At 45.6% G+C, this 144179-nt stretch overlaps 1 protein-coding gene across 1 annotated transcript; it reads left to right on the forward strand.

Moving 5' to 3' along the window:
* The first annotated feature begins 8725 nt into the window (after window positions 1–8725).
* Window positions 8726–114140, forward strand: LOC138569457 (metalloproteinase inhibitor 1-like). The gene is made up of 6 exons (XM_069647439.1): window positions 8726–8840; window positions 40168–40337; window positions 47663–47733; window positions 74029–74143; window positions 111139–111260; window positions 112207–114140. Exons 2-6 carry the CDS (start codon window positions 40214–40216, stop codon window positions 112342–112344), a joined length of 570 nt encoding a protein of 189 aa, XP_069503540.1. The 5' UTR covers window positions 8726–8840; window positions 40168–40213; the 3' UTR covers window positions 112345–114140.
* Window positions 114141–144179: the final 30039 nt, after the last annotated feature.

The following is a 144179-nucleotide window of genomic DNA, read 5'->3' on the forward strand; positions in this document are numbered from 1 at the left end:
GAAGCCTCCAGCCGTGTGGAGGCTTGGAGCGGGGATGGCCCCACTCCGAGTCTCCACACGGCTGGAGGATCCCATCGTCCCACGCCGGAGACTGCGGGATAGAAGGTAAGTGGGGTGGGGGGCAGAGGGAGGAAAGGCTGGGCTGGGAAAAAAAAAAATCTTACCTGAGTCCCCGGCGGGGGACGAAGGAAGCCTCCAGCCATGGGGAGGCTCACAGCGGGGATTGCCCCGTTTCGAGCCTCCTCATTGGCTGAGGGGCTGCCACGCCCCTCGCCGGGAACAGAGAACCCGGCACGCACGGCGTGGACGGGAATACCGTGTGGTATGGCTCACAAATGTGCCAATCACCGCACAGTATTTCTGTTCATCCGCGCGTGCCGGGTACTAATGCATGGTATTAGCACTAAGGCAAAAAATGCGGCACTAGGGCAGGTTCACTGGATGAGACATTATGGGAAGTTGTGGCCTCTCCACTTTGCTCCCTTTTTATATGGTATTGTGAGTTCTGATTGGAATGACCAGTGTATCTTGTGTTGGTAGATAAATCATTTACTTGCCTTTTTGGCCAACTTGCTTCACTTTGCCATTGGAGCAGATGTAGAAAGAATTTTTGGGGCAATTCATTGACTCAACTTTCGTGAGTTTGGTTTTTGGTGCACTGCTTTTTTGCATGCTTATGTTGATTGATTTACGCCTAGTTTGTGCAACCTGCACGCTCTTTTTGTGCATCCTTTTTGCGCTGCACTTCTGTGAATCTTGCACATCTATTTGTTTTGCAGTTGTTGGACATTTGTTGCACATCCTACATTTCGGCCAAGAACATTTTTTGTGAATCTGCCCCACTGTCTGTAGAGCATCATTACGAAGGATCTCATCATCACTCGTTAAGGGTAAAACCCATTGTCCACAGGGTTCTTGTACACGTGTGTTATATATGTTATATATGTGGTGCTTCCACCATGTATGGTGTGGAAGCAACACTAACAACATGAAGCAACTCATGTTTATATTGTACATAGTTACTTTTAATGTTTAGATTTAATTGTGCATGGATTGGCTTAGTGCATGAATTCTGTAGTGGAGCACTGTGTTCAGTGTGTGGAGAGGTAGAAAGTTTAGTTTTAGAATGAGGGGCAGTTGCTGGTGTGGGTAGAGGGAGGCTTGGGGCTGCTTCATTTAACGCCTTGTTTGTAAAGGAACAATAAACTACTTTAACACAGCTCACCATCTCCGGATCTGATAATATAATGCTGTCTTGTCTCTTATAGCTCATATTGGCAATTTGCGGTCACACCTACTGATGCTGCATCAAAACACACAGAAATGGCACCTTGTGTTTTTTCACAAGCAGTGGCATATTTAGGCATTTTGCTGTGATAGGCCCAACTACATGTATGCGTCCCCTCTCTCTAACTTTACTCCAACCCTGTCAGATTCTACGTCTTCACCAGTTTCTGCCCCTTCAACAGGCCATCCATCCCAACCAAACTACACCCCTTCCTCACCATCTTGTTCCAATTTGTTTCCATAACAACATAAAGACGTTTTTAAGGCTAAGAGGATTGGAAAGATATTGCTTCCACTCTAATTAATTCAAGTCTGTTGTCTTTGATGCTATGTTAGTTGAAAAGTGTTTTCAGATCCATGCTGCCCAGAATTTGGAGAGGGTAGTGTGTCCTATAGTTGAGTACACTAGAGGTACTTGTTGAGGCCAATTGCCTACTTTCAGGTACAATCTTTTAGAGGAAGTGATCTGAACATAGGTTGTCTGCCAACTGGAGACAAGTTAGGGAGGCTTGGATCAAGGAATTTTGGTTTCAGTGCTGTTATCTGGTTTCTCTTAAGTTTTCTGCTGTCACCTCATGAGAAGCACCAAGACTGGCCTGTAATATAAATGTATCCGGCAACATAACTACATTTCTGCATGTGGTCTTGTCAAATGATAAATATAAAGAGATTGTACAGGTGCAACATAAAACATGTTGATTACAAAGAACTAAACCTCCTTCTCATGGTGACAGCTCTGGTGTTAGTAGGAGGCCTAAATGAGAGAAGGCAAGTTACCATTTGCTGCAGCCCATGCACCTCCCATGTCTGAGGCTGGAAAGCCATTAAAAGATCATAAAATCACAAGTGAAATGTGTAAACTCTGCCTGGACATAAACACCTCAGTGGAGTAAAGACAGGTAGAGAAGGTCTTGGAGCTTTTGCCTGAGCATTCTCATGGTGGAGTAATGGCGACCCTGAACATTCATGGGAGGGAAGTAACCGCATTGTTGCTTAGACTGTGCAATACATAGGAACATTTTGAAATTTGTGGGGTAAACATATAGATTGCATGCTGTCGTTTGCGAGACTGTTTCACAGTAACAGTCCTAACTTGTATTTATATTCAAATTCAAGTAAAGGTTATTTAGAAACGTAACTGTTATGCATTGTTTGCCATACTTTCCATTTGTTCTCCTGTTAGTACTGAATGTGCAGCTGAAAGTCATCGAAGATACATGATAAAGCAACAGGGGTGAACGGATATCTTGACGTGACACAAGAAAACTTTCTTCTTTAAAGCTGTGAAACAGTGTGTACCTTTGACCCACATATTTATTTCTCTTTAACCATTTTATGGCTTTGGGTATCATTTCAGAGGCTTTTTGATCCATTGCACACTTAGATTTAATCTTCTCCATTTTAACTTCTGATGATCTATTTCATGCTTGCACCTTCTGGGCGGCCGCAGACCTCTGAAATGTGGGATCAGAGAGGGAAAGTAGTGCTTCCTTCTGAACATCATTTGAGTGCCCACCTGTGGGAACCCTTTGCTTGACTTAAGCATAGGCATGCAATGAAGATTACCCCTGCTAACTGCACAGGGAGTATTCATTCCACTGCTAGTCTCCCACATTAATTATTCTTCTGCTCTTCCCCTAGGAGAATGCAAAATAGAAAAATCAGGGTGGCGTCCATGTATTGCCCACACTACAACATTTCTTAACATGTGCATAATCGAAAATATCATAAGGCAGTACATAGTTTGGGCGGGAATTTAATGCTCGTCTCCTAGTCTTTAATAGAATTAATACTCCCTGCGCAGTTAGCAGGGGTAATCTTCATTCTATGACAAGACTGGAGGCGAGCATTATGCTTGTTCAAAGCTTCCCAACACCTTGACCGCTAAACTCTGGGTCGGTCTGAAATAAAACTCTTTAAATGTTCGATCATTCATCCAATCTGCTGCTAACATAATATCTCTAAGCGACACTCCTGTCATAAAGGCTTTAGATGCCATAGCTCCCCTTACTGAATGTGCTCCATACTTTCCCACATATATTACCTGCTGCTTGCATTATCTCTTTCAGCCATCTGGCAATAGTAGCTGTGGATACGCCCTGAAAAGGCCTTCTGCACGCTATAAGCAGTTGTGTGGTATTCGCTGCTCTATGTTCTGCTGTCCTGCTTTCACATTCTTTGACGCAGCTAGCTATGCACCATTTAGGAGTACTCATAAAATATGGATAGTGTACTGAGGAAGTACCCGTCTTATTCCTCTGAACTATGGAGAACGTTACTCCCTCTGGTCCAAATGACCTCCTATCTACTTCCAGTGCTCAGACATCTGATATCCGCTTGCACGAAACTAGACATAAAAGCATTGCCAATTTCCCAGACAATTGCTTCAGGGATAAATATCTATCCTTGGGCCAACTCTCCAATAGCTTAAGGATGACCCGAACGTCCCAAACCGTTTTATATCGCGGTTCTGGAGATGCTTTAAATTTGGCTCCTCGGATGAGTCTGACCACTGCCGGGTGTTATCCTGCTGGGACTCCCGCAATCGGCAGATGTCCTGCTGATATTGCGGATCTGTAAACTCCTATAGTGCAAAACGCTTTCCCATCTTATAATAATAGTGCTAGGAAATTCAGAATCATCACTACAGGTGCAGAAATGGGGTGAACACCTCTCCACTTGCACCAGCCAGACCACTTGGCCCAATCCGCGTTGTAGCTCCTTCTCGTAGACGGAGCCCAGGATTCTGCGATGAGCTGAGGAGCCTGCTGTGAAATGCCTGGCAGCACCCAGCGTCTCTGGATATCCTGCACGCGATGAGGGGGAGTGTCTCCCTCACTCTCAGAGGATGATATGACCCAGCTGGGTCTGTGAGTAATTCCTCCCCTTCTGGGAGTATTCTTGGCTGATCTACTGCTAACTCCATCAATGTTGGGAACCACACTTGGGATTTCCACAGTGGCGCTACTATCAACAGCTCTGCTTTCTCCCTCCGGCACTTCGCCAGCACTCTGCTCAGCATCACAAAGGGGGGAAAAGCATAGTGAGGACCTCCGCTCCATTCCTGAAGGAACACGTCCATCCCCAGAGCTCCCGGATCTAGCCTCCAGCTGAAGTAAGATGCAGTCTGAGCGTTCAACCGAGATGCGAAGAGGTCTATGTGTATCGGGCCCCACCTATCGCTCATCCTCTGAAATACTACTGGATCCAGTGTCCGATCGCTGGAATCAGTGAGGTAGCGCGAGTTCCAGTCCGCTACCACATTCAGTGACCCTGGAAGGTACTCTAATGTGACTGATGTCTCAGTTCGCAGGCAAAAATGCCAGAAGTCCTTCGCTTGCTCGGCTAGCATTCTGGACTTGGTACCCCCTAGATGGTTTATATAACGTACTGCTGATATGTTGTCCATCTTCAATAGGACACACAATCTCATCTTCCCTTTCTTGAAGGCTCTGATCGCAAACGATCCTGCTAGTAGATCGAGGAAATTTATGTGCAGCCGAAGCTCCTCCTCGCTCCATTTCCCCCCCTGTCTGTAGATCTCCACACCTTGCACCCCAGCCCAACCGGCTGGCATCGGATTCTATGACTAAATCCGGATGGTCTCCGAAAATGGCTCACGCATTCCAGGCGTCCATATTCCTCAACCACCATTCCAGCTCTGTCTTGGACTCTGGATCCAAACTCGTCCTTGTCATGGGAGGTAGGGTCTCCTTCCTCTGGCTCCTCTTCCGAGCCTGGGTTTCTCCTCTCCATCATCTTCGTCCCCTGGAGTGGGGGTTGTGAGGTCTGGCACTGTCTGACGCTGCAAATATGCTTCCCGGAGCTTTGCGAAGGCGTCGACGACCTCTGGGGCCTTTTCCTTTGCCCCTTCTAGTGGGCCCTGGGGGTCGCAAGAGGCTTTCCTCTTCCGGGCCCTGGTACTCCCCTTAGACCCTGCTTCTGATGGTTCTTTGGGCGTGCGCTCTGTCCGAGTGGTGCTGTCTGTGGGCTGGTGGAGAATTGCTTCCAGAGACTCCAGCCTGTCTTGTAGGGGTCTCATCCTAGAACCACTGCATCTATGAGTGAGCTTCCCAGCACCTCCTTGAAACTGGCAGCTAGGTCAAGCAACTGCTCCTCTTCACTCTACTCAAAATCCGACATTCTGGGAGGGTGCTGTGTGCCTGTTATACCTGCCAAGGTGTCTTAGCATGCCCTTTCACTCTATAGATGTTTCTGATACCTCTCAATGTATCAGCATGTGCATCTGTTTACTAAATTCTTCTAATTCAATTTTTCAATCATATATAATTATTTATCTATTTATTTATTTATTTATTTTTGCTTTTAAATATGGGGCCACTGTGCTTCGCTTTAAGGCTTAAGCCTTGATCACCCTTGAGAGGCTCCAGCACTTCACCGTGCTGTGTAAATCTCAACACACGTTCCCTGAGGAGGGCTTGCCCTCGGAGCTATGATGCTCCCTGCTGATGCGGTCCGGCGTGACTGAGCCGGTTATGCGCACTTAATAATAATAAAGGATCAAATCACCGCCGGGCCCGGCTCCAAAACGAAAGCTCTGCTCCGTGTCGCAGGAACAATGCGACGCGGAAGCGGGCTTCATATTGATCTCCTCCTTTCCAAACGAGGGGGCTGCGGCTCTGCATGCAGCTAGCTCCGCCCCGGCGAAGGAGGGGGCCGGAGCGCTTTGCCGCTCGGCTGCTCTCTCCCTTCCGTGAAGGAGAGGGGCCGAGAGCTCTTGTGCCCGCAAGAAGCTGCGGTCGCTCGCTATCCCCCGCAGCGCTGCCTATCCACCCCTAAGGCGCCAGTCATGAGGCACAGGGTGTGCGCGCTGCGGGGTCTGCCCGCTCGAACGGGTTGCTAGTTAACACGTGCGATCCAATGCTGCGGTCTACTCTGGTGCCGCGCCTGTGGCGAGCCGGCAAAAATCCTAATGCATCTAAAACTTTCTACAGTCTCTTATTCTACGCGGCACTGACACAGAGTGGTATCCACTCAATAAAACCTTGTCCTCACAACTTGTTAACCTCAATATAATTCCATACAGAAGACAGAGAGACAGACAAAAATAGTACTTATCTGCTTGAAGAGCAGTGAAAAGAAGAGGAGGAACTCAGTGACAGGAAGTGGTCATAGCTGAGCATGGAGGATATGGAATACAGAGACTGAATTTTGTAGTTTCAAAGCAAGAAAAGTCTGTTGAGATGTTTTTTCTGTTTATTGCCGATTTTATTGGTTTGTTGAAACTGCTGAGGAGTAGTAAATTAAAGAAGTTGAAGCATAATGCTCGCCTCCAGTCTTGTCATAGAATTAATATTGTAAAATGATGCTGCATACTTTTTAACCTTTACTTTTCTGGAGGGATACCCCTAATTTTTGCAATGGTTTCAAATGAAGTGAGTTCATGCATCTGACGAGTAGGTAGGACCCAGTTGCATGTGCAAAGGATGGTGCACTGGAAAGGGACAGAAGCCGATTGTAGAAGGAGCTGAGGATGGGAAGGTCGTGAGTGTGCTGGAGGTCTTTTGAAAGAATTTCTCTACTGCTGCGTCTTCTGATGGAGTAGTTGTTTGTTGAAGGATTGTGCAGCTACTTCCTGTGCTGTACCTGTTATGTGGGATAGAAGGCTGCACTGCTCCTGTTGGCACTGTAGATATTCTATGGGAGGGAATCTTGTACTGATAATCGATACACTCAGTACGCATGTGATGCTGGACCTGGCCGGATTAAGCTGCTCAGACATATGCTGGTCGAATAAAGGAATATAATGATATACTTCAGTGTATGATGGCTAAATATAGGCTTATTGTGCTGGGCTTGGGCATGCAAGACTGAACCTGGGACTATGGGGTTCTGAAGTCTGAACATGGGGCAATGAGGGTTTCTCAAGTTTGAACATGGGCCTGTAGGGGTTATGCTATGTTAATATAACATAACATACGGGGGACTCACGTCTGAACATGGGCCTATGGGAGTGGCTCTGGCACAGACTGAACCTGTGTCTGTGGGGGTGTTTCTGTTTTACGGTAGTTGTACATGGGTATGCAAGACTGAACCTGGGCCTGTGGCATGCAGTAGTGGGACATGTGCATGCAAGAATTAACATGGGCCCGTATTGTATGTTTCTGTCATACAGTAGCAGTACATGGGTATGCAAGACTGAACCTGGGGCCATGGGGGTGTCTCTGGCATTCAGTAGTGGTGCATGGGCATGCAAGACAGAACCTAGGCATACAGGGGTGTTTGCCCTAGGCTGACCGGGCATATTAAGTTGTCCTCAGAGTATATCCAGCGAAATGGTGACATTTTTAATTAAGCGTTCTTACTGAAACCTTTGAGTTGATATTTGTGGACAAGTAGCATTTGATACTCATTCTGAAGTACCACTTAAGTTGCCATCTATCAAAATTGACGTCTGGGTGTTTGCTGCTCTACCCATGTGTAACTCCTTCAGCATCACCATTCAAAATGGTGCCTGTATCCGCCTCACCACGATAACAGCTTTTGATGATCATTGCATATGGTTCAACAAATGCCCTTAGCAACCGTTGAATCTTCCATAACAACCACCTCTGAAAAACTGCCAATTCCCACATCATCAAAAGCATTGACACACCTTGAGGTGGAAGGGCCCCTGAGTACTGAACCTGCATCATGCCATTTCACCATTGTGGCAGAGCAGCGCCACTCCCACAATGGCAGAATCCCAGGAATCATCCATTCAGCATTAATAAGAATGACATCTCACACACCCAGGTGAAGAGCAAAATGGAGTTAGGTTTAAAGGTGTGTGTGTGTGTGTGTGTGTGTGTGTGTGTGTGTGTGTGTGTGTGTGTGTGTGTGTGTGTGTGTGTGTGTGTGTGTGTGTGTGTGTGTGTGTGTGTGTGTGTGTGTGTGTGTGTGTGTGTGTGTGTGTGTGTGTGTGTGTGTGTGTGTGTGTGTGTGTGTGTGTGTGTGTGTGTGTGTGTGTGTGTGTGTGTGTGTGTGTGTGTGTGTGTGTGTGTGTGTGTGTGTGTGTGTGTGTGTGTGTGTGTGTGTGTGTGTGTGTGTGTGTGTGTGTGTGTGTGTGTGTGTGTGTGTGTTCCCCAGGCTGAGTAGCATTACATGTAGAGCCTACAGGGATTACAACGTGTACATATTTACTACTGTACAGATTATACATACATCTCAGCTTGAGCCTTTAATTAAATGTTTATTATTTTCTTCATTCTTTGTTTTGCGCAGTTATCTTATATGCATTCCATGTCCACCTCACTCTCAAGTGTCACGCTCCTGTCTTCCTAACCACCGCCCTTCTTGCATTTCCCTTGGCTATGTGTCACAGGAGTGGTGTGTTCATATTTTATAGGAGCGTCGACGTAACCGTTGCTGCTGGAACACGTCAAATCTGTATGCCCCTCCCTGAGAATCTTATATAATTGGCATCAGCCGCAATATATTCTCACCCAACGCTGGCCTGGATACAGAAGCTGCCCCAGCACTGAGGATCCAGGATTGAACGGCTGAGCTGGAAGGCACTGGATTGGAGGCCCAGAGAGCTTTATTCTGAGCAGGTCTGTACATACTTGCCACATGAGATCTGTCGTTTTTCAGTCTCTATAATAGGATAATTGCCCAGAAAATCAGAGCAGCATGTGAAGCAAATTGGAGAGTTCTCAGATTATTTCCAGGCCAGCACACTCAGTAAAGCCTGCTCAAACCACTGGCCTCTGCAGACAGCTTTAATTTCACTTTCTCACCTTACTACTCTCAAACCTTATCCCTCTTCCTATCTCTCTCGCTCTCACTCTTTCTCTCCCTAAAACAGTTACATTGCACCCATTCAACAATAATGTGGCAATTGGCAGTGGGGGGGGCAGTCTGCAGACTCAATTTATCACCACAAGGGACGTGCTAAGTGTTATGGGAGACATGCGAATCTGGTTCAGAGAAAGTGCTGACTTAAAATATTTCTTTCTTTCTTAGTTTGGTGTGTGGCAGGCTGAAAGCTGCCTCAACCCTCCCTCTAACTTGCTCATGTGCTGTGCTCAGTGACTGGTTGGGGCTTTTGCTTGTACAACGTTTGTCATCTAATTCATGGAACGTTTTCCTATGGGATTGCACCATTATACAGCACTTCCATGAATCATCAGGGAAGGGGCTTACATCTCTGGTTGTTTCTCCCAGCCGTCTCCCCATCTCTTGCACAAGCCTCAAACTCCTTTTAAGCAGTGCACGTGCACATTTACCCGGTGGAAAAGCAACCCCATTTCATCTTTTCTTTTTTAATTGATGCTGCATGATGAAGAAAAGGTAAAAAGTAGAATGTGAATTCCTCACAATATCCCACGAATCAGGGTGCAGCATTCCTGCGCCTGAAAGGGGTGCTGCAGTTAAAGGAATAGAAGCATTCTGGCAGTGAAGGCAAGGAGGCTGGGGCAGGGTATAGGACAGGCAGTCTAGTAAAATAGCATTCTCATCTTTGCAGCATCCCTGGAGCCTTACTGATATGAGAAGAAAGCATGGAAACACCAGGTATACACTATGTATCTCATTTTAGGCCTGTGATTCCGGAGATAGAGAGGGGCTGCCATAGCTTGCCGTATTCACATGCTGTGAACTTTTCCCAGAGGGAGATACTTGGAGCCATTACACCACACCCACAAGCAGCTCTTTACACTGCAGAAGAGGAAGAATGTGGAGAGTGACTGTCTTTCTGGGATAATGTGTGGTTTAGTGTTTTATACCCAAAAATGTACCCTGTTGCACTGTTTGCTATAACTTCTAAGATGAGCATCAAAATTGTGTTTTCGTAGATTTGAGGAAAGGCCCAGAAGCAATGAAATGACATATTTTGGCTCTGTGGAATCCTTTTGATTGCCTGGATATGTTCTGCTTTCTTGTGACACCAGCCTCTTGTGGTCTACAGCTTTGCCCTTGCCAGCCTATTGCTGGCCCATCCTGTTGGCATATCTCCTGACTTCTCTTGACAAACAGGCCCTATGCGATCTCCACGTTGACCTATTCCAATTCAGAACCATGTCTCACTTTAGTCTGCACCGGTTCTGCCTGCATGTGACATCCATGACAGTGATCTCCAGTTTGCCCTGGCCTGCCTTAGGGAAACATCATTCGTACTGTCCCGGGTACCATTGGGTGTGACAGGTAAACAGCATCCACACTTTCCAGTATCCCAGCCTCATTGGTGGTGATAGGTAAGCCTCACTCAGTACATGATACCAGCATAAGAGTTGCTAGTTAAACATGATTCAGACTGTCCCTAAACAGACCTGTGGGTGCTAGGTAAACAGCACTCAGATTATCCCTTATATCAGCCTGCGGGGTGGTAGGCAGACAGCTCTCACGCCGTCCCGAACGAAGGTCCTGAAGATGGTGCCAGGTAAAAGAATTTTGACACTTCAGGATACCTGCAGTGTCCATAATACCAGCCCTGGAATTGCTAGTTGTTCAGGATTGGAACTGTCCTGGATCACGATGCTAGGGATACTAATAGCTAAACAGACCTCAGATTGTCCCTGAGACCAGCACATTCGAAGCTAGGTAATGAGCACTCTGATTGCTCCATAGAGGAGCTTTGGTTGTGATGCTAAGTGAAAAGCATTCCGACTTTTCCTCATAGCAGAGCTGGATGTGTTAAGTTAAAAAGCATTTAGACTCTCCTGGATGCAAGCCCTTGTGGTGGTGCAAGGCAAACAGCACTCTGATTGTCCCTAATACTAGCTGATGTGGTGCCAAGTAAACAACATTCAGACTATCCCTGATACCACTCTATGGGATGCTAGGTAGACAACATCCAGGCAGTCTCTGATATCATCCCACGGTTTAGGTCTTGCATCTTTGTAACCAGCAACCCGACTATAGGGCTACCGACATTACTGTGCTGTTCATCTTCCTGTTTATTATGTAACCAGCGCCCAGATGCCTACAGGTTCGGAGTGCTCAAATCTTAAATAAATAAATAAATATTGAGGCAATATTAACCTAGGTGGCGGGCTGACCTGTCAGTAAAGGATCATCACCAGAGTCAAGGGCCGGAGCCAAGCGAGGGTCTCTTAATGTGGGCGGTGGTGCCGTTACCATTAAGGTTGGCCTGCCGCTGAGGTCTACATTGCCATTAGCATCTGTGTTGTTCCCGACTGGGGCACTAATCATGTTTTTTTTGGGACGGGGGAATTAAAACAAGAAATGTACCTTTACAAGCAGGGCCCGGTGCCGTCTGTTTTCAATGGTGATGACTGTGATGTCATCAACATTGAAAATCGACTTTGAGGATACCAGCACTGCATGACGGCATGCTGCTCTGCAAAGGTACGTTTTTTTTGTTTTAAATAAAGGGCACCATTAGCACCCGGGTAGGAAACTACATGGATGCTAAGGTGGGGGGAAGGAGGAGAAGGGAAGGGAAGGGGAGGGGTGCTGGCTTGCCATGGTGCTCCGAACATGGGCTTGTACCTTACAACACAGCCTGCATTCCGAGCATCTTGATTTGGCAGCACCCCACCCCAGGATGCTAGGTAGCAAAATAAAAGAGGTGATGGCTTAGATGGTTTACAATTAAACTTAACCTCCGGAATTGTTCTGAGCAACCCTCAAGACCATCTTTCTTCATCTGCCAAGTCATTACAAAAGGCGAAAGACCGTATGCAAATCAGGCTTGGTTCCACCCCAAAAGAAGCAATCCTACCTGAACTGCTTAGTCACATCTTTGTCAGAGGAGAATTGCCTGGCATTTCGGTGCTGGACTGCTTAAGCGGGTGGGACCAGATTGATATGCAAGTGCATATTATCCCTCTGTGAAAGGTACAGTGAGTTAAAACGTGGTTGTAGACCCTCCCAAGTGGACTCCTTCCAATAGAACACGGTATGTGACCATGTTCATTCTCGGTAGATGGGCTCCCAGGCCTTTTTGTGCATTTTTAGGAACTTTGGGTTTCACCCTAAGTTAGCCAGAGTAATCCAGACGTGGACCCTTTGCTCACTGTGCTTAGAGAGGCATAGCCTCACCTCACTGATGAGGCCCAACTAGGCCGAAACATGTGTCTAGGGTTGCTCTTGGTACTCTTGTTCAGAGGAGAATTGCCTAGCATGTCAGTGCTGGACTGTCTAAGTGGGCGGGACCAGACTGATATGCAAATGGATATTTCTCCTCTGTGGAAGGTAGTGTTAAAATGTGGTTGCAGACCCTCTCGAGTGGGCACCTTCCACTCCTTCCCATAAAACAAGTTATTTGAACGTGTTTGTTCTCGGCAGAAGTGCGCCCAGGCCTTATGTGCTGTTTACCTAGCACCACCCTCTTGGGATGGTATTATGGACAATACAAATGATGTTTACCTAGCACTCCAAGAGCAGGTCTTAAGGAAAGTCTGAGTGCAGTGTTCCTATCTCCAGCACCCCTTATTTGGGACAGGCAAATGCACTTAACACAGCACCCCCAGGACTGGTTTCAGGAACTGTCTGAATGCTGTTTACCGAGCACCAATGCTAAGGCTGGCTTCCACAAGCTGTTTAGATTGCACCAACATCAGGGCTGATATCTGGGACAGTCCAAATGCTGATTACCTAGCACTCATTGGGTGATATCAGGGATGGTATATTTGCTGGTTGCGTGGGGTGCCCAGGGCTAGTTTTGGGACAGTTAAAATGCTGTTTACCCAGCAACACAAGCAGGATAGTCCACAAATGGTGTTTACGTAGCACCACCGGGGCTGGTATCCAACATTATAAGAATGCTTTTTGCCCAGAGGCTGCTGTGCTGGTATCATGTACAGACTGAATGCTGTTTATCTAGCGTCACATTCAGGGCTGGTAGCCACTACAGTGTTAGTCCTTTCTGAAGCATGGAATATTCAGAATTAACCGCAGGCACCGTGTATATCTTGTCTTTCTTAGAAGTTACAACAGCTCCACCCTGGACTTTGGCTTTACTAAAATTCACAACAAACCCCTCCTGGCCCCTTGCTTTCTCAGGATTCATAACAAGGCTCTCCTGGACCTTGGCTTTCTCAGGTTTGACTCAGGTTTGACACTAGGACCTACCTGGAAGTTGGCTCTTCAGGTAGGTCTCTTTGATAGAACATGGGTCCCTTGGATTTTCAGGACCAATTTCAGCAAGTGTAGAGTTCATAGTGGTTTAGATTGGTATTGCTTCCTTCTTCATCAAGGTCCTTGTCAGCTGATATTTCTAGGCTTGTAAAAATCAAGCTGGAAGGGAGGTCCCCTTTTCTTTGACTACTTAAGAAAATGAAGAGATTCTTGGTGTCACTTGCCAGCTGCTTCCCGGTTAGTGACTAGGAGATGGAGGACGGTGTCATTGGTGGGGGAATTTGTGGTGTTGCTCGCAACCTGGTTTTCATGGTCTCCCTTAAGGGGAAACTGAGTGCAACATTGAGATAGTCCTTGAATCAGGGAAAGAAGTGAACCTTTGCACCCTCTGCTTACTTTCCCTTCAAGCTAGATGTGGGTGGGGACAGCAACTACATTAGGGGAGAAAATCTCCACAGCGTTCACATTGCCTATATTCAGCATTGAGATGACAGATCTTCCTGAACTAGAGATAATAATTGGGCACAGGATCTGGGTGTCAGGATAGTGGGCTGTAGGCCCACAGCATGTTGGTGGCTTGATGTGATTTTTGACTAGACTTGGTTTAAACCATATCAGTTTCTTGGACTTATAACTATGCCATATGGGTCATTCAAATGTATCAGAATGTGAACAATTCATTTTCTGGCAATATTGAGTGCTATGGCTGAACAATAGTACATGTGAGAATCAAGCCAGGTGACAACAAAATTGTCTTTCTTATGGTACAAGGGGGTAGGTAAATCCATCTATGCGCTATGTGTTGAACTACAATTAGTAAGGTTTTTCCTAAGCACAACAGTGCTTGTGGAGAACATGTGCTGGTAAAATAGCTCAGTGAGTTGAGAGCTCACTGCTGCGATATATGTGTGATCTGCGAGTTGCAAGTTCGAATACCGCCAAGGCCATCTCAGCGTTCCATCCTTCCCAGGTTGATAAATGAGCACCAACTTTGGTCATCATCAAAGTAAATCGAGGTTTCATTTGAGGTGTCTTAAAACCTTCAGCGGTTGTGCTTTCAAGAGAGAATTCTTTAAATTAAGCTAATAAATCCTACCTCCTTGTGAGATACCATATCCCACAAAGAAAAGTCTCAAAAGGATGACCAATGAAAAGTTCCAACACCTAATCTTCATAAGTACTTAGCCTCTTGGCTACTCTAAGCTAAGAAAGCAAATGTTTCAAAAGTGTCGCGCAAAGCAAAAATCAAAACCTTCTTTTTAAAATGCATCCCTATTCTACTGCATTCAAAATCAAGTAATCTTCTGGGAAGGTTCTTGTTACAGTTATTCACAGACTGCTATCTCTCTCGGGCCTCTCTGCTTTCATCTTATATCAAAGGTCCTCCCCTAAGGATTCTAACTTCTAGTTTAAAGCACTTCACATCCTTTCACATTTCACAGTTTTCACAATAGGACTTTGGGAAAGATCTTGCCTTGCATAACGAATCGCAACAGGTTGTTTCTGGAGCCTGGCATTCTCTGGATCCACCGCAGGTCCCTCCTGGATCCTTGCTGTCTCAGGATTTACAGCAGGTCCCTTCTGGTCCTTGTACTTCTCAGTATTCTAGGGATCAACATTAAGATTTGATAAGCAGGAGCTAAAACCAGCTCCTGGGTGTCAGGCATCATCCTGTAGGCAGGAACTACCACAGGGGTACCAAGAGCTACCAGGAGATGCTACGTTAACATTTATTCCCCTTTATTAACCTTCTCAAATACTCAAAGTTATTGTCACATATACATGTTTCTAAGGCATCGTTTGGCTGTATGTGCCAAAAGTAGCTCCTGGTAGCTGTTAATTTCTAGCTAACCAGGCTCTCCTCGGCTAGAAGCAGGAGCTAAATATCTCCCAGCCATTTCAAACCCTGTATTTACAAAAGTCCCCTCATTGACTTTGGTATTCTCACGATTCACAAGAGTTCCCTCCTAGACCTTGACTTTCTCTGGATTTAGAGCAGAGCAGTGCCCTCCTGGATGTTGGCTTTCTCAGGATTCACCACATGTCCAAATGGGTTGTGATAAATTGCACTTGACTATCTTAGTTACCAGCTCTAGTGGCATCTAAGATAAACAGCACTTAAGATAAACTGCACTTGACTATCTTAGATGGCAGCTCTGGTGGTGATGCTGGGTAAACATCCTTGAGAATATCCCTAATAACAGCTCTTGAGTACCAGGTAAAATATATTTGGACTGTACCAAAAACAATCTTTAGAGATGTCACTATAAACAATTTTCAAAATGTCCCTGTTCGCATTTGTGGTGCTGATGCTAGATAAATACAATTCTCACTCTTCAAGAAACTAGCCTTTGCATTGGCAGGTGGCAAGCACACATACTGTCTTTTATAGCATAAAAAGGGATGCTAGGTAAACAGAATCTGGAAAGTCCTGGATACCAGATAAATTGCATTTGGACACTCTCAATACAAACCTTGGTGTTGGTGCTAGTAAACCGGATTTGGACAGTACTTGATTCCAACCCTAGGGGGTTTGGTGCCAGATAAACAGACTTTAGACTGCCCTCAATACCAGCCCTGAGGGTTATATGACATCAACATTCCTGCTATCCTGGAAACCAGCTATGATGATGGTGATGGTAAACAACACTAATCCTCTCCCTGTTACCTGCTCATGGGGTGCTAGGTGAACATAATTTGCTCTGTCCCAGATACTAGCATTGGTGGTGGTTGTTGGTAAACAACATTCACACTGTCCTTGAAACCAGTGCTTGGGTTAAGTAAACAGTATTCAGACTGTCCCGTTTACCAGCCCTGGTAGTGGTGATTGGTAAACAACAATCAGACTGTCCATGTTACTAGTGCATACCGTGCTAAGTAAGCTGCATTGGGACTGCTCTGGATAAAGACGTTTGTGGTGATGCTGGGTAAATGGCATGCAAACTGTCCCTGACACTATGCCTGGGGTGATAGGTAACTGGCATGGTCAATATCCCTGCTACCAACACTGGTGTTGAGGCTAGGTAAATAGAATTCAGAGTTCCCCGGATACCAGCACTGGTGGTGATGGTAGGTAATTAGAACTCACTTTGTTCTTGAAACCAACCCTTGGGATCCTAGGTAAACCACATTTGGACTGTCCCTGATACCAGCTCTTGTTTGTGTGCTACGTAAACAGTATTTGGATGGTGCTGAATACACCGCAGGTACATATCATTGAGACTGTCTCTGATACTTGCCTTTTGGGGATGTTATGCAGCCATCACTCTGACGGCCCCTTGCAACATTTGTGGTGTTGGTGCTAGTTAAGCAACACATGGACCGTCCATGATTGCAGCCCATGGGTTGCTGGTTAAACAGCATTTGAACTTGTCTTGTAGCCATCCCTGGTGGTGGTACTAGGCAAACAATTGTTGGACTGTTCTGAATACCAACCTTGTTGTTGGTGCTAGGTAAGCAAAATTGGGCCTTGTTAGGTTAGAATGAGTGCAGTCCAACTAGTGAGGACTACACAAGACTTACCTTGATATTATGCAACCCACCTTTTGATATAGGCCTGTACTACACGGGTTGGTAGTGTGACTGAGCAGCCAGGCTTATCTTAAGAGGGGTAATGTGAGCTGTAGAGATGCACAATTGAAATCAGTAAGTACAAGTAGACAAGTAACACTCACATACTTAAAGTTATATATACACATATATAAATATGCATTCATAGTATACACACGGTTTAAATAAGCATTCTTTAAAAAGCTTTATCTTTTTTTATTATTTGTGTATTTAATATACTTATAACTGATTGGTTTTATATGCACAATATCAAAACATATGACAAAAAAAGTTAAGAGTTAAAAGTTAAAAACATTGGTACACCACATTCAATAATTAAGATACACAAAGAAAAATACAACATATATACAATAAGACATCAGTATGTAACAAAGGCAAGTGTCTATATAGCTCATTCCCTTAGTTCATATAAATTAAATCAACATCTATTTACAATACACCTTCGGATAGTTGATTTAAAATTTCAATGAATTTCCAATAAAAAAAAGATAAAATATATAAAAGTCATATCATGTCCCTTCATAAAGCAGTCCCAACACATTTGTAAATTGTCACAATTCAGCTGATAATCGTAATATTTTTAAAACGATATTCTAAGTCTGGTCAGGCGTTCACACTCCACTAACAGATGCTTCAATGTTTCCAATACCAGGTTGCCACATAATCGACACCACCTAACATCATGCGGCACACCATAAAACACACCTCTGAGCTCCCAGGTTTCGCTTCAATTAAATTTCACTAACAGATACTGACGGATAATATTCAGTGAAGGGTATGCTTTGATATATGTTGGTGCAAATATGCGAGTCATGCAATACTCTAAGTAAGTGCCTATGTTCCTAAGAGTCGCAAGGTTTACAATATTTGCTTTAATGCTGCATTCCTTGGTTTTCTTTTTCAGCCATAATTTAAATGTTCCACCAGCTCTAATAACATTAACATTGTCATATTTATCTCTCCATCTTTTATGGGGGAAAAAGCTTTATCTGCTAGTAACATTCAATCAAAGTTTGGATTCAGTTTTTAAAAGACAATAAAAGTTGGTAAAGACTTTTCTTATGCTAACACATGTTCCAGCACATGGAGTGAATTCAGTAAAGGTCAGTATTGTACTTCTTTCAGTTACTATTCAGTTATTGAGTTGTTAAAGGAAGGAAAGGTTAGAATACGATTTAGAACATACTTTCAACAGTTTCGTTTGTAAAACAATTACAATCACCTAAAGGGAGACTGGTAAACTTTTATCCCAGCAATGATAGTGTAACCAATTAAAACCTTTGAGGGAATAAGTACTGACAAAGTCAGTAGGTTCAGAGAAGTGCTTTTTGGAAGTCACGACAGCCAAAGTCAATGGACATATCAATTGTTCTGATGCACTTCTTCTTAGATAAAGTCTTTACAAAGTTAGAAAGTTCAGAAGAAATCACAGTAACTCAAGTGAGCTACTTTGTAGAGAGCACAATCTGTTAGGCCAGTGCAGGGGAGTTGAGATCAACTCCAAAAAGTACTTTGCAATACAGGAAGCACAATTTATGGCTAACACTTGAAAACCCTAAGCCCTAAAGTCCCTGTTATTCGAAGAAATATTTTCCAGCTGGATTCCTCCTTGCTACAGCATGGCCGACCCTTGTTCTTGGACTTTGTTAGTGGGAAAGTGAGGAAATGGAGCACATCTGGCAGGCTTCTGCAGCAGAATTCGGGAGAGGAACTCGCCATCAATGGATTTCCTTTGTTTCAGCGGCACTTCAGTGTTTTGGACCCTTTTCCTCAGAGTCAATGGAGAACGAACACTCTGATTGTAAGAAGCTTGCTCGCTCGGTCCTGGACTCTGGTGAGGTGACTCTGGATCAAGATTTCCTGCTTCGATAGGATCCTCTGGATGTCCACAAAGATTTAGACATATTCGGACTTCGCAAGACGATGCACTCGTCAATGGTCACAGGACCCCTGGCATTGGGCTTCTATAGCTCTGTTGAGACATAGCAAGTCAGTGATTTTGTCAAATGGAGGATTGTCTTGAGGCTAGTTGGTCCTCCCAGCCTAAGGGAGGAAGTTGTACCGTGCAGGTCTTCCCAGTCGATATGAAAACGGGGTCAGCACAGCTGCAGGGCTTCAACGGGCACTTCGTGGTCCAGGAGGGTGCTGCTTGCGTCTTGTCATCTCTTCTTCTTTGGATGTTCCTCTCCAGTGGTTGACTCTGCCTCTAGTCCCAAAAACCTCACTTTTTATGCGATTGCCCATTCATTCGCAGCCTAGGCTGTCAATCACACAGCAGGGTGGCTGTCCTTTTAGGACAACCAGCAGACCAATCAGGACTGGTTTCATTCAGGCACACCTAGAGATAAAGTTTCGGCACACTCCCTCACTGCCTGACTTTCCAGACACACTGGAGCCTGGGTGGGTTTCAGCCCACCAAACGCTAAACACACAACGGGCACAAACTGGTTTCAGCTAACAGAGTACAATCCAAGAAAGAACTTACAAACAGAAAATGGCAATAAAAAAAGGCAGGGGTCATTTTGGGAAAAATTGTCACTGATGGGTGCTTTACTGCAGCTGAGGGTTCAGCCTGTGGGATACAATGCACACTGGTAGTAAAAGTAAACCACTGCCACCAGCCATTTAAAGTAGGTTAGTGTAACAGAAAATGTTACATGAGAAGTGGGAGAGGGAATTACTAAGTAACGCCCCAGCACTCAACATAGGGTGGTGTGTGGTGGTCCCACAAATAAAGAGGTAAGTAAGACAGGGATCATCTTACTATTGTTGGGAACAGTAGTTCACCCAAGAAAATGTAATTAAACATTCAGAGAAGTCTAAAGGACTTCTTGGTGGCACTGCATCTAAGGTGCTGTGTGTCACCATGCAAAAAGCAGATGCCTATGGAGTTTATCAGACTCCATAAAACAGTAAAACATAAAACTCCTAGTCAGGAAAAAAACATGTGGGAGTGAGAAAAAGGTCCACTCACTCAGGAGGAAATAATCACAAGCCCTAAATCCAGCTAAAGAGCTGGGGGTCTCTAAGGTTGAAGGGAATTAGCCCAGAAATGAAAATTCTTCGTGGCAGATTGCCCTAAATACTAACCCTGGTGGTGTTTATTTGATGCTATGTTATGATATGTGATTGGGATTTATTCCACACTCTGCTGCCACTTGCTTGGTCTCTAGGTGCTCACATAGTTTAGAAGGAATGGGGGTTGACTTAGGTTTGTACATAGAGAGGGAAAATGCAAAGTAGCTTTGCTGTTGCATTGATACATACAGAATGGAAGTATCTTTAGCTCTGTGTTTACATACTTTTCTAGTCTATGTCCAGAGAAGTGAGGCATTTGTTTCTGTGGCGTAAGTTGGTTGTAGAGGTGGAGTATGTTGATGGCTGGTGTCTGTTGGGAGGGTATTAAATTGACATATGTGGATGTCCTCATTTATTTGCATATTGTGTGTTGGAATAATTTGAGCATGCTAGCTTTGGGAGCAGTCAGAAACATTGGTCAGCAACATTGGTCGGGAGGTTGTTGAGGGGTGCAGACAATCTTGAAGCTACATATAGCAGGTCATAACATAACATAGTTGAGTTGTCCGTTGGGTTAAGTGATTTTAGTTATGCACTAAAGAGCATCCAGGATGCATAATTGATGGGTAGGTTAAGATATCCCTACTAAGAATCTGTCAAAGTCAGGTGAGCCTTCCCCATGTTAATGGTGAAAAACTAATTTAGAGTAAACTGTTTTAGTTAATAGCTCAACCAAATACCCATTTTCTAAGTATACTTTATATAGTAAGGGCTTAACCTTTAAAGTGCTGGACGTCAGTGACTTAAAAGGAATATTTTCACCTTACTCACTTGAGTGCTCCATTTCTACAACTTTTTTGTGGCCATTAAACAAACTATGGGTGATTTGCAAAAAGTCATCAAAAGGTAGTACTATTGTGCTTACTTTGTAAGTGGAAGTTTGCTGTTTGTCTAGACTAAGCTGCCAAACAGTTGTGACTGGTGTCACATCACATAGTTCAAACCAGGTGTGTTATCATACTGGGAATCAAAGCAGAAGGTCATATTACTGCAGCTTTGCAGCTTCACATCTCCGGGACTTCAGGGGGTAGATGTCAGAATATTTGCACAAGTGCAACGTTGTTCGATATTAGCACTAGTCCAAAGTTTTCCATAGGCCAAAAACCTATTTTCACAATGAATGTTTGCCCTAGTGCAAAGATGGACCAAGTTTTGCCTGGGTGCAAACATGCATTGTAAGAAAGGGATTTTGCCATAGGCTAACTTTCTCCTAGTACTAATACGGATCAATGCTGCATTTGCACTGGTGCAAAGTTTCTGTAAATGCTTTCTGGGCATAACCGTGGCATATTTCGATTAAACGAAACTGCCTACTTAATACTGGAGGCATGCTACGCTCGTATCTATGGCGACACTAGCAAAGGGCACCTAACTATCTTGAAACGTCTTGAGTGGCTTGGAGTGTCCAATCAGGGTAAAGGAACATTCCAAGGAACTGAACATGTGCCTAGTTGCTAATGATTTGGATTGACACAAGAGTTGATGTAGTGGTACAATCAATCCTCCTTTAGATGGCTTGATGCCAGCAGCATTGAGGCAAATAAACTCTCTTCTGCGGTTATAGGATGGTGTTGTTGGGGACAAAAGCACCACTGCCAGTGCACGTAACAGTGAAATACACATAGAGAGTTCTTATGAAAGTCTGGGTGGCTCAGTTGCCAGCTGTGAAGCAATGACAATGCCTACAGGGTGAAGGACGCAAGAGCCGATGACAGATCTGTTAGGACATATTTTTTAATTACTTGCATACCCAAATGCAGACCGTGGGAACACACACTGGAAACTACTAAACACTGCCCCATTAACAGTAGGTTGGTTACACGTCTTTTTACAAATGACTCAGCGACCGTACACAAACCCTTATTAATTTTATAATTTACAAGCTGATATGCCCAGCGTTTTCCGGGATTTTATTTTCTTACAGGTACTATTTGTTAGAAATACCTTAAAGTAGCTTCACACTTTTCGGAAAAGCTCCATAAGAAAGGTGAAAAGAAAAATTCACTACATTTTTCGATTATTTCTCAATTGTTAAAAATGCTTGCTCATAAAGACTACACAACATAATTTATTGTTCTTCTTAAAAGTCTTTCTGAAACATATAACTATATGTGAGAACAACATAGAGATTCCTGAGCAGCACGATGGGTGACATGATGCTGACGGTGCCAACAACTATGGACCTAAAGTTCAATATTACTAAAGTACACATTCATTGTAAGGCTTGTTTAGGAGCAACATTTTTTGTTTTCCTTCCTGTAAACACTGTTGCTTCAATTACATTGAGCGGCAATTTTTTGTATGCATAACCATGTGCCATTTCACAGCCTAGGTGGGTTGAGATTGCGAAGTGGCATTATGGGTGACCTAACTTTTAGAGGGTCGAGTGAGTTAGTAATTCTATTGGATAGTTTAACGCTTCATCGGCATCCACCACCATATTGATTAAGTTGTACTCAGTAACTGTGCATGGAAGCATATCCTGAATCTGATCCTCGGGCCTGGACCTCGAGTTTTGTTCCTCATGTTGGGACCGGTCGTTCGACAACCACTTTAATGTTCAGGCAACCGTCTCATGTTTGAAGGTGCTAAAATCTGGGGAAAGGGGTGGGGTGTCCACATGTCATGTAGCTAGTAATCTATGCAACACTTGGTGCAGATTGGTGAAACAGTGTGGAATTGTATTAGGAACAATGCTTCTCCAAAGCCACAAACACATTCTAACTTGTGCTGAAATCCGGCTAACAGTGTGGGGAGTCCAAATGTCATGTAGCCAGTAATGTCCAGAGGGCCCTAAAAGGGTAACTATGCAAAATGTGCTGCAGATTGCTGAAACATTGGCCCTCATTAGGACCCTGGCATTAAGGGGTTAACGGCACCGTAAAAAGTGTCGGCGCCGTTAAACCCTTAACGCCTGGTTACAAGGTCCCTTTGCGGGACCCGACCTTAACGGCTTGTCTAGACCAGCCGTTAAAGTAGGGGCCCGCAGAGGGACTCTCGAGGTAAGTACGGTACCGCAATTTGCGGTACCTTATTTACCGCCTTCCCCATTCCCATTATGCCCTATGGGGCAAAAATGGGAATGGGGAAGGGCCATGGTGGCATGGGGAATTACCGCCCCGCCAACCTTGGAATGGGGTGGTAATTCCCCATTCTGCCATGGCGGACTCCAGCATCGACCATGGTGCTAATAGCACCATGGTTTTCCGCCAGAGTCCTAATGAGGGCCATTGTGTATTTGAATAAGGAAAAATGCTTTGTTACAAACCCACACACAGATTTTGACAAATCTTGACTTTTGCTGAAATCCGGGGTAAAGGGTGGGTTGTCCAAATGTCATAGGAACAATGCTTCACCACAAATCCGACCACAAACACATTTTCACTTTTATATATAGAGATGTGTTAGAAGTTGAGAAATATCTATGATTGAATGAATTTAAGGACATAAAGGTCACTTGCAGGTGTAATATAAATGTTATGAAATTGTTGTCTCCCCTCTCCATATGTTTCAGAAGTTGCACATTTTTTCGCGGTTCCTAGTTACATTTGCGCGTTCAATCATTTATGTAAAATTAATACTTTTATATTTTCAAATGAGAGCAAAAGTATTACACCAATTGCAGAGAAACCCATTGTTTAATTACTGCAAACTGGTGAACTTGAGCCCTAAATGGTGACTGGCTATTGCTTGTGCATTCTGCTTAGACATGCCTTTCAATACTTTCAATTTGCTTTCAAGTTTCCATATCTTTCCAAGCAGTGTTGCATCTCTTTAATAGCTCGAAAGACTGGGTAGAGGGTGCTTTTGGTTTGCCTTTATTGGAGATGTCTAGTTGAGGATAGATGTTTCCCCTCTTCCCTTCCTCCTGGGATCAGAACTGAAATGTGTTGCCAGGATTAAAAATCGTGGGTGCGTATGGCAGATTGATTTTAGCAGTGCCGCCAAATTGGGGCCAAAGTACAAGCTGTCTTTTACAGCTTGTGGCTGCTACGGCACAATCTTCCCTTCATACCTCAGAAGGAACATGTGACAGTGGTAGGAGGCCTGGTAAATTCACAACTGGACTACTGTAATAGTCTTCTAGCTGGGTCTCCTGCCAAACAAATACATCGGCTGCAGACGGTCACAAAATGCAGCAGATAGATTGATGTTTGGAGTGAGTAAGTTCTCTCCTATTTTAGGGTTGCGTCGATCCATCCACTGGCAAGCCGTGGAGGACAGGATCAAGTTTAAGAATGTGTGTATGATATTCTAATCTCTGAATAATCTAGCCCCTCATATTTGGTAGATAAATTAAGCCCCTACCAACCAACACAGACCCGTAAAGTTACTACTGACCATTTCTCCCTCTTCCTGTATGTCCAGAGGACATAGCAGATGTTCTGCATTTGGCCCTAAACTCTGGAACAGCCTTCCACTGGAGCTTAGGAAAGTAAAGTCCTTCGCCCATTTCCCAAAAAGGTAAAAACCTATCTGTTTAAATAGTGAAGATGGACTCTGCTATATGACTACTTAGCAAAGTTTCCGGATCCAGTATCGATTTGTTGATTTATTCAACAGCTGCACCTAGATAAGATTTGGTACGTCCCAGCAGCGCAATATAAAACTCTCAATCAATCAATCAATCAATCAATCTAGTTGACGAACTTTGTCAATAAAGTTAATACTATCTGTAAAAATCCTGTTTTACAACATGAATAGGTCTCCGACTATAGCAGTTTCCTGCATTGCTATGCAACCTAAATACATCAACTCACAGATTCCATTTCCAGACACATTTTCCGACAGCACAATGTAATCTTACAGGAAACCGAGACCATGAGCAATCCAGAGTGAAGGTACTGGCTGATGTCATTGTCAAAGAAAGCAACATGAGAGTTAGTTAATAGTGTGACAAATCTTTTAATTTCAAGTATACTCAAATCTGATAAATGGAACCTGAGGGTGTCTTTCAGAAAATCACATGTAAATGGAGAAAAATATGCCTCATTGTGGTGTACAGGCAGTGGCTACTGCCAGGACTAGGAGCAGGGACGTCAATTCACCAAAATGCCAGGGGTAGAGGATGTGACGTCACAACTCCAATGACATTAGAGGAAGTGATGTTATATGACCTTTGGCCCAAATGACATCACATGAAATAACATCACATAACATTTAACCTTGACATCACCTGAAGTGACTGACTGCTGTAAAAATCGCACATAAGCTTACATTTAATAAAATACCAAACTGACACTAAAGCAGATAGACCTTTTAAGATGCAAACCACACTTTACGTAGGGTACTGCATTGATATGCCATGGAGGGGGTCAACGTATGACAGGGGTAGACCCAGTAGTACCAACATTGCCATGGGGCACTGGCATGCATATGCCACTACAGCCTCATAGGTCATTTGTTGCTATCTTTTACTGATATAGCAGCCTGTCAGGCCTAGTAATCATATGCCAAGTAAGGCCAAATGTGCAGCCTCTATTTGTCGGTACTGCAGTCATAAGTCTGTTATAACTTTACATCCTAGGTGCATTCAACATATGTAAGTTACATTCTTATATAGCCACTTGCTTCTTTCTTATGTCAAGTGCATCCTGAAATGTCCAGTAATGCCTCACAATGTCAGTTAATGCCTAATACACCTGGCATGTAAACCATATGTACCAAAGAGCCTCAAATGTCTCGTAGTTTCTGATAGTCTCTGTATAACAATGTTTCTCTCTCTCTTGTACTTGAGTTTAATACACTATTCTTTAGTAAACTCCGGATATCTCCTCCATGAGCTTTTACAATTCTTGTGAAACACTTCTGGGTTTGGTTCCCTCTTTAAGGGTATGCTGCTTACTGCTATTTTAAGACAATCTCTCACACTTCTGTCTTCACGTATAACTCTTTCATAGTCTCTCAATCCATCCTTGGATACTTTGTATGGGACTTGATCCCCTGTTAAATTCCCTTACTCTTGGGTTCTCTTGGTTATGCTTTTTTACTGACTCATCTATCTCTCTTGATAGTCTTATATCATATTCCTTAGCAGCCGTGCTTAGGCTTCATTTTAACCATTCTTTGTTATTTCGTCATAAGAGGTTTTCCCTTCCTCCCAGAGTGATTGTTTCCTGTCTCTTTTTATTCTTTTCACAGGGTTAGTTTCTACTTGCTTCATGAGCAAACAAACAACTTTATTCCATGTATCTTATCTTTATAACTCGGACAAGTTACACCCTTCCTATAGTCTCGGCAATCAAACAACTTTACTCCATGCATCTCATCTTTATGACTGGGTTGAGTTGTACTCTTAATATGTTCTTGCCCCTGCAGCCTCTGGCTTTTCCTGTGCTCCCTGGTAGCTTTGTCTACCTCTGGTAAAGTTGCAGAGCTCGGACACGCTTGGGTATTCTTCTCTGTTGTCAGTTCTCCCGTTCTGGACCTTCTGCAGCATTTCGTTCTCGGCTTCCTTTCAGGCGGCAGCAATCCATGGGCGCGTGCGATGAGGAGCTTCTCCCGGTCCCAGCTCTATTGGTTCTGGCGTTGTTTTGCAGGTGTCTCGCCCACCATGAGGCACTTGTGGTCACGCCATCAGCAGCTCCTGGATACTCCTTGCTTCTCAGACAGCAGTTTCCCCATTGCCCATCTTGCCGGCCTCCAGGAGTCTCAGTCTGGTGTTCATGGGCAGTTAGAAAATTGTTGGCTCTGCTCAGCCTCTCCAAGGCACAATCATGTTAGGGCAGTGGTCGAAGTGCACGAAAAGAAATAGTGGATCCCAGGCACACTCCAAACCCCCAAACCAACGCACCTGCCCTTTAAGGGAATGTTGAGTGCAGGACACTGAGGCGCAAGTTTCAACTTCTTCCTACGCTTTTATTTTAAAACTAAACCATTCCGGTATGGGTTCTTTTTAAAATAAAAGTATAGGAACAGTACAACTTTTTTTTTAAAGTAGAGGAGCACCGCATAGCTGCCGTTCACTTGTACCTTCGTACCATACTCTTGTCTCCTTCTCCTTCCTATCCTCCCCTCAGTTAAATACAGGTAATGTCTTAAAGAAACATTGGCCCCATTAAATTTCTGCCGGTATCCTGGTGGTAATATTGCCATGAAACCAGCAAATGGAACTTACCGTTACTGGCACCTGATCTGTCAGTATTACTGGCAGATAACAGGTGCCGGCAACCGTAAGCAATTTGTCTTTCCATGGAGTCCATATGACTACATGGGAGGAATGCCTATTTAACTGGCAACGGTAATAGCGGTGCCGGTAATACCGGCTGTTTTTGCCAGTGTGGTGCATGATATATCTCCAGATTTTAGCTGGAGGTAAATCAGGCCACTAAGGTTGATGGTCCGGAATAGTGCTGATAAACGTTATTACCGGCACTTTAATTCCGGATGGCAAACTTATAATGAGGCCCATTCTCTTTACCTTTTTCTTATGGATTCAGTTTGGCATTGCCTGCAGCCAAATATAAGTATGTTACACTCTTCTTCCCAGTAGGCAGTACAATATAGGCCAGTGTATTGGGCATTCTAGGGAGCTCCTCATAGGAACGAGAGTCCTTGTGCCCTAAGGGGGAGTCACTGCCAGTGAGGTCCCAGTTGCCCAAGCACATAGGGAGGGTCTTGCAGAGTGGGATCACCTCCACAGCCTCAAAGGCAGTGGTTTCTCATTGGGGAGAAGGGACCAATACATTTGATTCATCACATAGACTGCACTGCCCTACTTTGGTGCAGCCAGCCTGGTAATTTGTTCTTACTGTGGCATGGTATTTTTACTGGGCAGTAAGTGTAAAGCAAATATGATAAGCATTATTATGTCTCTAAACTGGCTTACATTGGTGCAGTCAGTTGGCCATCTGTTCTTACTGTGACATGGCATTTCTTCCTGGGTACCAATGGTAAAGCAAAACTGATATGTGTTGTTATGTGACTAGACTGGCCTACATTGGGGTAGCCATTCTGGGCATGTTTTCTTATTGTGGCTTTCCATTTTTAATGGAAAAGCCAACTGGATTATGTTCTCACGTGGGGATTCTGACATGTACTGGTGGAGTTAGCATGGCCATGTTTTCTTATAGTATCATTACTGTAATTATGCGCAAAGCAAGCATGAGTATGTTCTGATATGGGAATACTTGCTTATATTGGTAAAGCCAGTATGGAAATGTATAGGCAAAACCAGTATGAACATTGTTTTTACACTGGCTTATATCGAAGGAAAAGGAATCATGAAAGAGCATTGGAAAATACGTATGTGGTGTGTCAGTAGCTTGTATCTGTTCTGTTATTTCATGAGTTACCCAACAAAATCAATGGTATGTTGTGTGGCTTTTTACTCAATTTTCCACGTAAAGTGTAGTGTACATTGCCAACAATTTCATGGGAGGTCAGCTCTGTTACGGTGTCAGGAAAATGGTGGGGTGCTTGTGCCGGCGTCCCATTAGAGCCAACAGGCTGTGGCATTGCGGTGCGCAGAAGCCGCAAACTACATATCCGAGGTCTCTCTGGGGCAACGTGCACAGGTATACCACAGCTGCATGCAATCAGATGGATGTATTTTAAGCCACACCCGGCCGTGCCGGGTGTAGATAATTGAGGATTTCGGAACAGGCGGGACGCGGTGCGGACACACGACAGTTGTGCTGGTGACCTACGGAGAAACAGAGAAAAGAGCAGCAGGATCCGGGCCATGAGGCGGTGAAATCCAGTGGCTCTGGTTAATTTGGTGGCAGTTTCATCATCTGGGAAGTCTCTCAGGGGTCGCAGACTTTAGTTAAGTGATTGTGCTGCATTATTTGTTTGTTTGGCTTACATTACTAAAACTAATACGGCTAACACAGCATAAGGTTGAATAGAACAACGGATTGTGTTCAGTCTTTCTTGCTATGAGCCTTAGGACTACATGAAGGAATGTGTGAAGGCAAACATGTTCCCAAATTACAACGTGTGGAGATTAGCACGTTCCCAGCTTGTGTGAACATGTTTGAAAATGTACTCCTTTTGTTGCAACATGCTATATGTTTTGTTTGTCAGATTATGTAATGTTTTGCCTCACGTGGGCAGAAGTCCAGCTCTACGTTCCATTACGCTTGCTATGTACATTCAATGTGACTAACCAGCTTGTGCTCTTCATGCTTGAGGGTGTAATCAGTTTTGTAGGTTACTCATGTTGGGGAGTGAAGGAAGCTGAAATTCTAGAAAAACCATGTTTTGTCTATATGTTTAACGTATGCTTTGAGTCAGGGAGAGCGGGTCAGGTGACTGAGGTTTGTGTGTCAGGCAGAGGTATTGTCAATCAGATTACAGGAATATGTATGGTATGTTAGGAGTTTCTTTTCCCATTGTCCACAACCCATCCATTGTGCTACCCTAAACCTCTTCCCGGTTATCCTAACTCCCCCTGCCTATCCACAACCTCTCCCTAATCCATCTTCCCCAATTGGCTGCCATGTGGTCACCTGTGCCTCTAACATCAGGATCCCGTGCCAACCACAGTGGGAGGGTCGATTCCATTCGGCTTCTGTGGTTCGGGAGAGGGTGTCTATTGCTATCTCCCTTCTGGTTTGAGACATAGGGACAGGATAAGCCCTGGCAACTGATTCTGTAACACAAACAATAGGGAAAAGCACCCAGGACTTCTTTTGTGCAACACACCACACATACACACACTCGTGAAGAGATATATCGGATCCCGCCTGTGCAATGACTATCCTGTTTCTGAACTCAGGACTCAATTATAGCGATAGGGGCCAGGGAGCGGTCTACGCTTATCCTGACTAAGTGGGTGCTATCCCTAGTGAGCGCTGTCATGCCGCTTGTCTAAAAGTGGATATAAAAAGAAGAAAGATAGAGCTCCTTGCTCACTAACATTGTACTTTTCAATTGTTTTACTTTTTAGGCAGGATCTACTATCTGGTGTAAGTCAGTGATTGTTAATCCGTCACTTCACTGCATCTCAACCTCAGGCTTCCCATTCATGATGAAAATAATGTGGGGGGGTCACAGAATACTATCTAAGGCAAAGTAACTTTATTGGCTGATAGTCTGGGGGCACAACTACTTTAAAAAACACCAACTACTACTAAAAGTTTCTATGAAGACCCTTCTGATCTACACTGGAGAAAGCAACCTATTAGACAGGTGGCACGACAAAGCTCACTAAGGATAGCGCCCACGTAGACAGTATAAGCGTATACCCGCTCCCTATTCCGTATCTATATAATTAAATTCTGAGTTCAGAAACGGATAATCATTGCACAGGCGGGATTAAATATATGTCTTCAGGAGTGTAGGTATGTGTGGTGAATTGCATAAAAGTAGTCCAAGGCACTTTGCCCTATTTTATGTACTGTACAATGCGCCATTTTAAGCCGTGAAATCTTCATGTGGGGAGGACTCCCACCCGGAACCCCTCCTGGTTGGTTCAAGCTTCCCTGCTACACTTGGTCTCTCATGCATATTTCTGAAAGAAATGTATTCCCCTCCAATTAAAACATTCACCTGCTGCCACTGCTGCTGAAACATTCAGACTCACCTGGATATCAGTCCTGCTGGTGGTGGCAGGCAAACGGCATTCAGACTGTCCATGATACCAAGGCTCACAGTGCTATGTAAACAGCACTTTGACAGACTTGGAAACCAGTCATGGTGATGTTGGTAAGTAAACAACACTTAGGCTGTACTAGATATGAGCCATGCTGTTGGTCCTAGGTAAGCAGGTTTTCCCTGATGCCATCAATGGTGGAGCTAGCAAAACGGTATTTGGTCGGTCCCAAATGTCAGCCCTGAGAGTGATGCTAGCTAAACAGAACTCAGACTGTCTAATATACCATCCAAAATTTGGTAGATAAACAGCATTCAGACTGTTGCTTATAACATCTTTGAGGTTGGTGCTAGCATATAACATTCAGATATTCCCTGTTTCTTGTCCTGTGGTGCTAGGTAAACAGTATTCAGAATGTCCTGGATTCCTGTCCTGTGTTGCTGCTAGGTAAACAGATTTCCAATTGCCCCTGTCAGCCTGGGTGTTGTCTGGTAAATAGCATTCATACTGGTACAGATACCAGCTTTTGTGGGGCTAGGTATACCCCATGTGTACTGTCCCTGATACGAGTCTTAGCGTTTGTGCATGGTATACAACATTTGGATAGCCTCGGACACCAGCTCTGGGATGGGGGAAGATCAACATCACCTGCACTGTACATGATACCAGCCAATCAGGTGTTAAGTTAACAAAACTCAGCTTGTCTGAGAAACCAACCATGGTGGTTGTATTATGGAAAGAGCATCACGGGTAACAGCCTTGTGGTTGCTATGTAAACAAGATTCAAACTGTTCCAGAAAGAAGCCTGGTTTTGGTGCTAGGTAAACAGCACTCATACTTTGCCTAGTAGTAGGCAATGCACTGCTTGGTAAACATCATTTGGACTGTCCTGGATACCATTCACAATTGTGGCACTAGGTAAAAGGCATTCAGCTTGTCCCCAATACTAGCATGTTGGCTTCGAGGTAAACATCATTATGACTGTTCCAGACATCAGCCCTGCTGGTGGTGCTAAGTAAACAAAATGTTTACTGTCCCAGATACCAGCCCCAGATGTGATGCTTGTTGAATAACATTCTATTTCTTGGGGATAATAGCCACTGGGGTGGCAGCTAAATACCACTCACAGTGTTCCTTTTACAAGCTATAGAGATGCTAGGTAAATTGCATATAGACTTTTCTGGATATCAGCTCTGGCGTTAGTGCTAGATAAACACATTTGGAATATCCTGCTTACCAGCCTTGTTGTTCAAGCTAGGTAAGCAGCACAAGGGATGATAAACACCACTCACACTGTCAAAGATAGCATGTCTGGTGGTGGTGCTAGATAAACAGTTTTAATCCTGTCACTTACCAGCCATGTGAGTGCAAGGTAAACAGGAAATGGATGGTCACAGCTATCAGCTCTGAGAGCGGTGCTAGGTATGCAGCATTCCGACTCTCCATGATATGTAGACAGCACTTGGACTGTCTGAATGTGAGTGCTGTACCTGATATCAACCAATGGATTAGGATCAACAGAACTTGACTATCATAGATGCCAGCTGTGGTGGTGATGCTAGGTAAACATCATTCAAACTGTCCCTGATAACAGCTCTGGAGTACTAGGTAAAATACAGTTGGACTGTATCAGAAACAAGCCTTAGAGCATTCACTGCAAAACCATTTTTACAATGTCCCTGAAATCATCCCTGGTGTTGCTGCTAAATAAATCCAATTATCACTCTTCAAGAAAATAGCATTTGTGGTGGCAGGGGAACAGCACACATATACAGCAGAAAAAGGGATGCTAGGTAACAGAACCTGGAAAGTCCTGGATAACAGATAAATAGCAATTGGACATCCTGAATACAAACTGAATTTTGACTGCCCTCAATAGCAGCCCTGGGGGTAATAGGAAAACAGCATTCATACTGCCCTGGGAACCAGTTATGATGATGGTGATAGGTTAATAGAACTATGCCTCTCACTGTTACATGCCCATCGGGTGCTAGGTGAACATATGTTGGACCAGATACTAGCATTGGTGTTTGTTTTCTGTAAACAGCGTTCACATTGCCCTTGAAACGAGTGCTGCGGTTGTTAAGTAAACAGTATTCTGACTGTCCCACTTACCAGCCCTGGTGGTGGTGCTTGGTAAACAACACTCAGGCTGTCCATGTTACTAGTGCACAGAGTGCTGGTAAACTGCATTTGGACTGTTCTGGATGCAGGTTTTTGTGGTGGTGCCAGGTAAACAGCATTCAAACTGTCTATGCCAAAATCCTTGGGGGTGATAGGTAACTGACATGGTCAATATCCCTGCTACCAACAAAAGTGGTGGGGCTAGGTAAACAGAATTCGGAGTGTCCCGGATATCAGTTGGTGATGGTAGGTAAATAGCAATCAGACTGTCCCAGATGCCAACACTGGGGGTGCCAGCTAACGAATAACTCACTTTATTCTTAAAACCAACGCTTGGGATCCAAGGTAAATCACATTTGGTCTGTCCAGGATACAAGCTCTTGTTTTTGTGCTAGGTAAACAGCATTTGGACAGTGCTGAATACCAAACCCTGATGTTTGTACTTAGTAAACAGCACTTGGACTGTTCCTGATACCAGCCGATGTGGTGGTAGGGTACCAGCATTCCCACTTTGCCTTGTAACAGTCTTGTTGGTCGTTCTAGGTAAACAGCATTTTCCCTGTCCAAAATACCAGAATGCATGTTCTTGTTAGAAAGTGCTCTTGGACTGTCCATGATACCAGCCTATTGGGGCGCTATGTAAACAGTACTTAGACGTTCCCGGTGTTGGAATTGAAAGTAGAAGGACTTGATAGTTTGATAACCTTGTAGATTACAGTTCAAACTGGACTGCCAGATGCAGCCTAGATTTTTACTGACTGGTTGTATTTACTTGCAATTCCAAACAAGGTCGGACAGGGAACCAGAGGTAACACATCAGCCAACTTCTTTTTATGACCAACAACAATAATCTCGTTTTTAGAGGGGTTTAATTGGACTTTTTTTCCAGCATTCAGAGCTGGATTTTTTCTGCGCATTTTAGGACTCGCTCCACTGCCTCCAAGGGTTGCCTTAACCAAACATAAATCTGTTTATCACCTGCAAAGACGTTAACCAGTGGGTGGAAGTACACATTGAATGGTAGATGCAACAGAGATGACCCCTGTGGCACTCTGCAGGTGACCGGCAGAGCTTCAGAGAGGTAAGAACCAGCCTTAACCTGTTGAGATATATTGGTCACTGAACTGGATACAATTATTTGGAGCAGTGGCATTTTTCATGGCCGATCTCCATCCCTCCAAAGTCCCACTTGTAGTCAGACTTGGCGCTTGTGGCACCAGACTCACTCACTCCCATAGGATTACATTAGGGATTGGACTTGTAGTGCATTGATGGGGACAAGATGGATGCCCCCACATATTTCGGTTCCCAGAACTGCATGTGCAGTCTAGTCTTTTGGGTGTGGTTCAGCCCAGAGACACCTGGGATACCCAGAGACTATTTAAGCCACGCCCAGGCTGAGAAACATGCTTTGTGTTTTCTGCACCTGCAGCTTGACACTCACCGTGTTCGGATCGGTCTCCAGTAGGCCTGCATCTTTCTTCTGCGCTCAGCTCCTGCAAGAACAAGAACACCGTTAGGAACAGCCTTACCTTGCGGCGCTTCTGCCCATCATTCATTGCTTCTTCTGTTCTGCAGGCATCTTCGGCGGTGTCATTCCCATCCCGGCACGTCGCTTCCTAAGGAAAAGGGAAAAGAACAGAAAAAAGGCATTAGTAAGCATTCAGCAAATCTTCGCTTATTTTTAAAGACTGTACAAGCTTCAAATGCTTACCTGAATCCCAGCCGCTCTGGGGGAACTCTGTCTCCGGAACTCCTCATCCATCTGCAAGAAGGAAAAGACACTCCAGGTTAGCGTGGAAACATTTAGCGGTGCCGCATACCGCGCTTACTCACCGCATTTCTTCTTCATAACCGGCATCCACGCTGAAAACTTTGCAGCACCTAAAAGACACAGAAAAAGAACTCAGTTCAATACAAATACGAAAGGGTTGCATCGCACATCGCGCTCTCACTCACCTTCAGCGCTACTCATCTCAGCAGCAAGTTGCCATCCCCGGACGCCGGCCATCATCTAAGGAAGGAAAGGAATGAAGTTAGAGAACTGTTCAAAAGACTCATTATACTTACCTGTCGGACTCTTGCCAGTGAAGTAACTAGGCAGCAATGAGCCTGCATCAATCAACGCGCCCCTGCGCTGAAAGCAGGACAGAGAGCACACTTTCCAAGAAAACAAGGTGAGCTGTGTATCAAAGGGAAGGGTTGGACCCCGGGGAAGAAGGGGTTCAAGCACACAGAGACAATAGGGAGTTAAACTCCACCAAACCTGTGTTTCAAGCCTAGTCTCCAGTCAAGTAGACTCCAGGGAAGGGTTTGAGGTCGTAAGAGGTCAGAACAGGCTGAGTGACTTCCCTGTGGATAACAGGTGAGCGTTACAGGAGGAGTTCCCTTCAAGGTCTAATAAAAACCACATACAATACAATCCTGCACAGTGCCATCTTTCCCCCAACAGAGGAGTTCCCTTCCAACTTAATCTACTTACCAATTAAACAACAACACTAAACAAAAACCCCCCACAATTCTGCGTTTTCATGAAAGAGTGCACTCAAGTGATATGGAAACTTCGAGTCCCCTCGATGCTGAGTCTCTGCTCTGAACTGCCCGCACCACCCAGATCAGAGGCACGCCTAAGGGGTAAGGCTGACTTTCGGGAAACTTGGCGTCTGCTCACTGTAAGGAAGGCATGGTTATCAGAGTTACGACAGACACAAGGAGTACAGTCTAAGTATATTTATTGAACAGTAAATGGGTGAGGAAAACCCCAACTCTAAACCTAAATCTAAAATGGTACTAAGCTACAACAATCAAAGAAAAGAAAGCGCTGTCCTAGTGGTGTTGTGTCAAAACAAAATGGCCTATACTAATAAACCTATTGCCAAATCATTACTCTATGTAACAAAAGGGTGTGGGACAATGATTTGTGTAACCAAAGAGTGTTGTGCAAACTGAAATGTCCAAAAGGGTTTCGGTAGTTCAGGACTGCTTAATTAGTGCACTCCCTTTCCCACGTTATATCATGGGGCAAGGCATAACAGTGGCATGACTGTGAGCACCCCTTGAGTCTATAAACATCCAGAAGCAGTTTCTTCAGAAAAGTCAGGATCCCTCAAATCATTGTTTGGTTCAGTGTAGCCTTCAAATCACGGTTTGGTTAACTTTACCAGTTCTACTAGCTTATAACACTCAGGAGCTCTTAATGTCTTTTTAAACAAATAAGTGGTTCACTTTCACTGATTCACTCAGTTCCCCCTCATCCGGGCTAAGATATTCCTCTGTAGGCAGTTCTGGCTTCCCTCGATCGGACACGTGCCTTCAAACCGCTAGCATCACACTTGTAACTATGCTTTCATTTCAAGTACATGCCAGTTCAATACAGAGATTTCCGATTGGCGATCGTGTCACGCTGGTTCACTCTACTATACTGTAGCAAGGGCGTTTACTTTCAACAATGGCTTCTCTTTCTCACGGCTGCCGTCCTACGTACAACCCATAATACTGGATACAGTTCAAAGGTTTATACAGGCCTTCTCTCCTGAGGCCTTCTGATTCTGCAGTTCGAAGTTAGCATCACAGGGCTAATAATTCCTTAGGTTAGCTTTATACTTAAAAAAATGTAGCAGGCACTCCTCTCCAGAAAGAACAAGGCACGATAACCTGTTCTGAGGTGAGAGTTTCCAGCACACGCTTTTTGCTCACTGTACCTTTCACAGATGGGAAATATCTATTTGCATATCAGTCTTTGTCCCGCCCACATGGCCAGTCCAGCACCGAAATGGTATGGCAATTCCTCGCTTTATACTTAGTTTCACCTTTTGTCAAAGACTTTCGACTGTATGAGGGGGGCTTGTACCTTGACTTTACCCTCATAGGACCATTCTGACTATTCTCCTCCTCTCTCGGTTACACTCTCAAGTGCTTCAGATTTCTTTTGTGGCTTCTCTCACATGCAGAATCTCAGCATTCTTCATTTTTGTCACAATGTGCTTTCGCTCGCGGTTTCTCGACAACCCAACAAGCACTTCAAATGTTAATGTCCTTTTCATTTATCGACACAAGCCAGTCTTCCAATTCACTTGCCGGCAGTGGCTGATACAGTTTATCAAGACTTTCCATCTTGTCAAGGCTTTTGTCGCAGCGCGGCTCGCCTCCTTTCAAGTCCTCACACCGCACATCAATGAGGTAGCGCCTTGACCTTCTGCAGTAGCAGGGAGTGGCCCCTTTGGGATTCCGCAGCAACCTTCACCCCACAGCTGGTAGAACCACAGCCTTTCATTTGCCTCCTGGTCCCTTCAGTTCCACTGCCATGGTCGCATCACTTTCTCGGGATTGCCTGTCCTTCCATTCTGCTGCTCTTGCTCGCTTTGGTTGCCCTTCTCGCCTTGTTTGCCAGGTGTTCTCATGCTCTGCCTTTTGTCACAGTGGGGAAAGGTAACAGGATTCAGGTGTGAGTTGTCAGGATCAAGTGCCTGACTCTGCCTGACCCTGATACTGGCACATGTCAACCAGACGGGCTGTGTGCGAGTCTGTCTTCTCTTTTAGGGTTTGGTCCGTGTAGCAGAGTATGTGTTGGAAAGGGTGGGGGTAAAGTTCTAAGATAGATAATGGAATGAGGGTGTTCTACAGGAAAATAGCAACATGGATACCGCGTCTCTCCGCCGGATGCCCCACTCCCACTGCCCAGGGACCCCCCATCCAGGTGATCCTCCTGCACTGGTCCACCCCCAGGAACTGGATCCAAAAGCGATGGCCGTGTTCTGGCCACCTGGATGCCAGCTCCACAGGGACTGAGCAGTGAGACACCCTTTGGTTTCTAACATCACAGACTCATTTGTGCACACACAAACTGGTCTCTGCAGGCCAGCACCACTCCCCCAAGATGTGCAGCACCGAGAGTCCAGCTCTTCGGGGGTACTGCAGATCTCGCTGGGGATCCCAAATGTAAAGTTGCAGTCCCCCAAACTAATCCAAGAAAATAATACAAAAATAATCAAAAATGGATTGCACAACTTGCAAGGAAAAACAGCCTATTATTTGCAAATACGGCCAGAGGAATAGCCGAAAGTTCTGTGGAACTAAATTGTAAAAAACTCAACACGCCCATTCCGTGCTGCAATATTGAAGGAGGATAATCGCCTAATTATAATACTCTACAAATGCAACATTAATTACAGCTCTAATATTTTTCATTTGCTATTCTTCATTGAACCCCTAACGACCACTATATATTAACCAATCTGATTGGAGTTTTACTTTTTTCAATGAAACAATTAAAATACCACTCCTCAAACATGACATAATCTAACAGTCAGCAAAAAGTGTGGCGTTGACATTGGTTGCCACTCTTCAGAATACAGTTGACAAAAAAGTCTGTCCTGTTTGGGCAATGACCCCTGAGACAATTAAGGCTATAGCATCCCACCGAGATCGACCAATGGTATTGTGCGTTCAAATCAGTGAAGTCCAAACTTTGTTGCACCCCCTGGGAAAACACAATCCCTTCCCCATGATTGGCCCTTAGGCCTTCCTCCCCTTGCACCTGCAACTCCCGTCTTGAGACATGCTGCCCACTCTAGATGCCTCATTTCAGGCCCCTGAGACATTTTCTCCCTTGCAACAATTCGCATAACACTATTTTGCACCTCCTTCCATCCTGGCCATGGCTACTTGGAGCTTTCTGCCTGTCAGCAAACCAAATTCAACCAAATGTCTATAGCTCAGAAATGCTGCCTTGCACACTAGAATGGCAAAATCTGCAGCGTTTAGCAAGGGTGTATTTTAACATGGCAGGCCTCTTGTTCAATACAACAACTAACAACTACACCTAGTAAAGCTCAATTTACACAATCCAAATAAAATCAAACTATATACCTACATTTAATAATATAATAAGTGTTGTGAAAGGAATGCAAAGAGATGTTTTGCTGCACGTGTGTTTGTTTTTCTATCTGCCCGTGTTCTTTTCTATGCAGCACATAGCTTGAAAGCTCCCTGAAGTGTGACAAAGCTACAAATACCCTGACTACAATGACCCACCTTGAAAAACACCTGACCCCCAACATCACTACCAGGGGTCTGATACCTGTCTAAAGAGGTCTTCTTAGCCTATACCTGCGCACACCTCTAGGACATTGGACTTCCATATTTACAGTATCCTGGAAAATAAGGGGGAACTCCTCCACCATTTTGATTGACACATGCCAGTCCTGCAAATGGCATGGATGTGAGCAGAAGAAGGTCTGGAGAAACTATGGGGAGCGTCATCAAAATGTTGGTGAAACCCAGTAAATCAGCATTAGAAATAATGATCAAGTTAAAGGTTCAGTGGAGTGGCAATAGCAGCTCTGTTCTTGATTGAATAACACATAAGTGTATCACATTTAAAATAAAATAAAATAAAACAACACATAAGAGGGGCACTGGAGGAACAAGGCAAGGAGGGGGATGATGCGTGACAGGATTGGTTTCTGATGACAAGCACACAGTGAAAAGGTAAGTACGCTGTGTTTTACAGCATTATGAAATGCTGCTCTAACTCTGTTCCAGGACCCTCAGCTCCAGGTTTTGCAGGTTGAACATTTTTTGTAGGGAAGAACTGCACTTTTTGAGCCACAGCATAACATGTTAGATGCCAACAGTCACCTAAATGCTCTTATTGGAGTCCCTGAAATGTGTCTCCTGGAGCTGTATACTCAGTAAGATTATTCTCATTTCCTCCCCTCATTTTAGCCACTAACACAGGTTTCTCTTGCGATGAGACAACCCCTTATAAAGAATACCTGCAGTTAATATTTGGGCTCTGTGGAGCACATCATATGGCTAGATGCTGCTGCGAGACGCTGGTGCATATGTCTTTTTCCAGCAACATGGAGCAACAGGGAAGGTCAACGGCAGTTCTAGTGTGGCGATTCCGAGACACTACCCTCGGGAGTTTGGTCAGTTGTTGCTGTCATGCTGATCTCCTTGGTTGGATACTGCCTGTGGTTCCCTCTATTCATGTCTGCTGGGCTTGATATCAAGATATTCACCATAAGAGCAGCTGCGTGGAATGGTGAGGGGGTTGAGGCAGTGACCATTTGCTGCAGAACGATTATGTGGAAAGCTCTGAGGTGTGTGCTTCCGTGATCCAATGAGTGAGCAACTATCATAAGCCTCAGTCAGCTGCCAGGGGAGATTATAGTCAACACGCCTACAGCTATCATTAGCCTCTGTGGATTCCAGTGAAGATTGGAGTATAGTCAATGCATTTCCCTCTAATTTAGGCCTGCGAGTAGAGGGGTTGCGGGGTCCCCTTGTTTTGTTCCAAAAATATAAAACCTCGCACAACCAAGATGGCATTTCACCTGGTGAGGCTTAAATCAGTGCGTCAGCCATGAGGTCATTGGAAAACCCCTTTGTGACAGCCCAGAAAATGTGGGTTCCAGTGGCAAACCTACATAAAAGTTCCCTTGGTTTGGCTCACTTTGTGGCAGTGCTTCAGTATGCAGACATGTGCATGACTATTTCCCTCTCTACCTTCTTCTCTCCAACAGACGGGCAGCCACAGCAAAGCTACCACCACTTGCCTTGCGGAATACAATGGACATCAGAATTTTGATACCCGTCATGGCATCTGTGCTATTCCTGGGGGGCTACTCCCCTGCTGAGGCTTGTAGGTGTATGCAAAGTCACACACAGACGGTTTTCTGCAATTCAGTTGCCGGTGAGTTTGCAAAAGAAAATGTTTCAATTTGACATGAGATGGTTGCCTAAGCATTGGTGACAAAAGTTAAAAATTGATGTTCTGGGTGATTTTGCATGAAAGCCTGTTTACAAATGACTGAGGTGTGGAAGCAAGAGGCCTAGGGTTTGTAGACTGAATTCCCAAGTTAATTTGATACAAAAGTCATGAGTCCAAGTACCTAATGTATACATACATTGGCCTCCTTGGAGAGTAGCTGTGTTCCACTTTGCAGATATTACTTCAAGATGCGCAGATATTCTGAAATCTATTCAATTGACAATATTATTTCACATACCTTTTTTTGCATATGGAGGATGATGATCTTCATGGAAGTTTGAGGCCTCAGCAAGCAGTGAGACTGCAACAAGAGGTGAACACAGCAATGTAAAGAGTCTGCTCTGACAGCTTTTGATATTGCCAGGTCTGGTCTGACCCTCCCAGCCTGCAAGAAGACACATCTCGGTTGGTTCTCTGACCGCACTTCCCTCTGAGAATTTCTGTATGATACACGCATCACTGCAAGTCCCAGTTTGCAATGATCTTAAGCCTGGCGAAATGACTGTGTTTGAGATGGTTGTGGTGTCAAGGTTTTGAAATGGCACACTGTTTGTACAATTGGAAGCACCAGCACAATTTCTCTAACAGACAGATCGTATTGTGTCATGGCACTTGCATTGTTAAATGTAACCCCAGCACAGGTGGAGTGATAACATTTTCACGTGGTTAGACCAGGAACTAACACCAGCACAACTCTGGTTATTGTACTTGCCTTAACACTAGTGGGAATCCTTTCATTACTCCAGTGCTAAATCTAGCAAAACTTGGTTTGTTGCCCTGGCTATGTATACCCAGCATTTCTCGGTTGCCAAAGAAGTAGTCCCAGATTCAAGATGGTCACAACAGAGAACGTGATACACATAATTAGTTCAAAGCCTTGATTAATTCTCTGTAAACAGAGGTTGGAGCACTACCTAAAGAAGTTGGGGGGGGCTACACAAATAGAGGGAATTCTCAGGTGATAGTCTGAAAATGGAGTAATACATCAATTTCCAATCTCTATTGAAATCCACTAACAGTTCCGGATCATCCAGACCAAGGTATGCATCCTGCATTGTGCTCACAATCTCAGGTTTGTTTTAAGTGTCCAAGCATATTTTTAGAATAAGGCTTTGGCCTCTGGCTCTCAAGATGGTCCTCCTTGCTCCATGTACTACCGATGCACAACCTTTCAGATTGCCTCTCTTGCCATAGGGTCTCCAAGAACATCCAGATGACTACCCTTCTACTTGCAGCCTTTTTGAGTAGGAATATCCCCCACTTCGGAGTTTTTAAGGATGTAGTAATTATAAGCACCCTCATTGTTTATAGGTTCTCAAGGGTCTAGAACTACCAATAACCTATGGTGGATATACAGTTGCCACCAGGATCTGTGCTGGAACTCCCATTCACAGTCTACTTCTTTTGGCATGGAGTGTACGAAAGGAGAATCTGATCAGCAGATTGGATTTACCTGCATCACTGTACCCTTGTCAGATGGCAAGTCATCACACACCCCACAGACAAAAAGGTTGTGAACCATCCTTCTAAGTGTCAGGATCATCTTCAAGGTGAGAAAATAAATGGGTGCCATCTACACGAGCATGTTGAGATCCAGACGTAGGCAGCACGTCCATTTTAACTTTCTGTGGACAGATTTTCCAATGCCTAAACTCTGGGCTCTTCTGAACTATGGCCAAGTTTTTCTCTAATCCCATCAGCCACCTGTGAAGGCAAGTAATGAGTCGATTAGCAACATCTAGGCTAAGTTGCACTGATTCCACTCCAGTTCCAGTTTCACAGGTGCCTGTCAGGCTTGTCTTTCCCTACCCATAGCCTGGGAGTTCTAGAACTGGGGTCCTGCTTAAGCTATCTTTCCAGTGTTGAAAAGTAGATTGGCATACAGAGGCCTACTGAGGTTTCTGTGGTGTCTGCCTGCAAAGCCATAGTGATGACATGGGGTCCTCTGTCAGTTATGACATTTTGGGGGATCACACCTCAGAGAAGTTACCTTTCTTCTAACAAGATCACCCAATCACAGGATTTAAAGTGTTCTGGTTGGCCTCTCCTGTCCCTTCAGGGCCTAGGAACGACGGGCCTAAATGTCAAATCTCCACACTGGAAATAACCCATGGTTATAGAGGGTGTAGGCGCCTCGCTGCTAGAGGCACCCACACTCTGCGTTCTGGTGGGATTTGACCTACCACAGGTCTTGGTTTTCCCTTTGGCTATTTGGGAAGCTTTCTTCGAAGGATGGTCATAACCTCTGTCTTTTCCCTTCGTGTGTTTCTCATAATCAATTACCTCTGATTTGGGTGCACACACTTTATCATTTGTGTTTACTTGAGTGTTTACATTCCTTCTCTGGCTCCATAGGCTTGGTGTAACTCACATCCCCTAAACGTTGGTGTAACTGCATCTCACACTTTTCACAGATATTCTCACATGTGTCCAAATTAGAGGTCCCCTGAGTTGTGTCCATTTTGTTAGCTCTGGCCCATCCAGACCATGACTCTAAGGGATGATGTGTACACACCTCAAAAGGTTTACTCCCCACCTCAGATGGTTAGACTACGTCCTTGTAAATGTTGCACCCAAGCTGTCCTTCATTGGCACAACCTGAGATACATCCTTCCCGACTGGAAGTCTGGTGAGTTTTGCACAAAAATGAAATCCCCCCATCACCCAACAATGTTTTGAGGTTCCTCAGCAGTTCAATTTTCCTGACCTTACTGCCATGTGGGAGACACAATCTCTCACAGAGTCGGTGCCGGCGACCTTTTTCCAGGTCGTGCACTATACCCATCATGAGGCACATTGTAGCAATTAACAATTCCTTGCCAGTGAAATTAATATTAACTCTACACTCTTATTTTGGCTGACTAGGCTGTTGGCACAGTCTGTTCCAAATCCCAACCGCTGTCACCAATGTGTCAAACTGACTTCTACCCAGGAGTGAAAGGATGAGCAGTGGCTAAAGTGCCCACTCAGTCCTCACACTTCTACACACCAAGAGCCAACACAATCATAAAGGCAAAACGACCACAGTTAAGAGATATACCTCCTTTTCATTTTATGGAAACGTGGCCCAAAGGAAGGCTATGCTCTCAAGATGGGTGTGGAGTTCAGCAGCAGCCCAAACAGCAAAGTATAACAGTCCAAAATAAAGGCATGTCCAATCAAGATTATATAAGAATATATACTTTAATCAAACACACCATGTACAATAATAACTAACTAGAAAACACTGTAAAAACCCACCCCTGTAGAAGGAAGATATAATATAAAAGATTGAATACATGCGTCTCTAGGTTTAAAAAATGCACCAAGTGGGCAGTTAGCAGTGAATAATAGCCTTTTGTGGTTTTTGGTGATCTGGCAGCACCAATCCAGACTTCTTGGCACTGAGCGAGCAATCCAAAGTTCGGGAAATTTCAAAGGCAGCACCGGAGCTTCCTGGTGGTTCAAATTTGTTGAATGGTTGTTGAAAACAACTCTGAGCATTTCAATTGAAAAAAAACACTAGGATCCCAAATGTCTTGTCTCTCAGGCTGCTGTGAGTCGCAATCCATGAGCTCAGGGACAAGATGAGGCCTTTACTCGTGCTCCCAAATCCGTTGGAGGCTGACACACAACCGTAGGAGTCCTTCAACATGGTCTTGTCCTGGGTACTGCTACAGCTAGCAGAGAGGCAGGTCTTGCTCCAGCAGCAGGTCACTTCTCAGGTTGCTGTGAGTCCTTTTCCTGGGACTCAGGGAAATTGTGGGTTCTTCTTCTCGGGCTCCCAAACACGTGGGAGACTGGCACACAACTGCAAGAGTTGTTCAACATAGTGGGGTCCTGGGTGACATTGTGGCTAGCAGAGAAGCAGGTCTTGTCCTTGTAGCAAGTTCACCCCAGATGGTCTTTGGGGAGAGTTAGGAGACACATCTCACCTCTGCAGTGGAACACATGCCTTCACCTCACAACTGGAGGACTCTGAATAGGCTGGTCTCCCAGCAGGGTCCAAATAAAACATTCTTCAAAGGTTGGAGTCCAAATTATTACTCAAAGATGATCAAAGAAGTTGTGTGGGACCCTTTCCTTTAAAGGTAAAAGCCCACAGATGATTGGACTAAAGCTAGCCTTAGTGGTCTTATACCAGTCCTTAAAATAAGTGGACACTGCCCTTCTGACATTACACCTGAAGTGCTTTGCTCTAGAGGAAGTGGAGGGGACTGAAAAGAAAGTTGCAGAGAGAAAGAAGATGGCTGAAGTCTTCCCTAACTGTGCAAAGCTCTCCTGTTTACACTAACCCTGACTCCTTCCCTTCTCACTCGGATCAAAATCAAAGGCCTTTAGAAATGCATCCCCCAGTTGTGAGGCGTCTCTCTTTGAATGGGTGTGCTCCTTTGAAGCCTGGGCCATAACAGTTGCCTGTTGTGCGGCTATCTCTGGTTGAGGGCGCTACCCACCCTCACAAAGGGATAAATAGGGACACATGGCCATTCAGGGTCATGTCCTATCACTTTGGCAGGATCAGCCTGTCTGGCCGGAATGCACATCACCTTCACAGCTGGGCTGGCTGACAGGAGCTGACACATGTGTGATATCATATTGGAAGTGTCTGTAATGATTATAAGAAACAGCATTAACTGTTAGTAGCTCCTTGGGTGGATGAGGCAGCTGATCGAGTAGCTGCGTACCTGGGCATAATTACCCTAGCCCGGGTTCAGAACAAGATGTACATTGTTCACACCCACACTGCCATCGTCCTATACACTCCCCACATGCCCTCCTCTACCCACCTCCTACCCACTTCTCCCTCCCCTCCCACATACCTGTCAGTTTTGCACAGCCACCACGCCACTCCTCAGATCCTCCTTGACTACCATAGAAATGGAAGTCTTTGATTTTCATGACAGCAATGTTATGTGTTTGCTTGAAGAATGGGTCGCAGGGAGCGCGTGACTCATTCTTTCAAATAAATACATTGCAATCTGGTGTGCTAATAGCAATAATCGCTGGGCCCATGGGCTTCAGTGGCCGGTAATGACACCAGAGCCTCCCGTCAAGGCCCTCGCTTTGCTTGGGTTTATAAAGCCTGTGGGCCCACTGTTTAATGCTATGTTATATGTACAGATTCTGCCATATATGTAGAGATTGGCTAAACCGTTTACTCAGCAAGTCGAGGTTAGCCATAGGTGCTAATGGGTATATGCACGCTGGTGAAAGCAGTTTTTGGGCATAAAGAGACAACACATACCAATTGCAGTCCATGCCATATGTATTGCTTGGTGTGTGGGGACTGGATATGACTGATATGGACAGGTGTAAACTATTCCTACTGTTTATTAGGCATGCAGAAGCTGGTAGTATCCTTTACTGGGCATCTGGAGACTGTCCATACCTGTTACTAGCTATGTGTAATATCTGCGTAAGTTGGGAATTTAGGTAACCCCTAGTCACACCTGGTGGATAATCTCTAAATCTTATCTTTAAATATTGCTGTTTGTGCAGGGGTTGCACATTGGGAAACCTCTGACCTTTACTGGGATGAAGCTTCAGGGTGTGATGGAAGATGTTCTTTCCTTTCTTGGAGGTCTGGCTTCTTTCCTCCCATCACTGTGGTCTCAATAAAGGGACTCTTCTGACCTCTGCTTTGACTCTGCTTTTTGGTGAATCACTTACCCCAATTCCTGCTTGAGAGCATATTTTTGACAGCCTCCAATAAGTCTTTCCCCTGCAGTACGTGAGCTCTTGCCTCTTGGACGCAAGTTGTCTCTTGCAAATCCCTCCATGGCCCTTATTACGATACCGGCGCTAAACCATGGCGCTATTAGCACCATGGTTGGTGCCGGTATCGTAATGTGTCCACCATGGTGAAATGGGGAAATACCCCCCCATTCCAAGGTTGGCGGGGCGGTATTTCCCCATTTACCCATGGCCCTTCCCCATTCCCATTTTTGCCCCATAGGGCATAATGGGAATGGCGAAGGCGCTAAGTACGGTACCGCAAATTGCGTTACCGTACTTACTGCGAAGGTCCCTTTGCGGGTCCCTACTATGACGGCTGGTCTAGACCAGCCGTTAAGGTCGGGTCCCGCAAAGGGACCTCGTAATTAGGCGCTAATGGGTTAACGGCACCACAGCCTTTTACGGCGCCGTTAACCCATTAGCGCCATGGTCGTAATGAGGCCCCATGTCTCCTTGATGACCCTCTTTAGAGTAAATGTCAGAATCCTGCTCCGGGTGCTTCCTGTGGTACCCCTACCAATTGGTATTGATCCCCGCCTCCACACCTAGTTCCTCTGGGCTGTATCCACAGCCACCACTCCATCCTTTCATCTGTGCTCTCTGAATCCTTGGATTAGTGCCTCCCTTTCCTTCTTATTTGATGGGAGCTTGATAGCAAAGGTGCAATAATACCTGGAATGCACCAGATATCTTGGCCATTTATTTGGCGCTCTGTTCCACAGGGGGTGGGGTTTGCCAGGCAAACCAATGCTCACTTCTAGTGCTAAAGAAGGGCAGACATTTTAAGGTCTGCTGGCACAACTGCCAGTCTACATTCACTTTAAAATGCACCTTTTTACGTTATCCCCAAAATCTCTTTGACAGAAATAACGAAACATGCTAATGAAGTTGTGTTTAAAACCTCTCATGTTATAAAATGTTGCTTCCACTCCATGCAGTGTGCATGCCTCATGGTATATTAGACCGTAATGCTGCTACTTATATAATATAGTGCCCGTTAATGTCATCGAGTATGCTTACCTGGGACATCAGGTCTGATGACATCAAAGAAAAATCGTATTCGGCGACACACATGTCTTTTGCTGTACAGGGCACCCAAATCCTACAACAGATCCTGCAGATTAATGTAAAAGGTCAGTGCCCTCCATGCATAACCGTCCCACAGTTTTTTATATTTTTGTGCTGAGCATGTTTTAAATGTCATTTGCCACCATGCTAGTCCTCAATTGTTTTCCCTTTTTTCTTCTCTCTTTTGTTGTTATTGTGATTGTGGTATAAAACAATATGGAACTGAACGCACCACAAACTGCTTCTGGTGAGCCACAATGTGTAAAGTATGCAGCAAAGCCATTCTGTAAAGTTGGCCACAATGCACAATGCTGGTGGACCGAATAGTGAATAAGACACAGAGAACTCGCCAATCAGAGCCGCTTCCGCCTCAATTTTGATTTCTCCTCTTCTGTAATTGATAGACATTTATTTAGCTCTATGTATTTGGCTCTAATGTTCTGTTTTTTTCTTTTATCTGACAGTTCTTAAAATAGAATTCCTGTCAAGTGGAACACAATACTCGGAGAAAGGATACAACATCAAGGTCTTTGAGGTAATGCATTACCTTCTCTCTTGCACATCACTTGTAGATTGTGTGCTGAACACTTCCATGGGTTTGTCTGCTGGTTTTAATTGGAGGGTTAGCAAAGTTAAGCCATTATCACATTTCTAAACTATGCAGCTCTCGTCACAGTGCCAGGGCAGGGGAAGGGTTGTCGTGGGGAATTTTGAAACAAACCAGGCTCATTTTGAAAATCCCTGTACATTACGCAGAGGGGACCTGTTAAGATCAAAGTCCCTTCAGCATAATTTACACCATTTACACGTTGCAGTTAAAAATGAAAGTGTAAAATGGAGGCAAAAATCACCTTTGCAACTCCTTTTTAAACTCTGCCATGCACACTTTTCAGCATGGCAGGCAGAATTTACAATGCTTTCCTATGAAATGGTCGGGTGTAAAAAGAAGATGGATTCCACAAGAACGTACAGCATCATACTGAGGTAAATACTGGAGTAGTTGTATGGCAGAGAGGAAGGGGAGGCGGAATCATAAATTACAATCTGATTGAAATCCAGGAGTAATGTAAAATAAGTGCATTTATTTTTTGTTAATACTCGATAAACACGAATCCCAGACTAACCAGACCACGCTCCTGTACTGGTATTTTAGTACGTTGGAAGTTGCTTTGACTTATTAAGAGAGTCTGTCTTACTTAAGCTTTCAGCAGTAATAGAATGTGACGTATTGCTTCATTAGGCTGGGAATATAATGGAATTCTCAGATGTTAGGGTGGAAAAATAAAACCCTCTTTAATTCTGCACTATATTGGAATATGAAAAAAGGGTGGGACCAATCCAGGGTTATGGCTAAAGCTTCAATGAAATTATGATTAATCCCCAGCTGTGAGCTGCCGAGCTGGGGATTAATGGTGACTGGACACGAGGCTACACAAAAAGATTAAACAATAGGTTGTGCTAATCCCTTAACTCTTTGTTATGACCTGCGTCAAAATTGGGATAGAAACTGCTGCTTTTCTATCCCAATGTGTACACAGGACATAACAAACCTACATTATTGATAGATAAACTTCCATCAGTTTGTGACTGTTACGTGACAATCAGTCAGGTGATTTCTGATTATGCACTGATGATGACCTAGTTGTCGAAACACGTTTAGGCTGTTTTTATGTGGGACATCAAACAACAAAGTGTACCTCAACTTATGCAACAATCATACTGATGTTTCATGGAATTTCTTTCAATTTTAATTTTGAAATAGCGCTGAGCGGCAGGTCAAGGGCTTAACATAACCCACTATATTGGAATACTAGCCTAAGAACCCGGCTTTGCCCGGGATGTCCATTCTCAGATTTTCTTTCATAGTCCACTGAAAAAGATGAACAAATATTATTGTTCGCCACAAATGTAAAAGGCGATACACATTAATTTTACTAATTAATTGAACACCACATTTTCATTTATCTCTGATTTAAATTCTCACATGAATATCACATTTGTATGCTTACTCTGATTATTTGCAGTGTTGTTAGCAGTAGTGGGCATTGTTGCTGCTAAACACACACTGCAAATATTAGTAAATAAAATAAACGCGAGACCAGTTCAGCACAGACAGTGCGATGATGAGCACTTTCAACAAATGATCTGTAGATGGCGTGCAGAACACCACAAAACATAATGCTGAAAAACCCAAAAAAGTGAATTATCTCTGGAATGGGCTGACCTATCGAGCTAGAAATAGTCGCATTAATTCAGCAATGAAATAAAGAATATTCCATGCAAAATTCATGATGCTAGACTTCACCGTTCATAAAGAGTTACGTCCCCAAGATCAACGTCACCTAGAAACCCACAAACACTACTTTGTTTTATATATACAGATGACACTATAAATCAGAGTTAACAGTTCCTGTATAAAAGGTGTGTTCATGCGGCAATATCCCCTCTCGGCAGGGGCGTGGGAGTTGCTTGGGACAAATTACTGGAGTCCAACATACTTCTCGGTTCAAAGGCAGGCATGCCCAGCGGTTAACCTGATGAGTACCTTAACCCCCACCCCACCACCCTTGACCAGCACATGCTCCTCCACTCAACCTGCCATTTGCCTTCATCTAAAACTGCACTGCCTAAACCCAACCCGTGCCTTTTGTTCTTTCCTTAACCTGACCTAACTCACACACCATGCACATTCCCACTCTCTGACTTAGTATTGCACATGTGCAATAGAAGCAAGTCCTGAGCAGAGGTACAGTGCCAATGAGGGGGAGTGAGCATTGCAGTGCTGCTGTTAATGAAATGCGGGTTCCCTTTCACTGTTGCATCTTTGCTGTTTCACTCATGTGTTAACCCAGAGCCTTTGTTTTGGCCAGTGGTCAACACTGCCTGATTTATTTATTTTTAAATGTTTTTATTGGCATTTAAGGTCATACATAAAGCAGTTAGGCATAGGTTATAGCTCGTAATATTGTTTGTGTGACACATTCGCCAATTGAACAACAAATGACAACAAAACCACAATAACAACAACTTAGACTGTCCTCTCTCCTGCTGTTATAGTGCGGTCCACTCGGCGCGTGTAGACTCAGTATCGGGGCCGTCGTTCTCCGTGCCAGTCTTCAGGGTGTGGCGCCAGGGCGTGCGCAGGTTTGGTGGTCTCATCAGGATAGCTAAATTGCAGTTCATACCTCAACGCTCTGCTCAGGGGCGTTTGAAATTCGTCGAGAAGATCATGTCTCTCATGAGGGCCTTCCAGGACTCTACAGTGGCACTCATATCTTCTCCGCCTCTGCTGTTCCCCTCCTCCCAGGCTCTGGTTTCTGCGGCAGTCCATCTCTCCATTTCCTTGATCCAGGGTCCAAATCGCGGGCCTGCAGGCGACTTCCAGGCCATCGCTATTGTTCTCTTCGCAAGTATGCACGCCATGTCCATAAGTTTGACTAGATGCCTGATTTTACTGAGTCTCGGGTAGGTGCCCAAGAGTCATTCCTTGGGGGTCCATTCGTACCTTTCCAGTCCAGCTTTCCTGCAGGTCTGTTCGGCAGCTAGCCAGAGCTTCTGTGATCTGGGGCAGGTCCAGAACATGTGAATCATGTCGGTGTGTTCAGAGGAGCGCCATGGGCACGTCGAGGGAATGCTGCCGTTGAAGGTGGATATTCTGTGCGGTGTCATATAGGTCCTGTGGAGGACGTTCAGCTGAATCATCCTGAACCTGGCGTTCCGTGAAACCTCCTTCGGTTGCAGCAGCGCCCGTGCCCATTCGCCCTCCGTGATTTCGGTTCCAATGTCAGCTTCCCACTTCTCTTTCAGGTGCACACTTCTGGGGTTAGATCGGGCGTTTATTTGGGCATATAGTCTCGATGACGGCTTCCAGCCGTCGCTCAGGTTGTACATTTCCTGTACAAGAGGGTGTGTCTCCGGCTCCTGGGGCCATGTGTTCCATTTTGCCTTGGCTACATGTCTCACCCTATGGTACCATAGGAACTGGCCTGGTGAGAGCCCGTCTTTTAATTGGAGCGAGTCAAAGTCTCTGAATGATCCCTCTTCGAACAGGTCTCCCCATGTGTAGAGACCGCAGGTTTCCCAGCTCCTCATCATTGGTAGTTCAAGGGGTTCTTGCAAACATCAGCCAGAATGGGGATTTCTGGCATGTAGGGGTGCTGAAGGCCAAGCAGTGATTTAACCTTGTTCCAGACCTGTCTCCCCAGTGTCACTATCATGGGTGGGTCGGGGGTTCCCACAAGTGAACTCCATATTACCTCCTTGGGGTGCATTGGCGTGATCAGCCGGTGCAGGAGGCCAGTCTCAGCCGAGGGTTCATCTGAAAGCCACTTGGTGACATGTGTTAGTTGTGCCGACAGATAGTATCTCTGGAATTCGGGCAGTTGGATGCCGCCCTCAGCATGGGGAGGCATGAGGATGTGCAGGGCAAGTTTGTGTCTCTTCTGGCCCCATAGGAAGTCTCGAAGCAGGGATTCCAGTTTCCTGAAGAAGGGAGGGGGGATATAGTACGCAATGTTGGTGAAGTAATAGAGGAACCTTGGCAATATTATCATTTTGGATATTGCGGCTCTGCCCATCACCGAGAGGGGAAGTTTCGACCAGAATCTGATGGACCTGCGTACCCCGCACAATGCAGTTTCAGTATTGCGCTCGTGAGTGGAAAGTGGGGAGTGCGCGATGGTGAGGCCCAGGTATCGAAAGGCCTCCACTTGCCATTGAATCCCAATCTCGGGCAAATCTTTGATGTCTTTCCCACTGAGTATTGCAAGGGGAAAGGAACTTGATTTCTGTCTACTAAACTTTATCCCAGAGTATTTGGCGAAGTTGTCGAGGATGTCCAGTGCGGTGGGTGCGTTCTCTCTGGGGTTCCGTAGATATAGAAGGACATCGTCGGCGTACAAGGAGATGATGTTATCTATTCCGCCGATGTTGATGCCAGAGTCGAATAGCTGCCTCCTGAAATACATTGCCACTGGTTCCAGGCCCAGGATGTATAGCATCGGCAATAGTGGGCACCCTTGCCTCGTTCCCCTTTGGATGGGCCAAGCCTCCGACACCATACTTCCAGTCTTCACCCTCGTCACCGGGTCGTTATAGAGGACCTCTACCCACCGGATGAATTGTTCTCTGAGTCCAAACTCCCTCAGGGTAGCAACGAGCCACTCCCAATGAATCAAAAGTCTTTATGGCATCTAGTGAGAGCACAGCTAGATCTTCCTGGCGCTCCGCTGTTTGTGCCATAACGTGTTGTAGCCTTCTTAGGTTGGCAGTGGTGTTGCATCCTGGGACGAAGCCGTTCTGGTCCTTGTGTATCAGGGATACTATTACCTTCGAGAGCCTGTTTGCTAGTATAGTTGTGAGGATCTTGCCGTCATAGTTCAGCATCGCCAGGGGGCGATACGAGTCGCATTCATCGGCAGGTTTACCTGGTTTAAGCATTGGTATTATGAGGGTCTCTCTCATGCTGCTCGGTCCCGGTCTCGTTTGCCTCCGCGTACACTCCATGCAGTATCGGGGTTAGGATCCCCTCATAGGCCTTGTAGAATTCCGGGATAAGGCCGTCAGTCCCACGGGTCTTGTTTGCGGAGAGGGACCGGATCGCCTCCGATATGTCCTCCAGTGTGATGGCTTCTCCCAGCGCATCTCGTTGTTCTTGGCTTAATCTGGGTAGCTCGATCTCATCCAGGGTGTCTCTGATATCCGCTTCAGGGATTTGCTCGTTGTGAGCATAGAGTTTGGCGTAGAAGTTTGAGAAGACATCGTTAATTGCTTGTTGTGATCTTTGCGTTATACCATCCTCATCTTTGATCTCTCTGAGGGGCTGTCGCGGGTTCTCCTTCCTGCATAACCAGGCAAGTATCCTGCCTGGCTTATCTGCTTCCTTGTGTGCCTTGAGAGTCCGTGCAGAGAAGTCGAACTTGGATAGTCTTTCCCATACAGTCCTGGAGTCCTCTCTAATCTCCTTCAGCCTGGCCTCACTCGGAGTGGTCAGGGGTAGAGTTCCCTCTAGGTGCCTAATCTCTTCTTCCTTGTGCTCTAACTCCCTTCTCAGTTGCCTCCCGATCCCGCCAGCTTCAGCTATTATCACGCCCCTTGTTACCACCTTCATAGCTTCCCACAGCGTGCTCCATTTCTCGACTGATCCCGTGTTGATTTCTATGTACTTTTCCAGTTTTTCTCCTAGGGTCTCCTTAAATGCGGAGTCCGTCAGGGTTTCCGTCGACATACGCCACATCGGGATAGGGGGCCTAGGGCCCTTCAGGCAAAGTTGCATTAACAGGGGGGAATGATCTGAAATCGACCTGCCCTGATAGGATGCCGACTCAACTTGGGGGATTAGTTCACTGGCTATGAAGAAGTGGTCAATCCTGGTGTGCAGGCCGTGAGGTGCGGTGTAGAAAGAGTAAGCCCTGTCAGTGGGGTGTAGGTCTCACCAAATATCGACCAAATGCAGATCTCCCACCGCGTTACGTAGGGCACAGGAGGCAGGGTTATTGAGGGTGCGTGGGGTTGCAGTCCTATCTAGCTCCTCATTCATCACACAATTAAAGTCTCCCCCCCACAGGAAAGCGGCCTCCCTGTGGTGTGTGATTCTGGCATACAGCTGCTTGAGATGAGCAGGTATGCCATGTTTGGGGAAATATGAATTCAAGATACATAATCGAAAGTTCTCCAGCATGCCCCAGACTATGACATACCTGCCCTCTTTGTCGGCCTCCATCCCCATCTGGCAAAATGGTATGTCCGGGCTAACCCATGTGTATACGCCTCTTGCGTACTTCGAGTAGGAGGCCCCATTGCCTTGGCCGCCCCAGTAGCCCACTAGTTTGTCGGTGACATCAGTTGTGAGGTGTGTTTCCTGCAGGAGGGCAATGGATACCCGCTTCCTTCTCAAGTATGAATGTATACGGTTCCTGCGCAGATAGGATCCCATCCCTCTAACATTCCACGTAATTATCTTGAGTCGTGTCGCCATCGTTCAGCTTTGATTATTGGTGTGGGAGGCTTCTCGCCCGTCTTGTAACTTGATTGTGCGTTACCGGGTGTTTTGTCCCGATGCAACTGTATGGAGTGGTAGGCTCCAGCCTCCTGCCAGTGGTCCGCTATAGTCTGATTAGTGGTCTTCATGAGGAGGGCAGTCTTGACATTAACAACAACAACTACTAAACTGGAACTGGTGCGCCCAGCTACTGCATCATTCTTGCAGTGCTCGGGTGCTCTCGGGCCGTCGGAACCCGTCCGGGTGTCAGGCTCGAGCATGGTCGGTCAGGCAACTGACCTGACCTGATCTATACGTGGGGGTCAGGTCCTGTGCCTGGTGTGAGGGCCAAGCGAGGGCCGCATCAAAGTTGGCTATCAGTAGTGTATGTTACTTTCTTGGTTGCTTGAGGTTGCAGGGAAGCTACGTTCATGTTACTTATGTGCTGCGGGTTGGTTTCATTTTCAGCTGTCCTTGGGGCGGGCCTCAGTTCCTTCAGAGAGGTTGTTGTCCTCCATCCACATGTTAGCGGCCGCAGGGGACTCCAGGAAGATTGCACAGCCCTTGTAGATGACTTTAAGCCTCGATGGATAGAGCAGCATGTATTTTAAGTTTAGTTGTCTGAGCCTAGCCTTAACAGGCACAAACGAGTTCCTTTCCCTCTGTACCTTCGGGGTGTAATCCGGGTAAATGGTTATTTTGGCATTGCCGCGTTCAATGGCGCCCATCTCCCTGGAGTACCGTAGGATGGTTTCCCGATCTTGGAAATTGAGAACTTTCGCAATTATCGGGCGAGGATGCGAGCCCGGAGGGGGCCTTTTCTGGAGGGACCTATGTGCTCTCTCCACGGCGAATCCTTGTGCAAGTTTTCCCGCTCCTATCTCCTGTTGCAGCAGGGATTCAATGTATGCTGTTGGGCTAGGACCCTCGTCGCCCTCCGGGATGCCCAATATTCTGATGTTGCCCCGTCTGGCCCGTCCCTCCGCCTCCTCATCCCTCGCTTCAAGAATGGCGACTTTTCTCTCAAGGTCCACAACTTTAGCTTTCAGTTCAACATTGCCTTCTGCCGTTTCCTTTATGGTTGTTTTATTGGTCACTCTCTCCGTTAGTTTCCTGGCATCGTAGCGCACCAGCTGGATGTCAGATCGGAACTTGTCTATTTTTGTGTCTATATGTGTGCGGAGTGACGCTATGGCTTCTAGCACTTGAGATTGGTTCGCTGTGGAGTCCGGTTCTTTTGCTTGTGGGGGATCTGGGACGGCGGAGGATGGAACGGCGGAGTCCTTAGCCTTAGTCGTGACATAAGTGTCCATTGTTGCAGGCCTAGTCTTATTTCTGGAGCCCATGTTGAAGTCCCCACCCCAGCCCTGACCGTTGGTCTTGGTAGAGGGTTCCCAAAATGGTTCTGGTGTTGCCCCAGTGCTGCGGCCCAGTTCTGGGGATGACCAAGCTAGGGAAGCTGGGGTTTATAGTGCTCAGCGTGAGCCGGGGAGGGAGCACTCCGGGCCCTCGTCCATGGCGGGTCAGGGCGCAGTGCAGGGTTGTGGCTGCCAGGGACTTCACGCCCCCCCGCCCCTCCGGCTGTAAGGTCTGCGGTGTGTCTCCCCACGGGGTTCTGGGGTGTGGTATTTGGGCAAGGCGGGTTGAGGGGGGGAAGAGTCTCAGTGTCCGGGGTAGCCCGCTGGGTTGTGCTGGTGTTGCGCAATGCGCGTGTTGCGCTGGGCACCCCCTCAATGCCACATCCCGGCCCAGATATCGTTCATGCTAGTGGGCGCCTTGTTGGGTGCTGGTGGGGTGGGGGACCAGGGTGCACTTCCTCTGGTTACGCTCCCCCCGGGTCTCCTCACCTCAGGCTTGCTGGGTCGCCACTCGGGGCCTGCCGCTGCGATGCGCCCCTCCGCCGATGCAGACTCCTTCTGGGTCGGGCTGGGACAGCCGGATTCGTGGCTGCTATCTGGCGTGTTGTCGGCGGCTCATCCGGCTCATGTGTCGGTAGGGTGTCATCGCGCAGGCACCTGCCGTTGGGGCCCGAGCAGCCCGTTGGTCACCGACCCCTCCGGAGGGGGGATCACGGGCTCCTCCGTTCCTCCCCCGCCAGCCGCTATGGAGGTATGGGAGCAGAGGCGGCCTCCTCTCGGGTCGCCGCGGCTTCACGTGGCGGTCACCATCTTGGGCCCAGGCAGTTGCAGGAGGCAGGGGAAGTGCGGGCGGACGTGTGAGCGGTTCACCGCTCCGATTCCGCCAGCGATTCGATACACCTTGTGGCAGGTCAGTTCCCACACCTACACAGCGGCTTATAGTGTCAGAAGGTGTCTGCTTCGCACCAATACAGGATCGTGATGTGGCGTCTCGGCCGGAGCTCAGCACATTGTTAGGGAGAATTCTCTGTTTAGGCTGAATTTCCTAACCTAGTGAGTCCCCCAGCAGCTTTGCTGGATTTTTGGGGTTTATTTTTTTCTCCTGCCAAGAGTGAGACTCTTTTACCCTCACTCTTGGGCATGATTTGAGAGTGTTTCTTTGAATCTAGATGTGTTTAATGGGCTATGGGGTCTTTTACTCCATAGGGCTTCATGTGTTTTTGTGATGTGTGTTACACAGCACCCTCAGTGCAGTGACACAGGGGTGTCATAGTGACCCCCCAGTATAGACTCCATACCCTGGGACTGACTACTGTCTCCCAGGGCATGTAAAGTCACCATTGACTTTACTAGTCTTAAATTCTGAACAGAACCAGTACAAACCATCATATTGTGGACGTATTGGCTGGGGCAATTCAATTGCCCCGGGGTCTGTTAGTCGAGGGGGCACGTCTCCGTCCCCCCTGATCGAGTTTTGGCTGGTGGCAGTGGATACTACTTTTTATATTCGACCGCGAATATTTCCCTATGGGATTTCCCATTGTTTTAGGCTACTATCTTTATTTAATTATTTACGGTAGCCTCAAACATACCGCCGGGTTATTTAATTAATATTAATTCTCCGGTTGGTATTTTTTGCCAAAACTTGATTTTAAAATGGCGTTTGTGTTCTCTTCTGTGACTCCAACCCAAGTCGAGCCCTTTGTTCCACTTTTTGGCGGGCTTCTCCACAGAAGCCCTCCAAAGTGGTGCCACTATGTCTGGGGTACTTAGGAGGGGTGGAAGGAAATTTAGGCACCCTGGACTGAGTTGCCTAGGCAACTCAAGTCACACTCCGTCCTGAGTGGCCCAAGTGGTGAGCCGACCGGCTCACCACTTAGCATGTTTGAGTGACAGCTAGGCTGAGTGAATGGGGGTTTGCTGCATAAAAGCAGGGCTTTGGGACTGGAACTTCAGAAGTCGCCACAGGACCTAAGAATCCGACGAGGGAGAAGCTGAGCCAACCTTCCACGACACCACTACCGGTGGAGCCCTGCTGGACCGTCTCACCACTTTTTCCCAACGACAGAGGAGATCTCCCGCCGGAGAGTCTTCTTCCTTTAACTGGTGGGGATAACCAGTTTCACTGTCTTTTCGCTTTCCCGACGTATCTCGTGGCCGCCTTGCCCATGCCAAGCACCCCAGCAACCGGGATACCACATTTTACCACGACCGCGAGACAAAGGTATCACCTTTAACCGGAAAACTCTGCGGCTGGTTTCTGCCCTGGTAGTGCAACGACCTTCATCTTTCCTCCAAGTCGAGATCTTCTCTTCCCCTTTCGAACCTGAGTTAGCCTGGGGCACCTTGGCTAAACTTTTCTAAGCCTCTCTAAACTCTTTTCTGAACCCTCTGCAAGACTTTCTAAGCCTAGTGTAACTGTGTGATCTTGGGCGCATTTGTGCTCTGCTCTCTCTAAGAGTGGGCCCAGCCTTTGGACTTTGGCTCACCAGTGACTTTTTGCTCTCTGCCTTGCTAACAGTGTTCTGGAACCATAGAGTGGTGTACCTCTTCAGATTCTGTCTTTTTCCCTCCCTTTTTCACAAACTTATTAGATTGCAATCTAGTTAAGCGCTCACGTCTGTATGAAAATAAGTGGTGTTTTACTGTGATTTTCTAAATAGGGAAAAAGGGGTGTATACATCATAATAGTAACTGTGTTTAGAATATTTTACAATAAGAGTGCTGGAGTGTTTCAACTGTGTGTTTTTAAATAAATAATGATATACTTTGATACCAAAGCTCTGGTCAGTGTTTGCTTGTATTATTGTATCTGAGTGCCTATTGAGTACACTTTGCATACTGCCTAACTCTTCTTGAGGGAAGTCTGACTGCTCAGCCACAGCTACCAGGTAAATCTGGGTGGTACAGTCTGCTACCAAGTGGGTTTACTGCCAACACCTGTAGTCTTAAATCTTTTGCAGAGGTCCCTAAAGGAACTGCACAGGTTTCTGCCTAACACTGGTGTACAGCGGTGGGATTTGTATTGAGTATACACTTTAGAGTGCTTGAGGATACCTTAGTACAACTAACCACAAAGCTTAGCACTGAAAAAGTAATCTTTCTAACATATCAACTATGGAAACTTATAGTCAAGAGTCCCTTGCTACAAAAACTGTTGATTGTTTAAGAGTATTGTGTAAGCATAAGAACCTCCTGACTAAAGGCAAGAAAATGGAGTTAATAGAAAGGTTGTTAGCTAACCAAAGTCTGGATGATGGGTCTGAGGAACCTACCATGCCAGAACATGTAGATAACAGTATAGAAATTGATATTGATCCAAATGTTGATAATCTTGAGTAAGAGTCAGAAGAGGAGGGTGAGGCTGCTGTGACTGTCCCCCCTAGGCCTCTGTCTGCCCTACCTGCTGTACCTACTGGGCCTTTACCAAGTCCCACACTAAGTCCTCAATATCTCGAATTAGAGAAAATGAAACTTGAACTAGAGTTCAAGAGACTGAATACTGTGGCTGAACAGAGACATCAGGAAATGAATCAAGAACTAAGGCTAAGGGAAATGGAGCTCAAGCATGAGCTAGAAATGAAGACATTATCTGTCGAAAATGCTTCTCTCTCTGGCTCCTTTAGAAGTTCCAGTCCTAAAAGACCCTGGATGCCTAAAGAATTGGTTGGTATGCATGAGCCTAAATTGGATGTGTTGGATTGGTTGTCTCTGTTTGAATATAATCATGGGCTCCAGAACATCACAGGAAATGACTTACTCACCTGGTTGTTCTCTAGGCTTCCCCCCGTTGCAACTGATGTGGTAATGGAGTTGGGGGAGGAGGATAGGAAAGAGTATGAATGTGTGAAACTAGCTTTGATAGCTAGATTTGGGAAGACCCCTTCCCAGTATCTTAAGAGGTTTAGGACCCTCAAAAAGAATGATGGTACCCCTTGGGCTACCTGGGTGAGTGAGTGTTTGAAAAACTTAGAGGGATGGATTAAGGGTTACAAAGTGAACACTTATGAAGGTATGAACAATCTTTTTATGTTGGAGTCAATTTATGATGCCTGATCTCCTGAGCTCAGACAGCACTTAGCTGATTCAAAGGAATTAGATTCCAGAAAACTAGCTAAGGCTGCTGACTTGTGGGTTGCCAACAGGGCCACTCACAAGGATTCAGGGGTCACTCAGAAAAAGGATGAGGGAAAGCAGCCACCTAAAGGGAATCCAGAGAATTCTAAAACCTCCCATACCAAAGAGGGCCACAAACAACAAAATAACCAGGGTAAGCCCCAGGGTAAACCGAATCAGGCTAGTGTACCTTCTGGTCCACAACCAGAAGGAGGTCAGAACAAGCCACCCTTTCAAAGAGCATTTGGACAATGCTATATCTGTAAGGCTACTGATCATATCAAAGGGGATCCCAGATGCAAGGGTAAACCTGCAGGGATCAGCACAGTCTCCTTAGTCTTCACTCCTGAGGATGAAGTACAGATGGCTAGTGCCCACTTTGAACTCTTTGCTGAAGAACCCTTGGGTCTTCAAGCAACTGTAAACTTAGAGCCTATGGGTCTGGTTAGTCCCCAGAATGGGGCTGTGTATAACTCCCTACCTGTTAACTCTAACGTGTATTATGTGGGCAGTGTTCTTGTCAATGGCCAGGATACTCCTGCCAGGAGAGACCCTGGGGCCAGCAGAACAGTAGTGGATGAAAGCTTCTTTCAACCTGAGGATGTGGCAAAAGCACCCAAAGGTCCCACTAAGATGTCTGGAGGCCCTGTCCAAATGGTTCCTATTCTACCAGCCCTCATTCAGTGTAACAACATGACAGTGAGGATCCCTGTCAGTGTTCAGACTGAGGTGCCTGGGAAAGTCCTGTTGGGGAATGACCTGAGAACTCTAGGAGTAGTGTCACATACCCCCAGGCCTCCCAGTATGGAGACTCATAACCTAACCAAATTGGCTAGAGAGGCCACCTTAAGGGACCCCTCTAAGCCTGTGGGAACCTGAGACCCCCACTACAAGCCCTGGTGTTAGTAAGTTGACCTCTAACCCATGCACATTTCAGGCTAGTACAGTAGGGAAATGGGAGCCCCAACCAAGCTCCATCATTGTTCCCCCAGTTACAGAGTCTGTGACTCCCCCTGCTTCTGAGGAAGAGGTGGATAGACCTACTGGGCCCTTACCTAGGCCTAAGAGAACTGGTAATTCTCAATGCTGGTGGAAAACCAGGAAAGAAAAGTCTAAGGCCAAAAACCTTCAGACTGTTGGACCTTCTACTGAAGACCCCAACTCAAAACCTAGTATTAGGGGGGAAACTCCTAAAGTAGGTAAGGTTAGATCTAATAGGAAGGGGAAACAGGTACATTTCCTAACCCCAACCCCTCCAACCAAGAGGCCTAAGACCCAACCTGCTCCCACAAGAGAGGTGGTGAGGAACCTTGGAGGCCCCTCTAGATCTAAGGGAATCCTTTATAAGGACCCCTTGAAAAAGCCTAACACAGGTTCAGAAGTTGTACCAACCTCTGAGGGACTGGTCAACCAGATCCCCTATAACTTTAAAAAGACTGATGTTCCTCAAAGGGTTTGTAGGTCATATAGCTTACAAAGAAAAACCTTTGATTGGGCCATAGAACATAGGTCAAGGTGTCACCATCAAAATGCTGATGGACTCTCTAGGATGTATGTCATCGACTAGAGGTATGAGGTTCATCCAGGAGTGGATTAAATCCTCCTGTCCCTTAGTCTGGGGGGGGGGGCGAGTTTTAGGGAGAATTCTCTGTTTAGGCTGAATTTCCTAACCTAGTGAGTACCCAGCAGCTTTGCTGGATTTTTGGGGTTTATTTTTTTCTCCTGCCAAGAGTGAGACTCTTTTACCCTCACTCTTGGGCATGATTTGAGAGTGTTTCTTTGAATCTAGATGTGTTTAATGGGCTATGGGGTCTTTTACTCCATAGGGCTTCATGTGTTTTTGTGATGTGTGTTACACAGCACCCTCAGTGCAGTGACACAGGGGTGTCATAGTGACCCCCCAGTATAGACTCCATACCCTGGGACTGACTACTGTATCCCAGGGCATGTAAAGTCACCATTGACTTTACTAGTCTTAAATTCTGAACAGAACCAGTACAAACCATCATATTGTGGACGTACTGGCTGGGGCAATTCAATTGCCCCGGGGTCTGTTAGTCGATGGGCCACGTCTCCGTCCCCCCTGATCGAGTTTTGGCTGGTGGCAGTGGATACTACTTTTTATATTCGACCGCGAATATTTCCCTATGGGATTTCCCATTGTTTTAGGCTACTATCTTTATTTAATTATTTACGGTAGCCTCGAACATACCGCCGGGTTATTTAATTAATATTAATTCTCCGGTTGGTATTTTTTGCCAAAACTTGATTCTAAAATGGCATTTGTGTTCTCTTCTGTGACTCCAACCCAAGTCGAGCCCTTTGTTCCACTTTTTGGCGGGCTTCTCCACAGAAGCCCTCCAAAGTGGTGCCACTATGTCTGGGGTACTTAGGAGGGGTGGAGGGGAATTTAGGCACCCTGGACTGAGTTGCCTAGGCAACTCAAGTCGCACTCCGTCCTGATTGGCCCAAGTGGTGAGCCGGCCGGCTCACCACTTAGCATGTTTGAGTGACAGCTAGGCTGAGTGAATGGGGGTTTGCTGCATAAAAGCAGGGCTTTGGGGACTGGAACTTCAGAAGTCGCCACAGGACCTAAGAATCTGATGAGGGAGAAGCTGAGCCGACCTGCCACGACACCACTACCGGTGGAGCCCTGCTGGACCGTCTCACCACTTTTTCAAACGACAGAGGAGATCTCCCGCCGGAGAGTCTTCTTCCTTTAAAAGGTGGGGATAACCAGTTTCACCATCTTTTCGCTTTCCCGACGTATCTCATGGCTGCCTTGCCCGTGCCAAGCACCCCGGCAACCGGGATACCACGTTTTACCACGACCGCGAGACAAAGGTACCACCTTTAATCTGAAAACTCTGCGGCTGGTTTCTGCCCTGGTAGTGCAACGACCTTCATCTTTCCTCCAAGTCGAGATCTTCTCTTCCCCTGGACGACGACGCAACTTGCACCCACTACCAGGACCAACTGCCACCGCTGGAGGATCCTTCCCACTTAAGGTACCGTGTCCCACCTGGCTTCCCTTGCAACCGACTATACGGGGTAGATTTAGCCCCCGGCTTTCAAACCTGCCTTAGCCTGGGGCACCTTGGCTAAACTTTTCTAAGCCTATCTAAACTCTTTTCTGAACCCTCTGAAAGACTTTCTAAGCCTAGTGTAACTGTGTGATCTTGGGCGCATTTGTGCTCTGCTCTCTCTAAGAGTGGGCCCAGCCTTTGGACTTTGGCTCACCAGTGACTTTTTGCTCTCTGTCTTGCTAACAGTGTTCTGGAACCATAGAGTGGTGTACCTCTTCATATTCTGTCTTTTTCCCTCCCTTTTTCACAAACTTATTAGAGTGCAATCTAGTCATGCGCTCACCTCTGTATGAAAATAAGTGGTGTTTTACTGTGATTTTCTAAATAGGGAAAAAGGGGTGTATATATCATAATAGTAACTGTGTTTAGAATATTTTACAATAAGATTGCTGGAGTGTTTCAACTGTGTGTTTTTAAATAAATAATTATATACTTTGATACCAAAGCTCTGGTCAGTGTTTGCTTGCATTATTGTATCTGCGTGCCTATTGAGTATACTTTGCATACTGCCTAACTCTTCTTGAGGGAAGTCTGACTGCTCAGCCACAGCTACCAGGTAAATCTGGGTGGTACAGACTGCTACCAAGTGGGTTTACTGCCAATACCTGTAGTCTTAAATCTTTTGCAGTGGTCCCTAAGGGAACTGCACAGGTTTCTGCCTAACACACATCAGCGCCCGTCCGCCATCAGCTCCAGGCCACGCCCCCCTCAACACTGCCTGATACCTTCCAGGTCCCAATAGCGTGTAATCTTCAAAGTTTATGGCACCTGCTCAAGTTCTTCAGGCTACGTGTAACAAGCAAAGCAAGGCAGGCTTGCCATTGGACACACCCCTGCTCAGGGCTCCAGCACAATCAGGATCTTGCCATCATCTCTATGGGCAGGCATATGTGGGCCTAATGAAACACTGCTGCTGCTCACTGTGTGTTTGCAGCTGTCAATTCTGCGCTAGTTGTGAAAGAGGTCGTTTTAAATCAATACTTACATCGTTCATCTAGTGCATAGAACAAAGGCAGTGGCGACCTTCCACTCTAACAAATGTGCCACCACGGTATATAGACCAAGGAATGCATAATATAGAAAGGACAGCGTTGCAAGTGGAACCAATGCAAGTCAATCAGAACATATGGAGCCAGGGATTGGTCAAGTAATTTAGCAAAGAGGAAACATGTACATTCCGTGCCCACCAATATGACATGCTCAGCAATTGGAAAGGAGAACTATTTCCAGATGGAACTGCTTAAACAAGCCCATCCTGAAAAGGAATTACCCATTTCCGATGCATGGCAAACAATCCTGTGCCCACATAAGCAAGGCACAAAACATTTAATATGTGCTGTGGGTTAATTCTTGTGACTATTGTACTAGGATTGTAGGGATCTTCCGCGTGGGTTTGTTGTGAAAAAGAAAATGTATGATTTCACTTTCAAGCCAGGTTTGTTGTGGCCTGTAGGTCAATAGGCCAATGGGCGAACCAAAAACACAAAATGCTGGTGTGGGGCAATTATTTTGGTCATAGTGGGCCACCTTTTTGGCCAATGTGGGCAAGTTTGATGAGTTACCTCACTATGCGGCTAATAGTTTTGACCAGTGTTGCTGAATAAATATTCTTTAAAATGCACAATTTGCATCACATTTTATGAAAAACTCCCTCTTCGGTACAATTCAAATAGTGTCACAGAAGGAATGAATAGCCATTTGCAACTTTGGGCCACTTTTTCATTGGTGCCGAGACAATTTTATGCCCAGTCCAACCCAGCTAACGGCAAACATGAGCAAGAATAAAGCCCAAGTAATCAAAAATACTTATTTAAGAGTCAACTTTACATTTGGTTTGACAACCAAACCCTACAGCTACACCGCACGCCATGCCTCCACTTTTATTTTACAGTAATGGAGGTTTTGCAATGCGCCAACTTGGAGTACAATTCTCTTTGCAGCATGAGTGAAGTCGTGGAAAAGTGTAGGGTATGCAGGGAGGGAAAACAAAGTTGCAATGGCAATCGGTCATAATGCAAGTGGACAAGAATAATTCTTGAGTACAAATACAGCTTCATAAACATTTACAAAGGATGGATAAACTCTCAAACACTAAAAATAACTCTCAAGATTCACAGATTATGAGAGACTATCTGGCTACAAAAGCATATATATATGATCCCCCAAGCTGCTGTCACTAGCAGAGGAAATAGCTCAGAGACTTGCAAAGGCAACCTTCTCTTTGTCATTAAATCTTTTGTGGTTGGGTTCAGCCCTGATATCCATTGGCAGGTTATTTCAATGTTTATATTGAGGCAGAGCCACCAGTTTGACAGTTAAGTACTAGGTTGCAGTTCCACTGGCAGGTACACCAAAAGAACTTAGGCAGATCCACCAGGAAGTACAATGCCACAGCTAACTGGGTAACAGAAACGTCGACTCTGTATTGATTCCTTTTGATAGGTAGAATGTCAACTGGTTGAGGGTGGCTCATCTAGGATTTATCCTCGGTTCGGGTCTTCGTATGCTGGTGCTCATTTAGGTAGGTCTGGCATTCTGGAATGCTTTGTGGAGAGTGCAAAATGACTTCTCTTTCTGCACTTGCACATTCTGAATGCTCTCAAGGCCAAGTAGGACCGCCTCTCTCTTTCATGGTTATATTTGCCTTTCATTTCCATGTGGGCGCTTTGAAACACACATTACTTGATGTATAATCACCTTACAAATGCACAATACATAACTAAATACATTAGTGGTGATTCTTTGGAAAATGGGCAGCAATCTTAAAGTTTCCTTCTCGGTGGTGATTGCATTCCATGGTTTTGTTGCAACAATCATAATCATTCTTCTGTTCATCATTGAAGGTGTTATACTTAAGTCCACGGGATACCGCCAATTTTGGAGGCATCTATGTATGAAGTATGCTTTTTAATCATGTGTAGTTGATATGTTTTTGTTCTACATGGTCAATGTGTGAGATAAATGAAAGTTGGTATTCAAAAATAATTCATTGGTTCTTGGCTTTCCTGAAAGGAGTGAAACATGTACCCCACGATGGCGGCCAGAAAAATGGGAGTGACCTTGGATCTTGTGGTCCAAAACACTTGTCTAAAGGAAGTCTGAGATAGGGCAACTATCCAATTCCAATGAATATAAATCCAATGGGATTAGTCCCTTCCATCGACTTTGATGATTTTTGGGCGGTAAGTCAGTGGATTTACCTTCAGCAAATTCTCAACTCCAGGGCCACTCGCAGTATGGCAGAGCAGGAACACTGGTGGTAATTACGTTACCGCCATTTGTTTCCTGCTCCGCCATACTCGTAATGAGCCCCTATGTGTTTAATGACATCACAGAATGAAATAGCTATACATTACCTCTCATCTCATTATTGATGGATCAAATACAATCAGCTGACAAATAGGCTAAACTAGATTTGAAAGAGGCAACGTGTGCTTCCTCATCTCCGCCACTCCTTCTGACCCTGGCTTCTCGGCTGGATGGAACATCAGCTTTCCAGCATTCATTTAGTGTTAAGCTTGCTCTCTATGCCACTGCCGGCTCTGCGGTCTAGTGTGGCTCTGCCTCTCCAGGAGGTCTTCTGCACAGAGGTTTGACTCTGTGTAGGATTCAGTCTCCTCTCTGTGTAGGAGATTTCCCTCCATTCACAGTTCCTCTTGTGCTTAAATACGTCATTGTGATCGAAAGGGGTGTGTCATTCTTCCTTGGCTGTGGAGTTCAGACGAGATCCAGTAATACCTTGAACCAAAGAGTTGGAACAAATATCACTATTCGGTGAATTAAAAGTAGTATCACAAATAAAAGGGGTGTGTTGCTGTTCTTTGAATGTAGAGTTCAGGCGATATCCATCATCAACTGGAGGCAAAGAGATAGAAGAAATGCCACTGTTTGCTGGAGTCAAACATTCTTTCCAATTTTCATGCATTCAGGAATTGCATTCCGGACTGGGAGTTCCTTAACAGAATGGCAGTCCTTGACCCGAAGAAGGGAATCAGTCCCAGTGAGGTCCCACTTCACCAGATCTCTTGGTGGGTCTTGCTGAGCGGGCTCACCTCTCTAGCCTCAAAGGGGGAGGGGGTGCTCCACTCTGGGGAGAAGGGACAAATAGTCCAGTTTCCTCACAGGAAGCATAATCCTAAAGTAGAATAGTTTCAGAAACAATGGTGTTTGACTCCCATGGTACCAGGATCATTCTTTGAATCTCTATCCCAGTTATTAATGGAAAAAACGAGTTAGTCAAGGTAGCGGAACAGAAAACATTGGCTAAAGAAATACCAGCAACATATATAGAATATAGAGATGTGTTCTCTGAGAAAGAGGTTGCGAATGTATCACCAGATTAGATGTATGACTGTTTTATGGACATACTCCCCAACTCCGTGATTGCTCCTGAATGGATTTACACTAAAGGAGGAAACTGAATTTTAGAAATATCCAGATGAGAACTATAGAAAGCGATTCATAAATGCATTTAACATCACCAGCAACGGCTCCAACAATATCCATACCCAAAGAAGATGGGCAATTAAGACTATGGGCCTCATTAGGAGTTGGGCGGTATCCCGGTGGTAAATTCGATGGAATAACAATCCAACAGAATTACAGTTGTCGCCACTTGGTCTGGCCGAATTACCGGCGGATTACAAATCATGGTGGCGGTGTATATCCCAATTTTATATGAATCCATAGGACTCTTTGGAGCATTTTTGGCGGAATTACCGCAGTCGTTGAGACCCCTGTGAGTCAGTGTATTTCCTCTTGATTTAGTTTGCACCAGCTTCTGCCCAGCAGTACCTCTTTTATTGCTGGGTGTCGGAGTCAGTGTAAGATGTCATCAACATGTCTTGTTTCTCACAGTTCTCTTTGGTTCTCCTGTTGTACCCTACTTTCTTGGAGTCTTGGTTTCCCCGGAGCAGCAGCGCTCCACGGGCTGTTGTGGGGCTCAGCCTGTCATGCTGATTACATGATTGTCAGTCCCTCATGACTAGGAGCATCCCCCTTCGTTACACATTTGCGAAGGCCAGAGCCTCCTGCTCTCCAGCAGATTCTCTCCCTCTGGCTTGACGTTCCACTGTATTTGAGTCCCTCCATGGAATGCAAGGGAGGACTCCATTGGCCCACTTTGTGTAAAGAGGTGGAGACAAATGTAAGTCAGAATCCAAGCTTTCCACTTTAAGGGGGCCCTATATGTGTTTGCCCTGTTCATCACTCATATAACGAATACACATGGGGGGAGGTTGATGTAAGGGGAGGTGGGACTCAATCCCTACTAAGCCATTCTTTGTCCCCAAAAAGGGGTTACCTCCAGGGGGATCCCGATTGTCCTATCCCCTAGGGAGGATATTGCATAGCAGCTCACCTCCCTAGTCCCAAAGGGAGTTGGACACCCTTGTGTCGAAGGGGTGATTTCCCTGGATTTGTCACAGGAAGCGGTGGAGGGGTACCCCATTCCAAGATCGTGACCAGTAGTTGCCATTAGTTGTTGAAAGTGCTTCTGCATCAAAGCAGCCATTTTACATTCATAAGCAGGCAATAATAGCAGTACCATGTTTAATAATGATCTTCTTGGCATCAGCACTGTTGAAGATTTCTCAGAATATTCTTGCCAAAATTACTCATGATTCGGACACTTTCCCATTCCCTATCTCTACCATGCACCCATGCAATGGATTTTCATTTCCCTCCATGCACACTCTGTGAACTCCTTTCTCTGCAGACTTTCCTGCTCTCTTCTGTTATTTGCCATAGTGTGCTTGCAGAACCTTCCTTCTGCAAGAGAGCTAGTCTCATTCCCTCCTAGGAATTCCAATGGCCCGATCATCCCTTTCTATAGGATTATATCCAGAACCCACTTACACACCTGTAGTTTGAGAAACTAAGCAATCCACCAGAGCTAGAAATATGGAGCGAGTGCCAGTATTAATTGGAGTCTGTTGTATTGTTATACATGTTGCCACAAGAAGTTGTAACCTGGCTCTCCATTGTTGTCACTCTTTCTCCCTTGGTAGTTCAGGCTCGGGGTCATCGGCATAGCAGAGGAAAGGGGAGGATTAACATCCATTATTCCAAGATTTCTTTGAACGTGGTAGTGACTGCCAAATCTTTGTGTCTCCTGAAGTAATGTAAGAAACTGAGGATAAATAGTGCGCACAGTCCAATATTCTTCTTCTAGCTAGGTCCTTAAATGACTCTTGCGTACATCCATGCACATGGTTAGCACATCCACTTGCAAAACAGACACCCCTTCCACTTTGTTGTCCTCAATTTAGGTCTAATGTATGTTGATTTTATACACATTGCTACCTTGACTTTTAACCATGGGTCAAGGAAAGATATCAGGAGGCCCTACATATTCCCGCTCATGCCTACAATGCATGGATCTTGTCAGAAGGTTGAGAGTAGTTTCATAGTCATTCTCTTTGTTTCTGCATCACCAGACATGCCATGTTCATTATAATGTGTTGGATATTTCTAATTCAAAAAGATACCCCAGTGGCAAAACTCCCCTAAGTGACGTACCATAAAAGCTAACTCACTGGGCAGCCTCTTCAAAAGGCTGTAGTAAAGAACAAACATTAACCCAACATGCGTTGCTGTGTCGGTGTTAGGTAGTCACCCTCCAGTTGCAGGATATTGTCTTTGCAGTAGTCAACCACTGCATTGCACTGTCCTCAGAAACACTCCAGTTTATGGAGGTTTGAATTCCACTGAGTCAGCAATGCAGTTTGTAACTTGCATTAGGGAGCTGTTGAGACAAAAGCAGCTATCCTAACCCGTTTCAAGCACTGTGACTCCAGGACTTGGTGCTGAGATGTATTGGGAAGGTGACCCAAGTGTCTGGCGATAGCCATGAAATCTGTGCTTGAGCACTGGTCAACCTTTTTTTTAATTTATTTATTTACATAACGCCAAGACAAGCAAGCCTGTGGGCATCAGAGCACTCACAACAACATAGACAAACATTAATTCACAAGACTACACATGCCTGATCAGATAAAAAGATGAAAGTACATACCGAGTGCGTATGTAAATAGGTGAGTGTTCAGGAGACTTGAAGAACGCTAGGGACCCACAGCCCCTCAGTTGAAGCAGTAGAGCATTCCACAATTTCGGAGCTGCCTTAAAGAAGGCTCCCTTGGTCTCAGCATCCAATTTTGCTCAAGGGGCAAACCAAAGGTTTGTAAAATTAGATCTTAAGTTCTTGCGAACTGGCAACCTAGAGATGCTTTCTGAGAGGTAGCTTGAGCTAATACCAAATAGTCACTTATACGTTAATGTCAAACCTCAAAAGAGAATACATTCTTCCACTGGTAGCCAGGGGAGTCCTCTCCTGGCTTCCAATACATGCTCCCTCCTACCTCGCCCCTCAATTATGCAAACTGCGCTGTTCTGAATCATTTGCAGCTTTGAGAGCTCACGCTTACTGATTACTTGAAGTAGACTACTGCAATAGTCCAGTTTAGCATTCATTATTACTCCGGCTATCAGAGGCTTTGCTAGGAGAGGGCTAAGGGGGCTATAGCCCCTGGTCTTTTGGTTGTAGCCCCGGATAGAATCTCAGGAGCTACAACCAAAAGGCTAGCTAGCCCCGAGTCCTGACAGTTCCGATATCAGCGTAGCCCCGGGTCTTTTCCAGACCTAGCAACACCCCTGCTGGCTATCACAGTGCAGCTCCTGTAAGGCAAGAAAGGTCAAAACTGTCTTAAGAGTTTGAGAAAGTAGGTGGATGTGGAGACTATATTGTTTGCCTGCGCTTTCATGTTCTAGCGAAGAATAATGCCCAAGTGTTTACTTTTTTAAGAACTGAAATGGCGCACGCAGCCATGGGAAAGCTATTATATTCTGCACCTAGTTTAGTTAATCTGTTGGCTGTTCATGCAAGCATCAGCTTGGTTTTTGAGCCAGTCAGGACCATACGGTTGGTAATCATCCAATTCTGAATAAGGGTGTAAACTTGGTTGAAGAGTTCAGTGTCCCTCTCTAAATCACCCGAAATGGGGAGCAGGAACTGTGTGTCATCAGTGTAGTTGGTAAAAAGTATCCCCCTCTTATCCAGCAGTGCGAACAATGGCATGGTGAAGATATTATGCAGTGTGGGCAACAAACAGGATCCCTGCGGAAAATCATAGGGTAGTTTGACCACATGAGCTACTGTGGTTCTACTGAATACCCTAGCTAATCGGTCTGATAGAAAGGACTCTAACTAATTTGCTGCTGACAATGTGAAGTCAGCTGAGTGTATTAACCTTTCAACCAGAATAGTATGGTCAACCAGGTCGAATGCAGCCGATAGGTCCAGTAACATTAACAACCAAATACTGCCCTGATCCATTGCTTGCATTATATTTGCCTTTAAATCTAACAACGCTGTCTCTCGCCCATGTGCCTGACTGAAACCAAACTGGCACGTGCCCAATATGCTATTGTTCATGAGATGGTCCTGAATCTGCAAATATGCAGCTCTACCTAGGATTTTTAACATAAAAGGCACATTAGTAATAAGCCAATTGATAGTCACAATACTGGGGTCCAGAGATGGCTTTTTTTTAACAGGGAACAATCCACGCCTGACCCTCAGCAAAAGAGATGTTAATAAACTTGGTGATGATTGGTATCAATGCCAGCATGCATGCTTTCACCAGGATTGCCGGGCAATCATCGAATTTGCAAGTAGATGGTTTCAGCTGTGATACAGTACTAGTTATCTCAGTTTGTGACACTGGTCTGAACGTGAACACTCCCAGTGAGTTGCGTGAAAAGAGACCTTTACTGACTTCAGACATCTTTACCCTCAAAGTGGTCCAGTCTCATGTCTACTACTTCTAGAACATGCTTGACACGGTGTGGGACTGCAGTGCAAGTTGAAGTATCCTGGGTCGCAGGTAAGCCAGTGATGATGCAGGAATCAGGCTAGATCCAGGTCTGTATAAAAGGATGTTTCTTCATTGCTTCTTAGCTACAGCATAGGTAGAAGGTAGGAGAACAGGGTGGGTGCTTCCTTCAAGCATCATCTCTTACTCTCTAGTCCCAAACAGACATTTCAGGAATGCTGGGCACACCCAGGTTCTGCCTACATCACAGTATTCTATAGGGCCTGTGATCTCATGCACGAATCACACTCACAGTCAAGTACATAAATCACTAGACATGTGAAACAGCATTGACTCAGAATTTTCAAGCAGGGATCAATGAAGCCAAAAAGCCATCTCAAGTCTCGGTTTTCCACAAAGGACTTGGGCAGCAAATCTACTGCCAACATTACAGCAAGGTTGTCAATAATGAGACACATTTTTACACATTTTCTCTTATATTTTGTTACATGCTCAAACACACTACCAGCTGCCCCTCCTCTGCCTGCATTCTTCCTTTCCTCTCCTTCCCCAGAAGCTCAATGTCTCCAGAGCTCTGGTTCTCTCTATGCTGGACTATTGCAACCGCCTCTTTCTAAATCAGCCGCATCTTCTCTCTGCCCTCTGCAACTTATCCAGAACAGGACAGCGAGACTTATCCTTGGCCTCAAGCCCAGGGACGGTATCTCTCCAGGACTGAAATCTCTGCACTGGCTCCCAGTAGCTGCAAGGATTAAGTTCAAAACCCTCTGCATCGTCCACAAGGCCTTCTGGGATCTGGGGCCTCAATACCTTCAACTATCTCTTCCTAAATATCTTCCTTCTCGAGCTCTTCGCTCATCCACCTCCAACTCCCTCAGGGTCAGTCTGTTCTCCAAGCAACGAGTTGGTGGTAGATCTCCTTCAGCTTATGCCTCCCTCTGGAACAGCCTCCCTGCCTCCCTTAAACTTGAGGAGAACCATCTCCAGTTCAGGAAGCACCTCAAAACCTTTCTCTTTGATTCTGCTTTTTCTCCTCCTCTGGCTGTTACCGGAACTGCAATGGCTACCTGGACACCCTCTGATGTCGGGCCCAGGTCCCTCCCCTGCCAGTGTCACACCCCTGCACTGCCCACCTGGCAACCCCCACACTTTGGGACTGTTTCTGTATCCCTACAGTTCCCCTACCAGCCCTTAACACCTGATGTCTGCACGGTTCTACGTGATTTAATCGCCACACTTTTCATCGCGGGGTTTTTTGCCGCGATTTTTGTTTCGAAAAAAAACATCAAATTTTTTTCTTTTTTGGGGGGGTAACCACCCCAACCCCCCTTTCTTTTTTTTCTTTTTTTTACATCCCGAACACCCAAACTGATTTTTAAAAAAATGTACCCCCCCAAAAAATTCAAATCACGGCAAAAAAACCAGCGACGAAAAGTGCGGTGATGAAATGACGGTATACCGTCTGCACTTACCCATGCACTTGCCACATGCTGGTCGTTACTTTACTTATTGTTATTATCTATTGCCTTGTACAGCACTGTCCCTTCCCCCTTCCCACCCACTTCTGTGATCTGAATGACACCTGGCCTAGTAGGATCGTTGTCCGTCCTCCCTTTGTTCCCCTCCCTTGTCTCGTTGCGCCTTGAAACACTTGTATATAGGCACGTTATAAATGCCATATCATATCATATAACCAAGCCTGGCAATTTTAGCCCTTCAGTAAGATCGGAGTGCATTCTTTTACTTGTGGTATAAGCACATGTTGCAAGCTGGCTGTTTATCTCTCTCTCTTCACCTCCCCTGCCTCCATCCTCCCCTGTCACCACCTTCATTATTCCCTGTGGAATACTCCTCCCATACCTCATTTGTCTGCCTCCTCTCACCGAACCCATAATTAACTATTATTTATTCTTAACTGATGTGTTTTCCCCTCCTTATGCCTGCACTGACATTTTAAATGTTCCTGCGTGTTTCTGAATGAGCTCTCTCTTCAATGTACATTGTGGGCAACACTATGTGTAGATTGTTTTCTTTTTGGGGGTACCCCCTTACACCAACCCGTTCCCCAAAAACAGAAGCAATTGCACAAGGGTTCTACCGAACTCTTAAGTGCTCTACCTAAACGTGTTAAAGGACTTTGCGTCAATCAGGTCTATGAACTCTGGCTGTGGGCTACTACTGCTTGGTGCAACCCACCCTGGACATCATTGTTGACAAATACTATGCATTAAATAAATGCACAGAAAAACAATGCACGTGGTAATGCCGGTGAGCTGTTTCAATGCACATCTTTCCCAAATGTCTTTTTCTGTTCATTGAAGTGTCTGTGGCCCTCATGAAAGAGGGGAGAGAAGGATTTGAGTTTGTCCACATGCTTCTTCGGCAGCTGCACAGCCAAAATTGAATTTAATGTTAGAAGGCTTACTAACATGCCAAGTCATTGTTCATGTCTTGTGTTAGGTATTGAAAGGCTCTGAGAATTTTAAAACCATCACCTTCGTCAGTACAATGGCTGGGACCTCCTGTGAACTTTCCATTCCTTCCGACAACTTCAATCAACAGTACATTATCGCAGGTAAGCATTCTCTGGCGATGGATCAGTCCCACTCAAAGTTACTGTGGTATTTTTGTAAACAAATGTGCCTCCACGTTCCCTTCTCAGTTTCATATCCAAAAAATGTTTGCATACATAATAACAATGGGGGTATTTTTAATGTCACTTTCTGATAAATATATGAAAATCGGTGTCAAGACCAACCAGGAAAACGTTTAACTCAAAATAGCAATGGAGCTGTTTTTCAATGTCACACTCCATTAAATATTGTCACAGTAGGTCATAAAATCCATCCAGACATCATGAAACAAAAGAACATTCTTAAATCTTATTGAGGCATTACAGACCAGAAGAGAGAGCTGTAACAGATTAAATAGGCCTACTGCTGAGCTATGAGTTTGAGGAGAAGCTGATGCTGCGTAATGAGGGTAAGGGATGATAACACCTGTGACAGCCCCCTATCAAGGACTTAATCAGCATTCTAGGTTACAAATTTTATGGTATGATATGATAAGTCATTTATAACGCGCCTGTACACAAGTGTTACTAGCCGTGAGAAGACAAGGAAGGGGAGACAAAGGCACGACAAAATAAACAATCTTACTAGGCCTTGTGTCATTCAGATCGTGCAAGTGCAGGGGGAAGGGAGAGAGAGTGCCAGGGGAGGTTAAGGGAGCGTGCAAAAGCAAAGCTCAAGTAAGTCACCAGGGGTGGCTGGTTCTAAGTAAGTGCAAGGACGCAGGAGACTGTAGTGTTGCAGATACAGTTCCTAGTGCCGGAGGCAGTGCATGGGGCTACTGGTCATGAAGGAGCCTGATCCACATAAGTCTCAGAGGAAGGCCAGGTAACCAGTTAGTGCAGCAGACAAGAACATCAACAGGGGAGAGAGAGAGAGAGAGAGAGAGAGAGAGAGAGAGAGAAAGCAGAAGCGAAAAGGAAGGTCTTGATTTGCTTCCGGAACCTGGTCCTGCTCAAGTTTGAGAGAGGCAGGGAGGCTGTTCCAGAGGGAGGCACCAGCCAAGGAGAGACATCTACCCCCCACTCTCAGCCTAGAGAAGCGTCTGACCGTAAGAGAGTTGGAGGTGGGTGAGCAGAAGGTTCGAGAAGGAATGTGCTTAGGAAGAGAGAGTTGGATGTAGTGTGATCCCCAGCCCCAGAAAGCCTTGTGGACAATGCAGAGGGTCTTGAACTTGATCATGGCAGCCACCGGGAGCCTTTGGAGAGGTTTCAGGGCTGGAGTGATACAATCCCTGGGCTTGATACCAAGGACAAGTCTTGCAGTCCTGTTCCGGATTAGTTGCAGAGGGCGAACAGCAGAGGCAGGCAGATTTAGAAAGAGGCTGTTGCAGTAGTCCAGCCCGATAGAACCAGCGCTCAGGAGACAGTGAGCTTCTGGGGGAAAGTGAGAAAAAGAAGAATACATTTGAAGAGGTGCAGCTGGTAGTGGGTCTTCTTAGAGACACCGTGATGTGAGGAGAGGAGTAGAGGGTAGAGTTGAAGATGAAATCAAAGTTTTTTACCTTGCAGGAAGGCACAGGTAGAGGCTCCAAGGAGGGCACCCAGGGTGAAAGAGGGAAAGAGGGAGTAGGGGTCCCAGTGAGAAGGATCCCAGTCTTATTGGCATTCAGGCAGAGATCATTTGAGGCACACCATTCCTGAATCGCTGATAGACAAACAGGAATGAGTGAGAGAGGAGAAGAGGTTGTGGAGAGCCTGAAGGAGAGCTGAGTGTCCTTCGCATAACACTGAAAGTTAGGAGAGAAGGTAGAGATGAGATGGGCCACAGGTGCAAAGTAAAGGTTGAAGAGCCAGGGTGAGAGGTTAGAACCTTGAGGAACACTACATGTGGAGAGAGAAGTGGTGGAGAGAAAGGACCCCTGTTGGACCTGGGAGGGTCGATCAGAGAGGAACGAGGTCAACCAGGCTAGGGAATGATCCATGATGCCCATGTTGTCACAGAGACGATTGATCAGAATGGTGTGGTTAACCAATGTCGAAAGCATAGGAAAGATCAAGGAGGATGAGGACAGAAGGAAGGCTACAGTCGAGACTTGAGAGCAGGTCTTCATGGGTGTTCAGGAGAGCAGTTTCCGTGCTTCTGGCTGCTCTAAAGCCACACTGATGGTCATGGAGACAACCAACAGATTCGATATGGAGACTATGATGGGAGATGGGCAGCTTTTCCAAGAGTTTGCACAGGAAAGGACTGATAGAGATCAGGCAGTAGTTTGTTGGAGAGCAAGGATCAGCAGAAGGCTTCTTCAGGAGGGGGTGCACAAGGGTGTGCTTTACGGGGGAGGGGAAAGTTCCTGTGGCAAAAGAGTGATTGCAGAAAACAGCCAAGGCTGAAGCCAGGGTGTCGATGTGGTCCTTGATGGTTCTGGAGGAGCAGGGGAGCACCTGCTTGGATGATACTTTCATAGATCAGACTTGTCTAGAAACATCGTCAGGAGTGAAAAGGGGGAAAGAGGAGAACAGAGGAAGACAGGGAGTGGAGGCCGGAGAGGGGCCGAGAGAGGTAGAGGGCAAGGAAGAGGAGAGAGTGGACAGGATGTCCCGAGTGTTAGTGGTGAAGTGAGAAACCAGTGCTGTGCAGAGGCCCTGGGAGGGAACAGGAGAGGTGGGGGATGCAGCAGGATTGGCCGGCTCCTTGTAGGTTTTTAAGAGTTTGGCTGTGTTGTTAGAGGCCGCAGGGATGTGTGCTTAGAAGTAGGCTCTTGGACAGGCAGACCGTCTGTATAGCCTTTTGAGCAGGTGACAGGCCATTTTGTCACACAATGCACCTTATGCCCCCCACTTCTTCTTGGCCACCCCACACTTGCTGGGGGGGGGGGTTGTAGGAACTAGTTTGGAGTAAGTTCTTGGAACCTTGTAGTGAACATTATCCTGTCAGAATGGTGACTAAGGCAGACACTGCGCATTCGTGAGGATAATTGGGAGAGGAAACATCAGTCTTTACAATGTTGTGTATGGCCTTTTGGTGACCTCTTGCTTACAATAGCCCCCAACATTCCAAATGTTACATTTAAAGTTTAAGCCCTCACACGCAGGCTAAGCTGGGTCGGAATGGCCCTGGAGCCCTTGTTAACACCTGAAAGCAGGAAGGGCATCTAGCAAGGTTTATTGGCCCATAATGCCTGGTACGGGCCAAGAGGTCTATAAAGCTATTCATGCCACGCTTTAAAGTATACAGTATATATGTTACTAGTCCCTCAGTCAATTCCCTGAGACCACCCAAGGGGTTTTAGTACATACATCTGCCTGGTCCATTGCATGGAATTGGCATCATATTTTCACCTCACTGCCATAAATATTGTAATGTGGGGGGTATGAACAATCTCTGGGTTTTAGGAACCATTCAATGGGCAATACTATAGCCAAAATGACGAGTTACCAGGCTGTGGGGATGGTAACGCACTACGGCCTGAGTAAGGCTTCTGGGGTTTACGTCCTAGGGTGCTTATAGGCATTTATTTCTTTGACAAAACAGGCTGCGACAAGCACGCGATCTGTTCTTTTAATCAAATACCAATCCAACATGACTGCCATGGAAATGTAAGCGACGCTCCAGTTGGTGCCTCTCTTCCATTCCCATGGTGACTGTTGGACTTTAGAGGATTGTAGCAGCACAAACTGGATGCTAATATTTCTTAGAAACTGTGGATGGTCAAATGAGAACACTATGTGAACATTGCAGTGGTTATGATGTTGGTGATTATTGATGAGGCAAGAATGGGTAAAGAGAATTGAAATTGTTTCTTTTTGCTCGATTCTAAATCTAATTTAAAGCTAAATCATCTGATTGACAAGTATTGAGCTCTGAAAATGAGGAGGGAAAAAGGATGGGATTAGTGGGAGAAGAGGGAAAGGCAAGATGTGATAGCCAAGATTTTGAGGTCTGCATCTTGGAAGCAGCAGCGATCTGTGTTCGAGGGAGAATCTAATTGAGCTGGGTCGGGACACGCAGTGTTTGTTTTTTAACTCTGGGGAGTTCCCAGGAGTTATGCTCTGATGAATACAAATGAGTTTCATTCTGTGACTATGACTAGATGTATCTGGCTTGGATTTGACTAAAGATGAAGAGTGCTGATTATGCAAAGGGGAAATTATATTAATATTCAAAAATTCAGTTCCTTCTGAACTTGTCGGCCCCCTCTGTTCTACTGTCTGTTTATAAAAACACATCTCTTCCGGTAAGGTGGGTGACCAGGTCTTTGCCTCCTTTAAATCAAATAGGAGAGTCAGACAGGGTTGTCCATTAGCGCCTTTACTATTTATAATATTGCTGGCAGAATTTGAGTCATGTCTGGTTGGTCATCAACATGCAGCACCTTCTCCTAATGGTAGAAATGATTTTCTCTTTGCTGTAGGCTGATGACATTTTGATGGACTTAACTCTGAAAGGCATTCAAAAAAAGTCCTTCTGCTGCAAAGGCTTGTTTTAAAGCTCTAAAGCCTGAATTTAATTTATTGAAAACCAAAGTTTTATTATTTGAAAAGACAAAATCCTCATTTAAATGGTCTTTAGAGGCTGGAACACATTATACATATTTAGGTCTTATTCTTTCAAAGAACGGGCCCTGGGTAGGACCTACATTGAGAGTCAACAATCTTTTAAATCTAAGGACAGGAGACTTCTAAAATGTTATTACAAATGTGGTGCTCAAGTTCTCATGAAATGCATTGAGGCACTCAATGCTAAAATATCTTTGGTTGCTTTTTACTGAGCTGAAGTATGAGGATACTTGGACCCAGGCCCCCTGGGAATGATGCAAAAACGGATCCTAAGATCAATTCTGGGTGCGCTGAACTGAATTCCGATGTGTACAATTAGGCTGCAGTTAGGAATCCCCAGGTTGGCATCCCTTACTGCAGCTCTTCCGCTTAGATATTTAGTTAAAAATTGGTAGTTGAGTTCATAAAACACAATAGGCCTCATTACGAGTCTGGCAGTAACCTAGCCGGGTAAACCCGGCAGGTTAACGCCGAACCTGTATTACCATTCCTCCTCCGTGATTCCCGGAATCACCGGGGCATTACGACCCCAGTGACCCGGGAATTCCAGCAGTGGAATTGTGTAAGTCCCCATTCCCATTGAGTCTAGGACTGGGGATCGGGACAATGGAAACACTGGTTCCGTTTATGACGGAGCCAGTGTTTCCATTTCCACCTGCAGGCGGGTGGTGTTAACCCGCCAGGTCAGAACTGGCGGGAGTGACACCTCCCTCCTGCAGGACTCTTTATCAGCCGGACCAGAAACAACAGTGACAGTGGTTTTACCGCCACCGTTCTTTCCGGGCCGGCAGGGTCGTAATGAGGTCCAATGTTAAAAATGCACTTTGTGAACTCAAAGAAGATTCATAAAATGTTGTCCTTGGTTGGCTCATATTTTGACTCTATGTGCACAATAGGACCTTCCCAACCCCATGATGTTACTAAAGGATGATTGGCTTTTGCAAATAATCTTAGCACCTTAAAGCATTGGTAACAATAAAATATCACCTAATCACTGAAGACTCTCTCATCTCAATATTCTCCCCGAGTTTAAGATCTGTCTTAATTCATATGTGACTAAATGTTCTTCGAACTGGTGACAAAGCCTCATGCCGACTGGATCCATGGCTGATAAGATCTGTGACTGTGAAATTGTGGAATTGACGATCTACCACACTTTTTAGTGCTTTGCTCCAAACATATGTTTTTAGGAAAAGTCTTTTTAAAGACTTGTAACCTAAACAAGACAGGAAGCTATAACGACAATTCTGGCAGCTCATGATTTACTGATTAACTACGATGTGGCACGTTTTCTTGATGCAACAATGCGTCAAAGATTCGGTTAGTAATTTTGTATGTATAGGGTTTCATGTAATGCGTCTTTTTAACTGTATGTATTAAAATACAATACAAAATGTATTTAAACATTTTGTATTGTATTTTAATGGCGGAAGCTGAATAACATGTATTGTTGTTGTCTCTTTGATCCTGTTTCATTGTGCTGGGAGGATAGCTCCGGGGCAACGTGCTTTTCCTGCAAGCAAGAGGCTGGGCTCTAGCATGAAGAGCGATAATAGAATGGTCAGGTGATGCAGCGGTGTGGGGGTTCCTGATGCTCGTAGGCCTATGGTATTGAGTGTGGTCATCATTATTGGGCTATTGTAGAAGTGGTGTTTTGGGCTGACTCTGCTGATGGAAACATTTTGAGTGAGCTGCTGCATAATTGTCACACTTCTGTGCCACTGCATAAATGAAACAATATAGTGTCCAATCTACAGACACTCCTGTCCTCTGCACACCACAAATGCTGAATGCCAGCCAAATGAATTCAAAATAGATACAAGGTTTACTACAATAGCAATTCAAATCAACAAACCAATTTTGCTTATACACCAGTCGTGTAGTCTTCTTCTACACTAGTGACATTCTTTCATATACATTCCTTCCTACTCTACGCATTTCGGGGTGCTGTACCCCTTCTTCATGAGTGGACTTCTGTAGGTACACAAGAGAACAAAACAAAGCGAGGACCAGATTTCAAATTATGCAACTCTTCATCTCACAAACACTGTAATCAGTAGTGTGCCACCAATTTCAGAGCAACCTTCACCCCAGGTGCATTACTGGATCTGGATATTTGCATTATGTGGCAACACTGTATGTCTATTACTACTGATTCACCAATTGGTTGACCATGCACAATGCAATGACAATCAATTAAGAGAATGTCAATCCACACTCCACTCCTTCTGATGTTAAATGCATGCCACTTATTCCATGAAGATTGTGTCGTGTCCAAACAGAGAATATTTGTCAAACCACTCCCCTGAATATGTTGAACACCCGTGAAGATTCGAAAGAGAGTGTTTCACAAGATTCCATATGCCATTAGGCCTATTCTACCTTGTAATCTTCAATGTAATGGTACCATGGAGTCAAAAACATTGAACAAAATCACAGAGTTGTTATTCCTGACCATATTGTTGTTTCAACTATGTCTCCCTATGGGACCAAGTAAACAATTTGTACCTGTATATTAGGAATGAGGTTCCTATTCAAGGATGACTAAGCAATTCTTCTCTGAATCTTGTGCGAGTCAGCACAGAGTTTAGCTTACACTCTTCGCCCTTTTGGGTGTGATCTAGATGGGAGAGAATAACAATACTCCTCCCGCTCAATCATGACGTCCTGTGTTTAACTAGTTGTAGATACCTGTACCTTTGGTGGGACTAATATTACCTCAATGCCCGTGTTGTAGCAGAAGTCACCCACTTCCCGGGTCTCGTATCCCTCTATCCCATCCAAAAACGTAACTTCCTATCTTCGGTGTGCCCTGGTGATACAAAGTATAACTGCTATTACGTGCTGTGCCACGTGATGTTATTCGGAAGAACGTCTACATAGCATCTTGTAAACACTAGCAACCAGCCCCAATCCCAAGTATAGAGGCATCATGGTCTCTCCCCACCCTCCACATGGGAGCGGTGCGGGTTATGTGGTCAATCCCAGTATAACATATGAAATCCTGTGTGATAAAATTCAATGTTGCTCAATCGGCACAAAATACGGCACCTCGTTCGCTCTGCAGGAGAAAAGAGGACTCGCCTCGACCCCCCATGTGAATTGTAAAAAAGGGGTTAGAATAATGCATATAGTTCATACTTATGGTGCAGAGTATGACAACTGCCACACTTCCTCCCTCATAAATGTTGAAAGTTGTTACACTGTAACGTTTTTGAAACGTTTAACCAGTGTAAACTCATTGCAATATAGGATGCACAAGAGTTAACCTCAAGTTAACGTAAGCGCCAAGTCGGAGCTCACCCCAGCCCTGTTACCCACACATGTTTGCAATGAAATTAATTGTCAAGCAGTATAGATCCCTTAAGAGTTGGTGGAAGACCCACCTAGAAACTGCTTATTGGTTCAAAAATGTTTTGGACATGTACGCTAGAATCCACTACTCTACTATAACAATGGTACTGCAGTAGTAGATAGCAGGAGGTCACTCCTGTAGTGTGAGATGGAAAATGTGCATTAAATCAATGGTATAATTAACTTAAGGTGTAACCTAGTTCCAGAAGGCACTACAAACTTCACATGCATAGAGCCAAGGGTTCCACTGGGCAAGGCCAGTGCCCAAAGTGGACAGAGGTAAATGAAGCAGTTCAAACAGAACTCTTCATTCATTCCTCTAGAGTTTGTAGTGTCTAATAAACGTATCGAAACATCTCTCTCTGTGCTAAAAGGGTGTTCTAATCCCCCCTCTGATGGGACGTTCCACTACCTCCAGTATGGTGAATTGGATCTGTGCAATGGAGTGCCTAAATTCCTTGAAATGTTTAGCTACTGGTGACTTCAAATTCATACACCGTATGTTGGTGTTCTGTCCATCTTTTCATGCAGTCTTGGACATTTCTCCAATATATAATAGACCACAAGAACATTGTGTCCTACAACTGGCAAAATCCAGGAGCAGTATCTTTTTACCCATGTGGGGATGTGTGATGCTGCCTCCTTTAGATATATTCTTGCAATGACTACACGCCAAACAAGGGAAAGTGCCCTTCTTTACTGTTCTTAGGATCGATTGCCTGTCTCTAGATGGTCTTTCTGCCCGAACTAGCTTATCACGTAAATTCTTCCCACGTTTATAAGCGATCATAGGAGGTTTTGGAAACAATTTCAAGAGTATCGGGTCATGGTGTAGGATTTCCCATTTTTTAAAAATATATTGCCAATCTGCAAGTTCTGTTTGGAGTATTTTGAGGTATACAGTACCGATGGAGATGTTCCTTTCTCCTTAGATTTGAACAATTGCTCTTTAGGAATGGTTGCTGCTCTTGCTTCCGCCTCCTCTAATACTTCTTCAAGCCTCTTTTGACAAATCTGTTGACTAGTTCTGAACTCTCTTTTGTGTATACTTACGAGGCGGAATAATTATTTTCAGCCTCAACATCTGGCTGTAGAGTAAACTCTATGTCGTGGCCTTAGGGTGAAAAGTAGCAAAGTGTAACAAGTTATTTACATCCGTCGGTTTATGGTAAACCGTAGTAATTATTTTTTCTTCTACAATAGATAATTGTACATCTAGAAACTGTAGAGTGGGGTTCCCAACCTCTAAAGTAAAGTTTATGTGCGGATGCACTTGATTTAGGTATTTAAAAAAAAGTGTAAGATCTTGTCTAGAACCTCACCAGATTCCAAATATATCGTCGACATACCTCGTCAAAATTAAGATCTTAGTCGACCACTCTGAATTCTCTAATACAAACATTCTCTCAAATACATACATAAATATATTGGCATATGCAGGGGCCATGACCGACCCCATTGAAGTACCATTGAAGTACCAGATGCTTGGGAATAGAATTTACCTTGGTAACGAAAAAAGTTGTTGGGTGCAGGGGACGGGAGTGTCTATAGATTGGACACTATTTTGTTTCATATTTTGTTACAGCTTTGTGCCAGAGCCGGTATTCCGACCCTGCACCCAAATTCTCTTTTGCAATGTAATATAAATCTCTGAAGGTTTACTAAAACATTAGGAGTGTGCTGATTAAGTGATGTTCCACTGAATTAGTGAGGCAGGTTGTTGCTAAAAATTGTCTCGACTCCTGACTTAAGTGACAGTCTTCAAGTCGGGTTTATTACCTAGCCCTGAGTGAAATGATAAGTTAGTGGTGACACATACACTGTTTGGGGTAAACAATTCAAGTTGCAAGTGACTTGTCACAAATAAAAAGTCACACTCCCCCCCTGAAATGATATAAGTGCAGGCAGCACACCAATCCTTACTCACCAAGAGTCGATTATCACTTGCTGATTGCTACTGGCAAGTTCGAATGTATACGTCTACAATTACTGTATGCAGTAGAGTAGAATATGAGGAAGTGGTTATATGCAAATGCAAATACAGTGCTGTATTTATTTATCTATTTATATTTATAAAGCACTAACCTGACCGAACAGAGAAAGACTTCAGGGAAGAGCTTTAAAACAATCATATAGTACAATATTTACAAATCAAAGGTACAGAATATCACAGCTCAAATGACTTGAATACAAACAATTGAGAAAATATAATCTGCATGGAAGTCAACATGCTGCAGATGTCAAAGTGAAAATCAGCATGGTTTGAATATCACACGATGCAAACCAGCAGGATGCAAATGTCCCAGTGTGAATCAACAGGGTGTTAATTTCACAGGGCACAACTGAGCAGGGTGCAAATATCACGGTGCAAGTGCAGATATCACAACAGCTCTTTGCTGGCAGCCTCTAAACACACTTTAAAATGTCGATTTCCAAGAGTGTTTTCTTTTAGGAATTGTTTTCGTTGTCACTAGATATTGCCATCATATCTCAGGTATTCACATTATAGGTCTGATATTGACATACACTTCAAGCACACAAATCATGTGCTACGTACCTCCCGCAAACATCCAGATTCTCACATAATTTTCTGTTATAGAGTGAAAATCACAAAAAAAGATTCAGAAAGACCTCTCTGAGATCGTTAGAGTGGTCTTTGTAAATCTGCCTTGCCCCTCTTGCCCACGAGTGCACGCAAAGGCTGAGACACACAGCCTAGACGGGCAGGGGAAAACTGAAGTTGGCTGTCAGGTAAGCATTTGTCTGTTTGCGTATTTGTGTGTATGTTGTAGGGTAGTAGTTCAGAGGGGGAGTTTGAGCACTAGGAACTAGTGGTTGCTGCGCCTTACTCGCTATTGAATAGTTTGGTCCTCGTTGCTCTTGCAGCCAGTTGGTAGAAACTGTTGGGCCCGCGCTCTTGGTGCCCAGGGTATAGGTAAATGCAGTTCTGTTAGAGTTTCTACTCATATGGCACAGGTGCCTCAGATTATAAACATTGGTTTCTTGCACTCTTTTGAGTGATGTAGGTACAGTCCACACGTTTGTATTAGGTTTATAGCTTGTGTTTTATTTCATTCTATTATGACTCAAAAGGTGCCGACACGTGTTTCGAGCAAATACAGGTCTTTATCAAGCCTAACATCATCATATATGTCCATATGCACAGTGTAAAAACCGTTATGTGACATGTGCAGTGTGATCAGTGAGATCGTGTATTGGTGAAATTACATTTTTAAAACATTGCATAATTGCTATTAGGAAATATAGGCAAGGGTTGAACAAGCATGATCATGTGGTTTGGTATCCCCATACAGTGAATCAATCTTTGATCGGGGGTTTATAGGGGGTTGTCGTTAGCACACAATCATCAAAAACATTGGTTAAGAATGAGTTAGAGACATATATTCATGCATTGTGAGATGTATCCATTGATGGAAACAAGAAAGGGGTTAGCACAAGGGAAGGAAAAGTAGAAGAGAATGAGTTAGCTGGGTTGGGTGCAAAGGTATTCGCACTTTAGTTTAAAAAGATGAGAAGTGTTCATTAGAAGCGGGTGGGCATGCTCACCTGGAAAGGTAGAATCTTGGTTTATTGAGACTGGTCGTGGGGGCTGGTAGCCTTGTTCTGCGGTCCATTTAAGAAGGTAGAAAATAGAGTGGGGAGGGCTGATTAGCCCTATGCTCTAATCGTCCTTCCTGTTAGGTACATCTGTTAGGAGGAACGCATAGTGGTTAGGTCCAATCAACTCCTGTTGGTTCTTAGGATTTGCACAGGAGTTCGTGCATATTGTGAAACATCACATGCTAAGGATATCTGTGGTGGTGCAGGGGGCCTAATACATTCTCAATAAATACATAAAATTAATAAATATGTGATCTGAAAACAGCAACTTAGAATATAGCTGGCCTTGGCAAACATCTTTATAAAGAAGACTGGGTTAATATGATCAGGACCCTAGATATAATATGCATCCCAGAAGCATGGGCATATAAAGCATACTCATTGGTTGGATACTCTAATTATCTGAAACCTGCTATTATGCTGACTGGTAAGATTGGACTGCCTAGAGGGCGGTTGGGGAGGCGGGGGGGTTATGCAAATGGTTTATGGAAAATTCTAATGGCAAGAATACATCTCTGGAAATAAACTCCCCCGATTTTGCAAGGGCTTCTCATAGAGCTATCGGATAAATCTACACTCTTAATATGCAATATACACAATAGACCATATGTTTCCGATGAAATGGAGACTCTAAATAAGATGAATGTCTGGTGGAGAAGTGGGCCCAGCGGCATGATACATCCCCAATCATATTGATACTTGGGGGGTATGAACCTACAAATCAAACCTCTGAATGAAATGAAAGCCAGATATACCGCCAGTAGAAACATTCTTTTTGGGGGGCAAAGCAAGCCATATTGACTATATATTCATGGACCTGGCCAGTTGGAAAAATGCAATGTCTCTGGAATTTATAACAAGACGTATACGTGACCATTAAGAAGTTTGTCATTTATTATCCAACATATTGGCAACATTCCCACTAAGGAAAATCGTGTTATACACCCTACTAATCATAGGAAGTGGGGAACATAGGAGGACCCTGATCTAAAACAAAATCTGCCAAAGGTTACCAAGACATTATCCCATTACTGGAAACAGAGTTCAGTTTGTATTATGTGGATGACCATATTATTTTAGATTCAGTCCCTTCAGTTTCAGAAATATTAGCACCATATTTTACTAAACCTATGAAAACTGTGGCAGACCTGCAGGTGGCAAGAGACACCTGACATGGTAGGCAATGTAGAGCTGCAAAGGCCAAGTTACTGAGGGCCCTGAAATCCAACACTGCAGGGATAAAAGAAGAAGTTGCAAGCTATAGAAAATCCTATAATATTCTCCTTAATGAGAACGAAAAGCAAATCGCTTGAGACTTGGGAAGCCCTGATGAAGGCACCCAAGAAAATAACTCTAAAGATTTCTGGAAGATAGTTACGAAAGAAATCGAACCAAGAAGAATTGGATCCAAGCAGTCCTCAAAGAGAATACCTGGCTGGAGCACTTCTCGGCCAATATGTAGAAAATAGGGCAGACTTTCAGCTAGATCACCAGGAAATATTGAACTTGTGTGATTATTATCTTAATATAGCCCCATTAGAACAAACATTGCAGGAAGTATTCATATGCAATCATGAAGAAAGGCCCCCAGTCCATATTCCCTGGCAGACCGTTATATGAGTGAAAGAGGTGTATGGGCTCTATATCTCCAACTTCTTTTCAATGTCATCTTAAAGACACATAAAAAACACCTACCTCACATGTAGCAAAGATTGCCACAATCTTCCAAACAGGGGACCTTATACACTCAAAGATTGTAGGCCAATCTCACTACTGGATGCCAGTAGTATAGGTTTTGGCAAAAATCTTCAAATCAAACTAGAAGATTGGGTAACAGAAACCAATTCCTTAAGTCATCTGCACACAGGGTTTACAAAATGGTTGAGCACAATCCCTCCATGATCCCGGACACATACATTAACATCAAGGGTGCCATTAGCCAGAATGTTCTGATCTGCACTATGGCAAGCACTCCCTCGCCCCATTGCTCAAGGCAATAATAGAGCTATATGAGAACAGGGCAGCAAAAGTCAGGTGGGCCTAGGAGGAGAGAGCACTAACACCTTCCCAGGTATTAAGGGGGTAAGACAAGGGTGTATTCTTCCCCCCTCCTTTTTAACTTATTTTTTGATGGAGTATTGAGGGAACTCCCATGTAACACATCGGATATTCACACTATAGGTGGTGATAGAATGTTTTTTCTTCTTTTTGGTGATAATATTGTTGTAATGAGTCTCGCACACTGATGGGCCGTGTTAGGCTGACAGACCATTTTGTTAAGTTTTGCAAGGGACAAGATCTGGAAATTAATACAAACAAAACAGCAATTATGAGATGCGGCAAACATTGTGGTCCCTGCAAAGAACAGATATTATGATCGATGAAAAGAAAATAGAAGTGGTCCCTTACTTTGATTTCCTGAGTGCTAGAATTGCATGAGACAAACTATTGAGGGAACACACTACTGCACATCTGACATTAGCTAGAAAGTCTAACGATATGACAGGTTTTTCAAATCCTTTGCCAAAAAAACGTTTAGGTCCAGAATTAGAAATGTATAGAGCACAGGTCATGGCAGCTACCATGAATGGAGCAGAATTGTGGGGACACCTAAAGGCCCCAGCCATTGCTGTGACAGAAAATAATGTTCTAAAAAGATTACTGCCGGTCTCGGAAAATATGCCTACTACACCGTTATATATGGTACTTGGTGTGTGTTAGGAAAGATTTCAAATTGTAGGTAATTTTCCTTCCATGTGGCAACCCCCAAACGTTTTGCTGTTGTTTTACACCCTGATCTAGACTTTGCCAGAGAAGCGCAGCCTTCTGCCGCACTCCTCTGGGCTTTCGCTCCATTCTTACGGGGAAACTGACATGCCTGCCCTTAAAACAGTCAGTACCGGGAAACGTTGTTTTCCGTAGTTCATTTCTCATGTTGCAGCTTTCGCGCAACATGGCACAAGAGGGCACTGTAAGCTAAGTTACTGCTCTCTTGGGTCTCTAGTCACTCTACAGGCCCTAGACACTCTCTTTGGATTGTAAATGAACAGTGCAAGTGAATCGCGGATGGGACTGGTGGCAGTGATCGTTTCTTTGTGTTTTGCGCTCCTTTTGGCTGTTTAAGCGCGTTTCTCGCGCTTAGCCCAAAATGGTGGCCTGGCTTGCAAAATGGCCAGACCACGAGGCTCTTTGTCCTGTCCGCTGACCGTCTTGCCCCCTTCACCTTCCCCAGGTCGAGCTGACCTGGGGCCTTCCTTATTTGGGCATGTACTTTCCCGTGAAACACAGATGCTTTCGCAGGCTTCTACAGGCCTTGTGTGTGCCTCCAGGATGTGGGCTGGGATGTCTGGTTCCAATACACATCCTGGGTGCCAGAGAGTCTAGTGTGTCTTGAATGCCTGGGACCACAGTGGTCTGTGATAGGTCCACGTATGGTGTGAGTGTTTTGTGAGCAGATCTCCCATTGGGTCCTCTCCGTTTTGGCGCGAAGGGAACCCTGGATAAGAGGAGGCTGGAAATACCAATACCATGTCGATCTCCTGAGTTCGCACGAACAAGGGATATAGGAGCCAAGTATGCTGCAACTAGGAGGCTGAACCGAGGAATCGTTGGTGACCCGCTGAAGGACTGCTCCTTTGCACTGCTGTCGCCCTGTGAGACCATTCTGCCCCTGATCGAACGAGAAGGCATGTACTGGTACTTCGACCCTTTGGAATAGTGGGAACAACTATTCTCGGCATCTTCATCATCTCCTACACGTAAGCCTTCGGAAGCGTCCCTGGGCCATCCAGCGGACTAACCAGCCTACACAGGAGTCTTGCTCTGTTACCGCCGTCAGGTTTTGTTGTACTCCGAGTCCTTAGAACTCTCACACGATTCGTACACTTGGCATTCCCAGGTTTGATGTGAGAAGTGTGCATTGGGCTGAAATACACACGGCCGCTTCGTTGCCCTGCTGTGGTAACAAACTGTGTGGGTTCGCTGCGTTTGGGACATCCTCAACTCTAACTTCTGCTGCCGCGGAATCTACACGACGCCGAGACGTCCCCTGATCATATCTGAACCTGCCAGCACTGAAACTGACGCGGAGAAGCCTGGGTCTGCCTGCATCGGGGACCGGTGAGTAGCAACGCTAGGAACCGGTCGCCCTCCTGCAGTAGCCTGTAGCTTTTCCTCGCTGTGTTAAACAGCACGCCTTTTTCGCACTCGCGCTCTGCTTCTGCCCACAAGTGGAGGCCGCGCTTGAGTAGCGGAGATCTGTTCACCCTCCTTTGTTCACCGCTCTGAACTGCCTGATTTCCTTGAAGAGACTCCCCTTGGCCCGTTGGCACCAGCTTGTGCAGGTTCTTTTGAGCACAAGGCTCCACTCTTCGTAGGGCTCTGACTTCCTTCTAGTTAGGTGGCCTCTGAAGGCGAACTGGGTCTAACGATTACTTGCACTGCCTGTTTTCCTCCCCATCTAGGTGGTCTGCAGATTTCGTCCTCCTAACTCTTTAGACCCTTCGGTATTGTGTATATATTGTATTTGATTGGAATGTGTTGGTTTACTTGAGTTTTATCGTGATTCTTTACTATGGTCAATGTTAGAGAGGCCTTGTAATAAATGTGTCTATATTTTTAATATAACACCTGCTTGGAGTGATTTGTAAGTGTCCTTGCTTTGTGTGCTCATTGCGGGCTTTCAGTCACCCTCACCCCTCTTGAGACCTAGTCTTGACTGCCGCGATCGCTACCTTGATTGGTCTGGCTTGTCCAGAGGTTACGCTGTTCCAAGAAACTAGGCTGGCCTTCTGAACCTCTGCCCCTCCAGGACAGAGTTCAGAAATCCATCTTAACAAATTGGTGGAAGCAGTGGGATACGACTCAAGGTATCCAGTGTTGCGCACAGGCGAAGGTATTTCGAGTTATTCCTACCAGGACACGTAGTGAATTGTCGTAGTATAACTTTTAAAAGGCCATAGTCTTATCTAACAGTATGGAAACAAATACCTTGTTAACTTTAAATGCTTCTAAATCCGAAACATTGAAAAAGATGTGTGCTGAGAGAGGTGTCTCCTCTCAAGGCACCAAATTGGATATGATCCAAAGAATCGTGGCGTGGCAAGAAGCGCAGCTTGACGCTATAACTTCCGAGGACAGTGCAGAAGGAGGTGGGGCTGCTCTCACTGGCAGAACCGACGGTTCTGCCACTGCACTGGTCCACCGCGACCATGAGGACAGGGAGGATGTGATGTCTAATGTTTCCTCTGCCAGTGTTGATGGGGAGGCCATTCTTGAATTCAAGAAGCAAGAACTGCTGTTAAGGCAGAAGGAGCTTGATTTCAACATGGCCAAACTAAAAATCGAACAAGCAGAAAAACAGAAAGACAGGGATCACCAGTTGGACCTGGCCAAGCTTCAGGTTGCAAATGGATCCAAGGGTCATGGACATGGGTCTGGGGCCTCCTCTCATCCAAGGTTTCCAAAAGATCTGCTCAGTGTGTATGAGGAAAAGAATGACATTATGGACTGGCTGAATACATTTGAGTATGCACGTGAAGTTCAACAAGTTGACAATGCTGAAAAGATTGCCTGGTTACTCAGCAGACTGCCCCATTCTGGCTGTAGTGCTATTATGGAAATGTCGAAGGCTGAGCGAGCAGATTTTGCAAAATTGAAGCAAACTCTCATTTTAAAGTTTGGAAAACTCCTGCCCAATATTTAAAACGATTCTGAGAGTATAAGAATAAAGAAGGTGGTACTTGGGTATCTTATGTAACCGAATCCTTAAAAAACTTGACTGGCTGGGTCGAAGGTTATAAGGTTTCTAAGTTTGAAGGCATGATAAGTCTTGTCATGCTGGAACATATTTTTGCATCTTCTTCCCCGAAGCTTAAGCAGCATTTGGCTGATTCTAAGGAGATAGATCCAAAGAAACTTGCCATTGCAGCAGATTTATGGGTGTCACATCGAGTGTCCCATAAGGACAAAACTCATCCTGGTAAGCAGGAGGAAGGGAAAAAGTCCAAAGATAAGGAGGGTGGAGAATCTGATAAATCTTCTTCTCAAAAGGGCCACAAAAAGAAAAATAAGGGTAAGACACAAGAGAACTCACAGGGTAGTGGAGGTCAGCCTCCGAACAGAACTCTGGTTATAGTAAGCCTCCCTATGTAAACAGACCCAATGGATCTTGGTTTGCTTGTGGAGCGACTGAACACGTGAAGGGAGATCCCCGGTGTAAGGTTAAACCTTTGGGGGTCCACTCCACTAATCTGGCCTTCTCCTCCTACGAGGAAGAAGAGATTACAGGAGCATCCTTCTCCTCAGACTCCTTCCCCAGTGGGATAGAAGCTGAGGTAGTTTTAGTTTCCCTTGGTTCCTGGGAGCCTAAAGTCGCAGAGACTTATGCTAGGATTCCAGATAACTCCAAGCACTACTTTAAAGACAATGTGCTAATCAATGGAGTAGATACTCCAGCTCTTAGGGATAGTGGGTGCAGTCGAACTGTAGTGGATTCTTTCTTGGTAGACTCAGAGGAAGTTGCCATAGCTACTCTGATGCCCACTAAGTTGGCTGACGGCCCACCTTGCATGTTTCCAGTAATACCTGTAAATCTTACTTTAAATGGTACAGCAGTCAGGATTCCAGTGAGCATTCAGAGAAACATCCCAGGAAAGGTCTTGTTGGGCAACGATCTCAGAGCTTTAGGGCTCGTGGGAGACACTGCTGACAGACCCTGCACACGGTCTCAAACAGGGGCAGCATTGGCCAAGACCAATGCGCTGCCACAGCCAAAGGGGAAACCCAAGGCTAAAGGAGTAAGAAAATCAAAACGAGGGAAAGAGAATATTCCCCGAACTCACCTACCACTGCGGTGGAGGAAGTTGGTCAATCGCCCGGACCTGACGAGGAGGTGGCGATGCCTGAAGTATTTGACCCAAAAAACCATCCTGAACTAAAAGACTTGTTAGTAGAAGGTGGTCCTGACAGGGAAGAATTCAGTAAAGGCCAACGTGAGTGCCCATCTCTGGAAGGCCTAAGGAGACAAGCCTGCTCCCAGCTTGGGGGTGAACCTCCTGGGAAGCATCGGATTTATTGGGAAGGTGGACTCCTATATAGTGAGCCCAACTAGTCTACAGAAGGAGACCATAGGAGGTTGGTGGTTCCTCTTACTGTAAGACCCTTCCTCCTGCAGCTGGCACATGAATTGCCCCTTGCTGGTCACCTTGGTATTAAGAGGACCAAGCAAAGGTTATCCATGCACTTCTACTGGCCCAAGATGGGGGTGCAAGTAGAAAGTCACTGCAGGAGTTGTGCCTCCTGCCAGTTATCTGGTAAGAGTGGCTCAACAATCCAAGCTCGATTGGTACCACTCCCAGTTGTGGGAATACCATTTGAAAGGGTAGGGATCGACATTGTTTGTCCCCTTGACCCGCAAACATCCTCAGGCAATAGGTTTATCCTGGTGCTAGTCGACTATGCTACCAGATATCCTGAGGCCATCCCATTGAAAACTGTAACTGCCAATTCAGTTGCAAAAGCGTTACTTGGCATTTTTGCTAGGGTTGGCTTCCCTAAAAAAGTTGTGTCTGACAGAGGCAGCAACTTTATGTCAAAGTATATGCAGGCTATGTGGAAAGAATGTGGGGTTACCTACAAATTCTCTTCTGCATACCACCCCCAGACCAATGGTCTGGTGGAACGTTTCAACAGAACATTAAAGAGCATGATTGGGGCTCTGGAAGAACCTCAGAGAAGAAAATGGGATCTTCTTTTACCATGCTTACTGTTTGCCTACCGAGAGGTACCACAGGAGGGTGTTGGCTTCAGCCCCTTCGAACTTCTGTTTGGTCATCCTGTACGGGGACCCTTAGCCATCGTCAAGGAGGGATGGGAGATGCCCACTCCCCCTATTACTACCAATGTAGTAGACTATGTGCTAGGGCTCAGAAAACGGATGGTACTTCTGATGGGTCTGGCTAGTGATAAATTGAAGGCAGGACAAGCGCTGGTGAAACATTGGTACGACCAGAAAGCTTCCCTCATCAACTTTACACCTGGTCAGCAAGACCTGATCATGAATCCCATAAGGCCTAGAGCTTTACAGGATAAATTGTCAGGCCCTTACAGAGTGGTGGAGCCCCTGGGTGAGGTTAACTATTTAGTGGACCTTGGAAGGCCTGGACAGGCTCCAAAAGTGTTCCACATAAATAGGCTGAAGGCTTTTGTCCAAAGAGTCAAAATCGCAGCACTGCTACTGGCTTCAGATGTTGAGGAAGAGGAGTCTAAACCTCTCCCCGACCTGTTCCAAAGCGGTCCTTCAGATAGCTCCTTTGAGGGTGTCTGAGTGGCCCCTCACCTGACTTCTGATCAGCAAGCTGAGTTGAAAAGTTTGCTTAGGCAATTTTCCCCCCTGTTTTCGCAGTCCCCTGGTTTGACTCCTTGGTGCAAACATAACATAGACACAGGAGACAGCGTTCCTACCAAAAGTAGAGGATACAGGATGTCAGACAAAATATGTTTTTACATTAAGACAGAGCTCAACAAAATGTTAGATCTTGGGGTGATTGAACCCTCTAGTAGTCCTTGGTCCAGCCCTGTGGTTTTGGTTCCAAAAGCAGGCACTTCTGAATTGAGGTTCTGCATGGATTACAGGGCACTGAATGCTGTCACCAAGACAGATGCACACCCCTTGCCTCAAACAGATGAGCTGGTGGATACCTTGGGTGCCTCCAAGTACCTCAGCACGTTTGACCTCACTGCGGGCTATTGGCAAATAGCCTCAGCAGAACATGCCAAGGAGAAGACAGCATTTTCCACTCCAGGCGGCCTTTACCAATTCAGGGTAATGCCGTTCGGGTTGAAGAATGCACCTGCCACTTTCCAGAGGTTTGTGAATCATGTGTTGAATGGGTTGGATGAGTTCTGTCTTGCATATCTGGATGATATAGCAGTTTTCAGTGCCACCTGGGAAGACCATAAGAAACACCTCGGGATTGTGCTACAGGCTCTTCAGAAAGCACACTTGACCATAAAGGCTAGTAAATGCCAGATTAGACAAGGCTCAGTGGTTTACCTTGGACATAAAGTAGGTGGAGGGAGGATACAGCCTCTACCCAGTAAAGTACAAGAAGTACAAGACTGGCCTACCCCCACTACACAGACCCAAGTGAGAGCCTTCTTAGGACTCACGGGGTATTACCGCAACTTCATGGCAGACTATGGTACCATAGCTGCCCCTCTGACTGCCCTCACCACTCCGAAGAAACCTAAGAAGGTAACTTGGACCAACGAATGTGAGAAGGCCTTCAACGGCTTAAAAGACTCCTTGTGCCAAGCCCCTGTCCTCAGGGCCCCTGATTATCAAAGACCTTTTTTTGTGCAGACAGACACCTCTGACACTGGAATAGGAGCTGTACTATCGCAAGTAGATGAGAAGGGTAAGGAGCACCCTATTGGTTTCATTAGTCGCCAGCTTAAGGACAGAGAGCTCAGATGGTCCACAGTGGAGAAAGAATGTTTCTCTGTTGTATGGGCCCTACGGAAGCTGAGGCCCTACCTCTATGGGACCCACTTCACTGTGCAAACTGAGCATAAGCCCTTAAAGTGCATGATGAACATGAAGGGAGAGAATCCAAAGTTGCTTAGGTGGTCCATAAGTCTCCAAGGCTTTGACTTCACTATTGAACATAGGCCAGGTGTCCAACATAGCAATGCTGATGGGTTGTCCAGAATGTTTAACCGACCTGAACAAGAGACTCATCCAGGGGTGGATTAGTTCTGGGAGGGGCGAGTGTTAGTAAAGATTTCAAATTGTAGATAATTTTCCTTCCATGTGGCAACCCCCAAACTTTTTGCTGTTGTTTTACACCCTGATCTAGACTTTGCCAGAGAAGCGCAGCCTTCTGCCGCACTCCTCTGGGCTTTCGCCCCATTCTTACGGGGAAACTGACATGCCCTTAAAACAGTCAGTACCGAGAAACGTTGTTTTCCGTGGTTCATTTCTCATGTTGCAGCTTTCACGCAATATGACACAGGAGGGCACTGTAAGCTAAGTTACTGCTCTCTTGGGTCTCTAGTCACTCTACAGGCCCTAGACACTCTCTTTGGATTGTGGTGGCAGCGATCGTTTCTTTGTGTTTTGAGCTCCTTTTGGCTGTTTAAGTGTGTTTCTCGCGCTTAGCCCAAAATGGTGGCCTGGCTTCCAAAATGGCCAGACCACGAGGCTCTTTGTCCTGTCCGCTGACCGTCTTGCCCCCTCACCTTCCGCAGGTCGAGCCGACATGGGGCCTTCCTTATTTGGGCATATAATTTCCCGCGAAACACAGATGCTTTCGCAGGCTTCTGCAGGCCTTGTGTGTGCCTCCAGGATGTGGGCTGGGATGTCTGGTCCCAATACACATCCTGGGTGCCAGAGAGTCTAGTGTGTCTTGAACCCCTGGGATCACAGTGGCTCGTGATAGGTCCATGTATGGTGTGAGTGTTTTGTGAGCAGATCTCCCATTGGGTCCTCTCCGTTTTGGCGCGAAGGGAACCCTGGATACTAATCATAGGAAGTGGGGAACATAGGAGGACCCTGATCTAAAACAAAATCTGCCAAAGGTTACCAAGACATTATCCCATTACTGGAAACAGAGTTCAGTTTGTATTATGTGGATGACCATATTATTTTAGATTCAGTCCCTTCAGTTTCAGAAATATTAGCACCATATTTTACTAAACCTATGAAAAATGTGGCAGACCTGCAGGTGGCAAGAGACACCTGACATGGTAGGCAATGTAGAGCTGCAAAGGCCAAGTTACTGAGGGCCCTGAAATCCAACACTGCAGGGATAAAAGAAGAAGTTGCAAGCTATAGAAAATCCTATAATATTCTCCTTAATGAGAACGAAAAGCAAATCGCTTGAGACTTGGGAAGCCCTGATGAAGGCACCCAAGAAAATAACTCTAAAGATTTCTGGAAGATAGTTACGAAAGAAATCGAACCAAGAAGAATTGGATCCAAGCAGTCCTCAAAGAGAATACCTGGCTGGAGCACTTCTCGGCCAATATGTAGAAAATAGGGCAGACTTTCAGCTAGATCACCAGGAAATATTGAACTTGTGTGATTATTATCTTAATATAGCCCCATTAGAACTAACATTGCAGGAAGTATTCATATGCAATCATGAAGAAAGGCCCCCAGTCCATATTCCCTGGCAGACCATTATATGAGTGAACGAGGTGTATGGGCTCTATATCTCCAACTTCTTTTCAATGTCATCTTAAAGACACATAAAAAACACCTACCTGACATGTAGCAAAGATTGCCGCAATCTTCCAAACAGGGGACCTTATACACTCAAAGATTATAGGCCAATCTCACTACTGGATGCCAGTAGTATAGGTTTTGGCAAAAATCTTCAAATCAAACTAGAGGATTGGGTAACAGAAACCAATTCCTTAAGTCATCTGCACACAGGGTTTACAAAATGGTTGAGCACAATCCCTCCATGATCCCGGACACATACATTAACATCAAGGGTGCCATTAGCCAGAATGTTCTGATCTGCACTATGGCAAGCACTCCCTCGCCCCATTGCTCAAGGCAATAATAGAGCTATACGAGAATAGGGCAGCAAAAGTCAGGTGGGCCTAGGAGGAGAGAGCACTAACACCTTCCCAGGTATTAAGGGGGTAAGACAAGGGTGTATTCTTCCCCCCTCCTTTTTAACTTATTTTTTGATGGAGTATTGAGGGAACTCCCATGTAACACATTGGATATTCCCACTATAGGTGGTGATAGAATGTTTTTTCTTCTTTTTGGTGATAATATTGTTGTAATCATGTCTCGCACACTGACGGGCCGTGTTAGGCTGACAGACCATTTTGTTAAGTTTTGCAAGGGACAAGATCTGGAAATTAATACAAACAAAACAGCAATTATGAGATGCGGCAAACATTGTGGTCCCTGCAAAGAACAGATATTATGATCGATGAAAAGAAAATAGAAGTGGTCCCTTACTTTGATTTCCTGAGTGCTAGAATTGCATGAGACAAACTATTGAGGGAACACACTACTGCACATCTGACATTAGCTAGAAAGTCTAACGATATGACAGGTTTTTCAAATCCTTTGCCAAAAAAACGTTTAGGTCCAGAATTAGAAATGTATAGAGCACAGGTCATGGCAGCTACCATGAATGGAGCAGAATTGTGGGGACACCTAAAGGCCCCAGCCATTGCTGTGACAGAAAATAATGTTCTAAAAAGATTACTGCCGGTCTCGGAAAATATGCCTACTACACCGTTATATATGGTACTTGGTGTGTGTTAGGAAAGATTTCAAATTGTAGGTAATTTTCCTTCCATGTGGCAACCCCCAAACGTTTTGCTGTTGTTTTACACCCTGATCTAGACTTTGCCAAAGAAGCGCAGCCTTCTGCCGCACTCCTCTGGGCTTTCGCTCCATTCTTACGGGGAAACTGACATGCCCTTAAGACAGTCAGTACCGGGAAACGTTGTTTTCCGTAGTTCATTTCTCATGTTGCAGCTTTCGCGCAACATGGCACAAGAGGGCACTGTAAGCTAAGTTACTGCTCTCTTGGGTCTCTAGTCACTCTACAGGCCCCAGACACTCTCTTTGGATTGTAAATGAACAGTGCAAGTGAATCGCGGATGGGACTGGTGGCAGTGATCGTTTCTTTGTGTTTTGCGCTCCTTTTGGCTGTTTAAGCGCGTTTCTCGCGCTTAGCCCAAAATGATGGCCTGGCTTGCAAAATGGCCAGACCACGAGGCTCTTTGTCCTGTCCGCCTACCGTCTTGCCCCCTTCACCTTCCCCAGGTCGAGCTGACCTGGGGCCTTCCTTATTTGGGCATGTACTTTCCCGTGAAACACAGATGCTTTCGCAGGCTTCTACAGGCCTTGTGTGTGCCTCCAGGATGTGGGCTGGGATGTCTGGTTCCAATACACATCCTGGGTGCCAGATAGTCTAGTGTGTCTTGAATGCCTGGGACCACAGTGGTCTGTGATAGGTCCACGTATGGTGTGAGTGTTTTGTGAGCAGATCTCCCATTGGGTCCTCTCCGTTTTGGCGCGAAGGGAACCCTGGATAAGAGGAGGCTGGAAATACCAATACCATGTCGATCTCCTGAGTTCGCACGAACAAGGGATATAGGAGCCAAGTATGCTGCAACTACGAGGCTGAACCGAGGAATCGTTGGTGACCCGCTGAAGGACTGCTCCTTTGCACTGCTGTCGCCCTGTGAGACCATTCTGCCCCTGATCGAACGAGAAGGCATGTACTGGTACTTCGACCCTTTGGAATAGTGGGAACAACTATTCTCGGCATCTTCATCATCTCCTGCACGTAAGCCTTCGGAAGCGTCCCTGGGCCATCCAGCGGACTAACCAGCCTACACAGGAGTCTTGCTCTGTTACCGCCGTCAGGTTTTGTTGTACTCCGAGTCCTTAGCACTCTCACACGATTCGTACACTTGGCATTCCCAGGTCTGATGTGAGAAGTGTGCATTGGGCTGAAATACACACGGCCGCTTCGTTGCCCTGCTGTGGTAACAAACTGTGTGGGTTCGCTGCTTTTGGGACATCCTCAACTCTAACTTCTGCTGCCGCGGAATCTACACGACGCCGAGACGTCCCCTGATCATATCTGAACCTGCCAGCACTGAAACTGACGCAGAGAAGCCTGGGTCTGCCTGCATCGGGGACCGGTGAGTAGCAACGCTAGGAACCGGTCGCCCCCCTGCAGTAGCCTGTAGCTTTTCCTCGCTGTGTTAAACAGCACGCCTTTTTCGCACTCGCGCTCTGCTTCTGCCCACAAGTGGAGGCCGCGCTTGAGTAGCGGAGATCTGTTCACCCTCCTTTGTTCACCGCTCTGAACTGCCTGATTTCCTTGAAGAGACTCCCCTTGGCCCGTTGGCACCAGCGTGTGCAGGTTCTTTTGAGCACAAGGCTCCACTCTTCGTAGGGCTCGGACTTCCTTCTAGTTAGGTGGCCTCTGAAGGCGAACTGGGTCTAACGATTACTTGCACTGCCTGTTTTCCTCCCCATCTAGGTGGTCTGCAGATTTCGTCCTCCTAACTCTTTAGACCCTTCGGTATTGTGTATATATTGTATTTGATTGGAATGTGTTGGTTTACTTGAGTTTTATCGTGATTCTTTACTATGGTCAATGTTACAGAGGCCTTGTAATAAATGTGTCTATATTGTTAATATAACACCTGCTTGGAGTGATTTGTAAGTGTCCTTGCTTTGTGTGCTCATTGCGGGCTTTCAGTCACCCTCACCCCTCTTGAGACCTAGTCTTGACTGCCGCGATCGCTACCTTGATTGGTCTGGCTTGTCCAGAGGTTACCCTGTTCCAAGAAACTAGGCTGGCCTTCTGAACCTCTGCCCCTCCAGGACAGAGTTCAGAAATCCATCTTAACAAATTGGTGGAAGCAGTGGGATACGACTCAAGGTATCCAGTGTTGCGCACAGGCGAAGGTATTTCGAGTTATTCCTACCAGGACACGTAGTGAATTGTCGTAGTATAACTTTTAAAAGGCCATAGTCCTATCTAACAGTATGGAAACAAATACCTTGTTAACTTTAAATGCTTCTAAATCCGAAACATTGAAAAAGATGTGTGCTGAGAGAGGTGTCTCCTCTCAAGGCACCAAATTGGATATGATCCAAAGAATCGTGGCGTGGCAAGAAGCGCAGCTTGACGCTATAACTTCCGAGGACAGTGCAGAAGGAGGTGGGGCTGCTCTCACTGCACTGGTCCACCGCGACCATGAGGACAGGGAGGATGTGATGTCTAATGTTTCCTCTGCCAGTGTTGATGGGGAGGCCATTCTTGAATTCAAGAAGCAAGAACTGCTGTTAAGGCAGAAGGAGCTTGATTTCAACATGGCCAAACTAAAAATCGAACAAGCAGAAAAACAGAAAGACAGGGATCACCAGTTGGACCTGGCCAAGCTTCAGGTTGCAAATGGATCCAAGGGTCATGGACATGGGTCTGGGGCCTCCTCTCATCCAAGGTTTCCAAAAGATCTGCTCAGTGTGTATGAGGAAAAGAATGACATTATGGACTGGCTGAATACATTTGAGTATGCACGTGAAGTTCAACAAGTTGACAATGCTGAAAAGATTGCCTGGTTACTCAGCAGACTGCCCCATTCTGGCTGTAGTGCTATTATGGAAATGTCGAAGGCTGAGCGAGCAGATTTTGCAAAATTGAAGCAAACTCTCATTTTAAAGTTTGGAAAACTCCTGCCCAATATTTAAAACGATTCTGAGAGTATAAGAAAAAACAAGGTGGTACTTGGGTATCTTATGTAACCGAATCCTTAAAAAACTTGACTGGCTGGGTCGAAGGTTATAAGGTTTCTAAGTTTGAAGGCATGATAAGTCTTGTCATGCTGGAACATATTTTTGCATCTTCTTCCCCGAAGCTTAAGCAGCATTTGGCTGATTCTAAGGAGATAGATCCAAAGAAACTTGCCATTGCAGCAGATTTATGGGTGTCACATCGAGTGTCCCATAAGGACAAAACTCATCCTGGTAAGCAGGAGGAAGGGAAAAAGTCCAAAGATAAGGAGGGTGGAGAATCTGATAAATCTTCTTCTCAAAAGGGCCACAAAAAGAAAAATAAGGGTAAGACACAAGAGAACTCACAGGGTAGTGGAGGTCAGCCTCCGAACAGAACTCTGGTTATAGTAAGCCTCCCTATGTAAACAGACCCAATGGATCTTGGTTTGCTTGTGGAGCGACTGAACATGTGAAGGGAGATCCCCGGTGTAAGGTTAAACCTTTGGGGGTCCACTCCACTAATCTGGCCTTCTCCTCCTACGAGGAAGAAGAGATTACAGGAGCATCCTTCTCCTCAGACTCCTTGCCCAGTGGGATAGAAGCTGAGGTAGTTTTAGTTTCCCTTGGTTCCTGGGAGCCTAAAGTCGCAGAGACTTATGCTAGGATTCCAGATAACTCCAAGCACTACTTTAAAGACAGTGTGCTAATCAATGGAGTAGATACTCCAGCTCTTAGGGATAGTGGGTGCAGTCGAACTGTAGTGGATTCTTTCTTGGTAGACTCAGAGGAAGTTGCCATAGCTACTCTGATGCCCACTAAGTTGGCTGATGGCCCACCTTGCATGTTTCCAGTAATACCTGTAAATCTTACTTTAAATGGTACAGCAGTCAGGATTCCAGTGAGCATTCAGAGAAACATCCCAGGAAAGGTCTTGTTGGGCAACGATCTCAGAGCTTTAGGGCTCGTGGGAGACACTGCTGACAGACCCTGCACACGGTCTCAAACAGGGGCAGCATTGGCCAAGACCAATGCGCTGCCACAGCCAAAGGGGAAACCCAAGGCTAAAGGAGTAAGAAAATCAAAACGAGGGAAAGAGAATATTCCCCGAACTCACCTACCACTGCGGTGGAGGAAGTTGGTCAATCGCCCGGACCTGACGAGGAGGTGGCGATGCCTGAAGTATTTGACCCAAATGACCATCCTGAACTAAAAGACTTGTTAGTAGAAGGTGGTCCTGACAGGGAAGTATTCAGTAAAGGCCAACGTGAGTGCCCATCTCTGGAAGGCCTAAGGAGACAAGCCTGCTCCCAGCTTGGGGGTGAACCTCCTGGGAAGCATCAGATTTATTGGGAATGTGGACTCCTATATAGTGAGCCCAACTAGTCTACAGAAGGAGACCATAGGAGGTTGGTGGTTCCTCTTACTGTAAGACCCTTCCTCCTGCAGCTGGCGCATGAATTGCCCCTTGCTGGTCACCTTGGTATTAAGAGGACCAAGCAAAGGTTATCCATGCACTTCTACTGGCCCAAGATGGGGGTGCAAGTAGAAAGTCACTGCAGGAGTTGTGCCTCCTGCCAGTTCTCTGGTAAGAGTGGCTCAACAATCCAAGCTCCATTGGTACCACTCCCAGTTGTGGGAATACCATTTGAAAGGGTAGGGATCGACATTGTTTGTCCCCTTGACCCGCAAACATCCTCAGGCAATAGGTTTATCCTGGTGCTAGTCGACTATGCTACCAGATATCCTGAGGCCATCCCATTGAAAACTGTAACTGCCAATTCATTTGCAAAAGCGTTACTTGGCATTTTTGCTAGGGTTGGCTTCCCTAAAAAAGTTGTGTCTGACAGAGGCAGCAACTTTATGTCAAAGTATATGCAGGCTATGTGGAAAGCATGTGGGGTTACCTACACATTCTCTTCTGCATACCACCCCCAGACCAATGGTCTGGTGGAATGTTTCAACAGAACATTAAAGAGCATGATTGGGGCTCTGGAAGAACCTCAGAGAAGAAAATGGGATCTTCTTTTACCATGCTTACTGTTTGCCTACCGAGAGGTACCACAGGAGGGTGTTGGCTTCAGCCCCTTCGAACTTCTGTTTGGTCACCCTGTACGGGGACCCTTAGCCATCGTCAAGGAGGGATGGGAGATGCCCACTCCCCCTATTACTACCAATGTAGTAGACTATGTGCTCGGGCTCAGAAAACGGATGGTACTTCTGATGGGTCTGGCTAGTGATAAATTGAAGGCAGGACAAGCGCTGGTGAAACATTGGTACGACCAGAAAGCTTCCCTCATCAACTTTACACCTGGTCAGCAAGTCCTGATCATGAATCCCATAAGGCCTAGAGCTTTACAGGATAAATTGCCAGGCCCTTACAGAGTGGTGGAGCCCCTGGGTGAGGTTAACTATTTAGTGGACCTTGGAAGGCCTGGACAGGCTCCAAAAGTGTTCCACATAAATAGGCTGAATGCTTTTGTCCAAAGAGTCGAAATCGCAGCACTGCTACTGGCTTCAGATGTTGAGGAAGAGGAGTCTAAACCTCTCCCCGACCTGTTCCAAAGCGGTCCTTCAGATAGCTCCTTTGAGGGTGTCTGAGTGGCCCCTCACCTGACTTCTGATCAGCAAGCTGAGTTGAAAAGTTTGCTTAGGCAATTTTCCCCCCTGTTTTCGCAGTCCCCTGGTTTGACTCCTTGGTGCAAACATAACATAGACACAGGAGACAGCGTTCCTACCAAAAGTAGAGGATACAGGATGTCAGACAAAATATGTTTTTACATTAAGACAGAGCTCAACAAAATGTTAGATCTTGGGGTGATTGAACCAGCTAGTAGTCCTTGGTCCAGCCCTGTGGTTTTGGTTCCAAAAGCAGGCACTTCTGAACTGAGGTTCTGCATGGATTACAGGGCACTGAATGCTGTCACCAAGACAGATGCACACCCCTTGCCTCGAACAGATGAGCTGGTGGATACCTTGGGTGCCTCCAAGTACCTCAGCACGTTTGACCTCACTGCGGGCTATTGGCAAATAGCCTTAGCAGAACATGCCAAGGAGAAGACAGCATTTTCCACTCCAGACGGCCTTTACCAATTCAGGGTAATGCCGTTCGGGTTGAAGAATGCACCTGCCACTTTCCAGAGGCTTGTGAATCATGTGTTGAATGGGTTGGATGAATTCTGTCTTGCATATCTGGATGATATAGCAGTTTTCAGTGCCACCTGGGAAGACCATAAGAAACACCTCGGGATTGTGCTACAGGCTCTTCAGAAAGCACACTTGACCATAAAGGCTAGTAAATGCCAGATTAGACAAGGCTCAGTGGTTTACCTTGGACATAAAGTAGGTGGATGGAGGATACAGCCTCTACCCAGTAAAGTACAAGAAGTACAAGACTGGCCTACCCCCACTACACAGACCCAAGTGAGAGCCTTCTTAGGACTCAAGGGGTATTACCGCAACTTCATGGCAGACTATGGTACCATAGCTGCCCCTGTGACTGCCCTCACCACTCCGAAGAAACCCAAGAAGGTAACTTGGACCAACGAATGTGAGAAGGCCTTCAACGGCTTAAAAGACTCCTTGTGCCAAGCCGCTGTCCTCAGGGCCCCTGATTATCAAAGACCTTTTTTTGTGCAGACAGACACCTCTGACACTGGAATAGGAGCTGTACTATCGCAAGTAGATGAGAAGGGTAAGGAACACCCTATTGGTTTCATTAGTCGCCAGCTTAAGGACAGAGAGCTCAGATGGTCCACAGTGGAGAAAGAATGTTTCTCTGTTGTATGGGCCCTACGGAAGCTGAGGCCCTACCTCTATGGGACCCACTTCACTGTGCAAACTGAGCATAAGCCCTTAAAGTGCCTGATGAACATGAAGGGAGAGAATCCAAAGTTGCTTAGGTGGTCCATAAGCCTCCAAGGCTTTGACTTCACTATTGAACATAGGCCAGGTGTCCAACATAGCAATGCTGATGGGTTGTCCAGAATGTTTAACCGACCTGAACAAGAGACTCATCCAGGGGTGGATTAGTTCTGGGAGGGGCGAGTGTTAGTAAAGATTTCAAATTGTAGATAATTTTCCTTCCATGTGGCAACCCCCAAACTTTTTGCTGTTGTTTTACACCCTGATCTAGACTTTGCCAGAGAAGCGCAGCCTTCTGCCGCACTCCTCTGGGCTTTCTCCCCATTCTTACGGGGAAACTGACATGCCCTTAAGACAGTCAGTACCGGGAAACGTTGTTTTCCGTAGTTCATTTCTCATGTTGCAGCTTTCACGCAATATGACACAGGAGGGCACTGTAAGCTAAGTTACTGCTCTCTTGGGTCTCTAGTCACTCTACAGGCCCTAGACACTCTCTTTGGATTGTGGTGGCAGCGATCGTTTCTTTGTGTTTTGAGCTCCTTTTGGCTGTTTAAGTGCGTTTCTCGCGCTTAGCCCAAAATGGTGGCCTGGCTTCCAAAATGGCCAGACCACGAGGCTCTTTGTCCTGTCCGCTGACCGTCTTGCCCCCTCACCTTCCGCAGGTCGAGCCGACATGGGGCCTTCCTTATTTAGGCATATAATTTCCCGCGAAACACAGATGCTTTCGCAGGCTTCTACAGGCCTTGTGTGTGCCTCCAGGATGTGGGCTGGGATGTCTGGTCCCAATACACATCCTGGGTGCCAGAGAGTCTAGTGTGTCTTGAACGCCTGGGATCACAGTGGTCCGTGATAGGTCCATGTATGGTGTGAGTGTTTTGTGAGCAGATCTCCCATTGGGTCCTCTCCGTTTTGGCGCGAAGGGAACCCTGGATAAGAGGAGGCTGGAAACACCACTACCATGTCGATCTCCTGAGTTCTCATGAACAAGGGATATAGGAGCCAAGTATACTGCAACTACGAGGCTGAACTGAGGAATCACTGGTGACCCGCTGAAGGACTGCTCATCTGCACTCCTGTCGCCCTGTGAGACCATTCTGCCCCTGATCGAACGAGAAGGCCTCTACTGGTACTTCGACTCTTTGGAATAGTGGGAACAACTATACTCGGCATCTTCATCATCTCCTGCACGTAAGCCTTCGGAAGCGTCCCTGGGCCATCCAGCAGACTGACCAGCCTACACAGGAGTCTTGCTCTGTTACCGCCGTCAGGTTGTGTTGTATTCCGAGTCCTTAGCACTCTCACACGATTCGTACACTTGGCATTCCCAGGTCTGAGGTGAGAAGTGTGCATTGGGCTGAAATACACACGGCCGCTTCGTTGCCCTGCTGTGGTAACAAACTGTGCGGGTTCGCTGTGTTTGGGACATCCTCAACTCTAACTTCTGCTGCCGCGGAATCTACACAACGCCGAGACGCCCCCTGCTTGTATCTGAACCTGCCAGCACTGAAACTGACACGGAGAAGCCTGGGTCTGCCTGCATCGGGGACCGGTGAGTAGCAACACTAGGAACCGGTCGCCCTCCTGCAGTAGCCTGTAGCTTTTCCTCGCTGTGTTAAACAGCACGCCTTTTTCGCACTTGCGCTCTGCTTCTGCCCACAAGTGGAGGCCGCACTTGAGTAGCGGAGATCTGTTCGCACTCCTTTGTTCACCGCTCTGAACTGCCTCATTTCCTTGAAGAAACTCCCCTTGGCCCGTTGGCACCAGCGTGTGCAGGTACTTTTGAGCACAAGGCTCCACTCTTCGTAGGGCTCGGACTTCCTTCTAGTTAGGTGGCCTCTGAAGGCGAACTGGGTCTAACGATTACTTGCACTGCCTGTTTTCCTCCCCATCTAGGTGGTCTGTATATTTCGTGCTTCTAACTCTTTAGACCCTTCGGTATTGTATATATATTGTATTTGATTGTGATGTGTTGGTTTACTTGAGTTTTACCGTGATTCTTTACTATGGTCAATGTTACAGAGGCCTTGTAATAAATGTGTCTATATTTTTAATATAACACCTGCTTGGAGTGATTTGTAAGTGTCCCTGCTTTGTGTGCTCATTGCGGGCTTTCTGTCACCCTCACCCCTCTTGAGACCTAGTCTTGACCGCTGCGATCGCTACCTTGATTGGTCTGGCTTGTCCAGAGGTTACTCTGTTCCAAGACACTAGGCTGGCCTTCTGAACCTCTGCCCCTCCAGGACAGAGTTCAGAAATCCATCTTAACAGTGTGACATGCATCAGCAACCAGATTGCTTTCAAACCTATATGCATCTGGTCTTGGGACTCCTCAAAATTCAGGGCTGGTCTAAAAAATATCCTTTCTTACCAGAATGTTCTTTCCTGTAAATGGCTTAGACACATTTAAATGAATCTCCATTTTCTCAAACGAGAATATCACTGGTTTTCACCAGAGGTCATTAATGGGAATACCAGACAAACTGTTATCGACGCACCCATGGACTTTCTAATAGGCCAATATATAACCAAATGTTTGGATTCATCTATGGGATACAGATATTTCTTTTAAAAAAAAACATTTAATGGAAGATTACCTGTGACATATCGAGAGCCCATTCAAGAGACCTTTAGTTTTAAAAATGTGCCTAGATATACTAGGATCTGTGTGATTACTATGAAAATAAATCCAGAAGAAAATGTCGATTTATTTCTCCCCACACGTGGCACTGCAATTAAATGCAGGGGGAGACCCCCTACAGCCCCCATACTTCTGTCATATGTTATATTACCCCAACCCACCCAATCCCCACACATATCATATCATTTTGAGGATATGCTCAGTTTGAAATTCAGCATTTTGTGTTCAGGATTTTCTTTTTCTGTATTTTGGTACATCCTATAGCCAAAGTCAAAGCCAGGTGGCCCAAGAACCTGGCAGATACATGCCCTTTTTGTCCTGAAAACTGGAATTCCTACAACATTTTCTCTTTTTATGTCCACAGCACAGTGACATCAGATGTAGAAATTTGAAAAATTGCCTATTAAATAGAGGTATTCAATGCTTAATTAAAAGAGAAGACTTGTGTGAAAGGGCAAATGCAATAAATCTCCTTTTGCTGTTTGTTACTATCTGGATAAGGCCTGGAGGAGAGAAAATCTAGCAATTATTAGCCCTCAGAATAGCGAATCTACTGTAGTTTTTTAGGTATACATCACGAGTGTAATTATTTTGTTTATATGGAAAATGTAGCACAAATGAAAAGTAAAACTAATATTAATTGATGTAGCAGAATCTTATCAATTTTATAATGATCAGGATTTGCACTTGAAGTGAGAAAGATGTGCTCATTGTTTTGTGGATGGTTAAGGACATGTATATTAATTGTATGCTTTAATGATTTCATTTTATGCACAGCTTTTTTATGTACTTTTATGGTTACATACCGAAATAAAGTAATTATGATGATGACGTGTTACAAATAATACATTACAGAAGTGTGGTCCTTCGAGCAGTTCATAAATTGGTCGGTTCGCCTTGTTTTATCTAATTGACTTTAAACACCACCTGTTCCTTTAAAAGCGAGTCCTGGATTTAATAATCTATGACAAGAAATAAACACACACTGTTGTATGGTTCACCGTGCTATTGTTACCCTTTTACGTTTGCAGACTGAGGCCAGATTATCAAAGATTTGCACTGGTGCTAAACAGTGAGCAGATGCTTTGATAATGCAAAATGGAGCAAGCAGATTTCGTCACATCCATATTATCTAAAATCGTGTGCACTAGGGCAAACTTTAATCAGGCTGTTTTTGCACTATATTTGCTGCATAAAATGCAACCAAAGGTGTCTACTACATTTCTTTCAATGTTACGCAGCAAACATAGCAAATTAAACAGCGTGTGCCGATTTCCCCCGGTGAAAACATGCTGAGATAATAACAATTGGGGCTATACCTTTTTGCTCCATTCTTTATTATCAGAGCAGACAAATTGGTGCTAAATTCATTTGCTCCACTTTTTTGCTGCAGTGCAAATCTTTGATGATCTGACCCCTGGTGGTTACTTATCTTTGGGCCAAGGAACACATAGTGCAGATTTCCCGGCTGGTTGCCTTTAGGCGAGGTTTGCATGGTTGCCCCTGAGTGAGACGGCTAGTGCAAGCAAAGACTCGTTCCATGCCATTTCTTCTTGGACTCCACTGCGTGCTGTGGTGGATATAATGCCAGTAAGTGGGGAAGCGCACTTGGGCACCCTCTTGCAACAATGGCAGGCTAACACTGATGTGCAAATGCTGAACCCATGGAAGAGGCAGGTCAAAGCCATGTGTCTCAGATGCTGGAAGTGTAAAAAATGTGCGAGTGAAGAAATTCGTGTCCTGCCCTTGCTGTGATCGTCAATCACCTGCAACCGGGAAGGGCATAGCATGTCTTTTTATAAAATCAATGGCACACAGAAGTGCTGCCAAGGGTTCTGGGTAATGATCTAGTCTTCAGAGCCAAACAGCATCTCCACACAGGTTAGGAGGCAGCAAGTTCCCACTCCCCACTCCCCGGCGATCTGATCGTGCCTCATATGGCTCTTCAGGCTATACAGCATCCACAAACCGTGTGGTATAACCACCTGCCATATAACTGGGGACATCCCTAAACCCAGCTCAGGAACAGCTGTTCAGCTTCATAACCAAATTGCCTTGAAAAGGACCCCTGAGGGTCGAAATAAGTATCGGCAATGCAATTAAAATACTTGTTGGACATCACAACCAGTGATGTATTTCTGAGTTATTACTAAGAGAGAACACGCTCTCATTCTCATTCCTGATACCTGGTGCGAGTTGGAAGGGTTCAAACCGCAATTGCTTTCTACTTCTGCATGTGACCCATGCAACGGCCCCTCCGCCTTGCTTCTGCCCACTGCACAGCTTTCCCTCCACTTGCCAGCCCGCCAGCAGCCTATCAATACATGCTGGCCACCGGCCTGCCAACTGCACACTGCTCTCTCTCTCTCTTTGTGGTTTCCCTCTCTGTGAACACTTTGCCATAGTAACGCCACTTTTCAGGGGAGCCGGAACACAGTGGTTTTCTCCACAGTTGTTTTCACATTTCTTTGCAGAGACAGTAGCAAAAAGCTTTAGCATCCATAGGTCAGTGCAATGGCATGGATTTGGAGACTAACTTGCAGTATGTAACCTTGCTCCATGATTTTATGAAAGGAGAGGGCATTGTGCAAGCCATTCAGCAAGGAATGCTAAACCTGTTTCTCCCGTTATCCTCATCACACCAGGATGTGGTGAGCAGGAGGAAAAAAAGACTCCCAATGTGGATGCCAACAGGAGAACAATTCCCTGGATTCCTGTCCCTTATGCCTGACTCTTGGCGGATCACCAGATCTGGGGCACCTCCCTGCCCCCATCCTGTTGGGGAGGAGCACCATGTTCTGGCTTTTGCCTGCCCCGCCTGTCACCTTCCTCAATCCCTCAATCTCTGTCGCTGAAACTGCTTCGGGAAAAGCAGACAAGGCAGGGAGACATTAGGTATGCCAAACATATGCAGGGTTGCCAAAGCCTGAAAGATGCAGTGAAGGCACATAGAACAACAATGGCTCAATTGTCTGTTGCACCTAATAGCCCTATCTCCTATTTCATTAGTCTTCTGTCTAAGCAGGTGTCAGTGAAGCATTAGACAGGAACCAAAAACTGCTTCGGGAAAAGCAGACAAGGCAGGGAGACATTAGGTATGCCAAACATATGCAGGGTTGCCAAAGCCTGAAAGATGCAGTGAAGGCACATAGAACAACAATGGCTCAATTGTCTGTTGCACCTAATAGCCCTATCTCCTATTTCATTAGTCTTCTGTCTAAGCAGGTGTCAGTGAAGCATTAGACAGGAACCAAAAACAGACACATTCGGAATTCCACCCATTTACTGCTACAAACAGGCTTCTTCCCATAGAGTGGGTCTGTACAGTTCTAACCATTGAAAAATGTCTTACACAATGGGTTTTCGCAAAACATTAATATGCACCTTCTCTAATTATATTTTTATTTTATTATTTATAGCGCAAACCTATATCAAGGGCAGCGGAGTGTTTTACACCAGGAGAGTGCCAGAGTCGGGCTCAGCATTTTATACAGCAGCAGAGTACTGTTGGTGGCAGATAAGCAACAGGTCGCCCTCCAGAAGGTTTGGCCTACAATTCCCAACAGGCACTGCAAGCATAGTTAGTCGGTTGAAGGGTGTTTTGGGCCAAAACATCTGCAGGGTGACAGGTTGCCTAACCCTGATGTAGTAAATTGAAGAGATTATGTGAACATTTCTCACGAGATAGTGCAATATGTACAGGCTTGATGGCTGATGCTAGTGGAATATTTGACCTTTTTTTTTGCTTTGCAGTTTCCAGCAGTGATGGTCACGCGTCTTTGGGCCTATGCAGCTTTGTCAAGCTCCTAAGCGCGATGCCCCCCAAGCAGATTACAGGCATGCAGAACGCCTATGCCAAAGGGTGTGGATGTGAGGTGAGTGTGCCTGAAAACACTATCCATTGTTGAACAAAAAAGAGAAATAATTGGAAAAGGGAAGTGAACGGGGTAGATGAAGTCAGGAGGAATGGGAAGAGGGACATGCCTAAGAGCAGGCATGCCAGTGGGAAGGGCAAAAGAAGTGCGTCATGAGAGCTGAACCAGCAGATTAAGCAAATCAAATCCATCCTGAGTAGAATCTTTACTGAAGCTGCTCATTGCTCAGTACAGACTGAAGGGGCTCAGTGTGAGGATGGTGGTATTTTCAAAAGCAGGTGGGATGTTAAATGCCTCCTGTAGCAACCGAGATTTGAAGTATTTATCCCATGCAACATATTGGAAATCTATTTTCTAAATACCGCATGTTAAGGGGTAGAAATGAGTCAGAAAAATATCATGTTTTAGTACAAGATTAAAGTCAAATATTAGTACAGTCCTGCCAATCATGTATTTTTCCCTACGTTTTCGTTTGTAAAAATGCATTTGCTTGCCTGTTTGAGGGATTGAAATGCATGTGGGACAGTAGTAGTTCACGATGCTGCAGCCCAATGGGGGACAATTGTGCACAACACGTTTTTACTGAAGACCCTTCTTTGTATTCTTGCACAAGGGTGGTGAGAATGCAAGCATACCAGTGCTCACCTTCTCTCCCCCTTTGCAATTCCCAGGCATCTTTTTGAGGCTGGAGGATGGAGCTTTGCACTGCAAAAGCTATAAAGACTCTCATAGTAAAAAATAAAGGAGGAAGCTTGAGGTAAATAATAGCCTGGTGAATATGGAAAGTCTTGTTATACCTACGATATAGCCCCACTTCAGCGTAGACAGCAATCTTATTTTTCAGTCGAAGAATAATTATGAAAATGAATTTCTTTGCCGTTCCTACAGAGCGATTCTTATTTCACTGTGTTAAAAAGCTCCTATTTTGTCTCCTTCTCTGCGCTAGATCATCCGTTGTGCTGAGGCGCCGTGTGCGTCTGACCCTAACCAGTGCATCCTTGAAGGTGGTGACTCCGGGAACCAGCAGCAGAACATGATGTGTGCGCCAGATGCAAACGCCATCTGCAGCTGGAAGACAATATGAAATGTGTGTTAGGAAGAACCTCACTCTGGCAGAGCGGTCAGAAGGATACAACCTCCTTCTCTACCATCCAAAGTGCATCCATTTATATCCTGAGTGGGGGTGCAATCAGACCCAGATTCCTGCTCCGACAGGAAATTACTGCGAAGCAACCAAACCTAACTTCACTACCCAAATCTCATGTTTTAGTACATATTTTCATTGAGCATATGAAGATATCAAGTAATTCTTAATGGCAGTCCTATAAACATCTTTACTGTTCCCATGCAGACCCAGCATCTCATGCGGGAACACAAGTAAAGAGAGAAATTAATCAAAACGAGTGCTAAAATGAACAACATGGGCCCAATTCTGAAAAAATCCGGCATCACAAATAGTGCAGTGCATGCACTTTTTTTATATGTTATGTGGTCTTATACCGCGCACTGCTAGCACATGCGTGGTCTCTTGGTGCTCTGGCAGATCTATAAAGGAAGAGGGTTTGAGGGGTTGTTAGTGTGATTGAGAGGGAGAAGAGCAAGGGAGCTTTGATGTGCTGCTGGCAAGTTCAGTTTGGAAAAAACTGTCACTGAGCCATGGCAAATTTTCTGGTTGGTAGCCGTCATGTGGTGTTGATCTATGGTTGTGGCTGGGTGCTCTGTGTGTGCTTGTGTTTAGTTTAATGGTGCATGTTGTCAGGTTTGATGTTTCCGTGTTTTAGGGAATTATCTTGTCACCTTATTCACAAAGGTGACCTGCATGGATCTGTGTTGTTTGACCGTGGGATAATTGTTTTTGGTGGAATTGACCATAGTCAATTTTGCTGTGACTACAATTTTACTGCAGCCAAACTAACCCAATCTATGTCCCCCACCCCACTATAGATCCCTCCACCCCCTCTTACCTTTCCCACATCCGCTGCCTCTCCTGACCCTGCAGTGTCAGTTCCGTCCCTCTAACGCGGGTCGGATTCGACAGCACAATGGCCCCTTTTGTTTTTTCTTTTTTTTTTGTCGCCCGCCTCCAATCTTCAGGAACCCACAAGGCCAAAAATACTGAACATGAGGAGCGGGGGATACCCCCGCAACCCCCACTGCCCATGTTTGGCATTCATTACCAAATTTAATTCAATCAAATCGATAGAATGGTACTGGTCGAATTCAGTCAGATGTACCATTCGATAAATATTATTCGATCAAATTGGGTAATAACACCTGCACATCTTGAGGGGATTGTGTGCCACTGCAAATGATGTGCTGATCAGCCGTCTTGCATACATTAGTGTTCTCCCAACACTAATACACAACTTGCTTTCGAGACCCAGTTCGGTGTTGGAAGATCATCTCACAGCGTTCCGCCCTTAAAGTGCCTGTCACTGCAAAATATAAATAAAGTGAAAATATTTCTAGCTATACCACTGCTGTTGCTAATGAGTCTGTTCTTCATATTTTGCCCAGATTAGGTGTCTCAAATTGTTTGAATATGCCCAGTTTGGGACTTTACACATCTTGAGTATATGTAGCTGAGCTAAGATCTGTTTTCATTAGCATTACCTGATATATAATTCACTTGATCGTTTTCCAATAAACTGTCTCTTGTGAAGGGTGGGATTAGTGGCCATGTGCCCAGTAAATAATAAATATCCAGGGATCCCAAATTCTGGTTTCCTAAATTCTCTGTGCGCCAACCAGCAAATCTTGCACCTGATTCTATAGGCATTCCATATTATTGCCTATTTTATGATGATGTTAAGGTTTTGTGAACTACTTTGCACTGTTTCTTCATTTAATAAAAATGCTTTCAAATATTGTCTTTCCTGACTTATGTTCTCAAGTCTTCCTTTTATTGGGTATTTATTTCCTTTCAGTTCAATTCTGTGTATTTAAATCATTTTAAGGTACTATAATGTCATTGGCAGTTTTAGTTATATGATGAAAAACTACAAGGTCAAATCCTTAGTGGTTTGTGAATGTCAGCCAAACCCTGACATGTTTTAATGGACACCAACACACATAAACTCTGATATGCATTTATTATTTGAGATGTAATACATTCTGTGCTAACCAGTTGCTTGACATTCTTAACTGAGTTGGGTGATGAAAAAAAACTGTGCAATAATACAATATATACTTATGGGTATACATTGCACTACTGGCACGTAAGTAATACTTTTCATAGAACAAGGTTTAGTTTGTTTTTCATTTATGAAACCATATTTTGAATCAAACTGTACAGTGAAATGGTCATAGTAATCTAACAATATAATAAAAGGCCAGATGTATGTTTGTCCCTGTATGTTTGTCCGATGCAGTAGCTTCACCTGTTGCTACTGCTAGAGGGAGCTGTTGGCTTAGGGTATTTAATGAACCTACTGTGTCAATGAAAACCTGCACTTTGGCCCATGTACACAGGCCTGTAGACTAGTCTGTAAAAAAACGAATATGAGGTATACATAATCAATTTCTGTCTTTATTACACACCAACAACACAATGCTGGTATCCAACATCACCACACGCTATAGTTGGCCTCGCTGTTACTGAACTCATACTTTTCCTACACCTTTTTGTTCAGTGATTTGTTTATACTTCGCAATATAATACACTCAGGAGCTCCTTATGGTCCTAAGTGTAATTTGACGATGGGGAGCCGCTACGTTTGCACTGCAAGTTGTGTTCCGCCCACCCCCTCTCTCCACCATGCAAATGAATGAAAATGTGTTGTGGCATGAATGGAAGGCATTAAAGCCTTATTCAAGGATTGCACACCTTCCTTTTACATTACGCCAAAATGAAGATGAGCTCTGCAGTGTGTAACACTGGTCACAGTGATTTCACCAATCTTTAGTCATACCCATTGGCTTTCCTAGACAACAGTGTAATCATGCTCAAGTACAGTGCCCATAGCTGGTTTGCACTCTGCCCAGACCATGGCCTGTGGCACAGTGTCACTGTCACTGTCTGCGGTGTCCAATGTGCTGAGGGTAGCACACATGGAATCTTCCACAGTCATGCATCCGGCACACTTCTCTTGCCTGCTTTACTCACAGATGTTACCTGATTGTATTGAGGCTTGGGCATACCCTTGATGAAGCCCAAACAGTATACACTCTCTGCTTGCTGGAAGTTCTCTACTGACATGGTCTGTGGCTATGCCCAAGACATACTTCTGTCCCCATTATATGTATGGCATGACAATGGGAAGCCCGGAAACTCGACTCACAAAACATCACAGTTGTATTCGCACCAAGAACTTTAAGGCACCAATGGTCAAGCATTTCCTGTTAAGAGGACACACAAAGGAAGGTATTAGGTAGACCATTCTAACAATGACCTTGGATCCAAATGTTGAAGATCGTCTTTTTTCATTTTGGAGCAATGACTTATTTTCAACACTAAGAGTTACATTACAGGACTGAATGAGTTCTTCTTTTTGAGTTACATTTTTGTTTGGAAGAAATTGTTCCATGCAGTCTGTTTGGCATTTGTCTGATATTACTTATTTATTGACTTACATCACTGAATGATTCACCCCTTTTCTTATTTTTGTAAATATATTTAAAAAATCCTGTAATATTATAAGTATGTAGTTCCTCCTTACATTACACAATATTTCATTCGATCATGTCCACTGTTGCTGCCAAATTTGAAATCACCTCTTCTTCATCTCAGAAATTTCCCCTGAATTCGGCAACATTAATTGTTCACTTTATGTAATTTGTGTTCTCTTTCACTGGTTCTCTCAATATTACATAGCATGGCGGCAAATGTGCCATTGTGCCAATTTGGCACATCAGGAAGTCAACTCTTCTAGATCTCAGTAAACCCGCATCAAGGAACTTCCTAAAGGGGTAGTTCACTCAAAAATGTTATGTTTTAAAAAGGTTGTCCATAATAATAAAAAAAAAATACATTGGCATGGTTTAAAAAAAAAGATCCTATGGGAAATCATTTCGAATGAGACCGTTAAAGTCTTCATTTTCAGCCACTTGGGTGCAACCATTTTGTAAGCTGAATCAGTTTCAGTTGTAAAAGTTAATTATTTGCTCTCGCGGCAACAATCATGCTACTGGGATTGCTGCTGGAGAGCAGAGCATTTTTCAACATAAAAACATAAAAATGCTTGGCCTTGTGAAAGGATTCAGCATCTTTTCACAGTCTGCATGTTTGTGATTTCTTTGGCACCTTGCCTAGACTGGCAAATGGAAATATTTGCACAGGTTGTGTGTGGAATCTCATACGTAACCACGGTTTTTCACCCAAATTGCAGAATGTTCGTGCCAGCTCTCCACATTCCAGAGTCTCTTCAATTGCTCGGATCTGAAGCTAGAATGGGGTGCACGCCCCACTGCATATCCCTCCTCTCCCCCCTCAAAGTGCAGGCACACAGGCTGGGGCGTTGCTAGGGGGGGCTAAGGGGGATATAGCCCCTGATCTTTTGGTTGTAGCCCCGGATAGAATCTCAGGAGCTACAGCCAAAAGACTAGCTAGCCCCCAATCCCAACAGTTCCGACACCAGAGTAGCCCTGGGTCTTTTCCAGACCTAGCAACTCCCCTGCACACAGGTCTAAGGTAGGGCCTCGCAGAATGACTGTGCTGGCAGATTCTCAGCTGGTAGGGGCGAGCAGAAAGAGTCACAACAGCATAAAACTAGATTGCACGTTTTGAGATGCTTACCCACTGTAGACATGCAGTCAGGCACAAGAGCGCTTCAGTATTTAAATGTTAAGAAAGGGTCCAAGACTACACAACTTCTTTCACACACCATTTTCTGTTTCATGTGCAATGCCAGCCCAAGGATTGCTTCACTCTCTGCTGTCTAGCATACGACGTGCACGTTTAAGCTTCTTCTACACTTGCGCCCAATGAATCGACAGTGGCAGAGAAAATGCCCCTCTCTCTCGTACTGCTATCCCATAGTAATACACGTACAGTTCAAGCGTACTAATCACACCCTACCTTTCTCTGGCTTAAATGGAAATCGAGATGAGGGCCTCTTCCCCAGCCCCTTGTGCTTGCAGTGTTGTTTAAGTGCACACTATTGATGTGTATACAATGCCTGCTCGCAGGCTTGCTCCTATGCCGAGCCCAGGCCCTGCTGTGGGCTGTGCGCTGCAGACACGTTATGCGATGTTCTTCGGATGCTAATTGCTTGAAATGTTTAATTAATAACTGCAACATTATGTTCCTGGCTGGGGCTTCCATCTGTGCTCTAGCAGTGAGTAAAGGCCTGATGGCATAGAGGGAGTGTTCGTTATTGTGAAGAACGGGTTATTAGCAAAGATTCTTTTGCGCCTGTGATCTGCATGCACAATGCATGCTTATTGAATTAATGCAGAGGAAGTCTGGGAGTTGTAGTCTATTTTCCTTTGCATTTCTATTTTGCTGTGTCTCAGTGGGTAGCTACCTGTGAGTAGCTGTTACTAGACAGCGCAGTGTTGAAGTGTGCAGTCTCCTTGCTGAGACAGAGCCAAATAGAAATGCAATGAAAATAGACTACAACTCCGAGACTTCCCGATGTGCATACAGATCACAGGCGCCAAGTGAGTTAATTGGAACACACTGATTTGAGGTGGCAAATACACACAAGAGAAGAAGTGACTTGTTTAGGTGAGTGAATGCTGATCTTGAGTTATCCTACAATTGAGATACCTTTAAAAAGAAGTGTGAACAAATATTGGGTGGTGCGGAAAAAAAAGTGCCGGTATTCGTGGATACCAGCACTTTACTTGCCTGCCCCACTACGGGTTTGCCGGTGGGGAACCTAGGTTACACCCAGCTAAAAGCTGGAGGTAAGGCAAGCACCCTACCAGCAAAAAACATAAACCTCATTACTGCCACTGGCATTGCCAGGGGGGTAATGACAGCATATCCCCTCCTGGAGTCCAATGGGAATCCATGAATGCAGATTTACACTGTCCTTCCAGCACTAGTAATCCGGCTGGAATGACGCTATACCGAGTGCCAGTAAAGGTAATTACCAAATGCTGGTATCCTGGCGGTTGTACCGCCAGGATACTGGCATACTCAGAATGAGGCCCAATGTCCTTCTATCTCTTTCCCCCTAGTTCACCTACCCCTACTTATTGCCAGGCACAAACTAGAAAGTACTTCAAAAACATTAAAATAAGCCAATTTAGGGCTGGGTCCTTACAGCAAACATAAGTCATGTTTTTACCATTATTTTCATCAATAATCTTCATCAGAAACTTTACTTTAGTTTATTCCCTCGCTTTCATTTTTCTCTCTACATTATTTGAAATCACCATCAAATGTTCTGCTCCTGATAGAAATCCCACACCAGAAATGAGATTGAAACATGTAGGATCATGTTTCTGTTCACGTTTGGACATGGAATGCATTAATTTGTAATTTTGTCATGTGTATTATTGGATATTTGTAGAAATATGTTTTGTCATCGATGTAAAAATCGGACCAATCGTTTTTTTAAAATGAATGTGCCTGTAGGTTGATGTGCAACATCACACATGTTGTGTAGGGTGATACTGTATTCTTTTTGTAAAAAAGCTCAATTAGATATCTTTTTAATTGTGAGGAATATTTTTCAGATTTTCAGACATTTATTTATTGGAGATTTGTATGGCAAGCAAACAAAAAATGGTGTTTCAAGGCACCACAAGACAAAAAAATGGGGGGGGGGGAGAAAGATAACAATAATGGTCCTACTAGGCATTGTGACATTCGGATCATGCAAGTGCAGTAACAAGAAGTGTGGTGGGAGGTGGGAGTGCCGTTCAGCGTGTATTACGTAGTGTTATGGTGGGAGGAGAAGTGCAGGGTAAAGAGGGGAAGAGTGCAAGTGATATGGGGCCTAGGAGGAGGGGCAGAGGGAGACAGCGGCTAAGCGTGTGTTAAGGGGAGGCTAGGAGGGCTAGGAGGGCAAGTGCCAGGGATTGCATGGGGTGCAGGGGTGAGGGTCCCGTGCTAAGAGGGAGGAGGAGGGTGGACTGGGCAGGGGGGTACTGGTGCTCTGTAGAAAGAAAAAATAGGGTTTTGAGGAGCTTCTGGAACTTAAGGAGATCCGGCTCAAGCCTGAGAGGGGCAGGGAGATCATTCCAGAGGATAAACCCCAACTGTGTGCTTAAAGAAGCATCTGATCTGCAGAGAGTTGGAGCTACAGGACCGAAGAGCTCTATCAGGAAGATATTTAGGGAGAGAGAGTTGGATGTAGCAGGGTCTGAGGCCCCAGAAAGCCTTGTGGATGATGCAGAGGAACTTGAACTTGATCCTAGCAGCAACCAGCAGCCAGTGAAGAGATGTTAGGGCTGGAGAGATGCAGTCCCTGGGTTTGAGGCCAAGGATAGGTCTTGCAGTACTATTCTGGATTAGTTGAAGGGGGTGAAGGGAGGAAAAGGGGAGTGCGAGGAAGAGGCTGTTGTAGTAGTCCAGCCAAAAGAGGATCAGCGCTCTGAAGACATAGAGTTTTTGGGGCAAGAGGAGGTGCAGCTGATAGTGGGACTTCTAAGCAAGGTCCACGATGTGAGGAGAGAGGGCGAGAGAGGAGTCAAAGGTGACATCAATGTTACTTACCTGACAAGAGGGTGAGGGGAGGAGACCCATAGAGGGCGGCCAGAGGGTAGGAGGGAAGGAAGGGGCTGGGGTCCCAATGAAAAGGATCTCACTCTTACTGGCATTAAGGCAGAGATTATTGGCAGCACTCAATGCCTGAATAGCAGTCAGGCAGTCAGGGATGAGAGAGGAGGAAGAGGAGGCATTAGAGGGAAGCTTGAAGGAGAGTGTCATGTCGTCTGCATAACACTGGGAGTGAGGCAAGAAGGAAGAGATCAGGTGGGCCAGTGGGGCAAGGTAGATGTTGTAGAGCCACTGCAAGAGGATAGAGCCTTGAGGGACGCTGCAGGTGGAGAGTGGGATAGGGGAGAGAAAAGGGCCCAGTTGTACCTGGGAAGGTCGGTCAGAGAGGAATGAGGTCAACCAGTCCAGTGCCAGGCCTGTGATACCAAGGATGTCACAGAGTCAATTTGCTAGGGTGGCAAGAGAAAGATCCAGGAGGATAAGAACGTATGGAATCGAGATTTGAGAGCAGGTCATCACGTGCGTTCAGTAGAGCAGTTTCCTTGCCTGTGGCTGCTCTGAAGCCAGAATGATGGTCGTGGAGACAACCAACAGATTCAGTGTGCTGGATCAGTTGGGAGATGACCAGCTTCTCCAGGAGTTTGCAGAGGAAGGCGGTAATGGAGATAGGGCAGCAGTGTTGGGGAGAATTCTCAGAAATGTGCTAATTCCTTTCTACCTTAGAGACCCCCAGCTCTTTTTCTGGACTCAGGGACTTTAATTTCTTGCCTGGAGAGAGTGAGACCCTTTTTTCCCACTCTCTCATGTATTTTAATGTGATTTTTAACTTTGTGTTTCTTTTGGTTGTGGAGTCTGACAAACTCCATAGGCATCATCTTTTGCATTGTGTCACACAGCACCTTCAGTGCAGTGATAAAGGGAAGTCTTTCAGATTTCCCAAAGGTTTAAATACCTTCTCTTGGATAAACTACTGTTTCCAAGAGCAGTGAAGTGAAATTGACTTTACTTACACTTGTAACTTTCTAGACCCAGCACACACTATCTTACAATCGGGTGCTTGAGGGGATACTTAGTATCCCCTTTGTCTAGCTTCTCATGTAACATTTTTATGTTACCCTTTCCTCGATGAATGGCTGGTGGCAGTAGTTTACTTTTAACTACCGTCATGTGCCTTTACCACGGGCTGCATTCGCAGCTGCAGTGAAGCACCCAAGGGTACCATTTTTGCCAAAGTGGCCCAGTCTTCTTTTTTCACCATTTCTTGGTGGAAAGGTCCTTCTTCAGATTTACTCTGCGCGCCATGTTTGGTCCCTTTGTTCCTTTTGTCTTTGGTGGGATTCATGAGTGAAGCCCCCCTCTGGCTCCAGGGAGTCTGGCGGGGGAAGGAAGCGAGGGAGGTGCCCACAACTCCCTGTTCCTAGTCTCCTAGGAGACAGGAATGCACTCTTAGGTGATTGGGTAAGGACAGCCACCCTGCTGGGTGGCTGACAGCTGGGCTGGAATGAATGGGAGAAACCTGCATAAAAGGCTTTTTGACTTGGAAGGCAGAGTCGACCACTGGACGAAGGAATCCGAAGAAGAACTTGAAGGAGATGGCTGCTGCAACTCCTGGACTGTTGGTTTACCCGGTGAAGCCCGGCTGCTGTGCTGAAACTCCAAATTCGTATCGACAGAGAAGCCCCTGCAAGGACAACTTCTCCCTTTGAGTTGATGGGAACAATCAACTCCAAAGTAATCCACCTGGACATCCACTTGGAGCTGGTTGAAATTCCACTGCAGTTGCTGTCGGAACCAAATAGGAAGGGAGAGGAACACCCGATTGAGTGCATTGCTTTTAAGCTGGCCAAGAGCTCCAGGAAGATCCTCCAGACTCCCAGGAAGCAGGACTGACCGAGCCTGATTCACCTCAACAGAGTGCTGGACCCCAGATGCAAGGAAAGCCCATCTCAACAACCAGGAACCGCGGTGTTGCTATTTGCGGTAGATGTAAGGAGCTGAAACACTGAAGTGCCACTTGTCTGAAGATTGCCGGTTGCGGTCGGTGACCATCCCATTGCAGTGCCGGATTCCCCAGACGTCTTCCCCCTTGTCCCCACGACTGAGGCCCAGGAACAACAGGATCTGCAGAGCTGCACAGGAACTGAAGTCATCTGCTGCCTTTTTTCTTCAACCTAAAGGTACTGTTCAGTCTCAGAGAACGTACCTCTTGTTGTGTAACTGCACTTTTTCTCTGATGGTGAGACCTGTTGTGGTTGCTCTGTAGAATTGATGATAGCTTCTTTAATTCACAAGCCTAAACAGCTTGTGGCCCTGCTTTGAATTCTTCTTCTCTAGAAAGACTTTTAAAACATTGTGCAAGACTTTTACTTAATGGCTCTTCTTCCCTCTGAGATTGTGTTTTGTCTTCCTTTCAGGAGGGTGTTAATTAACTTTGCATTGGGGGTTACCAAAAGTACTTCTTTAGGAGGATTGATTTCTGGACTTTTCTTTTTCTTCGTTTCTTCTTCGTTTGTAAAAATAGTTTTGTACAATTAAATCAAATAAAAGAAAGAAAATAAAGAAAAAGTACTTACCAGCTTCAGAAAATGTGTGTGATCTCTTGTTCTGTTCTAATAACCTTTTTCTTTGCCAAACTCTTAAATCTGATTCTAAATGCAAACAGTGTTATATTAATGTCCACAGTGTCCTAGTTACTAAAGTCACCTGAGGGTGTAGGAAGTGTCTGTGTGCCATCCCAAAAGGGTACTTATTAGTTTAGAAATATTAAGAGTGTGGATTTTGGAGTGTATTTGTGTGTTACTATTATATTGCCCCCTTCTGAAGAAGGCTTACTCTAACTGACTGTTAAATCAATAATTGTTTAATCAAGAAACCTTGTGTGTAGGAGTCTATTTGAATACTTGTCACTGTGAATCTCTATGTAACTCCCCTACAGCTCACATTGACCTCTCTTGAGATAAGCCTGGCTGCTCATCACACTACCAACCTGTGTAGTACAGACTTATACCAAAGGTTTGGTTCCTATTGCCAGGAGGTCAGGGTTGTTGTAGTGCACCCAAAGGGTACTGCATACAATCTTGCCTAACAGTTAGTCAGGCGGGAGGCCTGGGGAACGCTTGAGGAGTAGTGGGAAGGAGCCAGTGGCAAAGGAGTGATTATAGAAATCGGCCATGGCTTGAGGAAGGAAGGCAGTGTTGTCCTTGATAGTTCTGGAGGAGCAGGGGAGCACCTGTTTGGAGGAGACTTTCATAGAGAGGACTAGAAACCTCATGCGGTGCTATGGCAGAGAAAGAGGAGAGTATGGGGAAGGGAGTCCTGAGAGCTGGGGGGCAGGGGGTTGGGAGGCAGGAAGGGAGTAGAGGAGTGTGAGGACAGGATGTCCTGAGTTTTTGTTAAGAAGTCGGAAGCCAGTGAATTAGAGAGGCTCAGGGATGGCAGGGAAGAAGTGGAGACTGCAGTAGGATTGGCGAGTTTGTTGCAGAATTTAAACAGTTTGCTGTGTTGTTAGTGGCCCCAGAGATGCAGGCTTGGATATGGGCCCTCTTCTTCGAACAGATGGAGAGTCTGTATTGCCTTTGTAGCAGGCTGCAGGACAGTCTGTCAGAGGATGTGCCTGAAGCCTGCCACTTCCGCTCAGCAACTTTGTACTTGCGCTTCAGAGAGGCAAGGTTGGAGTCATACCAGCAGTTGAACTTGGAGCCAGGCATCATGCGGATCCTCATGACAGGAGCAAAGATATCAAGGGTGTTGGTTATAGAGAGGTGAAGATTACTCAGGGCAGAGTCAGTGTCAAATTCTGTCACAATTTACAATTCTGAGGTGGATATGCACATATAGGGTTTGTTTTGTCTGTATATCCTGCTTCTGAGATACCCTTCTGTTCCATTTCAACTATACTCGGATGTTATCACAATCTACCCAAAACTACACTCACTAATTCAAACAACTCCCATTCCATTAATGTTCTCCAACAATCACAATAAGTGTGATGCTGGAAATGCATTGGAGGAACAGGGCCTCCTTGTCCTTGTCCTGTAGTCCTTTTTCGTGCATGTTCTGGCAGTGCAGCACTTCCTCTTTTTTGGTCATGGTGAACAGACCCTTGGGATACCCTTCTGGCACCCAGGGGTGGGAGTACAACCCTGTACTCCTAGTGTATGTTTTTGGGCACCTGTGTGTGGCCCATAGAGCAGGGTATGGGCTGGTGGCAGCTCCATGCTGAATTTGACAGGTGCTCTGAGTATCCTCCATTTCGGGATACCGAGGCCCTGCCATTGGAATCAGTTGATTCCTAATAGGAAAGATGATGGCCCCTGTGGCCTCTTGTTTTCTGTCGCCTGTTACCTTATTTTTTCCAAAGTCCCTGGAAGCCCTGACTCTGTCCCTTCCCCCTGACTGACTGTTGGGTGGAAGTTCCATATATGGTATTGGGGGAAGTCCAGGCCAGACTGGCTGGTTCCTTCCCAATGACTGTATGTTGTGGGTACGCCTGTGGGATGGGACCTGGGTGAATGGAGTGTGTGATGAATACGCATTTCATGTTATGGGTGTCTAGTATCTGGTGGTTGACTCTGTCCCTTCCCCCTGACTGACTGTTGGGTGGAAGTTCCATATATGGTATTGGGGGAAGTCCAGGCCAGACTGGCTGGTTCCTTCCCAATGACTGTATGTTGTGGGTACGCCTGTGGGATGGGACCTGGGTGAATGGAGTGTGTGATGAATACACATTTCATGTTAGGGTGTCTAGTACCTGGTGGTTGACACAATGAAAGACAGCCCTGCCTGAAACTACTATGAATGCAGTGTGGAGTGCTGAATGGCAGAGTGCTTGTCCGAATCCACATTGCGTGTTGTGTCTGGGCAGAGAAGAATGGCCTGAATGCCCTGTGAGGCTGATTGGCTGCCTGCCTGCCTGAATGCCCTTCTGAGTGATTGGTTGCCTGAGTGTGACCCAGCAAAGTTAATTGGAGATCAACAGTATATCTGGGGACCTCTCACTGATGGAAATCATTCAGAAGCTGAAGTTGATACTTGATCCCGCTGGAAGAAGAAGAAGAATTGCTGCTGCTGTCCTTTGCTAATCTGAAAGCTGTGTGACTGTCAAGGAACTGATCCAAGAGAGGACCTGGCTAGGAGACCTCTTCCCGAGCTACCAGGGACCATTGTGCACCAGCTGATCTTTGCCAAAGCTCCCTGGATGTCAGACCCTTCAAAGGCTGCCGACCGGAGAAGGGGACCACTGCGGAATCACAAAGCGAAGCGCCCGGACATTGAAGTCCATCACCGTCAACAACCTCCGTCGAAGACCGTACCCGCAGTGCCTAAGACATTTGAAACAAGAACTCCCTCGCTCATCCCCGACGGCCGCTTTGTCCCGCTGGTGAAAGTCAAGGCCACTGACAACCGAGGAAAATCCGCTGCTGGGTTTCCCGCCACCCAAAGACCGCAGAAACGCTTACGACTCGACGCCCTTGTGGGGCCAAAGTTCTTAATTATCTCTTTGCAGCAACAAACTCTCATCGTCAAGGTGCACCACATGCCTCAGCTTTCAGGACGTTTTCGACCGATCGTCAATGAGTACCGCAAGAACCAAAGCTGCTGCCACAACGACAGTGTTCACCCTTTTCTTCACTGACTCTCGACAACCTGTGGCTCCTGCCTGTTAGGAAAGATTTCTTAATTGTGGGTAATTTTCCTTCCATGTGGCAACCCCTAAACTTTTTGCTGTTGTTTTCACCATGATCTAGACTTTGCCAGAGAAGTGCAGCCTTCTGCCGCACTCCTCTGGGCTTTCGCTCCATTCTTACGGGGAAACTGACATGCCCTTAAGACAGTCAGTACCGGCAAACGTTGTTTTCCGTAGTTCTTTTATCATGTTGCAGCTTTCGCGCAGCATGGCACAAGAGGGCACGGTAAGCTAAGTTACTGCTCTCTTGGGTCTCTAGTCTTCTACAGGCCCTAGATACTCTCTTTGGATTGTTAATGAACGGTGCAAGTGAATCACGGACGGGACTGGTGGCAGCGATTGTTTCTTTGTGTTTTTGAGCTCCTTTTGGTGTTTAAGCGCGTTTCTCGCGCTTAGCCCAAAATGGTGGCCTGGCTCCCAAAATGGCCAGACCACGAGGCTCTTTGTCCTGTCAGCTGACCGTCTTGCCCCCTTCACCTTCCCCAGGTCGAACCGAAACAGGGCCTTCCTTATTTGGGCATGTACTTTCCTGCGAAACACAGATGCTTTCGCGGGCTTCTACAGGCCTTGTGTGTGCCTCCAGGATGTGGGCTGGGATGTCTGGTCCCAATACACATCCTGGGTGCCAGAGAGTCTAGTGTGTCGTGAATGCCTGGGACCACCGTGGTCCGTGATAGGTCCACGTATTGTTTGAGTGATTTGTGAGCAGATCTCCCATTGGGTCCCCTCCGTTTTGGCGTGAAGGGAACCATGGATAAGAGGAGGCTGGAAACACCAATACCATGTCGATCTCCTGAGTTCTCACGAACGAAGGAATACAGGAGCCAAGTATCCTGCAACTACGAGGCTGAACCGAGGAATCGCTGGTGACCCACTGCAGGACTGCTCCTCTGCACTGCTGTCGCTTGGTGAAACCCTTTCTACCTCTGATCGAACGAGAAGGCCCGTACTGGTACTTCGACCCCTTGGAATAGTGGGAACAACTATTCTCGGCATCTTCACGTAAGCCTTCGGAAGTGTCTCTGGGCCAACCAGCAGACTGACCAGCCTACTCAGGAGTCTTGCTCTGTAACCGCCGTCAGGTTGTGTTGTATTACGAGTCCTTGTCACTCTCACACGATTCGTACACTTGGCATTCCCAGGTCTGAAGTGAGTAGCGTACATTGGGCTGAAATACACACGGTCACTCCGTTGCCCTGCTGTGGTAACAAACTGTGCGGGTTCACTGCGTTTGGGACATCCTCAACTCTAACTTCTGCTGCTGCGGAATCTACACGACGCCGAGACATCCCCTGCTCGTATCTAAACCTGCCAGCACTGAAACAGACGCGGAGAAGCCTGAATCTGCATGCATCGGGGACCAGTGAGTAGCATCGCTAGGAACTGGTCGCCCTACTGCAGTAGCCCATAGCTTTTCCCCGCTGTGTCAAACAGCACGCCTTTCCGTACTCGCGCTCTGCTTCTGTCCACAAGTGGAGGCTGCGCTTGAGTCACGGAGCTCTGTTCATCTTCATTTGTTCACCGAACTGAACTGCCTGATTCCCTCGAGGAGACTCCCCTTTTGCCCGTTGGCACCGGCGTGTGCAGGTACTTTTGAGCACAAGGCTCCACTCTTCGTAGAGCTCGGACTTCCTTTTAATTAGGTGCCTCTGAAGGCGGACTGGGTCTAATTATTATTCGCACTGCCTGTTTTCCTCCCCATCTAGGTGGTCTACACATTTCGTGCGTCTAATTCATTAGACTCGTTTGTATTTGTATATATATTGGATTTGATTGGTATGTGTTGGTTTACTTGAGTTTTATTGTGATTTCTCGCTACGGTCAATGTTACAAAGGCCTTGTAATAAATGTGTCTATATTTTTAATATATATATATATAATATAACACCTGCTTGGAGTAATTTGTAAGTGTCCTTGCTTTGTGTGCTCATTGCGGGCTTTCAGTCACCCTCACCCCTCTTGAGACCTAGTCTTGACCGCCGCGATCGCTACCCTGATTGGTCTGGCTTGTCCAGAGGTTACCCTGTTCCAAGAAACTAGGCTGGCCTTCTGAACCTCTGCCCCTCCAGGACAGAGTTCAGAAATCCATTTTAACACTGCCTTAAAGGGAGTACACTCAAGAAGGGCCCGTCGACCACTCATCGAAGAACTCTACGAAACCAGGTACTTTGGGGTCGTGGAACCTTTTAGGAAGAATCGAGACTATATTGAGCATAATTGGACTGGGCTTGTCAAATACGCTTTATTTATAGGTTGCCCAGGTAGGGGGATACTCACACAGAACTGTCTCATGGTAGTGGGATAGACTGTTCTGCCATTGCTTGATTTAACTTGCTTTCTTTCTGTAGTCTATCGTTGAATCATCTTACAATCTGATTCGTATGCTATTTATATTATATTTATATATATAATTTATATTCGTATGCTGTGGGCCCATTTCAAAGGAATCAATAGTTAAGATTTGTACCACGTAGACCTGTATATATTTGCCGTTATAGTATTGCCAGAGTACAAAGTTTTATTGTGATTGTGTATATAACTTGAACCTTATTTATATAAAGACTGTGTTTTCAATAACATCGTGTGGACATTCCTTTGTGGGTGCTTTGGGACTACACTGTACTTAAGAACCAGCCCACATCACCTCCTGAGAGCTAAGCCTTGATTGCTCGCCACTTTTTATAACTTAGAAAATCTTGGCTGGGGTGCTCTGTGCTACGACTCTGCTATATAGAGAGCATGAGTACAGTTACCCCCTCCAGTCTTTACAATAAGCCCAAACAAAAAGTACTAAAAACAGACAATACACAAATATAAAACAACAAAGCTTACACCCTACCCAACCAGTACCAATCTCATTATTCACCATGAATCACTCCACATCCAGATATAGAATATATCAAATTCAGCACAGCATCCCCACACACACAATACCACAAGCCATGCTCCACCACAACACTTCACTACACAGTACCACCCCCATTATCACCCATTTTAAATCTGCACAAGAGCCCCACCACTCAGTTCACAACCAATGCCACATAAACAGTACAACTCCAGACTACTCACCAGACCATAACTTCTCTACATTCACTACACTCGCGAACAAAATACGAGGCCAAATTCACATTTGTTTAATCAATGCTAGATCAGCAATAACATTCGTACCACACACCTGGGTTCTTATAGAAGACTTTAATCTAGATGAATTGGCCAAAACAGTAATATGGTTTACAAACAATTACATGACAACTCCTAAATCTCTTCTTCCAAATGACTTCAATGTTAAAACACTCAACAAGAGACTTAAAAAAGGCAGAGGCATAGCTCTCCCATACCACAAGGTTTGCACCGCACTTAGTGTCACCACCATCCAAACAACTGCCCTAACATTTGTCATAAGCAACACATCTTCCGGCCCCAACCCACACTCCCAAATTGAATGGGACTCTTTCCAACATCTCCACCAGCACACATGAATTCCTTGTACTAGCCAATATCAACATCAAACTAAATTATCACAACTACACCACACCACACTCCTTCCACAACAGCCTCTCTGTCCATAACATGGACCTCTGCTTTCAAGGCTCACATGCCAGAAATTGTATTCTATTGACATTATATCATCTTCAAGCCTCCCTCTCCCCAAAGCAACTTGGACTGCACTAGCATGGAGTGACCAACCCTTACCTCCTTGCTAACACCTGGTCGCACAACACTCCATCCATCTCGCACACAAAATAATGCAGAGCCCAGAAAATGTTCTTCAGATCAATGAAACATCACCTGCCAAAACATCAACAAAATCTTCCTCCAACTCCATCATACAGTCCCTCACCACCCGCACAGACATCTTGCAAAACATTTACCATGTAATTGCCACCACACTTGACACCCTCGTTCGCATAATAACAACATTGACTCAAACCTCTAGAAAAAAGATCCAACAAATGGTCTGACTCTGAGCTTAACCTTGATAAACATGCACTTGCAAAAACGGAAGGCAAATAGAGAAAAACCAAATACGTTTCTCAATCCACTTTCACTGGAGCTCGATTCCCAAACAGCTGATCTCTTAAAAATATTCTACAAAATCACCAACCCTGAAACCTTGAAAAACAACCCCACCCCTACACGGGATTGTCCTGATAATATAGCTCTGGCTTTCCAAACAGATATTAAGAAATTCCAGAACACTAAACAAATTCAACCAATCCTTCGATAAACCCCATAGCTCATCCCCAGCATCACTCCCCCTACATTCAAAGCCTTCACGCTTACTTCAGCTTGGGAAAAAGAAAAGATCCCTATTAGGCCCTACATAGCACCACTCTGCAATGGCTCATTCTCATCAGGCTTGTACCCAACAGAGCTAAAAAGAATGACTGTGCATCTCCCTTCTCCCAGATGTCAGCTCCCATGTAACTTCTGCCCTGAAACTACTGCATGCACACATGTGCCTGCTGCTGAATTACATACACCTGCCAGCTCTTACACCCAGATGAGACTCCTCTTGGCTGAAAGAGGAAGGCAAATGAACTGGTCCACATGTCCATGGTAAAGGCGATTGGTTTAGTCCCATGGACTGCTTGAATCTAATCAGAAACTCATCATGTAATTCCAATACCAGGTGTGGATGGATCTGAGCAGACACAATATCATTTGGAAAAGTAACAATGAAAAGAGACAGTTTATTGCATTGTAATATTAACAAAACAACAGCATACCCCCCTCTAATACTCCAGCAGCAACGTAGCCCCGCTCCCAAAACACAGTATTTCACAGGAAAAGTATGAAATGACAAAAAAAGAAACCTTAGCAATAAAAGTTTGTTTTTGTGGCTTTGAACTTTCCTGGGAAAAGTACCTTTCGACGCTTCAGGAGTGAATCCCTCTAAGTCGTTCATCAATTTCCCCACTGGTTCATCATAGTCCTCCGATGCACCTGCAGTCCCTGATCACAGTTTGAGGTGATCATTGTAAAGGCTTTGGCAATCAATGTATCAAATCGTGTCCGCTGGGCGCTGTTCCCATGCAAGTGAGAGCACACAGGATTGACATGATATTCAGCAGTGTTTTAATTTTACATGTATGTAGGATTAGTGGCCAAATAGACTCCCAAAATCTCAACGTGAAGAAGTTATACAGTAAGTGGTTGAGGGCGCCCCATTCAGCATTGCAAGACTTTTTTCTCAGATGGTAGGCCAGAAAGATGACAGAATACTCTCATCACTGGATTTATTCCATACTTACTCTGTTCTGCGATTCATATGTTGGCTGGTAGATGTAGATAGAATGCTGTATACATTTGATGCTGATTTAGGCATAGTTTTAAGTGACCTTGAACTCAGATTGTGTGGGTCCCAGGATATTGTGTACCGATTGTAGCATTTGAACTGACAACATATCCGATAATGGCTAAATGTGATTCTCATGCAATAGACCAGATGCCATCCATGTAGGCCATTATATTGCGTGTCACACCACAGTTTTATTAAACCAAAGTGGTTTGAACATTTCCCTTCCAGATCCCACCGTGAACAGTACAATCAGGTATGTAAAGCTCCAGCGGTAGACTGGATAGAGGTCATTCCCTTTAGGGAATGATTCACTTCCAAATAAGGAATGTCTCTGGTTAGGTTCCAGTTCTCTCTTTCCTTCTATTTCTAATTCCCGGATACCAGTGAGACTAGATTCTGGAGGGAACTTTATTAAAACGATCATGACTCATAAAGGTGTTTGACAAGGGGGCTTTCCCACGCTCAGGAAATGAACCAATAGTTATGATTCACTACCAAAGAAGATAAAAGCAAAGATAACATTGAGCTTAAAACGTGACCCTGCATACACCGCCCATCCCTTTAATGTTTCCACATGGCAAGGCTTTAAGCCACTGATTCTAGAAGAGCTTGCCAACATCATAACCTCACTCAAGGCATCATCTGCTGTGGATGATATCCCATTCTCCATCATCAAACCTCTAATTACAAGAAACACTGATATGCATCATGGACAATGTCAACTCATCCATCCATCCTGGAATCTTCCCCTCTTCACTCAAAACAGACCACATCACCCCTTCCTAGAAAAACCTGGGACTATAGCTTGTGATGTTGTACTTTTCAAATCAGCTAAATAAAAGACAGACAACCTTTGGTGTAAAACTAAACAGCAGATTAGAGGAAAGGGTCTGACTAGCCAGTACATCTGAGTTCAAATCCCAGGTTCAACACTTGATCAAATAGTGTGATCCTGGGCAAATCACTTCAATGGAATTGAGTTTGATTTGCACCTAGAAAATGTATTTCCTGAAAAATACCACATAGTCACGCTGTAGTCCATCTGACATTGGCTTACTTCAGGACCCAGTGCCATCTTATGTCCCTCGTCCATGCCCTGAGCCCTTTCTGAAATCTTTTCTACAGGCTAATTTTGTTTTAAATCTGTCACTGCTTCTAGGGTCTGGCGGCCCAATGGTAAAAAGGGCATGCCTGGGAAAATAAGGCTTCAAACGGCATACGATTAACACATGCCAACGTTTGCTGTACTTTCCCCAGAAAATAATTTTAATACCGGATACCCGCACCTCATTAGCAGTGGCATATTTAGGCTATTCCTGGCATAGCAGCATTTAACTGCAGGCAGTACATGTGCAATTGAGGCAGCTGATAAGCACTTGTTAAGTTTTATAAGATGACTAGACGTGGCATATGAGGCTTAACATGGCATGTGATGACCCTACCAGGGCACTGGAGCCTGCACTTAGCATATTATGGCAGCATGTGGACATGTGAGGCTATGCAGAAATGTGTAGGCCGTTCCCTGGTCAGTGAGTGTCCTGCTTGGTATGCCATTGTTATTAAGACGCATCGAGGCAGAACCTCAGTTGATTTACAGTTAAAACCAAAGAGACCTGTATTTGCTTTAGTACTATTTCGTATTTTATTAATCGGATACTTGATTTTTGTAGATTTGTGGTGTCACGTCCTGAGATCATGGCCAAATGTCATGTGGCATCAAGTCCTGTGATTTCACGGGGGTCACTATTCAACCTGTGTACAGCTGTGTGATGCCATGTCCTCTACCCCAGGAATTTTAGTAAATTGGCATGCCTGCCACACTCCTGAGTGCTATTGAGAGTGTGAGTGTGGGAACTCTGCCAATCCAGGATCATTAATAGAAGGCTCCCAGGCCCCATCCAGGGTCAGTTGGTTTTCACCGCCTTCACGTGACCAAGGTTTCTGTTGGCAACACATGGATGCCTTGCTTCCAGTGACAGAACGGTAGCCAGCACTTACTGGTGGTGATGCTGGACATGGCTGCTGCCTTGAATACAGTAGACCATCAATGCTTCATAAACCTATTAAGAAGTCAAATGAGAGTAAAGTACATTGCCTTGCATTGGAATGGTCCGTTTCTGAAGAAAAAAAAATGTGCTCAATGGTTTGCTAGAGATGACCCCAGCCCAGAGTCATGGGTTTAATCATCTGACATTCCTCAGGGCCCCCCAGTGTCACGCATTCTGTCGCCCTTTTACAAAACACCAATAAAAAAACATCAGGCACTCATACATTTTCTCTTCACAATAATAAGGAAATGATACACACATATCCTTTGCGATCAAGGACCTACGTTGCTAAAAGTGCACGCAAATCGGCCATCATCATGGCACCAAAATCAAACGGAGGGAGCACCGCCAGTACTTCATGGACCATTAGAATCCTGGGTGTGCTTATCACACTTTTTGATAAGACAGAACAATTGGGTATTATTGATAAACATGAGATCACTCTATAGCAGAAGATTCAGTGGTATACACCACTTTGCCAAATGGCATTTTTGCTGAATTGTTTTCCACTTTTTTACCACAAACTTGCAGATAGTAAGTATGGGTAAGGGATGTGTAAGGGATATTAATGGGCCTCATTACAAGTTTGCTGGTATTTTGTTGGTAAATCCATCCAAATATCACCAAACGGTTTTACTGTTACCGCCACTTGGTCCGGCTGTACGGTGGCGTTATTCCACATTTATAGGGTCCACAGGACTCCATGGGGATTTTGGTGGAATTACCACCAGCAGTAATTCGGCTGAAATGTCTGTTTATTGGTGGTAAAGTGGCTGAATTACCTCCAGCATTTTGCTGGAGGTTTTTCCTCCTCGTTACCGCCAAACCCAAAGATCGGCAGGGCAGAAATGTGGAGGTAATTCAGTCATAATGCAGTTACCACTGCATTACCACTGTTTTTGGTCCCACCGCCAACCTCATTATGAGGCCCATAGTAAGACGTGAAGGAGTGAAGTGGTGGGTGGCAGGGGGGGTGATCACCCCCTGTTTGTGGTAAAAAAAAAGTGGAACATTCTGCACGAATCCATTCTGCAAAAATGCAATTTGGCAGAAAAAGTGCAGCAAACATTCATACTACCGATTCAGTAGATTGTCACTTTCGTTACTTTACACTTCCTAGCCAGACCTTAAAAGAGGGACCTTTAGTATCAAAAACAGAAATGGGTTACTAGCAATCCTTACAATGTATTTTGATAAAAGGCCACTCGCATTTCTCCAGCAAGGCTTTACTTGCTTTAAGATGTTAATTCCTTACATAGAATGCCTGGTGCAGTGATCTTAATTTGCCAGCAGCATGAGCAGATCTGGATAGAACGAAATACCAGTCCTGTGAACTCTACTATTGACAGGGGTCCACCAGGACAGCAGGAGAAAGGCAGCTTTCAGAAAACAGATGCAAGATGTGGCATGGGTCACGTAGAGGTAGGGAGGGCACAGGTGGTGAAGCCAGTAGCTGTGCACACACAGTTCATGTGCCAATGCAAGCCGGCAGTGTCAAAGCACAGAGGGTAATGACAGCATAACGAAACATTTTGAGCCCAACTAGGCTCAGCATAGACAGGCAAGAGTGTAGGGTGCAGACACAGTGCTGGTGGTTATCTCCCCCTGCCCTGTTGCTTGTGCCACCTATCGCCGACACGCTGACTCTGCACTCACTGGGCAGTGTTATCACTCCTTGCAGCCGATTCATCATACACAGGTCCTGTGGATTGCCAGTGTGATCATCACCCAGTTCACAGCACTGTCCAACAAGCACAACACAGAAAAAGTGCAGAGTAGTAGCACGGCCTGACAGAAACAGGATTCAGAATGCACCTCGAGCCTGCACCTCAAAATGGAAGAAGAAATCCTTGAACAATTTCAAGAGGGAAGGACTTCACCAGAAGGGCACATGATTGGTCGCCATATTACACTGTTTTTATGAAGCTTCTTTAGAACGTAATACCTATTATTTACAGTGGTATGAAGGCACGCCAAACTGCCTTGTCTTGCAGTAAACAGATGAAATGCAAATTCACAGGTGCAAAGGGTAGATGCTGTGTTTTTTAAGCGCAGGGAGGAGTGATACGTATGAATTAACAAAATGTGGGTAAAACGATACTATGGACACCTGTAGATGTATTCTGCTTCAACAATGCCACCCCCTCGCTGTATACAACATCCAAAACGTTTTTCTCATAGGGTGATGCTGTTTGGAGTAGCCATTGATACCTGCATTGATTACAGTAATTTCAAAAAAAGGTAGCAGGCGCTCCTCTTCAGAAAGAGCATAGCATGATAACCTGTTCTGAGATAAGTGTTTGTAGCACACGCTTGATTACAGTTATGCATTGCTAGCAGGCCTGTTTAGAAAACAGTTTGGATAAACTACATATTCTATAGAACCAACAATTTACCTGCAGGGCAGTATTTTGAAACGTGAACACTGAAAGCCGCCGATTCATGGAATTATTTGGGCGTGAAATCGGGAGCTTGCACGTCAAACTGCGTGCGAGACACCGTTCATCGATTCATGGAACCGACTGTGTGCCCCAGGCCCCGTGCGGCACAAAGTGCGGCACGATGCAGGGCCTAGAGGGTTAGGCGCAGGGTGGGGGGAACCCAAACGGCGCAAATAATAAAGGGAGGGGCAGCCAGGCGGCGCCCCCACCCGCAGCGTAGCCTAGGCGACCCAGGCTCTTAGGGGAAAGGTGTGAGAATTAGCAACATGGGGGCAGGAGGAAGTCCTGCCCCCAGCTAGCAACAATGGGCCAAGGGGGTATAAATACTCCAGAGAAAGAAGGAAAGCTACATTCAGGTAAGGAGCTCACCTAACACGGGTAGGCTCCCAGGGCCTGGATCAGGGGGAGATAAGAACATTTTAGGAGCTCACCTTACTCGGGTAGGCTCCCAGGGCCTGGATCAGGGGGAGATAAGAACGTTTTTTCGTTTTGCCTTTACGGGCTTTTCGAGATTTCGTTGTCTCTGTTTTCTCCCCCTCTGCAGCGACGCCGGAGAAGAATCGTAGCAGGAGCTGGAGCCGCGTGAGAAGAGGACCCCGGGTGGGCAGCAACGCAATGCCGGAGCCGCGTCAAGAAGATTGTTGTCGGGAGAGGTGCCGCGGGAGAGGACTAACGCCGGGACCAGAGCCCAGCTGAGAGTCCTTACAGAGCCGCGGGAAGTTATCGGGAGCCGCGGATGTTTCACGGAGCCACGGGCTGGAGGAAGCAGCAGTGGGAACAGAGAATACTTGTCTGCATGCGAGCGAGTTGCTGACCCGGCAGACTAAACAAAGGCGAAGCGCGTTGGGCGGAAATCTGCTTGGGCGGTCCTGTCTATTGCAAAAGGTTGTGAGTTCGAGACCATGTTTCACAATTAGTGTAAATTTGCTTTCGTTCTCTAACTACTTCCTTGTCCCCTCGCCTGACTGCTCAGCAAGTGTGGCCAACGGGGCAGTGAAAGCACGAGAGCGTGCTTAAACAATCGAATTTTGTTTCTTATAACGGCCACAGAAAGCAAAGCAAATAAGTGCTGCCAGCTAATCCCGCGTCCGAAGGAAGTCAGGCGCCGGAAGAAAGGAAGTCAGGCACCGCGTCGGAACTAAGTCAGCTTTAAACTTGCGCAATAAGTCTTTTAACTCGCAATACAGGCGACCCGAGTTCTGGTCCCACGATAGGTGTGTTGTTTTGGTGTTGGCCACTTTTTACTTCCTTATTTCCGTGGAAGCATGAAATTGATGCTGAATTAACACTCATCACACACAGAAGAGCAGTCAGAAGAAGAGCAACGTGGAGAGGAAGACCCCGGAGAGTAAAAAAAAAACAAAAAAAAAAAACGTGGGAAGCAATGGCTGAAGCCCGGGCATGAAGAGCTCAGGAATTTAGCGCATGGGCTAAAAAAGCAGAAAAGGAATATGGAGCACAATGGGTACTGCAGCTAATGCAGAAGGAGGAGAAGGTAAGGGCAATGTTGCCTTTACTACTAGAGGAGCACAGCAGCAGCGAAGATGAGGAAATAATACCACAAGGTCAGAAACGGGCGAGAGAAGTGGCGGAGGGGCCGCAGGAACAGCCGTAGGAGCCCAAGAAAAAGCAAAAGAAGACCAACAAAAAAGATAAATAAAAAATTGATAATAATATTGGGGAAAAAATTGTCAAAATGTTAAAAGAATGCATAACGGTTCAGGGTAAGTCGCCCAGAGCTCAAGAGGGTAAAGAGAAAAAACGCAAAAATCGCAGGGCCAAACAAACGGCAGTAACATCCGACGAGGAGGAGAGTAGCGAAGATGAGGAAAGAGAACATTTAAAGGCTTGGGTGAGATGGAAGGGGGTAATACACAAAGATAAGCAGAAGAGGACTGGGGCAGAAGGGGCTGGAGGTGGCCAGGGAGCTGATGGCTCATGCACGACAGGCAGTGGGGTACCCATCACGCAGGGGGATGGACAGGGGGTGCTACCAGGAGCCACCCCGCAAGGGGCACACCCCGGCATACCGGTGGCACCGGCCGGGCTCTCTAGCATAGTAGTACAAGAACCTGCCACAGTAATGACGAAATATGGCAGGGCCATGGTTGGGAAAGATGCACAGGGACGTTCAATGAAGGCCCAAGCATGGTACATTAATGAGAAAGTGAAGGAGAAGATATGGAGGAAAGAATTTATAGATATCTTCTCATTGCAAGATGTACAGAAGAGAGGCCAGAATGTAGCACTAGATGATATAAAAGAAGATGAGAAAGGATTACTGAAAAGGGCACCGGTAGCTAGGAATTTCCATAATTGGACAGCGGCTTTCCAAATTATGTCCACCATTATCCAGCAGAAATATCCAGAGGATGGGCTGTCACTGGTAACATACCAACAGAGGGTGTTAAAAGTTTACAAAGCATTTGGGGGGGATGCATGGAAAGAATACAACCATGAATTTAGAAAAGAAATGGATTGTTTCCCAGGCATAGGTTGGGACGAAGAGAATTTCAATCTATACATATTTAATGTGCTAAAAGAAAAATGGGACGCTAGGGAACAGAGCAGTGCTGGGGGCTATCAAAGGAGGCAATATTGGCAGTACGATTCCAGAAACGATTATAGATATGGGAACAGAAGATACGAGAGCAAGTATGACAGATCAAGAGAGCAGAGTTTTCAGAGTAGGCAATACAACACACAGAGAGGTTGGCAGAACAATATATTGCCAACAGCACAAGGGGGTGGGAGAAGTGCCAATGGGCCGACTAGGACAGAGGCAGCACAATGCAGAAACTTTGAAAACGGGTTACCATGCAGCTGGGGCAAGAAATGCAAGTTTAGCCACATATGCGAAAATTGTAGGGGCGAACATGTACCAGAACATCATCTAGCACACACAGGGCTCTGGAGAAAAGGAACTGAAAAAAACATGGAAAAGGGGGCCACACCCGTTAAAATTGAAAGAATGGAAAAGTGGCTACAGGTATTCCCAGACAAAGAAATCGCAAAGACAATCAGAAGAGGCTTCCAGGAGGGCTTCAAGATACCTTTTGAGGTTCAGGGTTCCCAGAATATCCCAAAAAACTTGAAATCTGCCTTAGAAAACAGAGTGTTGGTGGGCCGAAAGATAAGGAAAGAAGTAGAACTGGGAAGGATAGGGGGACCATACAGGTCTCCCCCATTTGACGAATATATATGCTCACCATTGGGTCTGGTCCCAAAGAAGGAACCGGGCGAGTTCAGGCTAATACATCACTTATCATACCCCCCTGGGGCATCAGTAAACGATGACATATCACAAGAGGCAGCATCAGTGACATATGCAGATTTTCAGGATACGGTGCAGGTGGTCAGGAAAGCAGGGAAAGGGGCATGGATGGCGAAGGTAGATATAAAATCAGCCTTTCGCTTACTACCAGTCAACTGGGAATCTCAAAGGTGGCTATGCATGCACTGGGAGGGTGAATATTATGTTGATAAATGCCTGCCAATGGGTTGCGCTATCTCATGTGCATATTTTGAGAAAGTGAGTTCGTTCTTACAATGGTCACTCACAAAGGAGCTAGAGGAGGCACAAGTGGTCCACTACTTAGACAATTTTTTATTCGTGGGGCCGCAGGGTTCGAGTTATGTGGGGCAACCTTAAATAAATTCATGTCATTAACGGAGGAGTGGGGTTTTCCACTGGCAGAAGAAAAAACAATGGGCCCTACTCAGAGAATACAATTTCTGGGTATAGAAATAGACTCACGAGAGGGAGTGTGCAGGATCCCGGAGGAAAAAGTAACAGACCTCTTGAGTACAATCGAAAGCCTAAGGGGAAAAAACAAGGCCAAGGTTAAGGAACTACAATCACTGGCAGGAAAACTAAACTTTGCTGGACGGGTTATATCGTAAGGCAGGATATTTCAGAGAAGGATCGAACAGCGAACAAGAGGGGCAAAAGAAGGTCACCACAGAGTCGGAATTGGCAGAGGTATCAAGAAAGATTTGGAAGTGTGGGGTGCATTCCTGAAAGCATTCAACAGAGCGATAATCTGGCGCTCACCACTAAACGAAGAAAGCAATAGGGTACTATTTACAGACGCAGCCAGGGGTTTTGGTTTTGGGGCGATCTTGGGTACAAACTGGTGCGCCGAAGATTTGCCAAATGCATGGCGGGAGGCATCTTGGACGAGTAATATCACATTATTGGAGCTGTTCCCTATCTGGGTAGCTCTATGTGCTTGGGAGGCAGAGCTGAATAGCAAGGAACTGAATGTGTGGTCAGACAATATGGCGGTAGTACATGTGGTAAACAATGGAAGCGCATCATGCCCGCTGGTATTGGAATTGATGAGGGCAATTACATTGGAGTGTCTGAATAATGATGTGGCACTAAAGGCGAGGCATATCGCCGGGGAAGCAAATGTGGTCGCTGACGCCTTGTCTCGTTTCCAGTGGGACAAATTTCGGGAGCTGCGGCCGGACGCAAACAGGAAAAAAACGCCCACGCTGCTAAAGGCATGGGTCCCTTTAGAAGCAATGGAGAAAAAACGGTCAGCTACCAGGTTGACTCAGAAGAGGAGGTACAAGGCCAGGTGATAGAAAGATTGGCCAGGAACGCCATAACATACAAGACCGGTAAGCAATACAAGAAGAATGTAAATAATGTGTTAAAAGAAACTGGTTTACAAAATGTGGGGGAGATCACAATCTCCAAAATGTGTACATTCCTGGAGAAAGCATTTGCGCAAGGGAAAAGAAAAAGCTGGGCGGCAGCTCATTTGGCCGCCGTCGCATACACAGCTAAGGTGGCAGGGGTGACAGACCCAACTTGCAGCCCTCGGATAAAATATGCAATGAAGGGCTGGGCAAAATTGGAAGGAAAGAAGCCGGATGGGAGGAGACCCCTTAATTTTTGCAAAATGATAAAACTCTTGCAGTTGTTGAAAGGCACGTGCAGCGATAGTTATGAGACAAAGCTGTTCAGGGCGGCATTTGCGCTAGCGTATTACGGGGCGTTCAGGATTGGGGAACTAGTAGCACGCAACACGGTGGTAGGGGACGGCTTGGCAAGAGGAGACATCTGTGTGGGGTCCAAGGGCATGTCAATTCTACTTAGGAAATCAAAGACAGACCAAATGGGAAAAGGTAGAACAATAGAGCTGAATTGTATAAAGGATAGGGGGCACTGCCCCAGGTGCATTACACAAGAATTCATCGAGGTACGGCCCGACGCAGGGGGGCCAACTACTAATCCATAGGGACGGCAGGGCTCTCAGCAGATACCAATTCCAGGCAGTGCTAAAGAAAACCATAGCCGCAGCAGGATGGGATGCAGCGGAATTTGGGACCCATTCCTTTAGAATAGGGGCAGCCACATCAGCATGGGCAGGAGGTTTGGGAGAGAAAGGAGTGAAAAAAATCGGGGGGTGGAGGTCTCAATGCTTTAAAAGATATGTAAGAGAACATTTGATATGATTTCTTTCCTATCCACCCCCATGCAGATACGAGCCCATACAAGTCGGCATGGATAGTCGGCCATTCATTCATATCCCGGGCAGGCAGGTGGATCGAAGATTTCAGAGAGGGTCTACATTTTAAAAAGACAATAACTTCCTGGTGGGGCCTTCCTGGGATGCATTGGGAGGACATCCACGACCGGTTGTCGGATTTGATCGGTTTCAGGGATCCACCCGAGTACCTGGTAATCCACATGGGCGGAAATGATCTAGTCAAAACAAATAAAGGGGAACTGCTGCGCAACATGTGCGAGTCCCTAAGGGCGATAGCGCATTGCTGGTGGAAAACCGAAATTTTCATGTCGGAGATTATCACACGCAGAATTTGGTATGGCGCCCACAGGATGCATGCAATCGAAGTTGCAAGGAAAAAGCTCAACAAAGCTGTAGAAAAGTACTCCAAAAGCATGGGGCTACAGTTTATAAAGCATGGTTTGTCTCAGAACAATCCAGACCTGTTCCACAAGGATGGGATACATTTATCCAACAAAGAGATGGGAATTTTTACTGATAACATTTTTAGAGCTTTAGCGGAACGAGGTTGTAAGTTGGGATGCTTTTTGGGGGGACCTGAGCGGCCGAGGCTTCACCCACTCAGGTGTGGCGGCACGTGTCCAGGATCGGATGCCCCGGGTAAATAAGACCAGTCAAGAAGTGGGAGGGGCATCTATACATCCGGGACACGATGGGCCCAAAAGCGAGTGGTGTCATTTATTACTTGTCATGATATCATTGGTTCTATCGTTTTGTAGAAAATAAAATAAGCCTACGGCCATAATTTTTCCACCAACAAGAAACTCTGTCTGTTTATTACTGCAGTTTTTTGGGGACCAGGGTAGGGGATCTGAGCGAAGGGGAACCCACACTACTCAGCCTATGCCCCAGGCCCCGTGCGGCACAAAGTGCGGCATGATGGAGGGCCTGGGGGGTTAGGCGCAGGGTGGGGGGAACCCAAACGGCGCGAATAATAAAGGGAGGGGCAGCCAGGCGGCGCCCCCACCCGCAGCATAGCCTAGGCGACCCAGGCTCTTAGGGGAAAGGTGTGAGAATTAGCAACATGGGGGCAGGAGGAAGTCCTGCCCCCAGCTAGCAACAATGGGCCAAGGGGGTATAAATACCCCAGAGAAAGAAGGAGAGTTACATTCAGGTAAGGAGCTCACCTAACACGGGTAGGCTCCCAGGGCCTGGATCAGGGGGAGATAAGAACGTTTTTGCCACCCAACCCACCCAGCAAATGGGCAAGGAGAAAATAACATGGAACACGAACACCGAGTACTTCCTTCGGTACACGGTCACAGAATGTTGTAGGCGGCGGCACGTGTCCAGGATCGGATGCCCCGGGTAAATAAGACCAGCCAAGAAGTGGGAGGGGCATCTACACATCCGGGACACGATGGGCCCAAAAGCGAGTGGTGTCATTTATTACTTGTCATGATATCATTGGTTCTATTGTTTTGTAGAAAATAAAATAAGCCTACGGCCATAATTTTTCCACCAACAAGAAACTCTGTCTGTTTATTACTGCAGTTTTTTGGGGACCAGGGTTAGGGGATCTGAGCGAAGGGGAACCCACACTACTCAGCCTATGGGACTTTGCCGGGACTTGTGTGGAGTTTGCACAGCTTTGGCACGGCTGTGCGTGCGGACTAGTGCCTCGTGCAAGACTTCTTGCAGAGAGTGGGTGTGGCCTGCGTAGGGGCCGGAATAGGGGTCGGAACACGCAAAATTAGGAAGAACAGGCCAGAAAGTGGGCATTATGAAGGATGGATCGCAGGCAGTCCATAGCACGCTCGCAGAACAAAGTGTGTTCATAGATATGACCCTGCAATCTCTCACCTGCGAAATGCCGATGTAAAGCTCTAGATGTCTACGCAGCCCGAAAGCAGGCGTACAGACTTGCGCAGAGGAATCGCAACTCTGGGGGTAGGTTTGCATGTTGGATTTAGTTGTTCGGGCACGCAGACAGGGTTCTGACCCTACTTATGGGTGTGCATATGCAGCATAGCGGGGTGCAGATAAGGTTTACAGGGATTCGCGACGAGTTTGACTGGGAAAATAATGTTTTCCTGGAAACTGTACGCATGTACTCGGGGTGCTGGTTAGAGTTACGGGGAACCCCAGGCATTGGTGCCGAGGTGCAGGCTTGGTTGGGGGGACCCTACGCACTGTTCACGGGATGCATGTGTTCATGCCCTGGAAGCCAACAAGTGTAGGTGAATTTGGCTCTTTTGCCTTTCCGTGGGGGCGAATCGGGGCTATTTTGTCCGAGACCTGTGGTTACAGTTACTTTGTGCTGTAGATTCCATGAATGCGCAGGTGCACATTTTTTATTCTGCGCGTATGCTTGCACACTGTTATTCTGAGCACGTGGCAAATGCAGGTGAAATTTGCACTTCGCATGAATCGGGCATTAAAGGTCTATCCAGTGACTGCAATCTACTCATGGGAGCAAATTGCAAGATACATGTTCAACAGACCATTTATCTACAGTGTTGGAATGACACTGATAATGCCAAGAACCGAAGAGAATGCACACATTGAGCAGACAGCAGATGAGATGTAGTTCTGCGGGCAGATTATGGCGCTCACTGATTCAAGGTATCAGGTTATTGCAGACCATATCAGCATAAAAATAATATAAATTGCAACCGCCACGTGATATACAAGTGTTCAGATGTAATCACTCAGCATGCCCTAGCCAGTGAACATGGATCTTGACACTTAGTTTAGCCAACCACAATCGACCTAACGAGAATTCAGCAGGAAGGCAGACATCAGGAGGTATGGAAGTGTTATACAGAAACATCCATATATACGACAGTCAAATATTAGAATCCACAAAGACGTAAAAAATATACTAATTTATTAGGCCTGAAGCCAGTAAAACTTAAGAATAACATATATCACACATAGCACTTATACATACATTTGGTAATATGAAAGTGGTATTGCCAACACTTTAAGCTAAACACAGTAAAGATACTTTAAACTAAAGCACAGTGAACACAGTTGGACATGCTTTAGCAGTCCTTCCCTATCAGGCAAGTATGCCTAGTACCTTAACAGAGTGATGTGCCAGATAAATACTGGAGATGGATGTTAGACATACCATGCTATTTAATAACTCCACTGATCACAGCTAAGCAAGAGAATGCTAGGGAGTGGACCATCACCCCTATAATCCCTAAGGTGAAAGGGGGCAGGAAACAGGTATGTGGACTTGCATCTCTTACACCAATTTTCTGAGTATCCACCCCTGAGCTACTCATAGTCACTGGGTGCACTTACTTCTGTCATTGATCTCATCGATGGAGGTACAGG

Source organism: Ambystoma mexicanum, chromosome 2q, assembly GCF_040938575.1.
Source record: "Ambystoma mexicanum isolate Mex_15411 chromosome 2q, UKY_AmexF1_1, whole genome shotgun sequence".
Taxonomy (NCBI): Eukaryota; Metazoa; Chordata; class Amphibia; order Caudata; family Ambystomatidae; genus Ambystoma; species Ambystoma mexicanum.

What these genes read in the sequence shown, in the direction of transcription:
- LOC138569457 (XM_069647439.1), top strand. Translation starts at nt 40,214, where the DNA reads ATGGACATCAGAATTTTGATACCCGTCATGGCATCTGTGCTATTCCTG. An exon ending in TTTCTGCAATTCAGTTGCCG is followed by an intron (nt 40,338 to 47,662) that starts GTGAGTTTGCAA and finishes TTTATCTGACAG; the next exon opens with TTCTTAAAATAGAATTCCTG. An exon ending in ACAACATCAAGGTCTTTGAG is followed by an intron (nt 47,734 to 74,028) that starts GTAATGCATTAC and finishes GTCTTGTGTTAG; the next exon opens with GTATTGAAAGGCTCTGAGAA.